This window comes from Muscardinus avellanarius, assembly GCF_963383645.1.
Source record: "Muscardinus avellanarius genome assembly, chromosome: 10".
NCBI classification, from domain to species: domain Eukaryota; kingdom Metazoa; phylum Chordata; class Mammalia; order Rodentia; family Gliridae; genus Muscardinus; species Muscardinus avellanarius.
Window position 1 is genome coordinate 66354171 of NC_137796.1, and position 140965 is coordinate 66495135.

The following is a 140965-nucleotide window of genomic DNA, read 5'->3' on the forward strand; positions in this document are numbered from 1 at the left end:
TTTTAAATACCTCTAAAATAATATGTAATTCAACTAGCTGAGGTGACCTATGCTCATATTGTATGACTATGGGGTCTTGGCCTTCAATTACAAAGGCTCCTAACCCTGTTTTGGATCCGTCTGTAAATATATTAGGAGCATGGGGTATCGGCTTATCTTTGGTTACGATGGGGAAGATTATAGGATGCTTTTCCACAAAATGCAATATAGGGTCTGAAGGCAAATGATTATCTATCTCCCCTACAAATGTGTAGCGTAATATGGCCCACTCATCTATGGTCGTCTGTAATGTTAATATTTGATGTTTACTATAAGGAATGATAAGCTTATCGGGGTTTTGGCCAAAGTGTTGAATGCATTGCTGGATAGCCATAGTAGCAACCTTAGCTACCATAGAGGGGTAATGTTCTATAATCCTTTGAGGGGAAATTTTAGGATGAATCCACAACAGAGGTCCTTGCTGCCACAAAACTCCAGTAGGTTGTAACTTAGTAGCTAATATACATGCCCAAATGGGATCCTCTGGTGATACACGTTTAAGGGAGGCCTTAGTCAAAGCCTGTTCAATTAATGTTAAGGCACTCCGAGCTTCAGGTGTCAGTGTTCGCGGGGAAGTCAATGAAGAATCCCCCATCAGGATCGTGTATAAGGGCTTCAACATATGATTGGGAATTCTTAAAGCAGGTCGAACCCAATTGATATCCCCTAGTAATTTTTGAAAATCATTCAATGTATGCAATTGGTCTGTGCGTATAATAACCTTTTGGGGCCTAATAAAACGGGGATAAAGAACATTTCCTAAAAATTGAATGACAGTGTCCTTTTGTATCTTTTCAGATGCTATTATCAGATTCCTACTCTCTAGAGTCTTGACAAGCATGCAAAATGCCTCTTCTAGTTGTTTTTCCTCTCCACAGGCTATCAAAATATCATCCATATAATGGCAGCACCGTACGCATGGAAATTCCTCTCTAACAGGTTGCAAAGCAACATCCACATACAATTGACATAGAGTAGGGCTGTTGGCCATACCCTGAGGAAGCACCTTCCACTCATATCTCTGATCAATTTGTTCGTGATTCACAGAGGGCACTGTAAAGGCAAAGCGTGGGGTATCCTGAACATGAAGAGGTATAGAGAAGAAGCAATCTTTTATATCTACTACTATAACAGGCCAAAATTGTGGGATAGCCGAAAGAAGAGGAAGACCATGTTGAACAGGTCCCATACTTTGCATTTGATCATTAATAGCTCGAAGATCATGCAATAATCTCCATTTTCCTGATTTCTTTTTTATTACAAATATGGGCGTGTTCCAGGGGGACGTGGAGGGCTGGATATGGCCTAATGCTAACTGTTCTTTGACTAACTCCTGAGCCGCCTCTACTTTTTGCCGGGGGAGGGGCCACTGGGAAACCCATATTGGATCCCCCGTTTTCCAAGTAATGGGAATTGTCTTCCCAGTGGCTACTTCCCAAAACCCAGGCCCCGGGCATCATTTTGTCCTTCATTAGGAACGGGGCTCTTGCGCCCTTGAAGATGTTTGCCCAGCCCGTATGACGGGTGAAAGCCCTGTTTTATAAGCATTTGTTGTGCTTGGGGGGAGTAGTCATTTTGTAAATGAAAACCCATATCCGAAAGTAAATCTCGTCCCCACAAGGAGACCGGAATTTCCAACTTATATGGTGTAAAAGTGCCAGAGTGCCTTTCCTGATCCTCCCAGTGGAGAGGCCTTGCACTGACATCAGGAGTTTGGACGTATCCCAGCCCTCTAAGCTGTGTGTCAGCCTTTTTTATAGGCCAAGCAGGCGGCCAATCTTTGGAAGCTATCACACTTGTATCTGCTCCTGTATCAAGTAACCCTAGAATAGATTTTCCTTCCACTTTTAAGGTAATTAAGGGTCGCTTCCCCATATCAAACGCAAGTGATATAATGTTAGTACCAGAGGAACCAAACCCCTTTTCCCCCCGTTGATTTTGCTTAGAGGGGAACAGAGAATGTAAACTGGGTAACACTAGTAACTGGGCTATTCTATCACCGGGAGAGATGGCCACAATTCCCCAGGGGGCAGAAATCATAACTTTTATAATCCCCTCATAATCTTGATCAATAACCCCGGGATGGGTGACGAGGCCTTTTAAGGTGGATGATGATCGTCCCAAAACCAGGCCCACGGTTTCTGGGGGTAATGGACCAGACATATTGGTTGGCATGACTTGAATTCCCATTCGAGGGGTTAATACCAACCGGGTGGTGGCACAGAGGTCCAATCCCGCTGAACCGGGAGTGGCTCTCCTGATTCCTTGGGTTGGTGCAGATTGGGCCATGGGGGTGTCTGGTCCGTCTCCATAGCACTGTACATTTGTTGGCCCCCATACTTGTAAGGGCCCTGAGGGGAAGGGCCCCGTTTCCCGTTTTTTGGCGGTTGACGGCCCTGTTCTGGCAAAGCATGAGAAGATAAAACATTGCCATCGATATCCTTCACAGATCGACACTCTGCGGTGGGATGCCTGCCTTTCCTGCAGCGTTTACATAAATCTGGCGGAGCTTGCTGTGGCGGGGCAGCACGTTTAGGGCAATCCCTCTTTAGGTGTCCCGCCGCCCCGCAGGAAAAACAATTGCCCAACCGGGTATTATTGTTGTTCTTTTGCCGACCAGAGGCCTGCAAGATCGCAGCGGCTAACCCTGAATTTGATAAAGGCCCACCAAGTTCTCTGCACAGTTTCATCCACACCTCTAAGCCTCTATTTTTATAGGGGTTTATGGCCTGTCTGCATTCTGAATTGCATTGTTCAAAAATAAGTTGTTTAACAAGAGGCATGGCTGCATCGACATCTCCAAATATTCGTCCAGCAGCCTCTATTATTCTGGCCACAAAATCAGCAAAAGGCTCGTTAGGCCCCTGAATTATTTTGGTAAGATTGCCCGATACCTCCCCTTTATTAGGAAGCCCTTTCCAGGCTCTAATGGCTAAATTATTTATTTGTTCGTATATCTGTTGAGGAAAACATGTTTGGTTATTTGCGAACTGTCCCTGCCCCAAGAGCATGTCTACATTCCAGGCAGGCTGCCCAGCGGCTTGATTGGCTGCCGCCTGTTCAGTTGCAAACTCGATCAAGAAAGCCTTCCAATCCAAGTACTGTCCTGGAGTCAGGGCCGCTCGGGCCAAATTTTGCCAATCTCCAGGAGTCATGGCATATCTGTGAATACTTTCCAGGGTAGCCACAGTATACGCAGCATTTGTGCCGTATGTTCGCACTGACTCAGCAATATGTTTTACTAGTTTGTAATCTAAAGGCTCATGGTAACGAGGCCCTCCGCCCTGCGGCTGAAATACGGGAAAAGCTTGTCTAGCCATCAACACCTCCGGCTCCCTCCATACCTTTTCATGAAAGGAACGACCCCCGGTCGGTCTTAAACGCTCGGGGGCCGAAGGATTATAGGGAGGAGGAAGGGACCCCTGGGAGGAATATGTATCCACGGTCATTTTGCTGACTTCCTTTTCTATGGCAACAAGTTCCTCATCCGATTCTCCCTCCCCATCCGAGCCCTGTTCGCTAGTGGGGTGAGAGGAAATAGATCGTTCCTCTTTTAGCTGATCTAGGGCAGGTTGCCCCTCCTGTACTAATGGTTTATAGCATTTTCGTTCTAGGCACGCTCGTATGAGGCGCCACAAAGGGTAGGTTCCTCCTGATACCAGATTGTCCTTCTCTGCCCGTTCTATGTCCTTACCTAGTTTATCCCAGCTCGACAGGGTTAAATTTCCCGAAACCGCAAACCAGGGAGCTGCCTCATCTACTTGGCTTAGAAAGTTTTGAATGGTCTTGTCTCTTAGTTTTAATCCCTTTCCATTTAATAGGGCTTTTAAAGCCTTCTGTATCGGGTGTGAAGGGTTATTCCCCATAGCGACGCTCAGGACCAGCCTGAGAATCTAGTACAACCTCCTTTTGGAGCTCCCCTTTGTCCGTACGGAGTTGGGGAAATAATATTTTTACCTTTATAATCCTCTGTTCTCCAGAGCCTCCCAAATCCCGGGAGTACTTACCAGCCGGCTGCCTTGGGAGAGCGGAAGTTCTGATCGTCTGCAAAACGAAAGCTGCTTCGATTCCCCGTACGGGCCACCAAATGTCGGACGCCCTGTAATGCACGACACTCGAGACGATCTTCTTCAAGCTCTTTATTGCCCCAAGCTGTTACATCTTCTTCTTCCCAAGCCCTTCGCGCCCCGCTTATAAGCACCCATCAGCCAATCATGACGGCGATCACGCGGACATCGCCTGATTCTCTAACCACCCATTGGCCGGATGCCGATGGCATGACCTGTTCCCGTGCACACCATGCTCTAGTCGTTGGACTGCGCATGACTTGTTTACAACTTTGGTGCCTCTCCGTACTTCCGTTCAGCGCCATCTTAGAAAAGTCCGCCAGCAAACAAGGGTGGGGCTCGCCACACGGAGGATGACCTGGTCATCCACAGGGTGGTCCCAGTGGACCGGGGGACAATGGGTCACCAAGCGCTTGGATTTTTGGGTCCCATTGGACCGGAAGACCCAAGTCCGGAACCCGCTAACCAAGGGAAGGAGGCAGTTTACCGGAGTGAAGTGTTGCCAGCCAGCGCTGGCTGCGACAGAAGCGCTGAGAAGCTGCTGGGAGCGTGGTGGAGCTGGGGCGCGTGGATGCCGGTGGCTGGTGTGGACGGCACTGGTGGCTGGCGCAGGTGGGATCAGTGGGGGTGTGCAGGCGGCATGGCTTGCCGGGCCCGCGGCGTGGAGACAAAATGGCTTCCAGGCACGCGCCAGACGCTGAGGCTGGGCCCCGAGGAGCACCGCCAGTGAGCCTGGCTCGGGGCGGGTGGGGCAAACCGGCCAGAGGTCCCGGCGGTGACTGGAGAACCAAGCTGGAACGGTGCTTTAGGAGGTCCAAGCGGCAGGCAGAGGTCCTGGCCCGCGCAGGCAGTTGGCAGGCAGAGCAAGTGCCAAGCTGCCTGGCTCGGGCCGGAAAGATGGCCGCCGACTCCTAGGATTGGTTAGGAGTGGAAAGTGGGAGGGATTAAAGATTGTGAGGCCTCCAGTGAGGCCATGAGGTGGGAGGGGTTAAAGATGGCGAGGCCTCCAGTGAGGCCATGAGGTGGGAGGGGTTAAGGATGGCGAGGCCTCCAGTGAGGCCATGAGGTGGGAGGGGTTAAGGATGGCGAGGCCTCCAGTGAGGCCATGAGGTGGGAGGGGTTAAGGATGGCGAGGCCTCCAGTGAGGCCATGAGGTGGGAGGGGTTAAGGATGGCGAGGCCTCCAGTGAGGCTATGAGGTGGGAGGGGTTAAGGATGGCGAGGCCTCCAGTGAGGCCATGAGGTGGGAGGGGTTAAGGATGGCGAGGCCTCCAGTGAGGCCATGAGGTGGGAGGGGTTAAAGATGGCGAGGCCTCCAGTGAGGCCATGGGTGGGAGGGGTTAAAGATGGTGGGGCCAAGATGGCGGCCCCCCAGTGATTCCACGTGTCCAAGATGGCGGGCCAAAGCTGGCGACCCCCCCCCCCCAGTAATTCCATGTGGCTGCTTACCGGAATGGCCAGGCCCAGGCAGCTGGGGTGGGCAGGCACAGGGTGAAGGGCGCCAGGGCGCGAGTCCAAGTGGAGGAACCAGCTGGAGCGCGGGCTGGACTTGGCGGGCTGGGGGCTGTTTAGCAGAGTGGTGGCCACCTAGATGGAGGAGGCAGGCGGCCCCGGCAGGCGGGTCTAAGCAACGCCAGGCGTGGAGAAGACATAGGTGCACGGCGTGGCGCAGTCCGCGGGCGGCGCGGTCCCATTCCAGCGGCGGGCGGCGTGGGCAGGCGGGAACGGCGGTTTTAGGAGGTCCAAGCGGCAGGCAGAGTTCCTGGCCCGTGCAGGAGGTCAGCAAGTAGAACAGGTGCCAGCATCAACCAAGGAGCCTGGCTCCGGGCGGGTGGAACTAGCAGCCTGGCGGCCGGTGGAGCCTGCACGCCCCGGCGGTGGTGGCCGCGGAAGATGGCCGCCGGCGCTCCGGAAGAGAGCACATGGGCGGGAAAAGATGGCCACCGGCTCTCAGCAGAGCGCGGGGCTGAAAAGATGGCCGCGAGCTCTCAGCAGAGCTCGGGGCTGGAAAGATGGCCGCAGACTCTCAGCAGAGCGCAGGATCAGAAAGATGGCCACCGGCTCTCAGCAGAGCTTGGGGCCGAAAAGATGGCCGTGAGCTCTCAGCAGAGCTCGTGGCTGGAAAGATGGCCGCGAGCTCTCAGCAGAGCTCGTGGCTGGAAAGATGGCCGCTGGCTCTCCTGGAGAGCGCGGGGCCGGAAAGACGGCCTTGAGCTCTCAGCAGAGCGCGGGGCCGAAAAGATGGCCGTGAGCTCTCAGCAGAGCTCGGGGCTGGAAAGATGGCCGCGGACTCTCAGCAGAGCCCGGGGCAGGAAGAAGGCCGCCGGCTCTCCCGGAGAGCGCGGGGCTGAAAAGATGGCTTACGGTCCGGGCAGGCACGGGGCAGCAGCGGCGGCAGTGGTGGGAGCAACGCCTGCAAGCGGAGCGCTGGTGTGGGACCTCACAGTCGAGCTGCTGGCGGGTCGGAGAGTCCGGGGCTCAAAAAGAGAGTAAAAATAAAAAGAGAAAACAGAAAAAAAAAAAAAAAAGGAAAAAAAAATGGGGAGGGACCCAAGAGTTCTCCCGGTTCGGCACCAAATGATAAGTAAAATAAAAAATTAAATGCGAGTAAAATAAAAATAAGTGAGTACGGCGGAGTGTGAAAAACACGAGAGAGGTCCGGTACACGTGGCATGTAAAGTTTTAATGGCACGGCTCTCCCGGGGATCAGGGCGAGGCACCGTGGGGCCCGCGCGCCTGTCCGAAGCTTGAGGACGCGGGCTCTCCTTTTAAAGGCATACATCTCGCGAGATGAGGGTTTACTCGCGGGAATGCCCAATTCTCGCGGAGGTTTCAGCCCCTCCCTTGCCCTGCAGAGGTCATGTGACACAAAGTCACATGAGTGCAGGACCCAACTTAACAGAACCCAGGGGCATTTGACCTCCGAGCTATACCCCCTGCCCTATTTTTTATTCTTTATTTTGAAACCAGGTCTCACTGAGTTGCAGAGGGCCTCACTAAGTAGCTGAGGCTGTCCGCGAACCATGATCCTCCAGGTCTCAGCCTCCCGAATGCTGGGATTACAAGCGTGCACCACCACGCCCGGCTCCTTAAAATATTTTTAACTAGAAGCAAAATCAAAAGAATAAAGCTTCTTCACAGATGTAAACAAGCAGGCAACTTGAAAGATAAGACAGCCCAGACATAAAGAAGGTAGAATCACCCTGGACAGCTCAAGATATGACCCAGAAGAGTCTCTTAAATATAAACAAAGCAGTGATTAAAAAAACCCAATATAATAGTTAATATTATGATTAATTGGTTGTTTGGCTTCTGCCATCCTGCTTACACTAGGAAACTCAAGCCTCATGCATACTCCTCCCTCCCAACAATAAGTGACCAAATGCAAGAGCTTGTACATTTGGTGACTGGTGCGCAGACCCAAGGCATTGCTTGCTGAGCCCTCCCTAGCGAATAAAGAAACCTGCTCCAGTCTCTGTCTCCCGACTTTGGGGACCTGATTTTCCTACAACACTATAATCCTCCTGTCTCAGCCTCCTAATACTGGGGTTATAAAGTGTGCGCCACTGTGCTTGTCTGGTTTCTCTTCTCCTCCTTCTCCTTCTTCTTCTTGTTGGTGCTACTGGGTGGGGGTTGAACCCAAAGATGTTCTATCTCTGATCCACATCCCAGCCCTATTTTTTTTATTTTGACTGTGTGTGTGTGTGTGTGTGTGTGTGTGTGTGTGTGTGTGTGTGTTATTATACTTGGGATTGAACCCAGGGATATTCTACCTCTGAGCTGCACCCTCAGCCCTATTTTATTTTTTTATTTTGAAACAGAATATCACTAATGTACCAGTATTGGGAATGACCTAGGAAGATTTGAGAAAGCCCTGATTATTAATATATTTCAAAAATAATTGTGTCAAAATAGCGGCAGACCTGGAGAGAGAAAGGCTTGGCTCTGGTCAGGAAGCAAACAGCTACTGAAACTTAGATTGACTTAGCTAAATGTAATTAGCAAGTCAATAGGAGAGGAGAACTAGGCCTTTCTCTATCTAAAGACAGATCTATATGATTAGATAAGCTAGCTAAGATGGTAGGAGGGGTCGACCTTCATGAAAGGAGACACCTTGCCACACCTTGCTGGGGGAGGTACCTTACAGGGTAAGGGGAGGTACCTTACAGGGACGTTCACTACGTCAGAAGTACGCAAACAAGACGGAGGTCATAGGTATAAAAAGCCCGGTCCACGTGTGATCCCTTTGGTGTATTCATTCGAGTCACCCCCTCCATGCCAGTCTGGTATGGAGCTGTACCTATCCTCTGTATTTCTATCTTTTAATAAACTTTAAATCTTCAGCAAGTGTTTGAGCTATGAATATTTATCCTTAGCTCAGGACAAGAACCCGCGTTTTTTTTCTGTTTTTGGTCGTTTGGGGTTTGTTGTGGTTTGAGGGAAATTGTGTCCGGGACCCCAACAGGCGTCCCCGGGAACAGTTTCCCCACAAACATATTCTTCCAATCCGTAAAAACTAAGTTGCTGAGTCTATCCTCCTGTCTCAGCTTCCCACTGTACCCAACAGATTTCTCTTCTTATAGGGACATTAATCCTGTCAGATTAATTACCTCCTTTCAGCCACCATCTCCAAATACAGTATGTTGAGGGATTCAACGTATGAGGGTTTGTTTGCTTGTTTGTTTGTTTGGTGGTACTGAGGTTCCTGGAAGCCCTTCGACCTCTGGGCCAGACTCCCAGACCTATTTTATACCTTTTATTTGGAAATAGGGTCTCTTAAACCAGCGTGGCTGGCTTCGAACCTGTGCAATCCTCCTGTCTCCGCCTCCCAAGCAGTGGGATTACAAGTGTGCGCCACCACGCCCGGCTCAACATATGAGTTTTGAGGGGACACCCTTGAGTTCACAGCAAGCAGTCGGAGCACATATCGCTGGCAACGGCACCAGAAGCAGTACCAGACATGCAGTGGGCTTCATGAGGCCCGGGGGTTGAGACTTCCATATGACTTCTGCAGTTCTTCTGACAGACACAGGTAGCCAATCTAATAATGAGGAAACCCCAGACAGAACCAAACACACAGGACAGTCTAGGAGTTACCCAATGGACCCAAAACATTTGTGTCATGAATGACAAAGACAAGTAACTGTTCAAAGTCAAAAGTGCCTCAAGGGCTGGGCCGTGGTGGCGGATGCTTGTAATCCCAGCACTTGGGAGGCTGAGACAGCAGGATTGCAGGCTTTCGGCCAGCCTCCGCTACTTAGCGAGGCCCTCTGCAACTTAGTGAGACCCTGTTTCAAAATAAAGAATAAAAATAGGGCTGGGGTGTTAGCTCAGAGATAGAATGCCTCTGCGTTCAATCTCCAGTACCCCCCCCTACACACACACACACACAAAGCCTCGAGAAATACCATGAGAGCCTGGCATAGTAGTACATGCCTGTAATCCCAGTACTTGGGAGGCTGAGCCAGGAGGATTGCAGGTTCAAAGACAGCCTCAGCAAGTAGTGAGACTTTTATCAACCTAACAAGATCCTGAGTTGATGAGAGTCTCACTACTTGTGGATTCTGTGCCCAAATCTGTGATCTTCCTGTCTCAACCTCCCAAGTACTAGGATTACATACCTGGCTTTTTTCTTTTTTGGTACTGGATATTGGACCCAGAGGCATTCTACCTCCAAGTGACACCCCTCCTCCCCAGCCAATCTCTCTTCTTTTTGTTTAAATTCTATTTTTTAGCCAGGCATGGTGGTGCATGCTTGTAATCCCCGCGCTTGGGAAGCTGAGACAGGAGGATCGCATGGGTTCGAAGCCAGCCTCAGCTACTTAGTGAGGCTTTCAGAAACTTAGTGAGACCCTGTTTCCAAATAAAATATAAAAAATGTCTGGGAGTATAGCCCGGAGGTAGAAAGCCTCTGGGTTCCACCCCCAGTACCACCAAAAAAAAAAAAAAAAAAGATTCGATCCTCCTGTCTCCGCCTCCCAAGCTCGGGGATTACAAGCGTGGCCCCACCACGCCCGGCTTTTTGTTTAAATTCTAAAATAGGGTCTTGCTAAATTGCTGAGGGTATGGCTAAGTGCCCAAAGGCTCTAACCTGCTAGCCTCCTGTCTCAGTCTCCGAAGTACTGGGATGACAGGCACGCATCACCGCCTCTGACAAAACGTTAATATTTATTTGGGAAGAAAGCCATAAAACAATGTGAGAGGTAGCAACTGGTAAACTGGTGAGAGCGATACAGGAGCTCTTTGATTTATGTTTGTAACTGTTCCTTGTTTTAAGTTCTTTCAAAATACAAAGCTAAAAAGAAGTGGAATCAAAAGCATGTGCACAGCACATCTGGCATAGCTTTCAGAAGTTCACAGGCTCCCCTGTCAGGCACAGGTTAAGAATAGCTGTTCAGAGGCTGTGTTTACTGACACAGCAGAGTTGGAAACGTGTTCGTTCACAGCGAGGGAAATGCAAAGCAGACCGCTCATGCCAACTCACCATCGACTTGCTCACCCAGGGCACGGACCGCATGCGGAGATATTCTTTTCTTATCGCACATAAATAAAGTCATTGGCTGGCACGTAGGGGGCCATGTTCAAGGGAAATATGTATACTTAAGCTCTAGAATGACAACCCCAGAGTGGGAGGTGAATAGCCCTTCGCAGGAGAGAAATGTTCAGTGAAGAAAAATGGCAGCCACAGCAAACAACATTAACAGTTAAGTCTAAACTTTCGCCTGGTAATCACTACGCTTGGGAGGCGGAGACAGGAGGATCGCGCAGGTTCGAAGCCAGCCACGCTGGCTTAAGAGACCCTGCTTACAAATAAAAATATAAAATAGGTCTGGGGGTGTAGCCCGGAGGTAGAAGGGCTTCCAGGAACCCCAGTACCACAAAAAAATAATAAAAATAAATAACAAATAAATCTAACCTTTTTAATTTCTATTTATTTCTTTGTACTGGGGATTGAACTCAGGGACTTCTACCTCTGAGGTACACCCCCAGCTCTATATTATTATTATTAATTATTATTATTAATTATTATTTGGTACTGGGGATGAACTCAGGGGCATTCAACTTTTGAGCTACACCCCCAGCCCTATTATTATTATTATTATTTTTTGGTACTGTGGATGGAACCTAGGAGCATGGTACCTCCGAGCTACACCCCCAGCCCTTTTTTTTTTTTTTTTTTTTTTGGTGGTACTAGGGGTGGAACCCAGAGGCTTTCTACCTACGGGCTATACTCCCAGACCTTTTTTATATTTTATTTGGAAACAGGGTCTTGCTAAGTTGCTGAAAGCCTCACTAAGTAGCTGAGGCTGGCTTCGAACCCATGCGATCCTCCTGTCTCAGCTTCCCAAGCGCGGGGATTACAAGCGTGCACCACCACACCCGGCTCCAGCCCTATTTTTTATTCTTTATTTTGGAACAGGGTCTCACTGAGTTGCAAGGGCTTCACTAAGTAGTAGCTGAGGCTGTCTGTGAACCGTGATTCTCCTGTCTTAGCCTCCCAAATGCTGGGAATACAAGCATGCACTACTACGCCTGGCTCCCCAGCCCTATTTTTATTTATTTATTTATTTATTTATTTATTTATGTGTGTGTGTGTGTGTGTGTGTGTGTGTGTGTGTGTGTTACTAGGGATGGAACCCAGAGGAATTCTACCTCTGAGCTACACCCCCTGCCCTATTTTTATTCTTTATTTTGTATTTTTTTTTCTTTTTTCTTTTTTCTGGGCGGTATTGGGGTTAGAACCCAGAGACATTCTACCTCCAACCTACATCCCCAACCTCATTCATTCATTCATTCATTCATTTGTGGTACTAGGGGTAGAACCCAGGGGCTTTTCTACCTCCGGGCTATACTCCCGACCTATTTTATACTTCATTTGGAAACAGGGTCTCACTAAGTTGCTGAGAGCCTCACTAAGAAGCTGAGGTTGGCTTTGAACCTGTGCAATTCTCCTCTCTCAGCCTCCCAAGCGCGGGTATTACAAGCGTGCACCACTACGCCCGGTTTTTATTCCTTATTTTGAAACAGGGTCTCACTAAATTGCTGAAAGCCTCACTTAGCAGCTGAGGCTACCTTTGAATCTGTACAATCCTCTTGCCTCAGCCTCCTAAATTCTGGGATTACAAGCGTGCGCCACCACGCCTGGCTATTCTTTTATTTTGAAACAGGGTCTCACTGAGTTACAAAGGGCCTCACTAAGTAGCTGAGGTTGTCTGCGAACCTCAGTCCTCCTGTCTCAGCCTCCCAAATGCTAGGATTACAAGCGTGCACCACCACAAACACCTGGGTAATTTTTTTTTTTTTTGAAACAGGGTCTCACTAAATTGTGGAGGGCCTCACTAAATTGCTGAGGCTGGCCACAAACCTGAAATCCTCCAGTCTCAGCCTTCTAAGTACTGGGATTACAAGCATGCACCACTACCCCTGGCTTCTATATTATTTTTTATATTTATTTATTTATTTATTTATTTATTTATTTATTTATTTGGTGGTACTGGGGTTCCTGGAAGCCCTTCTACCTCCGGGCTACACTCCCAGACCTATTTTAACATTTTTATTTTAAAACAGGGTCTCCTAAGCCAGCGCACACGGCTGGCTTCGAACCTACGTAATCCTCCTGTCTCTGCCTCCCAAGAGCGGGGATTACAAGCGTGCACCACCACGCCCGGCTTATTTTTTATTTTGAAACAGTGCCTTGCTAATGCTGAGGCTGGCATGGTACCTGTTTTCCTCCTGTCTCAACCTCCCAAGTGCTGGGATTACTGGCATGTACCACTATGCCTGGCTTGTTTATTTTAGTTTTTGCAGTACTAGGGATTGAACACAGGGGTATTCTACTTCTGAGTTATACACCAAGCCCTATTTTTTTTTAATTCTTTTTTTATATATATACAGAGTCTCACTAAGTAGCTGAGGCTGGCTGTGAACCTATGATCTTCCTGTCTCAGATTCCCAAGTACTGGGATTATAAGTGTGTACCACTACTCCCAGCTCCCAGTAAAACTTTAAAAGTAAAAAAGGCTGGGGTGTAGCTCAATGGTAGAATGCCCCTGGGTTTTAATCACCAGCACCGGAAAAAAAAAAAAAAGAACAAGAAGGAGGAGGAGAAGGAAGAAAGGAAGGAAGGGAGAGAGAGAGAGGGGGGGGGAGGGGGAGGGAGAGGAGGAGGAGGAGGAGGAGGAGGAGGAGGAGGAGGAGGAGAAGGAGAGGGGAGAGAAGAGAGGTGCTTATGAAGAATTCAGGGACTTCTGTGGTTTTGCTTGTTGGTACTGGGTTTACCAGAGGCATTCTGCCTCTGAGCTACAGCTCCAGCCCTATTTTATTTATTTTTAAACAGAGTTTTTTTTTTCTATGTGGTACTGGGGATGGAACCCAGGGGCATTGTACCTCGGAGCTACACCCCTAACCCTATTTTTTGTTCTTTATTTTGAAACAGGGTCTCACTAAGTTGTTGAGGCTGGCCACAAACCTGATCCTCCTATCTCAGCCTATCAATTACAAGTGTGCATCACCATACCCAACTTTATTTTTTATTTTGAAACAGGATCTAAGTTGCTGTGCATCACCATACTCAACTTTATTTTTTATTTTGAAACAGGATCTTAGTTGCTGAGGGTCTTGACAAGTTGCTGAGGCTGGCATAAAATCTGTGATCCTCCTGTCTCAGCCTTCCAAGTACTGAGATTACAAGCATGCACCACCATACCTGGCTTACCTGTCTCTTTTGTCTATGTTGAATTCTTTTTCCAGAACAGAGTTCAATGCAGAGGCAAACATTTAGTTGCACTTGGGGGAGAACTTTCCTGAATTTTGTAAAATCAACACAAGGAAACACCACCCATCCCCTCTGTGTTCCGCAGCCAAGAGCTAAGACAGGATTGGAGCTGTGGCTATCACTGCAATTTTTTTTTTTTTTTTGCGGGTCTGGGGATGGAACCCAGGGGCATTCGACCCCCTGACCTACATCCCCTGCCCTATTTTTTATTCTTCATTTTAAAACAGGGTCTTACAAAGTTGCGAAGGGCCTCGCTAAGTAGCAGAGACTAAATTGCTGAGGGTCTTGCTAAATTGTTGAGACTGACCTCAAACCTGCAATCCTCCTGTCTTGGTCTCCCAAGTACTGGGATGATAGGTGTGGAATACTGCACCTGGCTTGGACGAGGCTTTCCTAGGAAGGAACCCAGGACTATAAACAAATACTGAGCCGTGTGTCCCTAAGCAAATGATAACATGCCTTTAGCCCTCTACATTCAGCTACACCTTGGGGTGGAGGTCCCCAATGACCCATAAACAGGTGGGTAAAGACCATGCAGAAAACTTTTGAGACCATGGATCAGGAAAACATCTGTTTATTCAAAAAAAAAAAAATACCAAGTCTCAGCTCCTCCAGTTGTCCTCACCAGGAAGTTGAGGGCAGGGCTAGTATTGGGGGAGGAGAGGGCTGGGGAAGGGGCATAGTTGTGAAAGGTCTTCTGGTCCAGAACTGTTTATCCCTGCAACACCCTCTCTGTAGTCCCCCAGAGAGAAGGGGAGATGCTCGTGTGTATGGGTGTGCGTATGCACGTGCCTGTGTTTGTGTGCATTTATTGGGGGAAGACTCAGATGGTGAGGTCCCAGCTCTGGAAGCATCAAGGAGGGGAATGGGCAGAACATGCCTGCAGGCTCCCCCTTGAGACCTCTCCCCACTATGGCTTTTTTGAGATAAGAGTTCAAGGCCCCAGCATCAGGCAGCCTGTGCCACGTGCATGGAGGGGCGGAAGGTGGGGGGAGCCAGATTCTCGGAATCCAGGCTGGGCGAAGCGAGTTGGGGGAGCATACAAAAGCTGAAAGGCCCCAAATTCCCAAATTCAGGGCTAGAGGAAGCTGAGTGTTCTGGGGATATTGAAGAGAGGATAGGGGCTCCAGGCATAGGCGGGTGCCCCAGTTGGTTCCTCACTGGGGAGGTCACAGTGGGCCTGAGCACACTGGGGAAGGTTCTAGAAGGGTGGGGGGAGCCCATGGGAGCAGAAGGGTCGGGGGAGCCCATGGGAGCAGTTCTAAGCAATGTATTGGAAACTGGCACCAGGGCCTAGGTAAATAGGGGTGAACCTCCCAGTTTTCTCCATGTGGTCAAAGCCCAAACCAGTTTTCTGTTCCAGGCTCCTGAAAATAAGGGGTGAATCAAGGGGTCAGTATCTTGAGGGAGAGGGCGGCCCAAAGGAGGGAGAAGAGCCCCCCCACCTCGCCCTGGGGGCTAGGGGAGGGGGCGAGTAGCCCTTTAAGAATGGGGAGTGGCCGCCCCCACAACATGGCTATGTACAAGGAGAACTGGGGTGGATTGTGCATTGGGTGTTGGGGACTCCCTGAACTACCTGGACACTCCCAGGTGGATAGGGACAGGGGGCAAAGGAGCACCCTTGGCCCCTGAAGATGGTGCCGCAACGGCCACTGCTTTCAGGTATACCTGCCCCCGGACCAGGCCAGTGGAGGGCAGCACAGATGACCCAAGTGGACCAGCAGCTGTTGGCCTGTCGCACGGGGCCAGGGGTCTCTGAGAAGAGTTTGGCCCGAGCCAACGAGTTCTGATCATTGTGGGTGGGGCCTAGGTAGCAATGATCGGGCCGGGGGCAGTGATGCCAATCAAGGCCTGGGAAGCCCCACCTCTGGTCGCGATGAGAGGTCGCTGGGTTGGTCCTGACGCTGATCAGATGGCTGGGTGAGGGCAGTAGAGTTTTCTGGAGGGGGAGGTTCGGGGGTGGCCCGGGTCGAGTCTGTGGTAGAGCTGATCCAGGCTTCCACCCTGGGCAGGAGTGAGGCAGTGACATAATCAAGAGGGGCTGGAGTGGGGTGAGGTCCTCAGAGGAGACAGCTGGTTCCACTCAAGTTCATTCGAGGGACTGGGAAGATGGCCTATTGTGTGGGCTCCCCTGATGGGATCAACTACACGTGCCTCAAAATCCTGGAGGACAACTGAAATGCAGCTTGCTGTGGTATCTGACCAGCAAGAAGATGGCTCCTGGGAGGTGATGACATCATGGTTGAACTGGATCCTGGGAGGTGATGGCACATGGTTGCAGTGCATCACAGGAAGTGATGGCACATCAAGTGTCATGGAATCTGGGAGGTGGTGACACATGGTTGAAATGGACTCTGGGAAATGATAACGCTATCGGTTGTCATAGACCCTGGGCGATAAAGACATCATGGTTATGGTAGGTCTCAGTCGATGATGATGTCATTTGGCTCCCATTAGTTACAGATGACACCATGGTTGAAGTGGATTCTGGGAGATGATGATACTGTTGGCTCTCCTGGATCAATCTTTGGAGATGAAGACACCATGGTTATGGTAGGTTTCAACAGACAATGACACCATTGATTTCCATGTGTCACAGAAGAGGATGATCCTGTGGTTGAAGTGAATTTTAGGAGATGATGATACTGTTGGCTTTCCTGGATCTTGGGACATAGAGACACCATGTTCGATATGGGTTCTGGGACATGCAGACACCATAGTTATGATGGATCTCAATAGACATTGAGATCATCAGTTCCCACGGGCCAAAGGAGATGATGATATCATGGATGAAGTAGATTCTGGGAGGTGATCACACTGTTGGCTCTCCTGAATCCCATGGAGACCCTGTGGTTGATGTGGGTCCTAGAAGATGAAGACACCGTTGGCTCTTATGGCTCCTGGGAGGTGGTGACACCAGGACTGAACTGAGTTCTGGGAGATTATGGCCCAGGATTGAAGTGGATCCTGGGAGGTGACGACATCATTGGCCCTCAAGGACCTCAGAAGGTGATGGTACCTTTCATGAATCCTGGAAGGTGGCAGGCACATAGTTGATGTGGATGTTGGGAAGTGATAATGTCATAGCTGTAGTGGGTCCTGGGACATAAAGACGTAGTTAAAGTGCATCCTGGGAGGTAATGACACAATAATTATGAGGAATTATGGGAAACAGTGGCATCATCAGTCTTAAGGAGTCTTGGAAGAGGATGTTGCCATTAGGCATAATGGATTCTGGAAGGTAAGGATATCATTGATATGGTGGATCCTGGGGGTAGATGCCATTGCTTATGGGGCATCTTGGAGGTGATGACACTAATAGTCATGGTAAATCCTGGAAGATGATCATTGAGGTGGGTCATAGGGAATCCTGGGAAGTGACATGGTTAACATATGACCCCCAGTGCTATGCCATCATGAGTGGTGGACACCACACAACACTGTTGATACCATTGCCAAGGTCAACAACAGGCGCGCCCAACCCCTCCCAACAGGAGGCTGAGACTTTGTTGACAGAATTGGTAATGTCTCTAGATATGGCAGAAAGAAGTGAGGCCAGCCTTTGGACTATGAGTCCCAGGACTCCAGGAGTCCAGTGGGTCAGAATGTCCTCTTCAGAGCAGAAGCCCACCCAGGGGGGGGTGGCCCCCAGGGAGTCACTGCATGGGGGAAGAACCTGAGGCCAACCTCTCTTTAGATGGTTTGACAGAGATCCTGTTGGTCATGTGCCTGGGGTTAGGAATGGAGCCACCAAGCCAAGTCATGGCAGGTGAGGCAGAAACTGGTGACACCATCCCTGGTGATGGCTGTCCAGAGCGGGCACTGCCTCTGAGGAGGAAGCTGTTGGTGATGGCATCACAGCAGGGGACATTGCCCCACAGCCTACAGGCACACCGGCATCTCTGCTGGAGACTCCCAGTGGGGTGGCTTCCAAGTGATAATACCCCTCAGATGAAATCTTAGGACGGAGTCTCTCTAGCATCTTCCCCAGGGCGTCCTGGGTTGGGATGGATACCTTGCCTTCTCATGACATGGCAGGAGCAGTGGAGGCATCTCCCGGTGTCCTCCCCAAGTGGGCAGCATCTGTTTGTGAGACTGCAGGAAGGGCACAGGAGCAGGCTGTCATCCCTGGTGATGACATCCCAGGAAGGGGCGGAGTGCTGTGACGGTGTTGTGGAGAAAAGGCCTTGTCTTTAGTAAGGACACAACTGACGAGGTATTTCTCCCGTGATGTGTCCCAGGGAGATGGCTTTGTCTGTGGGGATGACATCATAGGATGGCAGCATCTTCTCCATAGCAAACACACAGAAAGAAAATAATTTTCCCTGTGGCAATGATGCTGAAAGATGCTTTAGAGCCAAAGACAACATCAGAAGGATGAAACTTGTCTCTGCAGTGACATCACAGGGAAGAATCGTTGTCTGGAGGGATGATGTCATGGGGCAAGGTACTGCCTGCAATGACATCACAGGAAGAAAGTCTTTGCGGTGATGCCATAGCAAACAGACACAGCCTCTAGTGATGACCTCACGTGCAGACCTCTTCCTCTGTGATGACATCATGGGAAGGAGACCTTGGCTCAAACAGGGATGTAAAAATAGGAGAAGGAATCTTGTCTGCGGTGACATCCCGGAAGGAGGCTTGGTCTCAGGTCCAAGGGCCCCTCGAGGTCTCAGGACCCTGGGGTGCGTGAGCCTGCTCGCTTGGGTGATCCGGGCTGGGAAGAGGGGGCCCGGGACCCGGCCTGGCCTCAGACAGTCACCTCGTTCTTGCTGGCAGTGCGCAGGTGCTGGGGCAGGTGGTGGCCCGGGATGAACTGCAGCTGCTCCAGGGTGCCCTGGCGCTGGAAGGGCGGCCTGCGGGCCAAGGTGCCCCCGCCCCCGCCGGCGTCGGACATCCAGGCGGGCTGGGGCGAACCGTGCAGCGCGTGGTGGTGGTGGGCGTGCAGGCCGGTCGGCGGCAGCCCGTGCAGTGGCGTGGGGGGACCCCCGGGCCCCAGCAGCAGGTTGGAGTGCGACGCAGCCAGGCCGGCCCGGGCAGCGGACTCCGGGGGCAGCGCGGGGCTGCGCGGGGGCGACAGCAGGTGCTCCCGGCTCTGGCGCAGGGCCTCGGGAGAGGAGAGGAGCAGGTGCTCCTGCGACACCAGGCGAGCGCGCGGCAGCGTGAACTCGTAGCGCGAGGCCCGGCCGCCATCACCCAGCAGATGCTCCTGGGACATGACCCTCCTGGGGTTAGGCGCGGGCGCCAGGCCCAGCTCCTCCGGGCCACCCCAGCCATCCATGCGGTAGCCGCCCCCCGTGCCAGGTCGCCGCAGTGCGTGCAGAGGCAGCGTCCCGCGGGGCATCTCCCCCAGGTGCCGGCGCTTCAGGTAGGCCTCGTCCAGGTCCTTCTCGGCTGGGGATAAGCGAAAGGCACAGAGCGGTTCCCTGCCAGCCCAGAGCCTTCTGCCTCCCGGTCACCTTACAGCCCACGCCCTGGGCTGCACCCAGAGGACTGCGATTTGAATCCATCAGTACCAGGCTGGCTATGAGGCCAAAGTGCCGATCCCCAGGCCAATCCTAGCGCTGAACCAGGAGATGGAGGGCCTGCTGTCTTTTTGGGCCACTGAGCATCCCTACCTTCTGGAGGTGAACCTGACTCCTATATTTTGGTGGCCACCTTCCCCTCCCTTTTGGCCTGTAGCAATATTCGTCACACGTGGAGGTTTATTTATTTTTATTTTGGTACTGGGATTGAACTCAGGGGTGTTCTGCCTCTGAGCTACATCCCTAGCCTTCCCCACCCCCCTTGCTGTACTGGGAGTCAAACCCACGGGGATTCTACTGCTGAGCTACACTCCCAGCCCAGTTTTATTTATTTATTTATTTATTTATTTATTTATTTATTTATTTATTTACTTATTTTGTGGTACTGGGAATTGAACTCAGGAGAATTCTACCTCCGAGTTACACCCCCCCCCAGCCCTATTTTATTTATTCTTTATTTTGAAAAAGGGTCTCACGGCTGGGTGTGGTGGCACATGCTTGTAATCTCAGCATTTGGGAGTCTGAGACAGGAGGATCGCAGTTTGCAGCCAGCCTCAGCTACTTAGTGAGGCCCTGTTGCAACTCAGTGAGACCCTGTTTCAAAATAAAGAATAAAAAATAGGGCTGGGGGTGTAGCTCAGGGGTAGAATGCCCCTGGATTCCATCTCCAGTACTGCAAAAAAAAAAAAAAAAAAGAAAAGAAAAGAAAGAAAGAAAGAAAAAGAAAAAGGGTCTCACTAAGTTGCAGAGGGTCTCACTAAGTAGCTGAGGCTGGCTGTGAACCTGCAATCCTTCTGTCTCAGCCTCCCAAGTACTGGAATTACAAGTGTGTGCCACCACACCTAGCCAGCTAGAATCTCTCTAAGTTGCTGAGAACCCCACTAAGTTTCTGAGGCTAGCTTTGAACCTATGACCCTCCTGTCTCAGCCTCCCAAGTACTGGGATTACAGGCATTCGCCACCACACCTGACTCCCCTTTTTATTTCATTTTATTATTTGTGAAACTAGGGATTGTACCCAGGGGCCTTCTACCTCTGAATTACATCCCCAGCCCTATATATTTTTTTTTTTTGAAATAGGGTCTCACTTAGTTGTTGAGGGCTTCACTAAATTGCTGTGATTGGCTGTGAACCTAAAATCCTCCTTGTCTCAGCCTCCCAAGTACTAGGATGTATGCCACCACATCTGGCTTCCCTTTTTATTTTGAAACAAGGTCTCACTAAATTACTGAGGCTGGCCTTGAACCTGTCATTCTCCTGTCTCAGCCTCTTAAATACTGGGATTACAGGTATGAGCCACCATGCCTGGTGTGAATCCCATTCACTCATGGGTTGTGGAGTCAGTTTTGTGGGTAGTGACCAGCACTTTAAAAATGAAGTAGAAGCCGGGCGTGGTGGCGCACGCTTGTAACCCCAGCATTCGGGAGGCTGAGACAGGAGGATCGCGGTTTGCGGACAGCCTCAGCTACTTAGTGAGGCCCTCTGCAACTCAGTGAGACTCTGTTTCAAAATAAAGAATAAAAAATAGGGCAGGAGGTATAGCTCGGAGATCAAATGCCTCTGGGTTCCATCCCTAGTACCGGAAAAAAAAAAAAAAAAAAAAAGGAAAACTAGAAGATGTCTACATGATAAGGGAATGAGGATGTTTTGGATCCAGGTGTAAGCAAAATGTAAAAGAATAAAATGACCTAATATCTGGGATTGGCTTAAAAGAATGCACTAAAAGTCAGAGTGGAGAAATGAAATGTTGCTTGCTCATTTTTGGAGCTGGGTGATGGGAATGTGGGGATTCCTTTTATAATTTTGTCTACTTTTAGAAGTGTTTGAAAATGCCCATAATAACTAGTTTCAAAGCTTTCCCGAAATTAAAAGATGTGCATGTATGTATGTCTCACAGGCTGTGATATAAAAAGGATTTCTTAGTGGAGCTCTCAGTTTAAACTGTTTGGAGGCTACTCTGCTGCCAGGGCTAAGCCATGGGCTGGGAAGCGCGCAGTCGGAGGCAGGGTAATCGGATCAGGGATGGGCATGCGAACAAAAACGGGACCCGGGCCTGGCATTTCTGCAGGGATCAGTGGGAAGGGATGCTTTCCTGCCAGGGATACTAAGCCGGTAGAATGATTGCCTGAAAATTCTCGGGGCAGTCCTTGCCACCACCAAGGGACTCTGTCTGGAAATGAGGATGACCAATTGTTTTAAAAGTCGAGAAAGAAGCTAGGCATGGTGGTGTACACCTGTAAAATCCTTGTACTTAGGAGGCTGAGACAGGAGGATTATAGGTTTAAGGACAGCATCAGCAAGTAATGAGACTCTCAGCAACCTTGTGAGACCCTGTTTCAAAACAAAAAATAAATAAATAAAGCTGGGCATGGTGGTACTAGGGAGGCTGAGACAGTAGGAGACTCTCAGCAATTCAGTGAGACTCTGTTTCCAAATAAAAAATAAAATAGGGCTGAGGGCATAGCCCAGAGATAGAAGGCCCATGGGTCCCATCCCCAGTACCATAAAAGATAATTTTAAAATATTTGGATGGAGGATGTAGCTTGGAGGTAGAAAGCCCCTGGCTTCAATCTCCAGTAACACACACACACACACACACACACACACACACACACACACACACAAACACAGAGCTGAGAGATAGAGAAATAGCTGGACACTGTGGTACATGCCTGTAATCCCAGTAATTGGGAGGCTGAGGCAGGAGGGTTACAGATTCTAGGTCAGCCTCAGCAATTTAGTGAGTCTTTGTTTCCGGGACATTCTACCTCTGAGCTACACCCCCAACTCTATTTTATTTTCGTGGTACTGTGGATGGAACTCAGGGGAATTCTACCTCCAAGCTACACCCCCAGCCCTATTTTTTATTCTGTATTTTGAAACAGGGTCTCACTGAGTTGCAAAGGGCCTCACTAAGTAGCTGAGGCTATTCACAAACCGTGATCCTCCTGTCTCAGCCTCCCAAATGCTGAGGTTACAAGTGTGTGCCACCACACCTGGTTCCAACTTAGTGAGGCCCTGTTCCCAAATAAAATATAAAATAGGTCTGGGAGTATAGCCCAGAGGTAGAAAGCCCCTGGGTTCCACCCCCAGTACCACCACCAAAAAAAAAAAAAAAAAGTACAAAACCTCAGAGATGTAGAATCTTTAGACGGGCTTCAAGCTCCTGGGTCCAGGTATACTGGAAGCTAGTGACTGGTACATTTTTCATTATCAATCTAACATTATTTTATAATTTGTTTTCTTTGCTTCAAGCTGTCTTTTTCTTTTTTTCTTTATTTTTGGTAGTACTGGGGGATTGAACCCAGAGGGATTCTACCTCTGAATTACACACTAACACTTTTTATTTTTTACTTGAAACAGGGTCTTGCTAAGTTTCTGAGGCTGGCCCCAAATCTGCAGTCCTGCCTCAGACCCCAAGTACTGAAGTTACAAGTGTGCCACCATTCCTGACTTTATTTCTATTAGTGGTTAGTAGTAGAAATACTAAGAAAGGAAAAAAAACTTAATTTAGATTAAAGAGAGAGAGAGAGAGAGAGAGAGAGAGAGAGAGAGAGAGAGAGAGAGAGAGAGAGAGAGAGACTCCAGATAATTCTGAAACATAATTGGGAGAAAAGCCTGAGGGAGGATCTGACTCTGTAGAGGACAGAGGACTGCGGGGCTGCTGTCCGTGGTGCTAAACTCAGCCCCCGGCACTATCCCTGCTGCGCTGCTGGCCCAGCTCCTCCCCTTCCTGGACTTACCCAGCCTCTTGAGGGAGGAGTAGCGGTTCAGTTCTGATTTCACAGCAGCTTCATAGGATGGAGGCAGGTGGGAGAGGTTGTGGAAAGACCGGGAACAGGACAGCGTGGAATAGTGCAAGGAGGGGCTGGGAGGCGGCATGGCCCGCCAGTCTGTAGAGGAGGCAGGCTGGGGTCAGCCCAGTGCCACGACCCTCAGAACCAGGGGTCCAGGCCCAGCCTCCTCCCTCAGACCCAGGAGTACAGGCCCAGCCTCCACCCTCAGACCTGGGGGTCCAGGCCCCAGCCTGCCTCCTTCACACCCAAGGATCCAGGCCCCAGCCCTCCTCCCTTAGAGACAGTGGTCCAGGCCCCGGGTCCCCTCCCTCAGACCCAGGGGCCCCTAACTTAGCCCTCCTCCCTCAGACCCAGGAGTACAGGCCCAGCCCTCCTCCCTCAGACCCAGGGGTCCCTGACTCAGCCCTCTTCCCTCAGACACAGGGGTCCAGACCCCAGCCCTCCTCCCTCAGACCTAGGGGTCCCTGAGTCAGCCCTCCTCCCTCAGACCCAGGGTCCATGCCCCAGCCCTCCTCCCTCAGACCCAGGGGCCCCTGACCCAGCCCTCCTCCCTCAGACCCAGGGGCCCCTGACCCAGCCCTCCTCCCTCAGACCCAGGAATCTCTTCCCTCAGACCCAGGAGTCCAGACTCCAGCCCACATCAGACCCAGATATCCAGACCCAGCCCTCCTCCCTCAGACCCAGGGGTCTACCAGGACCAGCCTCTGAGGGAGTGGAATCTGGGATTCCAGCCCCTCAAAGCTGAAGCCCTTCAGGATCCTACCCTCTACCAACACACAAGTTTGTTGCTGGGGAGGCAAAACACATTCCAGGACGGGGTCTCTAGCACTTTTCAGCATCCACTGAGTCCTGGCCCGGTCTGGGGGTGCACTCCATGCATCTTTCCCAGCCCGGGTGGAGGGAGAAGACCACTTCTGGTGTCCACTGGAGGACACTGAGGCTGCCTGGATGGCGGGCCCGGGGGCGAGCACTCCAAGGCTCACGGGGCCTTGCTCCGGGTCTGTCCTGGGCACCTGGCTCGGGCCCTCACAGCGAGGGGCCAGGCCCCCTCGTACCCAGTGTGGCGGCACGGTGCGTGGGGCTGTTGACGTTGAGGTGCAGGTAGTTGTGGTGCAGGTTATCTGAGGGGACTGAGAAGGGAGGCGACGTCACTGCCACCGCTGCCCCAGCCAGCGCTGCTGCGCGGATCGCTCAGAGGGATCCCGGTCCTGAACGCAGCCCCAATCTGGGACCTCCCTAAGACCCCTCAGGTCAAACTGCGCCATTGCTCATGTGTGGAAAATTGAAGCTGGGGGACACGCGGGGTACAGCATGTGGTCACAGGCTCATGGCTGGCAAGTGGGCAGTCCTGATTCTCCATATCCACTCCCCAACCCAGGCCAGAGATCTGGGGATCTCCTACTGCCTCTGTCTACCTCCCCAGTCACAGCCGCTTCACCCTCCTGACTGCCAAATGCTCCCTCTGGATCCTCTGGCCTCAGGCCATTGCCTCTCCAAGGTCAGAGCCACCACAGGGGAGGAACCCTTCTATGGCTCACCACCACCCACCTTCCTCAGACCCAGGGGTCCAGGTCCCAGCCCACCTCCCTCAGACCCAGCCCTCCTCCCTCAGACTCAAAGTGGAACTTGGGAATGGTGTCCAAAGCCTTGGTAGCCTGGCCCCAGATGGTATCTGCAGTCTCATCTCCCACCCAACCCCCCTCCACACTCTTCCCTCTGAGGCCTGCAGAAGATCATCTCAGCCATGGGGTCTTTGTACATGCTGTTATGCTGTTCAAGTTACCTTGAAGTCCAGCTCAGGCATGAACCCAGAGCCTTGCACATGCTCAGCAAGTACTGAGCTACATTCCCAACCCTTTTTATCTTTTGGGGCATTTTTTTTTTGAACTGGGGATTGAACCCAAGGGCACTCTACCCCCAACTGTACCCCTAGCCTGCTTTTCTTTGCTTTTTACTTCTCTTTCTTTCTTTCTTTCTTTCTTTCTTTCTTTCTTTCTTTCTTTTTTTGGTACTGGGGATTGAACCCAGGGGCATTCTACCACTGAGCTACATCCCCAGCCCCATTTTTTTTCATTCTTTATTTTGAAACAAGGTCTCACTAAGTTGCAGAGGGCTTCACTAAGTAGCTGAGGCTGACCACAAACCTGTGATCCTCCTATCTCAGCCTCTCAAGTACTGGGATTACAAGCATGAGCCACCACGCCTGGCTTTATTTCTTATTTTGAAACAGTCTTACTAAGTTGCTGAGGCTGGCCTCAAACCTGAGGTCTTTTTTTCTTGGCCTTCCAAATACTAGTATTATAGGCATGTGCCCACCCACATTTGGCTCTATCTTATTTTGAAACAGGGTTTCATTAAGCTGTCCAGGCTGGTCTTGAACTTGCAGTCCTCCTGCATCAGCCTCCTGAGTAGCTGAGATAGATGTACACCACTGTACCTTCCAACCCTCTTTGCCTGCAGAACTACTCATCTCTCAAAACCCAGCCAGAATTTGTGTGTGTGTGTGTGTGTGTGTGTGTGTGTGTGTGTGTGTGTGTGTCTGTGTGTGTGTGTGTTGCTGGGGATTGTTTGCTATATTCTAAGCCCCATCTTATTTTTTATTTGGAATCAGGGTCTTGCTAAATTGCTAAGAGCCTCACTGAATTACTGAGGCTGGCTGTGAACCTGTGATCCTCCTTGTCTGAGTCTCTCAAGTACTGGGATTACGGCATGTGCCTGTTTCCCGACTTATTAAATTAATCTCCTCTGCTCCCTCCACCCCTGGCCCCAGGTCCCTCCCCTTCCTTCTACCACTTGGACCATCCCTGAGCCCCCTGCTGAGCCTCCTTCTCTTCATCCCTCCCTTCACATACGTTCCAGAGACATAGTTCTTTTGCCCCCTCTCTTTTCCTTTTCATATTGGGAGATTGACCCCAGGAATATTCTGCCTCCTAGCTACATCCCCTAGACCTTTCTTCCTTTCTTTCTTTCTATATTGGGAATTGAACCCGGGGACATTCTACCTTCGAGGTACACCCCCAGCCCTTTTTCTTTTGAAACAGGGTCTTGCTAAGTGGCTGAGGGTCTCACTAAGTTACTGAGGCTGTATTCAAACCCTGCCTCAGCCTCCCAAGTACTGGAATCACAGGCGTACACCACTATTCCCAGCCTGTCCTTTCTTTTTCAAACCCAGGGCCCCACACATAAGACAAGCACTTTACCACTGAACTAGATCGCAGCCCTCTTCTATCCACTTTTGACAGTGTTCCTCCCCTGCTCTAAACTCTTCCATGGCTCCTCATTGCCCTCAGGACAAAAGCAGAGCTGCTCTGCTCAGCCTGGAACTTGAGGCCCTTTTTGAGTTCATCCTCTCTGTGGTCTTAAATCTCGTCCAGCCATTCAGAAGTCTGGCCCCCCTTGCAGTAACTCCCCTCACCCTCCAGCCCTTGGCTCAAACATCCGTCCCTGTGGAAAGCCCTCCTGCCCCTTGAACCAGAGGAGACCCTTTCCTGTCTCCTCGAGCCCCAGGACTTCTACACTGATGCACTCAGAACGGGTACCGGTCTAGGATGACAAGTGTCAGATGGAGAAAAGGTTCAGGACAGGCAAAGACTAGAGGAGGGGCCTAGCCACCCGGAAGTGGGCGACATGGGGGGCTGGGGGAGGGGGCCGCTGGACTTCCACTCACCGATGTTGGAGGGCTTCACGGTGTTGTAAAGGTTCTTGGGCGTCCTGGGGGGCATGCTGTCGGGACCCCCAATCCCTGGGGTCAGGGAGCTGCTTCGGGCCCTGTCCGGGCGCGTCCCAGGCCCAGCCTGATGCCTCAGAATGTCCACCAGAGCCCTGAAAGGGACAGCGAAATGGTCAGCGGCCTACGGCCTAGGGAAGGGGGAAAGAGGGAGGACCCAGGTGTCTTTCCCCTCTCAGTTCTGCCCTGTGGTCACCACGCCCCTCCTAATGCCACCTTCTCTGGGTCGAGCTTTCTGCTTGAGGCGCTCCTTCCAGCTTCATCTCTACCCCACCGCTCTGACTTCTCTCCACAGCCTCTTGTGGGGTCCCACCCCACCTTGAATCCGGGACCCTTTCCTTGTTTCTCTGAAGCCCTCTTCATAGCAGTCAAGGATATCTCCAGCTTCTGACCCACAGCAGGTGCTCCAGAAATACCCGTTGAATGAATGAGGGCCAGAGCTCCCCCACCCCATCTCTCCTCGCCTAGCTTCAGGCCCCGCCCACCTCCCTGGGCCATTCGTGCCCACCTGGGGCATCTCTGGCCCCACCCAGCCCTGGAGCCCCGCCCTCACAGCGGCCCCACCCCTGTGGGCCGGGCCCCGCCCCCGGGCTCCCTTCCCCGGGGCCCCAGCGCGCACGCACCTGGGCACGTTGATCTCACGATGCGCCCTGGGCGCGCGGGACGCCTTGCTGAAGGCCACTTTGGCCCCGACGCCCACAGCCAGGGCGAAGCTGATGACCCCGCACACCACGTAGGCCGTGCTGCCCCCGGGGCCCTCGCCCCCGCGCCCCCCCGCGCCCCCTGCCCGGCCCCCTTCCAGCCACCCTGCTTGGCCGGGCCCGGGCCCCCCGCCCGCGCCCCCGGCGCCCCCCGCGCCCCCGGCCAGCGGCGGCGGCGTGGTGGCCCAGCGCGGCGTGTCGTAGTTGGAGCAGGAGGCCTGCGCCAGGCGCATGTGGCGGTGCTCACAGCAGAAGCGGTAGTGGCAGGTGCCGCAGCAGAAGCGGTAGGAGCCGGTGCTGCAGTTGAAGGTGGCGTCGTACTGGCCCATGACATCGTAGTAGCCGTGGCAGAGCTCGGCGGGAGGGGGCGCCCGCGCCGCCGCGCCCGAGCCCCCCGCGGGGGTGGTCTTGGTGCTGTTGGCGCCCGGCCCCGCCGCGCCCCCGCCGCCGGTCAGCGCGCCGGTCAGCCGCCGCAGGTGCGCCAGCAGGGCGGGCAGCGGGCCGGGGGGCTCGGCGCCCGAGGCGTTGGACGGGCGCGCCCCCGCCGGGCCGGCCGAGGAGGCCAGGAGCACGAGGGTCCCGAGGAGCTGGAGCGCCGCCATGGGAGCCCGGCTGCGGGGAACCGACGGAGGCTGCAGGGATGGGCGAGGGCGGGAGGGCCGGAGAAAAGTGGAGATGGGTGGACCAGGAAGGAGAGCGGCGAAGAGAAACGAGCCGGGAGACGCACAGGCCCGAAGTTGATTCGGGCACACAGAGCGAAGGCCAGCGCGAGGGATGAACGCGGGAGAAAAGATGGGACGGTGGGTGGAGACATCAGAGGGGTGCTCAGAAATTACAGAAGGCGAAAAGAGAAGGTGGGATGTTAGAAGAAACCGAGAGGGCGGCAGAGGGGAGAGGGTGGATGGAGGAGGAGCGAGAGCGAGAAGCCAGTGGGGGAGTTGGGGGGGGGTACCGCAAGCCACAGCCAAGAAGGAGGGTGGATGGGTAGAGAAGGAAGACAGACGGATGTGTGGTGGGCAGGACAGGAATGGGGGATTGAAACAGGAGGAAGGGGGAGAGAGAGAGAGAGAGAGAGAGAGAGAGAGAGAGAGAGAGAGAGAGAGAGAGAGAGATTGACTTGGAGAATTGGCATTGACAGTCCGGCTGGCCAGAGGAGACAAAGCCCTCTGACATTTGAGGCCACATCCTACTTCTCTGTGAGAGCCCGTGCTGTGCACTGTAGGATGTTTAGGAAGATACACTAGACTCCAGGAACAGCCACAGTGCCCAGCTGTGACAACCCAAGATGCTTCTCCACATCAGTGAAAGTTTACTTGGTGGGGATGGGTGCATACGTGGCTTACATGAGATGTCCTCAGCTCCCCAAGCACCTACTTCTCTCTTTTAGAGCACTCTCTCCTCTCTCTCCTCCCCCCTCTCATACACACACACACACACACACACACACACACACACACACACACACACTACTCTCACAGTCTCAGGTGTAAAGTGTCTCTGTCCACAGCTGGAGAGACAGGGCAGCAGGGAAGGTCATTTCACAGCTCCATAGCCGACCAGCTGCTCTTACCCGCCCCCCACCATGGGCTCATTTCCTCACCAGGAGTGAAGATGGTCACCACCAGGTGGTAGAGAGGACGAACAAGTGTATATGTGCAAAAAGCTTAGAATAAGATGGGTGTTGTGGCACATGCCTGTAAGCCCAGTACTTGGGAAGCTGAGACAGGAGGATTGCAGGTTCAAGGTTAGTCTCAGTAACCTAGCAAGGCCCTTGGCAACTTAGCAAGGCCCTGTTTCAAAATAAAGAATAAAATTGGGCTGGCGGGTGTAGAGTGGAGGTAGAATGCCCTGGATTCAATCTCCAGTACCAAGGGCAGGGGGAAGAGCTTAAAACAGCATACTGCAGGTGATGTATATTATTTCATAGGTATGAAAGGGTTTGCACTGCTGTTACAATTTTGGAAAGGAAATAAGATTAGGGGGCGATGAGGAGGGAGATGTGGGAATCAGGGGCCAGGCAGGGCAGGTCTTCCTGCCGTTTCTATGGCAACAGGCCAGCCAGGTCCAGGACACGCCCACCCCAGTGGACCCAGCAGTTCTGGGGGTGGAGAGAGAGGATGCCTGGCTTCCTATCGGGAGCGGGGGAGGCCTGAGCTCCACCACCAGGCAGAACAACTGAGCAGGTTTGGAACGGGGCTGCAGGCAGAGGTGGTGCACTCTTCCCTTTTGCAAGGTGGTGGTCCTGACAGCACCCACCAGAGGACACCCGGAGGCTTCCCTTAGTGTAGAGCAGGATATGGGTCCGTTCTGCAAAACTCCACCCAATTACTGGCACCTGAGCATCCTGGATGAGCTGTGTGCTTTTGTGCACACTGAGGGTGCAGTGGCCAATGAGCCTGTGAGGTACCTGTGGGTCTGGGGCTGACTTTGTGTGGAGGAGAGTTATGGGATACAAATAAACATGATACATGTTGAAGACAACTGTGAAGAAACAGTAAGAAATGTTGCAGGAAGGTCATGAGGAAATGAAAGCAGCAGAAGGAGAAGAAGGGATAGGTGAGATTAATTTAAGAATTAGCATTAGGTGCAGCCGGGTATGACGGTGCACACCTGAGATCCCAGTACTTGGGAGGCTGAGACAGGGTCAGTGAGGAGATAGAAAGGAAATAGGCAGATAGGGAAAAGGCCTTGGTAGAAAAAAGCTAATTTCCTGAGTTTCCTGAGGGGCAACAAATGCCTGAAATTCCAAAGGCTCAGGAGATAAGAAGGCCAGAGCTTCACAAAGCCATCCTGAGTTTCCTAATCAACAAACCCACCCAGCAAGTCTGGCATTCCTGAAAGGAGACCCTTCAAAGAACTTGCAAATGTCCTATGCAAATTCTCCTTGGAATCTCAAAGTCACCCTAACCACAAACGGACTTGCAAGCGGTCAGGCATTGGCCAGTCAGATGGCAAAAGGGGGGACTTCCCGCTCGGGACCCCCTCCCCCTTTGGGGAGCTGTTCTCTCTCTTGCAGGTCGTGTTGGCCCTGAGAGAAGGCAGAGTGCATCTGAGGGCACGTGGCTCGGGTGACTCTCGAGTAGTGACCTCAAGGCCTCTGCTGGACATCATGGCTGACAAGGTCCCTAGGGGTGACCTGTACCTCTTTTCTGGCAGATCGCGTGGACTCTGGGAGAAAGTAGTTTGCAACTGATGGGCACTTGGCTCGGGCTACACTCGGGTAGTGACCCTGAAGGCAGCTACTGGACTCCGGAGTTCCGACCGCCCCTATGGGGTGTTCGGCCACCTTTCTCTATTCCCTTCTGGCAGATCGTGCGGACTCCGGAAGAAAGCAGCCTGCACCTGAAGGCAATTGGCTTGGGCTACTCTCAAGTATTGTCCTGAAGGCAGCTGCTGGACCCAGAGTTCCAGCCCCTTTGGGGTGTTCAGCCACCCTTGCCCCATTCCCTGCTGCTTCCAATAAACCTTTTACTCCCCTTCCTGAGGTCTGCGGGTGTCATTCTTCGCTCTCCGTAGACAAGAACTCGCCGGGGTTTTCTCACAAGAAACCCCCGTTTCAGGTCAGGACCAGCCTCAACAATGTAGCGAGCCTCTCAGCAACCTAGCAAGACCCTTTTCAAAACAATAAAAGCTCAGAGGTAGGAAGCCCCTAGGTTCAAGCCCCAGTGTGTATGTATGTGTATGTCATTAGGTGCTATTTTTATTATTTGTCTTGTGTGTGCGTGTGTGTGTGTGTGTGATATGTGTGTCTAGGGATTCTGTGTCGATGAAATGGCTGGCAGGCAGGGTGTGGTGATGCAGGGCTGTAGTCCCAGTACTTGAGAGGCTAAGATAGGAGGATATATTGATAGGGAGACTCTCAGAAACCTAGAGAGCCCCCATTTTATTTATTTTGGTGGTACTGGGGTTCCTAGAAGCCCTTCTACCTTCGGGCTACACTCCCAGACCTATTTTATTTTTGGAAACAGGGTCTCTTAAGCCAACGTGGCTGGCTTCGAACCTGCGCGATCCTCCTGTCTCTGCCTCCTAAGCGCAGGGATTTCAAGCGTGCGCCATCATGCCCGGCGAGAGCCCCCCTTTTAAAACAAATAGTTTAAAAAGGCTGGGAGGGTGTAGCTTGGAGTTAGAATGCATTTGGATTCCATTCTCAGTACCACACTCACACACAAAAAAGAGGGCTGAGGTATAGAGGTAGAATATCTCTGGGTTCAATTCCCAGTAACACACACACACACACACACACACACACACACACACACACACACACACGTATACATACAGTCAGGCCCATGCTTGTAATCCTAATACTTTGGAGGTTGAGACAGGAGGATCGCAGGTTAGAGGATAGCCTCAGCAAGTAGTGAGACTTCTATCAACATAGCAATAAATACCTGTTTCAAAATAAAAATAAAATAGGCCTGAGGTGTAGCTTAGAGGTAGAATGCTCCTGGGTTCAATCCCCAGTACCACACATACACATAAAGGTCTACATAGCCAGGGGAGGTGGTGCACATCTGTAATCCCAGTACTTAGGAGGCTAAGACAGGAGGATATAGGTTCAAGACCACTCTTGGCAACTTAGCAACACCCTCAGCAACTTTTTTTTTTTTTGGTGGTACCGGGGTTCCTGGAAGCCCTTCTATCTCCGGGCTACACTCCCAGACCTATTTTTACATTTTTATTTGGAAACAGGGTCTCCTAAGCCAGCGCGCGCGGCTGGCTTCGAACCTGCGCGATCCTCCTGTCTCTGCCTCCCAAGCACGGGGATTACAAGCGTGCGCCACCACGCCCGGCAACTTTTTTTTTTTTTAAATAAAAAAGGAGCCAGCACGGTGGTGCACGCTCATAATCCCAGCATTTGGGAGGCTGAGACGGGAGGATCGCAGTTCGTGGCCAGCCTCAGCTACTTAGGCTCTTTGCAATTCAGTGAGGCCCTGTTTCAAAATAAAGAATAAAAAATAGGGCCGGTGGTGTAGCTTGGAGGTACAATGCCCCTGGGTTCCATCCCCAGTACCACAAAAATTTAAAAATAAACAAAAAGAAAATAGCACTGGGAGTATAGCTCACAGGTAGAATGACCCAGGGATTCAATCCCCAGTACCCCCACGCATATATACACAAATTTTCATAGCAGCACTATGCATAATAAAAAGTGGATATAAGATAAAAAGTGAAATGACCCACAGGTGTCCATCAGTGGATGAATAGATATAAAAAATGTATTACATCCATCTGATGGAATATTATTCAGTCTTTTGTGTGTGTGTGTGGTACTGGGAGTGGAACTCAGAGGCTTTCTACCTCCAGGCTATACTCCCGGACCTATTTCCTATTTTATTTGGAAACAGGGTCTCACTAAGTTGCTGAGAGCCTCACTAAGTAGCTGAGGCTGGCTTCGAACCTGTGTGATCCTCCTGTCTCAGCCTCCCAAGTGCGGGGATTACAAGCGTGCGCCACCATGCCCGGCATTATTCAGTCTTAAAAAGGAACAAAGTACTGACATATGCTACAGCCTGGATGAAGGTTGAAAGACATCAAGCTCAGTGAAAGAAGCCATACATAAAAAAGGTTACGTATTGTATGATTTCATTTATATGAAATGCTCATAGTACTCAAATCCACAGAAACAGGAAGCCTATTCATAAATGCCTTCACAGGGGGTGGGAGCCCACACCTGCAATCCCCATACTTGGGAAGCTGAGACAGGATGATCACAGATTTGAGGCCAGCCTCAGCAACTTAACAAGTCTTGATTCAAAACAAAAATTAAAGCCAGGCGTGGTGGCGCACGCTTGTAATCCTCGCGCTTGGGAGGCGGAGACAGGAGGACCGCGCAGGTTCGAAGCCAGCCATGCTGGCTTAAGAGACCCTTTTCCAAATAAAAATATAAAAATAGGTCTGGGAGTGTAACCTGGAGGTAGAAGGGCTTCCAGGAACCCCAGTACCACCAAAACAAAAAAAAAGTTTAAAAGGTCTGGGGGCATAGCTTGGCAGTAGAATGTTTCTGGGTACAATTCCTAGTACCAAAAAATAAAAAAACAAGTCTAGAGTGAGGGGAGGGAGGAGGGATACTTAAGGAATATGGGGCTTCCTTTTTTTTTTTTTTTTTTTTTGGTGGTGGTGGTGGTACTGGGGTTTCTGGAAACCCTTCTACCTCCGGGCTACACTCTCAGACCTATCTTATATTTTTTTATTCGGAAACAGAGTCTCTTAAGCCAGCACAGCTGGCTTCGAACCTGCGTGATCCTCCTGTCTCTGCCTCCCAAGTGCAGGGATTACAAGCCTGCGCCACCACACCCAGCTGGGGCTTCCTTTTGAGGTGATGAAAATGTTCTGGAACTTGATAGTAGGGATAGTCACATAACAATGAATGTGCTGAACATCAGCAAACTGTACATTTTAAAATGGCTAAAATCAGCCGGGCATGATGGTGTACGTTTGTAATCCTAGTGCTTGGGAGGCTGAGACAGGAGGATTGTGGGTTCAAAGCCAGCCTTGGCAACATAGGGAGGCTCTCAGAAACCTAGTGAGAACTGCTTTCCAAATAAAGAAGTAAAATCAGGCTAGGGGCATAGCTTGGGGGTAGAATGCCTCTAGGTTCAATCCTCAGTACTCACCTCCAAAATGGCTAAAATCAACTGGGTGCAGTGGTGCACACCTGCAATCCTAGTAGTAGAGGGGCAGAGACAAGAGGATCACAGATTCAAGGTCGTCTCAGCAATTCAGCTAAGACCTCAGCACCTTAGTGATACCCTGTTTCAAAATAAAAAGTAAAAGGGCCGGGTGTGGTGGCGCACACTTGTGATCCCCACACTTGGGAGGCGTAGACAGGAGGATCGGGCAGGTTCGAAGCCAGCCTCAGCTACTTAGTGAGGCTCTCGGCAACTTAGTGAGACCCTGTTTCCAAATAAAAATATAAAATAGGTCTGGGAGTGTAGCCTGGATGTAGACAACCAGTTAAGGGTTTCCAGGAACCCCAGTACCACCAAAAAAAAAAAAAAAAAAAAAAGTAAAAAGGACTAGGGCTCTAGTTCAGAGATAGAACAAACCTGGGTTCATGCCTAAGTACAAAAATTAAAGCCTAAAACGAGGAGAGGGTGCAGGGTAATGTGTATGGGCTTCCTTTGGGGGTGAAAATGTCTTGGAACTTGATAGCAAGGATGGTCATACAACAATGTGTTCAATACCACTGAATTGTCCTTTATTTTTTTGTACTGAGGATTGAACCCGGGGGCATTGTACCTCCAAGTTACCCCAGCCCTATTTTTTATTCTTTATTTTGAAACAGGGTTTCACTAAGTTGCAGAGGGCCTCACTAAGTAGCAGAAACTGGCCAAGAATTTCAGATCTTCCTATTTCAGCCTCCTAAGTACTAGGATTTCAAGCATGCACCACCATACCCAGCTCCCTTTTTATCTTTTGGCTTGTTTTTGGAATGGTTTCACTAGGTTGCTGAGACCTTGCTATGTTGCTGAGGCTAGCCTTGAACCTGAGAGCCACCCTCTCAGCCTCCCAAGTATTGAGATTACAGGTATGTGCTACCATGCTCAGGTTGGACTATACTATATTATTTTTTTGTGGCACTGGGGATTGAACACAGTCGCATTCTACTTCCAAGCTATATCCTACCCCTATTTTATTTTTATTTTGAAACAGGGTCTTGCTAAGTAATGCTGAGGCTGTCCTTGAACCTGTGATCCTCCTATCTCAGCTTCCCAAGTACTGGGATTACAAGCATGTGCCAGCACACTTGACAAACTGTACAGTATTTATTTATTTATTTATTTATTTATTTATTTATTTATTTATTTATTTTGGTACTGGAGGTGTTACCCAAGGGCCTTCTAACTCCAGGCTATAGCCCCAGACCTATCTTTTTTTTTTTTTAATATATTTTATTTGGAAACAGGGTCTCACTAAGTTGCTGAGATCCTCACTAAGCTGCTGAGGCTGGCTTTGAACCTGTGATCCTCTTGTCTCAGCCTCCCAAATACTGGGATTACAAGTATGTGCCACCACGCCCGGCCAAACTGTACAATTTTTTTTTTTTTTTTTTTTTTTGGTGGTACTGGGGTTCCTGGAAACCCTTCTACCTCTGGGCTATACTCCCAGACCTATTTTTTATATTTTTATTTGGAAACAGGGTCTCTTAAGCCAGCGCGACTGACTTCGAACCTGCGTGATCCTTCCGTCTCTGCCTCCCAAGTGCAGGGATTACAAGCGTGCGCCACCACGCCTGGCCAAACTGTACAATTTTAAGTGGCTAAAATGATAAATTTTAATCAGGCATGGTGGCGCACGCTTGTAATCCCAGCATTTGGGAGGCTGAGACAGGAGGATCGCGGTTTGTGGACAGCCTCAACTACTTAGCGAGCCCCTTTGCAATTCAGTGAGACCCTGTTTCAAAATAAAGAATAAAAAAAAATAGGGCTGGGGGTGTAGCTCAGAGATAGAATGCCCCTGGGTTCCATCCCTAATACTAAAAAAGAGAGAGAGAGAGAGAGAGAGAGAGAGAGAGAGAGAGAGAAATTTTATGTTACATGTATTTTGACATAATTTTAAAAAAACGTGATACCAACCACTCTCCAGTCATAACTGTCCCTTGGCTTCTGGCCTCACCTGGCACAAGTCCCAGTTTTCCAGGGTCTCCCTTGACCCCGTCTTTCCAAGCTCAGTCTCCCCCTTTTTTGTGGGTCTGGGATGGAACCCAGGGGCATTCAACCTCCGAGCTGCACCCCCTGCCCTATTTTTTATTCTTTATTTTGAAACAGGGTCTCACTAAGTTGCAGAGGGCCTAAGTAACTGAGGCCGTCCACAACCATGATCCTCCTGTCTCAGCCTCCGGAATGCTGGGATTACAAGGGTGTGCCACCACGCCCGGCTTTCTGCCCTTTTTATTTGCTGTTCCCTTCTTCTGTAACCCTTTCCCATCAGATCTTCACCTGGCTGCCCCTGCCTTCCTTTAGGGTCACTCACCCTTCCTCTCAGCCTCCTATTCCACTTATAAGAGCAGCCCCACACACTCCTGTATCTTGATCTCTTTTTACTTAGCTTCTACATCCACTACCCGATTATATGTGTATCACCATATATGTGTATTGCCGTGATAGACTAGAAATCCTATGAAGGCAGATGTTTCTGTCCACGTTGTCACTGTATCCACAGCCCCCAGCCCTGGTGAGTGATGCACCGTAGGTGCTCAACCAATAAATTCCTCGATGAATACCGAAACAAGTGTGAGAGGCAGCTTCTCTCTGTTTTGCAGTCAGGTTCCAGATCTCATTTGCCTGAGCCCCACAGCACTAGCACTCCAGACCTGGGCTTTGAACTTAGGTTTTCAGGCACCAAGACCTGTAGAACATGGCTGTTCCGTCCCACATACAGGAGTGTGGGTGGTCATATGCACAGGAACATACCCCTTCTGGCAGCGGCACATGCATGCAGCCTTGTGGATTCCTTCGTTTGCTGAGGATTGCTGTGTATATTTGAGCAGGTTGAACACTGCACAGAGGGGTCTGGCAGGAGGCACAGCTCCAGCTGGACTCTCCTCCCCTTAGGCCACACACTAGTGGGGCTGCATCCACCTTGGGGCAAGAGTGCCCTATTCAGACTCACACGGGGGTGGGTGCTATCTGCCTGTCAAACTGCAGACTCTGAGCTGATGGGGCAGGGAGCGCTCTGTTTCACCTGCACAAAGGCCACCCAGTGGACTAGCGGTTCTGCTCATTCCCCTGCTAATGAATGCCATCTGTCTCCTCCAACTGCAGACAGGTGTGCAAGCCCAGGGAGACACAGTTCCAGGTCATGCACAACTGCAGTGAAGGAGGAGCAGAAAACAGCAGCACTGTCCTCTCCAAGCATGCACATGCGCGTACACGCACACACACACACACAGCCACACACATTTTCTACACCTCCTGGAACAGGACAGCATCTACAGGTGGTGGATAGAGGGTGTGCACCTGATGGCACAGCGGCCTGTCCAGATACCAGGTACAGGGTTCTTCCTTTACCTCACAGGAGACTGTGCCCAGACCCACAGCAGACCCCAGACCATTTGCAAGGACATCCAATGTCGTCCTGTTGACACGACTGTGGCCCCCTCCCAGGATGCACATAGCTTTGCATGGACACAGCCAACCACACATTGTGCTTCCACACATTTTGACCCACAGGGCACAATATTCAGACACCATGACACACCAGGCCACACACAGCTCAACAACCAGCCAGGGACTTGCTCCAGCCTAACTGCAAATGGACACACATCCACACACAATCCCTGGCTCAGTCATGTGGCCTTGTGGGTGCATGCGTGTGCAACACACCCTGGCCCAGCGCGCAGAGAGTCTGGCAGCCACATGTGACACCCCCGCCCACCCCACACACAGCCTGCCTAGCCCCCAGCTCTGCTCTCACATACAAAAACCTCTGTCCTCCTCCATAGCTGGGGAAGAGGGGGCCCAGAACCCCAGTGGTCTGGGGGTTGGGGACCACTCCTGAGATGGCAGGTAGCTGGCCTGGGTGGGTCAGGGTGAGTTGCCTCCTGAGATGTCCCACAGGAAGTGGGGGTTGAGGGAGCCCATAGGAAGGGACTACGATGCTGAGGGAGAGAAACAGACCCAGGGAGAGGGGGACATGGAATCAGAGGGGGACAGGAAACCATCTGGGAGTGACAGAGAAAGGAGGCAGAGACAGGAACCTAGGGAAGGCATAAAACCCACAGGACGGGTGGGTGGTGGTAGGAGGCAGACAGAGATGGAGAGAGAGGGGGAGAGAAAGAGGGGAAGGGACCCAGAGAGGGGCCGCAAACAGGAGGGAGACAGACTCAGAGGAGGGATAGAGACCCCAGGGGGTGGGAGGAAGAGACCAGAAATGGCGGTGATGGGGTCCGAAGGTGGTGGGAGGGGCTGGGGGTAGGTGGAGAGGGTGGGGTCTGAGGGCAAAGGGCCGGAGTCCTGGGAATGTGGCGGTTGACAGGAGGGTTTGTGGTGCAGATGCCGGAAGCCGGCAGGAGGCAGGACCAGCAGTAGGGAATGGCGGAGGGAGAAGGGGAAGGGTCGTGTGCGGGATGTGGGGGCGCTGAGATCCCGTCATTTGAGGGGCGCTACCAGCCCCTGCAGGAAGGTGCAGTGGGTCAGACCTGGTCCCTGCATGGTCTCCCCTCTGGGGGTCTCAGCATTTCCAGTCGAGGTGTCTGATTCCACCCCTTCTCCCTGACCCTGCCTCCACGGCCCTTTCCGCAGCCCACCGGCCAGTCTTGGTTGCTAACTGGATCTGCCTTTGGGTCGCAGTCTCTCCAAGGGTCTCTCCACATCTCTGCGTTGCCTGGGTCTCTTCCCAGCCTCATGTCTCACGACACCCTTTCTCTGAGCTCCATCCCCTGCCTCCCCCGCCGGGCTCTGAGTCCTCCCCGAGCCTCCACATCTCGTCTTTCTGCCTCTGTCTCCCCATTTCTACGCGTCTCTGTCCTTCTGAATGTCTGTGTCCCCTCGCTCTGCTGGACCCCCGCCCCTTCGGTCCCCACTCTCAGGCGGGGTGGGTGGGGGGCGCTGCGGCTGGAGCTGTGTGTTCCCAGCGCAAAATAGACTCCCGTTGCCATGGTGACGCGAGCGCGGCTCGAGACGCAGGCTTCGGGCTGGGGGTGCGGAAGGGACCTGGATCCGGAAGGCGGGGGCCGGGGGCGCCGACGCCTGTCCCAGGGGCTCCGGAGCAGGGGCGGCGGGGACTCCTAGGTCGCTGGGAAGAGGGTGCCAGGCTCTGACACGAGGCCTGGGCCGGGCCTTCTGCAAGGGGTCGGGGCTACCAGGGTAGGCGGTGGGGGTTCCGATTGCCCATGGGGGGCTGGCTGGCTGAGGGCTCTGGTCCCTACATCCCTGGGAGACTCAGAGGATGCTTTCTTACATCCTCAAGTCTGGGACAAGGACTGTGAATCTTGGGGAAGGGGGGTTATAGAGTTCCAAGTCCCAGATCTCTAAGGGGGCTGCAGAATTCTGGGAACTCCCATGTGGGTACCTGCGTCCTGGGGTAGCAGGGACCCCTCAGCGCAGCTGTCTGTTCTTCGTTCCATCCATCCATCCATCCATCCTCCCATCCTTCCACATGCCTGATTCTCCTTCTCTGTCCCCATGCCTCAGTTTCCCCTTCCGCACTGGGTGCGGTAGCGCTCACCTCGCCTTCCGGATGCGGGACCCTGGGGAGTCGGGGGCGGCGGCGTAGGGGCCGACAGGGAAGGCACAGCGAGCGCGTGTCTGCGAGCCAGCGGGGCTGGGCGTGCGCGCACTGATGGGGGCGCAGTGTGGCGACGACCCCGGGCCGGCAGTGCTTTCTTGTGCAGATGCGCCGGCTTCCTTGCAGATGTGGCAGCGGCCAGTGCTTGCCTGTGCCTCGCACGGGCTTGGAGCTGGGAAGAGGCACCTCCCCTTCCCCACTTGCCAGGGACCCCTGTCTCTCCCACCTGCGGCCCCCAGTCGTCCCCAGGATACCCCCAAACCCAATAATGGTTCGGTCCACAGCGAAATCAATGTTTATTCTGAGAGTCCGGGTCCCAGAGTCTGTGACACTCTTTTCCCCTCCCCATGCAGCCCCGTGAAGTGGCCCGGGGCCGAGCTCCACCCCCATCTCGCTTTCAGCCAATTCCCACCCAGCTCCCAGGAGTCTTATTTGCATTTCCGGGAGAATCTGTCCAATAGAAAGGCAGAATCATGACTCCCCTCCCAAGGGGGCGGTACTCCTGGTGGACTGCACCACTCTTGGGACATAGGGATGGGGGAAAGTGCTTCCACAGGGTAACAGGAGGGTGGTCTTCCTCAAATCATGGCTGGGGGTTCAACAAAGGAGGGAGTTCTGGCCTTTAAAGAGGCCCAGCAGCCCGCTATCTGGGACAGGCTCCTTAATGATCTTCAGGATCTGTAGGGAAAGGGAAAGGTCAAAAAGAGTCAAGGGTCCCCATCTCCTATGATGACAAATCAGAGGGACTCATTTCTATCTTCATCTCCCTCTTGACAGGAGCTGACCAAGTCAATCACTCTCTCTTAACGAAAGCTTTCCTGGGGCCTCACTTTTCATTACATCTGCCTGGTTAAACCAAAGTCCTATCTGCCAGCCATCTTGGTCAGCTTTGCTGGCTTGGACCACTAAGGATGAATGGCTGTCCTGGGGCTTCTTGTCTATACAGTCCATTCTCTTTAGTTTTCTCATCTCTCCTATCACTCTTTTGGCTTTCAACTTCCAAATCCAGCCTGAGCTTTCCCCCTAAAAATCATACTCATTTATCCAACTGTCTTTTAATTGAGCATGAGCAACTGACCACATTTCACCCATCAAAAAGTTCTGCCAAAGCCAGGCGTGGTGGTGCAAACTTGCAATTCCAGTACTTGGAAGGCCGAGACAGGAGGATCGCAGGTTTGCAGCCAGCCTCAGCAACTTAGTAAGGCCCTCCACAACTTAGTGAGACCTTGTTTCAAAATAAAGAATAAGCCGGGCATGGTGGGGCATGCTTATAATCCCAGCATTTGGGAGGCTGACACAGGAGGATCGTGGTTCGCAGCCAGCCGCAGCTACTCTTAGTGAGGCCCTTTGCAACTGAGACCCTGTTTCAAAATAAAGAATAAAATATAGGGCTGGGAGTATAGCTCGAAGGTAGAATGCCCCTGGATTCCATCCCCAGTACCACACAAACACACAAAAAAATGGGCTGGGGTATAGCTTGGAGGTAGAATGCCCCTGGGTTCAATCACCAGCACCACAAAAAACAAACAAAAAACACAGCCTACATCCCCTCTGCCTCTGTCTTGTTTAAGCCCCCATCCTGGTTTAAGACCAGGAGCCTACTTGCTGGTCTCTCTCCTCCCTTCCACCCCATCATCCTACATAGCTCCAGGGAAACCTTTATAAACTGCTCATCTAACCATGGCCAGTTCCCCTGGGCAAAACCCCAATGAATTCCCATTGCTAAAAACTCCAATCATTGCCAAGATGTGGTTCTGGCTCCTGTCTTCATTCCTCTTTCCTCCCATCCCTGCCCAGCACTGACCATCCGTGCTCTACTACATACAGTTCTATGAATAAAGCAACGTTGGTCCTACCTTCTGGTCTCTGCCCAGCTACTTCTTCCACCACGAAGGAGCTGGCTACTCCTCCCACTCGGGTTTTGGGTTCAAGATAAACTGCTCTCCTCAGCCTCTGCACATTCCCTTCCCAGTTCCAAGTCACAGTGTGTTTCTCAATTGGCTTTTTTCATCTCCACACTGTGACTGAAAACTCCAGGAAAGCAGACCTTGCTGTTGCCCTGGGCATCCCATGTGCTAGCAACAGAGTAGGTGCTCAATAAAGGAATGAAGAGGAAGGAAGGGGACTAGGAATGTCCAGTCCTGGCAGCTCCCCATTATCCTGAGTTCTGAGGGCCTGAAGCAGAGTCCTAGTACCTGGTCAGACTCTGATCCTACGAAGGCCATTTCAGAGGTGGGTATGGAGGTCAAGAGGCTGGAGGAAGGGAGCTGACACCCAATGGGGCAAAGGCCCAGGGGATGGGAGTTAGGGGTGGGAGTGGAGGGTCAAGGAGCTTTTGCCTACAGAGTCTCTGGACTGTCTACCCTGTGCCCACCGGGCTCTCAACCTTACTCACTTCATGCTAGCCTCCTAAGACACCCATGTGACTCCTTCCTCTGCACTGGACTCCATCACACCCCTACTCTTGTTCTCGATAGCCCTCTCAGCCACCTGACGCTGCCTTTCACTTATCTGTGGTGGTGGTGGGCACACCAAGAACTTAGCTCCCTTTGGGGGTCGCAGCCTGCCCCATGCCATATGTATTCCACAAGCCCAAAGACACATTCTACTGTGTACGAGAGGTAGGGGCGGCTCAGGATGACGGATATAGGGGCCATTACCTCTTTGAACTGGGGGTGGGCAGCATCCCTCACCAGCTGCAGAATGAGCCCTTCACTGGTGGAGAGGAAGGCACCACTCTGCCGCATGCGGGCCAGCGCCACCATCCGGTCCACCTGGCTGTGAGCAAGTGGGAAGGAGGAAGGCAGGTGTCCATGCTGTGGCAAGGGCACAGTGACATCCTGTCCACGTGGCAGGCACCCCCAGCTGAGACCCACACACGCCGCTCCCGGGAGGGACCCCCTTACCTGCCAGAGGAGCAGGCATCCACCACCAAATGGACCTGTAGCCCCCGGTCTAGAAGGTCCAGAGTTGTATTCTGCAGCAAAGAAAGGGCAGGCCCAAACTCAGACAGAGAGGGTCCAGGTGAGGGACTGGAGATCCTGGGTCAGAACCAGGAACCCAAAAATGGGGTCAGAGGGGCTCATATCACAGTAGGAGCCCCTGGATAAGATGAAGATTCCAGGTCGGAGGGAGGCCCTGCAGGTGACCCGAGGGACCAGTCAGGATCTCACCAAGATGCAGGCCTGTGCCTCGATGCCACACAGCAGCACAGACTGCAGCTGAGGTCGGCTGTCCAGCTCCTGCTGCAGGACGGGTACCATGCTGAAGCAGGTCTTACTCAGGGGCTTAAGATCCTGCGCCCCCAGCTCAGGAACTGTGGGGCCCAGGCTTTGTGGGTATTGCTCCGTCAACACAGCTGGAACTTGCAGCAGCCGGGCCACCTGTACCAAGGAGGAGGAACAAATTCCTGGGTCTGAGGGAGGAAGGCTGGGCCTGATGCCTGGGAATGAGGGAGGAGGGCTGGGGCCTGGACCCTTGGGTCTAAGGGAGGAGGGCTGGGCCTGCACCCCTGGGTCTGAGGGAGGAGGGCTGTGCCTGGACCCCTGGGACTGAGAGAGGAGGGCTGGGGCCTGGACCCTTGGGTCTAAGGGAGGAGAGCTGTGCCTGCACCCCTGGGACTGAGAGAGGAGAGCTGGGCCTGGACTCTTAGGTCTGAGGGAGGAGAGATGGGCCTGGACCCTTGGGTCTGAGGGAGGAGGGCTAGGGCCTAGACTTCTGGGTCTAAGGGAGGTGGGCTGTGCCTGCACCCCTGGGACTGAGAGAGGAGGGCTGGGGCCTGGAGCACTTGGAATGAGGGAAGAGGGCTGAGCCTGGACCCCTGGTTCTGAGAGAGCAGGAATAGGGCCTGGACTCCTGGATCCGAGGGAAGATGACTGAGCCTGGACCCCTAGGTCTGAGGCAGGAGGGCTGGGGCCTGGACCCTTGGGTCTCTGGAATAGGGACTGGCACATACCTTGAGCATTCGAGCGGCCACAGAGACGATCTCTGGGAAGTAGACGACTCGGTGGCGAAACTTCTCCTGCATATCACAGAGGAACAGGATGGAGGATCCTGGGAAGATTCGGCCCAGGCTGGGCCTGGCTGCTGCCATTCCTTGGGAGTGGGAAGAGAGGCAGGGGTTGGGCAACCAGGGGAGTCCTGGGCACATGTGCCCTCCTGGGTCCTGCCTAGCAGCACGTGAGGTCTCCCTTCGGGCCTTTGCACATACTGGTCCCGCGGCCTAGGCCATGTTCCTTTCTTTCCTCATCCTATTCGGCTGGGAGGCCAATTCTCCAGGAAGCCTTCTGTGGCCACATCCACCCTGATTCCCAGTGTCACTCTCCCAGCCCTCTGTCCTTCTCCTTCCTGGATATTATAGGACATCAACCACTACTTCTGTGCCCTTGGTTTCATCCATCCCTAATGGGGACACACATGAAGTCATGTGCCTAATGCCCTGCACACGGGACTCCTGAATGCAGGGTGCAACTCTCACTCTCACCCCACCCCCAGGGGAAACTGAGGCCTGGAGAGTGAAGTGACCTGACCAGAGGCACACAGAGCAGGGATGTGACCCCTGGGAGGAAAGGAGCCACATTCTCCAGGCCTTGCTGCCACCATAGCAACTGCAGTGATGGAGGGGTACTGGGGATTGAACTCAGGGGTGTTCTACCTCTGTGATACACCCTGGCCCCTTTAATAATAATTAATCTTTGTGGTACTAGGTTTATTGAACCCAGGGGTATTCCAGCTCTGAGATACATCTCCAGCTCTATTTTATTTTTTGTTTTGAAACAAGGTCTCACGAAGTTGCTGAGGTTGTCCAAACCTTCAATCCTCCTGTCTCAGCCTCCCAAGTACTAGGATTTCAGGTGCACTCCACCATGTCCGGCTTTTTTTTTTTTTTTTTTTTCCAGTACTGGGGATGGAACCCAGGGGCATTCTACCTCCAAGCTGCACACCCAGCCCTATTTTTTCTTCTTTATTTTGAAACTGGGTCTCACTGAGTTGCAAAGGGCCTCATTAAGTAGCTGAGACTATCCGCGAACTGTGATCCTCTGGTCTCAGCCTCCCGAATGCTGGGATGACAAGTGTGCACCACCATGCCCGGCTCTGGCTTATTTTTTATTTTGAAACAGGGTTTCACTAGGTTGCTGAGTCTTGCTAAATTGCTGAGGCTGCTTTCAAACCTGCAATCCTCCCGTCTCAGCCTCCTAAGTACTGGGATTACAAATGTACCACCACACCTGAGCTCTATTTATTTAAAAAAAAATTGAAAACAGCTGTTGCACGCTTGTAATCCCAGCATTCGGAGGCTGAGACCAGAGAATCATGGTTCATGGACAGCCTCAGCTACTTAGCCCCCTGCAACTTAGTGAGACCCTGTTTCAAAATAAGGAATAAAAAACAGGGCTGGGGTGCAGCTTGGAGGTCGAATGCCCCTGGGTTCCATCCCCAGACCCGCAAAATAAATAAATAAATAAATAAATAAAAATTTGGTACTGGGGACTCAACCTAGGACCAATATACCTCTGAGCTATATCCCTAGCTCTTCCTATTTTTTTTTTTTTAAATAGGGTCTTGCTAAGTTGCTGAGAGTCCCACTATGTTGGCTAAGGTTGGCTTCGAACCTGTGATCCTCCTACCTCAGCCTCCCAAGTACTAGCTGGCTCCAGAAATCCTTTTACAAGGGAGGACACGGTTCTAGGGGCCCCAAGTGCCCCAGGTCTCTGTTAACCCGGGCACCCTGCTCCCCTAGGCACAGCCTCCGCACACCCAGGGTCCCCGGTTCTATGAGGCTCGGTTAGTCCCACTCCCGGCAAGTTTCCCTGGGAGGCCTGCATCCTGGCTGGGCTTTTGACTGCACCTCTCTCCTCCTGTGTGTGTGCAGACTTGTTTGAGCTCATTCATTACTCATGGATTCTTTGGGGAAATGGCAACCCAGGGGACCAAGCAGAATGAGGGCAACATTAAGCAATGAACCGCTATTTTTTTTTTTAAAGCTGGGTGGCGAATACCCAGGCATTTATTAAAACAATATAGCAATATATCTACCATAGAGAGTGTTCTGTGTGACATATCTCAACTTTTACACCCCAACACTTTTGTGGTACTGAGGATGGAACCCAGAGGCATTCTACCTCTATGCTACACTCTCAGCCCTATTTTATTCTTTTATTTTGGAACAGGGTTTCACTAAGTTGCTGACAACCTCACTATGATCTTTCTCAGATTAGAGGCTTGCACCATCACACCCAGGTGTGTGTGTGTGTGTGTGTGTGTGTGTGTGTGTGTGTGTGTTACTAGGGATGGAACCCAGGGGCATTCTACCTCTGGGCTACACCCCCAGACCTATTTTATTTCTTATTTGGAAACAGGATCTCACTAAGTTGCAGAGATGCCTCACTAAGTTGCCGAGGCTGGCTTTGAACCTGCAATCCTCCTGTCTCAGCCTCCCAGATACTGAGATTACAAGCATGCGCCATTACACTTGGCCTATCTTTTGTTTTGAAACAGGGTCTCATTAGGTTGCTGAGAGTCCTGCTAAGTTGCCGAGGCTGGCCTCAAACCTACAATTCTGCTATCTCAGCCTCCCAAATACTGGAATTACAGACATGCACCACCATTCTTCAATTACATATCTCAGTGTAGGGTTTTTTTTGGTGTGTGTGTGGGGGGGGGTGTCTGGGGATGGAACCCAGGGGCATTTAACCTCTGAGCTACACCCCCAGCCCTACTTTGTATTCTTTATTTTGAAACAGGGTCTCACTAAGTTGCAGAGGGCTTCACTAAGTAGCTGAGGCTATCCGTGAACCACGAGCCTCCAGTCTCACCTCCCGAATGCTGGGATTACAAGTGTGCGCCACCACACCCAGCTTTACATATCTCAGTTTTAAAAATGAATTGAGTGGAGCATGGTGGTACACACTTGTAATCCCAGCACTTGGGAGGCAGAGACAGGAGGATTTAAGGTTCTTGGCCAGTCTCAGTTATTTAGTGAGGCCCTTTACAATTTAGTGAGACTGTTTCAAAGTAAAGAATAAAAATAGGGCTGGGGATACAGCTTGGAGGCAGAATACCCCTGAGTTCAATCCCCACTATCTAAATAAATAAATAAATAAATAAATAAATAGAAAATTGCCAGGGGAGATGGCACACACTTGTAATCCCAGCATTTGGGAGATGGACACTAGAGGATCACGGTTCGCAGACAGCCTCAACTACTTAGCAAGGCCCTTCGAAGTTCAGTGAGACCCTATTTCAAAATAAAAAGACTAAAAAATAGGGCTAAGGTTGTCACTCGGAGGTACAATGCCCCTGGGTTCTGTCCCCAGTACTGCAAAAATAAAATTTTTTTAATTTTATTTATTTATTTATTTTTTGCGGGTCTGGGGATGGAACTCAGGGGCATTCGACTTCCGAACTACCCCCCCGCCCTATTTTTTATTCTTTATGTTGAAACCGGGTCTCACTGAGTTGCAGAGGGCCTCACTAAGTAGCTGAGGCTGTCCGCGAACCGCGATCCTCCGGTCTCAGCCTCCTGAATGCTGGGATTACAAGCGTGCGCCACCATGCCCGGCTTAAATTTTTAAATTAAGAAAAAAAATGAATTGATAGCTGAGAGTGTTGGTATATGCCTATAATCCCAATATTTGGGATGCAGAGATAGGAGGATCATTGGTTTGAGGACAGCCTCAGCAACTTAGTAAGATTCTCATCAACTTAGCAAGGCCATTTCAAAATAAAAAATAAAGAGCTCGGTGTTGGTGGCACACACTCATAATCCCAGTACTTAGGAGGCTAAGACAAAAAAAACTGCAGGTTCACAGCCAGCCTCAGCAACTTGTGAGACCCTCAAAATAAAAATGAAATAGATCTGGGAGCTGGGCATGGTGGCGCATGCTTGTAATACCAGTATTTGGAAGGCTGAGACAAAAGGATTGCGGGGATTTGTGGCCAGCCCCAGCTACTTAATGAGGCCCTCCTCAACTTAGTGAGACCATTTCAAAATAAAGAATAAAAAAATAGGGCTGGGGGTGTAAACTTGGAGGCAGAATACCCCTGGGTTTAATCCTTACTACCGCAATAAACAAATAAATATAAATAAATAACAGCCGGGCGTGGTGGTGCACGCTTGTAATCCCAGCATTCGGGAGGCTGAGACTGGAGGATCAGGGTTCGTAGACAACCTCAGCTACTTAGTAAGGCCCTCCGCAACTTAGACCCTGTTTCAAAAAAAATAAAGAATAAGGCTGGGCCTAGTGGCACCCGCTTGTAATCCCAGCACTTGGGCGGCTGAGACAGGAGGATCGTGCAGGTTCAAAGCCAGCCTCAGCTACTTAGTGAGGCTCTCAGCAACTTAGTAAGACCGTTTCCAAATAAAATATAAAATAGGTCTGGGGGTATAGCCTGGAAGTAGAATGCCCCTGGGTTCCATCTCAGTACCACAAAAAAAAAAAAAAGAATAAAAAATAGGGCAGGAGGTATAGCTCAGAGGTAGAATGCCCCTGGGTTCCATCCCCAGACCTGCAAAAAATAAAAAATAAAAATAATAAATATAAAAAAATAAAGAGGGCTGGGGAGGGTGTAGCTTGGCGGTGTAATGTCCCTGGATTCAATCCCTCACACCAAAAAAAAAAAAAAAAAAAAAAAAAAAGTTAAAAAAGTGATGATTTTTCCCCCCAGCAGTGGTAGAGATGGAACCCAGGAACTCACACACTCTACAACTGACCTACATTCCCACAGCAATGGTGACTTTTACATTAAGTGAATTTTACCCCAATTTTAACAATGTAATAGAAATCCCCTCTAAAAAAAACTGCAATGAATTATTTATTTATTGACTGATGCTGGGGATGGAACCCAGGGGCATTCTACTTCTGAGCTACACTCCAGCTCTATTTTTTATTCTTTCTTTTGAAACAGGGTCTCACTAAGTTGCAGGGGGAGCTTATTAAGTAGCTGAAGCTGGCCACAAACCTGCAATCCTCCTGTCTCAGCTTCCCAAGTACTGGGATTACAAGTATGCACTACCACGCCTGGCTACTTTTTTTTTTTTTTTTTTTTTTTTTTTGCGGTACTGGGGATGGAACCCAGGGGCAAAGGAACACACACAAAAAAACTTAACAGTCCACCAGCAGGGCTCTGGTGCATAAGTCATGGCAGAGGTAGGCATGATACTCACCTGTAATCCCCAGTACTTGGGAGATTGAGACAGGAGAACTATAGCTTCAAAGCCAGCCTCAGCTTAGCAAGACCCTGTTTCAAAATAAAAAATAGGAGCCCAGCATGGTGGCGCACGCTTGTAATCCCCGCGCTTGAAAGGCTGAGACAGGAGGATTGCGCAGGTTCAAAGCCAGCCTCAGCTACTTAGTGAGGCTCTCAGCAACTTAGCGAGACCCTGTTCCCAAATAAAATATAACATAAGTTTGGGAGTGTAGCCCAGAGGTAGAAGGTCTCTGGGTTCCATCCCGAGTACCACCAAAACAAAAACAAAAACAAAAAAACCCTCAGAGGTAGGAAAAAAATAAAAAATAAGGCAAGCCGGGTGTGGTAGTGCACGCTTGTAATCCCTGTGCCTAGGAGGCTGAGACAGGAGGATCACACAGGTTCAAAGCCAGCCTCAGCTACTGAGTGAGGCTCTCAGCAACTTAGTGAGACCCTGTTTCCAAATAAAGTATCAAATAGGTCTGGGAGTGTAGCCCAGAGGTAGAAAATTCCCTGGGTTCTGCCCCCCAGTACCACAAACACACACACACAAAAATAAAATAAAGTAAAAAATAGGGCTGAGGGTGTAGCTCAGAGGTAGAACCCCCTTAGGTTCAATCCTCTCTCAATTCTCTCTCTCTCTCTCTCTCTCTCTCTCTCTCTCTCTCTCTCACACACACACACACACACACACACACACACACACACACGAAGTGAGTTCATGTATAGAAAATTTCCATGTGAGCCAGGCATGGTGACACATGCTTGTAATCCCAGCATTTGTGAGGCTGAGACAGGAGGTTCACTGTTCGTGGACAGCCTCAGCTACTTAGTGAGGCCCTTTGCAACTCAATGAGAGCCTGTTTCAAAATAAAGAATAAAAAAACAGGGCAGGGGGTGAAGCTCAGAGGTAAAATGCCCCTGGGTTCAATCCCCAGTACAGGAAAGAAAGAAAGAAAGAAAGAAAGAAAGAAAGAAAGAAAGAAAGAAAGAAAGAAAGAAAGAAAGAAAACTTCCATGTGAGCTGGGCATGGTGATGCATGCTTGTAATCCTAGTACTTGGGAGGCTGAGACAAGAGGATAGCAACCAGCCTCAGCTAATTAGTGAGGCCCTCCAGAACTTAGTGAGACCCTGTTTCAAAAAAAGAATAAAAAATATGGCTGTGGGTATAGCTCAGAGGTAGAATGCCATTCCTGGGTTCAATCCCCAGTCTTGGAAGAAAAAAAAAAAGTCAAGGCGTATCTATACTGCTTTTATCTGTATCTGGTATCTGCTATATCTGGCAGACACAAGGGCCAGACAACTCAAGTGGGGAAATGGTTATCTTGCTACAGAGAGTGCCTGGGACTTGACCTTCACTGTGCCCTATTGTTTGAATTTTTGACAATGCTCAAAAGGCTGTACAGAAGTGAAAAAATGTAGGTGCCAGGTGCGGTGGCATACACTTGTAATCTCAGCTACTTAGAAGGCTAAGGCAGGAGGCTGGATGGCAATTTTCAAGCCAGCCTAGGCAACTTAGGGAGACCCTATCTCAAAATACAAAGGGCTAGGGACATAGCTCAATGGTAGAGCCCTTGCTTGTATATCCCAAATCCTGGATCCAATCCTCAGTATTGGAGTAAACAAATACATATGTACATAAAATCAAAATCCATTAAAACCAGTTTGTGGCAACAAAGGTCAAAATAATCAAGAGCCTTTCGGGGCTTCTGGGGGAAATTCTGGAACACCCACTGTTTATACTGGGGTGTCCACTTTGTGGAATTTTATTTGAACAGTGTATTTGTGATTGGTACTACTTTCTGTATTTGTGGTATACTTCCATAAAGTTTCAAGATAAAAACAGAAGGATGACTACGGTGGGGCTGGACTGAAGCAAACCCCAGAGAGCAGGTTGGGACTGGGGTCCGCTAGAGTAGGGGATGGAAAGCCGGGGGCAGAATACAGGAACTTGGTGGGCCGGTGGAAAGCCTGCATTAAATGGAAACGTGGGGAAGGGGAACTGCTTTGGGGGAGAAACTACCCATCCAGAGTGTATGTGTACAGTGTGGAGGGGCTAAGAAGCGAGGAGTGGAGTTAGGGGCAGGAGGGTTGAGGGGTTCGCTAACCTCCAGCGGGTGCGGAGTACCCACGGCCGGCCGCAGGACTCGGGCCAAATTTCCGGGCTACCAGGAGGAGGTGGAGCTGTTTGTTTCCCTCGGGACCCAGTTCTGGGGCCGGACTACCAGATTGCTTGACCTTGGGCAAGTTTCACTCGCTAAACCTATTTTCTCCTCGGAGTAAACGTGGGTCAAACCCACCCACCCGCTAGGCGGATGCGAGAGCGCGGAGGAGAGGGCTTGGGACCCGCCTGCCGCCAGCTCCGGGCCCCCTCGGCCCTGGCAGGGCGCCGCCGCCTCCTCCCTCCTGGCCGCAGGACCGGCCTCGGGGCAGCGCGTGGCGGGCGGACTTACCCGAGGGCTGGATGGGTCCCCGCAGCGAGACCCGAACACGCACCGCTACCTCCGCGCTCGTAAGTCCCGGTCGCCGCGGGACCTGTGGCCCACTGCCGCCCGTCCAATCCGCGCCCGTCTCACGAGACACACCCCCGATGATGCGCTGGGTGGGCGTGGCGGTCAGGCTGAGCACGCGACTGGCCCGCAGCGGCAGATAGGGCGGAGAGACCCCAAGTCTGACCAATAGAAAGCCGCACAGGGTGTGAGTGGCGAGCACCGGGCGGAGGGGCGCGGGCCTGGAGAACTTGGGCTCTGGTTGCTGTTGGGTTGGAATGGGCCACGCTGTAACTTCGGATCCATCGACTCTTGCGAACCCGGTGGCTCAGACCGGCTCTCCGGTTAGAGGGTTGCAGAAACTGGGCTTGGTTTGCACGCCCGCAATTCCAGTATTTGGGAGGATGAGACCGGAGTATCACAGGTTCAAGGCCAGCCTCAGAAAACTAGTGAGATCCCGTTTCAAAAACAAAATAAACCGAGCGTGGTGCGCACGCTTGTAATCCCAGCATTCGGGGGGGCTGAGACCGGAGGATCGGGTTCGCGGACAGCCTCAGCTACTTAGTGAGGTCCTCTGCAACTCAGTGAGACCCGGTTTCAAAATAAAGAATAAAAAATAGGGCAGGGGGTGTAGCTCGGAGATCGAATGTCCCTGGGTTCTACCCCCAGACCCGCCAAAAAAAAAAAAAAAAAAGCCGGGCGTGGTGGCACACGCTTGTGATCCCAGCGCTTGTGAGGCGGAGACAGGAGGATTGCACAGGTTCAAAGCCAGCCTCACTGGTTTAAGAGACCCTGTTTCCAAATAAAATATAAAACAGTTCTGAGAGTGTAGCCAGGAGGTAGAAGGGTTCCATCCCCAGTACCACCAAAACAAAACAAAACAAATAAAAAAGTGCTGGGGATGTAGCGCGGAGGTCGTGCCTCTGGGTTCAGTCCCCAGTTACATTTACACACACACACACACACACACACACACACACACACACACACACACACGTTTATGCTTGCAGAAGCCGGCTGTGATGGTGTACACCTATAATCCCAGTATTTGAAAGGCGAAGGACTGGTGGTTCAAGACCAGCCTTAGAAAGTTAGCAAAATCCTGCCGGGCGTGGTGGAGCACGCTTGTAATCCCCGCGCTTGGGAGGCGGAGACAGGAGGATCACGCAGGTTCAAAGCCAGCCAAGCGCGCTGGCTCAGGAGACCCTGTTTCCAAAATGAAAATGTAAAAATAGGTCTGGGAGTGTAGCCCGGAGGTAGAAGGGCTTCCAGGAAAGTACCACCAAAAAAAAAAAAAAAAAAGAAAGAAAGAAAAAAAAGAAAGTTAGCAAAATCCTCAATAACTTAGCAAGATCTTGTTTTAAAACAAATTATAATAAAAATAAGCCAGGCATGGTGGTTCACACTTGTAATCCCAGCATTTGGAAGGCTGAGACTGGAGGATCGCGGTTCGGGGACAGCCTCAGCTACTTAGCGAGGCCCTTTGCAACTCAGTGAGACTCGGTTTCAAAGTAAAGGAAAAAAAATGGGGCTAAGGGTGTTGATCGGAAGTAGAATGCCCCTGGGTTCCATCCCAAGTACCAAAACAAACAAAGAAACAATAATAATAATGCCAGGCATGGTGGTGCACACTTGTAATCCTAGTACTTGGGAGCCTGAGACAGGAGGATCCTGGTTCGAGGCCAGTGTCAGCTACTTAGTGAATTTCTCTGCAACTTAGTGAGGCTCTGTTTCAAAATAAAGAATAAAAATAGGGCTGAGGGTGTAGCTTGGAGGTAGAAAGCCCCTGGGTTTCATCCCCAACATTATATAAAAAGAAAAAAAGTGCTGGGGGTATAAGCCCAGAGACAGAATGCTCCTGAGTTCAATCTTCACTGCCAACAACAACAACAAAAAAAAAAAAAAGAAAAAAGAAAAGAAAAGAAAAGAAAGAAAGAAAGAAAGAAGGATAAAAGAAAAGAAAAAAGAAAAATCTTGCAGGAAAGATTAAGGGCCTAGTTCTATCAGCCCTACCAAGGCCGCCTTCTTCTCTGTCAGCATCCAGACCCTCCCTGACCACCCAATGGGAAGCAGGCACCTGGTCCATGCACCACTTTATTTTGATCACAGTTCAAATTCCAACCTAACACTAGAAATTTACTTTGCTTTGTGAAACCCTCTCTGCCTACTCATTTATTATCCCTCCACACAAACAAACACAAATCAGGGCTTCAGGAGAGCAGGGGTCTTTCCTGCCTGGTTCACTGCTGACCTCGCTGGCCCTATCTAGGTACTCAGTGGGTCCCCGGAATAATGAAGAAGAGCTAGACATTAGGCAGAGATGAGTTTAATGTGAGCAGAAGCACAGTTACCCAAAATGGGGCTGGGAGGGAAGAAGGGAGAAGGTGGGGGAGCGAGGGTAAGAGGCCCCCAAAGGGCAGAGGTGGGGCCCCAGACCTGGGCCAAGGCCCTTGAAACTGAGAGCTGAGATGGAGTCACCCTTGGTTTATTTTCCCAGGGTCTGTCAGGAAGGGAGGAGCCAGGTCAGAGGGCTCCTAGAGAGAATCTCCCGCTTTGTCCTGGGGTCTGGGCAGGGTTATGGTTGGTCATTATGGGGTCCCCCAGCACTCAAGGATCTCCTGAGAATCCCAAGCACAAGGCGCCTCCCACCTGTCTAGCCAACCCCAGTCCAGAGGCCCAGACTCAGGCCCTCCCTCTGGGGCAGGCTGGGTGGGGGGCAGAGGGTCAGAGAAATGTGGACCACGCATCAGGTCCAGCTGCCTCAGGTCTCCCTGGCCCAGAGCGTGACAGGACGCATCTGGTGCCATCTGGGGAGTATCAGCAGTCAGAGGCTGTGAGGAGAGGTCAGAGGACACTGAGGGACACTCCGGGCTGAGCACAATGTCATCAAAGAGGTCGAGGGTGGAGGCGTCCAGTGCAGCAAGACTCAGGCTGGGGCTGGAGTGGGGTGCCTCCGTGGGGGCCACAGCACAGGCCACCCCCAGGAAGGGGGATGGAGGTGGCAAGGGTGGTCTTCGGGGTGGCCGTCTCTGGGGGGTTGCCTCCTGGGACAGGATGGATAGGGCCAGGCGCTGGGTGGCAGCTTCAATCTTGGCAAACTGCCTGCAGAGAGACGGGTGTTAGCTGGGTGACCGCAAAGGGCTCCCCTCCTGCCTGACATCCCGGAGAGAAATGTGTACTTTCTTTCCAGCCCCATTTTCCTTCTCCATGCTAATCTCCGTGCCTCTGGATTCACTCTCTTGAGTCTGACAATTCATGTTTCTGACCCCATTCATAGGGATGCTTTGAATAGCTGTACTTTTCCTGTACTATACAAGGCAGCTCTGGTAGCTTTTCTGTTTTGTTTTGTTTGTATTTTTTGTACTGGGGATTGAACCCAGGGGCTTTCTAACCTCTAAGCTACATCCCCAGACCTCTTTTTAATTTTATTTAATTTTATTTATTTATTTTGTGACACAGGGGTTGAAGCCAGAGGCAATCTGCCTTTGAGCTACACCCTCACCCAATTTTTTATTTGGAAACAGGATCTCGCTAGATTAATAGGTCTCATTACTTGCTGAGCCTGTCCCCAAACTTGCAATCCTCCTGTTTCAGCCTCCCAAGTACAAGGATTTCAGGCATGTGCCACCAGGCCCAGCTTTATAATAAGTTGTGAAGGGCCTCACTAAATTGCTGAGGCTGGCCTTGAACCTATGATCCTCCTGAATCGGCCTCTCAAGTACTGGGATTACAAGCATGTGTCACCACATCTGGCTATCTGTGCATATTTTTTGACATTGTCAATTTTTTATGACTCAATTCTGTGTGTGTGTGTGTGTGTGTGTGTGTGTGTGTGTATGTGTGTGCATGTGTGTGTGTGGTACTAGGGGTGGAACCCAGGGGCTTTTCTACCTCTGGACTATACTTCCAGACCTATTTTATGCTTTATTTGGAAACAGGGTCTTACTAAGTTGCTAAGAGCTTCACAGTAGCTGAGGCTGGCTTTGAACCTGTGTGATCCTCCTGTCTCAGCCTCCCAAGTGCGGGGATTACAAACGTGCACCACCATGCCCGGTTTATGACTCTATTCTAACATACAAAAGTGAAAAATTAAGCCGGGCGTGGTGGCGCACGCTTGTAATCCCTGCACTCGGGAGGCAGAGACAGGAGGATCGCGCTGATTCGGAGTCAACCTCTGTGGCTTAAGAGACCCTGTTTCCAAATAAAAAAATATAAAATAGGTCTGGGAGTGTAGCCCGGAGGTAGAAGGGCTTCCAGGAACCCCAGTACCACCAAAAAAAAAAAAAAAAAAGAGTGAAAAATTAGCTGAGTGTGGTGGTGCACACTTGTAATCCCGGTACTTGGGAGGTTGAGACAGGAGGATTTCAGGTTCACGGCCAGACTCAGCTACTTAGTGAGCCCTTCTGCAACTTAGTAAAATATTCAAAATAAAGAATAAAAAATAGGGCTGAGGGTATAGTTCAGAGATAGAATGCTCCTGAGTTTTATCTCAACTACTGCAAAAAAAAAAAAAAAAAAAAAAGTGAAGCCAGGCATGGTGGCACAAGTTTATAATCCCAGCAGTTGGGATGTTGAGACAGGAGGATCGTGGTTCGTGGTCAGCCTCAGCTACTTAGGCCCTTTGCAACACAGTAAGACCCTGTTTCAAAATAAAGAATAAAAAATAGGGTTGGGGGTCTAGCTCAGAGGTAGAATGCCCCTGGGTTCCATCTTCAGTAACACACACACACACACACACACACACACACACACACAGTCTTAAGGAAAGACTGCGCGCGTGTGTGTGTGTGTGTGTGTGTGTGTGTGTTACACTCCCAGCCCTATTTTATTTTTATTTTAATGGGTTTTTTTTGGTGTGGTACTGAGGAATAAATTCAGAGGCATTCTACCACTGAGCTCCACCCCCAGCCTGATTTTATATTTTGTTTGGAAACCAATACCAGGGGGAAAGAAAAGGGGGGGGGGTTTGAGGACGTAGCTCAGTGGTGGAGAGCTTTCCTGGCGTGCACCACGCCCTGGGTTCAAATCCCAGTCTGAGAGCCAGGCGTGGTGGGGCACGCTTGTAATCCCAACATTGGGGAGGCTGAAACCGGAGGATCATGGTTAGTGGACAGCCTTAGCTATTTAGTGAGATCCTGTTTCAAAAACTATAGGACTGGGAGTGTAGCTCGGAGGTAGAATGCTCCCAGGTTCCGTTCCCAGTACCACAAACAAAACAAAACAAATCCAGTCTGCCTCTGACTCTGTCTCTCTCTCACACACACACACACACACACACACACACACACACACTCACACAAAGATGTGCTGTGGGATGGCGGAGGCCCTGTGGACTCTGTTGGCCTTGCTCACCTCTTAGCATCTTCACCAATCACTGGTTGGAGAGGCCCAGTTGATTCTGTTAGCCCCGCCCACTTCCCAGCAGCCCCATCAATTGCTGGTTGGAGTCTCCAGCATGTTCCAACTGCTGGAGCCATTACTCTCATCTCCCACTTAGCATTCCCACCCTCTCAGTAGCAATATGGATGGATCTCACAAACTGGGTTGAAGTGAATCCAGAAGTCTTTTTTTCCCTTGTGTTGTTGAAGATTGAGCCCAGGAGTGCTCCACTTCTGAGCTATACCTCCGACCCTTTTAATTTTTATTTATTATGTATTTATCTATTGAGATTGAGGATTGAGCCCCATGGCATTCTACCTCCGAGCTACAACTCAGCCATTTATTTATTTGTTTGTTTATTTATTTATTTATTTATTTATTGGTACTGAAGATTGAACCTGGAGGCATTCTACCTTTGACCTACACCCCCAGCCCTTTTTATTTTATTTTTGAAGCAGGGTCTCACTAAGTTGTTGAGGCTGGCCTCAAACCTGTGATCCTCCTGTCTCAGCCTCCCAAGTACTGGAATTACAGGCAAGTACCACCACATCTGGGTTTTATTTATTATTATTGTTGTTGTTGTTGTTATTGTTGTTGTTGTTGGTGGTGTGTGTGTGTGTGTGTGTTTGTGTGTGTGTGTGTGTGTTACTGGGGATTGAGATCACGGGTATTCTACCTCTAAGGTACACTTCCAGCCCGATTTTATTTTTTACTTTGAAACAGGGTCTCACTAAATTGCTGAAGCTGGGCTCAAACTTGCAATCCTACAGCTGGGCATAGTGGCACACGCTTGTAATCCCAGTGCTTGGGAGACTGAGAAGGAGAATCACACAGGTTTGAAGCCAGCCTCAGCTACTTAGTGAGGCTCTCAGCAATTTAGTGAAACCTTGTTTCCAAATAAAATATAAAATAGGTCTGGGAATATAGCCTGGAGGTAGAAAAGCCCTTGGGTTCCACCCTGAGTACCACAGGAAAACAAAACAAACTTGCAATCCTCCAGTCTTAGCCTCCCAAGTAGTGGGATTACAAGCATACTCCACAATGCCTGGCTTATTTTTTTATTTTGAAACACAGTCTCACTAAATTGCTGAGGCTAGCTGCTCTTAGTGGCACAAGCTTGTAATCCCAGTGTTTGGGAGGCTGACACAGGAAGATCACTGATTTGAGGACAGTTTCAGCAAGTAGTGAGACCCTCATTAAACCTAGGGAGACCCTGTTTCCAAATAAAAGTAAAATAAGTCTGGGGGTGTAGCTCAGAGGTAGAATACCTCTGGGTTTAATCCCGTGTGTGTGTGTGTGTGTGTGTGTGTGTGTGTGTGTGTGTGTATCTGTCTGTCTCTCTTACACACACACACACACACACACACACACACACACACACTACTGAGGCTAGCCTTAAACCTGTGCTTCAGCCTCCCAAGGCAGTGTCCTCCAAATTCTTAAACTGAAGTCCTAACCCTGAGCAAGGCAGATGTGACTGTGTTTGCTGGTCCAGCCTTTAGAAAGGGGTTTAAGGTAAAATGAGGGAAAAGCATGTGGGTCAGGGGAGGAGACAGCTATCTGCAGGCGCAGGAGAGAGTGGTCAGAGGAAACCAGCATGCCCATGCCCACCTCTAGAACTGGAAGAGAATAAATGTTTGTTTGTTTGTTTGTTTGTTTTGGTTTGTTTGTTTTAGGTTTTTTTGTTGTTGGTGGTGGTGGTACTGGGGTTCCTGGAAGCCCTTCTACCTCCGGGCTACACTCCCAGACCTATTTTTATATTTTTATTTGGAAACAGGATCTCTTAAGCCAGCGTGGCTGGCTTCGAACCAGCGCGATCCTCCTGTCTCCACCTCCCAAGCTCGGGGATTACAAGCGTGCGCCACCACGCCGGGCTAAATGTCTATTGCTTAAGCCACACAGTCTGTGGCACTTGGTTATGGCAGCTCCCGCAAACTAATACACAAACCCAGTGATGCATGAGAGCTGCGAGGCACACAGGTAGTACATTCCATCCACCTATAAAGCTTGAAAACCGGCTGAGCTAATCCACGGGAAGAGAAGGCAGGATGGTGGCCCAGGGGAGGGAGAAGCCACAGGCACTCTGCTCCTGAATCTGCATATGAATTACACTTGAGAAATTCATGGAGATCTGCACCTAGTGTGTGTGTGTGTGTGTGTGTGTGTGTGTGTGTGTGTGCGCGCGCGCGCACGCCCTTAACTTCCATAAAAAGTTTATTGAAAATATATCTGAAGCCAGGCGTGGTGGAGCGCACTTGTAATCCCAGTACTTGGGAGGCTGAGGCAGGAGGATCGTAGGTTCATGGCCAGCCTCAGCTAATTAGTGAGGCCCTGTTTCAAAATAAGGAATAAAAAATAGGGCTGGGGGGTGTAGCTTGGAGATAGAATGCCCCTGGGTTCCATCCCCAGTATATGTATGTATGTGTATATATGTATATGTATATGTGTATATATATATATATATATATATATACACACACACACACACATATATATATATATATGATATATTTTATTCAATTTGTATAAAATATATAGAATAGGCAAACCCCAAGAGACAGAAAGCAGATCAGTGGTTTTCCAGGGGTGGGGGGAGATTGGGGGGATCTGCTTAATAGGAGTTATGCAAATGTACTAGAACTAGACAGAAGTGGTGGCTGGTAACACTGTGAATGTTTGAAATGCCACTGCATTGTATGCTCTAAAGTGGTTAAAATGGTGAATTTTGCTACAATCAAAAAGATACCTGAAGCCGGATGTGGTGGTGCACACTTGTAATCCTAGGACTGGGCTGAGACAGGAGGATCACAGGTTTGCAGTCAACCTCAACAGTTTAGCAAAACCCTGTTTCAAAAAAAAAAAAGAATAAATAGAATTGGGGTGTAGATTAGAGGTAGAATGGTAGAATACCCCTGGGTTCAATCCCCAGGAACACACACACACACACCCCTACCTGAGTTGGGCACTGTGGTGCACACCTGTAATACAAGGACTTGTGAAGCTAAGACAGCAGGATCACAGGTGTGAGGCCAGGCTCAGCAACTTAGCAAAACCCTGTTTCAAAATAAAAAGGGCTGAGCTGGGCATGGTGGCGCACGCTTGTAATCCCAGTGCTTGGGCGGCTGAGACAGGAAGATCATACAGGTTTGAAGCCAGCCTCAGCTACTTAGTGAGGCTCTCAGCAACTTAGTCAAACCCTGTTTTCAAATAAAGTATAAAATAGGTCTGGCAGTATAGCCTAGAAGCAGAAAAGCCCCTGGGCTCCACCCTTAGTACCACCAATAAATAAAGCAAGCAAGCAAGCAAGCAAGCAAGAAAATAAAAAGGGCTAGGAGTATATTTCAGTGGCAAAGCATCCTTGCGTTCAATCCCCAGTATATAAATAAATAAATAAATAAATAAATAAATAAATAAATCTGGCTCTTAGGTAAGTTTGTGATATCTACTGGCCTGGAACTATCCTTGAGGCCAAGAAAGCTATTTCTGCTCTTAGCCCTTAGGGGATCCTTCAGATATGGAAGGGCAGTTTAGGTGACAGGATGAAGGGAGGGAGGTTGGTTTAAGATACCTAACAACCAGATGCAACGTATGATTCTTGATGGAGCCCTAACTTGAACAAACCAAGTATAAATGATAACTAGGTTTTAGGGCCAAAGAGTCATGGCATTTGTGATTTACTTTAAGTTATTTTTAAAATATAGATGAAGGAAAGCTGGGCATGGTAGCCCACACTTGTAATCCCAGTACTTAGGAGGCTGAGACAGGAGAATCGCAGGTTCATGGCCAGCCTCAGCTACTTAGTGAAGCCCTCTGCAACTCAATGAGACCTTGTTTCAAAATAAAGAATAAAAAATAGGGCTGGGGCCAGGTATGGTGGCACACGCTTGTAATCTCAGCATTCAGGAGGCTGAGACAGGAGGATTGTGGTTCTTGGACAGCCTCAGCTACTTCGTGAGGCCCTTTACAACTCAGTGAGACGCTGTTTCAAAATAAAGAATAAGCCGGGCGTGGTGGCGCACGCTTGTAATCCCCGTGCTTGGGAGGCTGAGACAGGAGAATTGCACGGGTTCGAAGCCAGCCTCTGCTACTGAGTGAGGCTCTCAGAAACTTAGTGAGACCCTGTTTCCAAATAAAATATAAAATAGGTATGGGAGCATAGCCCAGAGGTAGAAAGCCTCTGGGTTCCACCCCCAGTACCACCAAATAAATAAATAAATAAATAAATAAATAAATAAATAAATAGAATAAACTGGGCATGGTGGTGCACGCTTTGTAATCCCAGCATTTGGGAGGTTGAGACAGGAGGATCGTAGTTCACGTACAGCCTCAGCTACTTAGTGAGGCCCTCCACAACTTAGTGAGACCCTGTTTCAAAATAAAGAATAAAAAATAGGGCAGAGGGTGTAGCTCAGAGGTCAAATGTCTCTGGGTTCCATCCCCAGATCAAAAAAAAAAAAAAAAAAAAGAATAAAAATTTGGGCTGGGTATATAGCTCGGAGGTAGAATGCTCCTGGGTCATCCCCAAAACTGCAAAAAGTGTGTGTGTGTGTGTGTGTGTGTGTGTGTGTGTGTGTGTGTGTGTGTGTAAAGCACTTGCTATATGCCAGGCCCTGAGTTCCATCCACAGCACAGCAAAAAACAGCAATGTGTGTGTGTGTGTGTGTGTGTGTGTGTGTGTGTGTGTGTGTGTGTGTGTATGAAATATGCCAACTACTGTCAACAGTGAAACCTGAACAATGGATAGTAGTGCTGGGTATATGAGTGATGGGACCACTGGTTCTTAGGCTTGAACAGGCATCAGAACTACCTGCAGTTGTTTTATAAACAGGCTCCTAGCTGGAGCCCCCAGTTTCTGCTTCTACAGGCTGGGGGTGGGGCCTGAGATGCTGCATTTCTTTGTTTTCATACTTTCATTGGTACACTCTAATTATACATCATACTGAGGTTCAGAGTAACATATAAGCTAGGCATGGTGGCACACACCTGTAATCCCTATACTTGGGAGGCTGAGACAGAGGATGGCAGGTTTGAGAACACCCTCAGTAGTTTAGCTAGATCCTGTATTGAAACAAAAAATAAAAAGGGCTGGGTGTAGCTTGGATATAGAACGTCCCTGGGTTCAATCCCCAGTAGTCTGTGTGTACTCCACATGCATGAATGCACACATGCATATACACACACATAAATATATGCACACTTGGTGTATTTCTCCCCATATCCCACCTGAGACGACGACTCTTCTCCTTCTCCTTCTCCTTCTTCTTCTTCTTCTTCTTCTTCTTCTTCTTCTTCTTCTTCTTCTTCTTCTTCTTCTTCTTCTCCTCCTCCTCCTCCTCCTCCTCCTCCTCCTCCTCCTTCTTCTTCTTCTTCTTCTTCTTCTACTTCTCCTCCTCCTCCTCCTCCTCCTCCTCCTCCTCCTCCTCCTCCTCCTCCTCCTCCTTCTTCTTCTTCTTCTTCTTCTTCTTCTTTTGTGGTACTGGGGATGGAACCCTTCTACCTCCAGGCTACACTCCCAGACCTATTTTATATTTTATTTGGAAACAGGGCCTCTTAAGCCAGAGGGGCTGGCTTCGAACCTGTACGATCCTCCTGTCTCCGCCTCCCAAGTGCGGGGATTACAAGTGTGCGCCACCACGCCTGGCGAGACTCTGCATTTCTAACAAGTTTCTGGGTGATACTATTGGTTTAAAGGCCGAATTTGGAGCCACTTTGAGAAATTCTATACCACATAACAGCTATGACTTTTCTTTAAGTTTAAAAGTTTTCACAATAAAAAGTAAAAAATCCATATGCATTGGTGGGACAAGTCCCCAAGGGAGCAGGGCCTGAGGAGCTTGGGGGAGGAGGCAGGCAGGGGAAAGATGCTGAGGACAGCTCGCCTGTGACCTGGATTTGCTCAGGCTGAGCTGGGTCCCCAGGGAAATATGCTCTGAGGCTGCCCTCCAGGCCATGGTGGTGGGTGGACTGAGTATCTCTGGGGAGCCCAGGGCAGAGCCTTACACCAGGGAGGAACTGCCACAGATGCTGACAGCAGAAACCTGCTCCGCAGAGGGGAAAGTGCAGAGAATCTGTGACTGATGGGAAGCATCAGCCCAGGGGCTAGACAGGGGACATGGCGCTATGCAGGGGCCCTGGGGAGGGAGCAAAAATGGCAAGGGGCTCCTGGAACAGTTGACAGGGGCTCAAAGGTGTTAGAAGGTGGCTCCAGGACACAGGCTAGATGCTCTGTTTGGGAGATGTGTGTTTTCCTCCTCAGTGGTCGGTGGTGATGGGGCATTCTGGTGGGAGGGAGGCTTAGCGTGTTGGGGGCCGTGGTTAGGTTGCACACAGTACCATTTATTCAAATTTGGTCTTAAGATCTCCTGGGGCAAGGTTTTGGATAGGTTGGGAGAAATAACCTATTTATTTATTTTTATTTTTGCTGGTGTGGGGATGGAACCCAGGAGCATTCCAACTCTGAGCTACACCCCCTGCCCCCCCCCTTTTTTTTTTTTTGGTGGTACTGGGGTTCCTGGAAACCCTTCTACCTCTGGGCTACACTCCCAGACCTATTTTTATATTTTTATTTGGAAACAGGGTCTCTTAAACCAGCGAGGCTGGCTTTGAACCTGCATGATCCTCCTGTCTACGCCTCCCAAGTGTGGGGATTACAAGTGTGCGCCACCACGCCCGGCCCCTGCCCTATTTTTTATTTTTTGTTTATTTATTTTTTTTGGTGGTACTGGGGATGGAACCCTTCCAACTCTGGGGTACACTCCCAGACCTATTTTTTATTTTTATTTGGAAACAGGGTCTCTTAAGCCAGCAAGGCTGGCTTCGAACCTGCGTGATCCTCCTGTCTCCACCTCCCAAGTGCGGGGATTACAAGCATGCACCACCATGCCAGGCCTTATTCTTTATTTTGAAACAGGGTCTTACTGAGTTGCAGAGGGCCTAAGTAGCTGGGGCTGTCCATGAACTGCGATCCTCCAGTCTCCACCTCCTGAATGCTGGGATGACAAGCGTGCACCACCACACCAGGTTGAAATAATCTATTTATAGAAAAGTGGCTCTTTGCTGGGTGTGGTGGCACATGCCTGTAGTCCTGGTACTTGGGAGGCTGCGACAGGAGGATTGCAGGTTTTAGGCCAGTTTTGGCAACTTAGCAAGACTCTCAGTAACCTAGAGAGACTTTAATTCAAAACAAAAAGTAAAAATCCGGGCGTGGTGGTGCACACTTGGGAGGCTGAGACCGGAGGATAGTACAGGTTCGAATCCAGCCTTAGCTACTTAGTGAGGCTCTCAGCAATTTAGTGAGACCTGTTTCCAAATAAAATATAAAATAGGGCTGGCAGTATAGCACGGGGGTACAAAGCCTCTGGGTTCCACCCCCAGTACCACCAAAAAAAAAAAAAGTAAAAAGTGTTGAGTGTGTAGCTCAGAGGTAGAACTCCCCAGGGTTCAAGCACTAGTACCACAAGTAAGAATAAAATAAAATAATAAAATAGGGTTAGGGGTGTATCTCAGAGGTAGAACACACCTGGATTCAAACTTTAGTGCAGAAAAGAAGAATAAAATGGAGAAGGAGAAGGAGAAGGAAGGAAGAAAGGAAGAAAGGAAAGAGTTTTCTCATTAGAGCTTCTGTGCCTCCGGTTTCTCATCAGATAAATCAGGATTAAATAACACCTGCCTTCCAAGATTGGTATGTGAGGTTAATACAAAAGTGCTTACTGCCTTATACGTGTTAAGTGTTACCATCATCACCGCCACCATCACTATGGTCATCATCACTGCTGTCTTTCTTACCATCCACATCAGCATCACTATCACCACATAGTCCTTGCCACCAGTATCACAGCATCACTTCCATCAGCACAGCCATCGTCATCACCACTACCATTATCATCACCATCATCACCATCACTACATACTCCTCGAACCTGATATTACAATCACCATCACCACCAACCTCACCACCATGACGACGAGCATCACTATCACCATGATCACCATCATCACTACCACCCTCATCACCATCGCCACCATCACCATCACTATCAATGCATAATACTTTTTTTTTTTTGGTACTGGGGATGGAGCCCAGGGGCATTCTAACTCCAAGCTACACCCCCCAGCCCTATTTTTTTTATTCTTTATTTATTATTATTATTATTATTATTATTATTATTATTATTATTATTAGTGGTGGTACTGGGGTTCCTGGAAGCCCTTCTACCTCCGGGCTACACTCCCAGACCTATTTTATATTTTTGAAACAGGGTCTCTTAAACCAGTGCAGCTGGCTACGAACCTGTGTGATCCTCCTGTCACCACCTCCCAAGCCCGGGAATTACAAGCATGCGCCACCACGCCTGGCTTTTATTCTTTATTTTGAAACCAGATCTCACTGCGTTGCAAGGGGCCTCACTAAGTAGCTGAGGCTGGCTGCAAACCGCGATCCTCTGGTTTCAGCCTCCCAAATGCTGGGATTACAAGTGTGCGCCACCATGCCCAGCCTGCATAATACTTCTCTTTTTTTTTTTTTTTTCTTTGCGGGTCTGGGGATGGAACCCAGGGGCTTTCAACCGCCAAGCTACACCCCCTGTCCTATTTTTTATTCTTTATTTTGAAACCGGGTCTCACTGAGTTGCAGAGGGCCTCACTAAGTAGCTGAGGCTGTCCGCGAACCGCAATCCTCCAGTCTCAGCCTCCCGAATGCTGGGATTACAAGCGTGCACCACCACGCCTGGCTCATAATACTTCTTGAACCAGATATTACAATCCCCATCAGCACCATCATCACAAACATCACAACCATCGTCATCATCACCATCATCACCATCACTAACATCCCATAGTTTTTGAAGCTAATATCATAATCACCACCATCATTATCCCTACCACCACCACTATCATCTCCATCACCATCATCATCACCATCACCACCAAGTCCCTGGGGAAGCTGTGTCCAGGCAGGACTAACTAGTGGTAAAGAACAGTCTGCCTGGGTGTATTGGCTCACTTATTGGATTGAGTTAAAATGCACACAAAATCCCCCATTTTAGTTGGGTGTGGTGGTGGATTCCTGTATTCCCAGTATTTGGAAGGCTGAGGCAGAAGGATCACAGATTCAAGGCCAGCTTCAGCGACTTAGAGGGACCCTCAGCGCCACTACGCCTGGCTTTTATTTTTTATTTTTAAAACAGTGTGTTTCCAGCTGAGCCTAGTGGCGCACCCTTGTAATCCCCGGCATTTGGGAGGCTGAGACTGGAGATCATAGGTTCTCGGCCACCCTCAGCTACTTACTGAAGCCCTCCGCAACTTAGTGAGACCTTGTTTCAAAAACAAAGAATAAAAAATAGGGCTGAGGTGTAGCTTGGAGTTAGAATGCCCCTGGGTTCCATTCCCAGTACCACAAAAATAATAAATAAATAAATAAATAAATAAATAAATAAATAATAGGGCTGGGGGTGTACTCAGAGGTAGAATTCCCTTGGGTTCAATCTTCAGTACTGCCCCAAAATAACTGGGGTGCAGCTTGAAGGTAGAATGACCCTGGGTTCCATCCCTAGTATACACACACACACACACACACACACACACACACACACAGAAAAAGTGTGTAGTTTCAGTGGCATTTGATGTATTTGTAATGTGTGTAACCACCACCTCTAATTAGTTCCAGAACTCTCCTCACCCCAAAAGGAAACCCCTTTCCCTGTTAATAACCTCCCCTTTCCCCCAGGCAGCCTCTATTTGGCCTCACCTTCACCCTTGATATCTCTCTCTCTCTCTCTCTCTCTCTCTCTCTCTCTCTCTCTCTCTCTCTCTGTGGTACTGAGGATTGAACCAAGAGACATTTTACCTCTAAGCTACACTCCCAGCCCTATTTTACTTTTTTATTTTGAAACAGGGTCTTGCTAGGTTGCTGAAAGTCTTTCTATGATGCTGAGGCTGTCCTTGAAGCTGTGGTTCTCCTGTCTCAGCCTCCTAGGTTCTGGGATTACAGCTGTGTGCCACCACACCCGGCTGCTTTTTTCTCTATGGATGTGCCTGGCCTGGACGTTTCATCACATGAGATCCTACACGATGTGCTTTTTTCTCTGATTTCTTTCCTTTAGCATTGTGTTTTCAAGGGTCATCCATGTGGAGGCAACATACTTTTTACTTATTTATCTGGGTCATTTCTTGCCATCTGTCACCCTCACAGAGACCCAAGCTCTGTGCAGTTGGGAATTTCATCTGCTTTGCTCAGTGATAGGTGTCTGGGGTTGGTCCAGGCCTAGCACATAGTAGGCACTCAATAAATGCATGGTGCTTGAATCTATTTCTGGGGTCTCATCCTTTTGGGAGCCCAGTCTCCCCCAAACCAAGGTCTCTGGCCTTTCTTCCCGCTGCCCGCCACCCAGCTGCCCGCCACCCAGCTTGTCCTCTCTCCCCACCTCCCACCCCTCACCTGCAGATTTGGTTGTGCAGGAATCTTCTGTGGTTGGGCCTCCTCTTGGGGGGTCGGGTACGCCGGGGTTGCAGGGCCCGAAGCATGTGGATTGCCGCCCCACTCACAAAGGCGCACAGCTCTCGGGGGCCAGGCTCAGAGACCCCAGGGGCTGCGGGGATTCCGGGGTGCATGGCTGAGATGCGCTGGCATATAACTACCACTATGCTGCTAATTAGAAAGCACCCCTCCAAAACCTGTGAGGAGGGGCGGGTGGATGGAGGGCAGGGCGCTGCCAGGAGGAGGGGAGGGTCAGCCTTGGGAATTAGGATAAGATCTCCCTCTGAGCCCTAACTGGTGCCTACCTCCCGGAGCTGCAGGTGAGGGGCTGATATAGGGAAGGCAAGGGGTGGGGAGGGAAGGGGCTTCCTGTGCGCCTCCCAGGTGCCCAATTAGCACATAGTTGGACCTGGGATATAGGACAGGGGCTCGTAGGTGGGGGGACAGAGAAAAGCGCCTGGAGATAGCCAATTAAGGGGACAAAGGCCTTGTTAAGGAGGCCAGGCCAGGAGCAAGTCAACCACAGCGATTAGTGTTAAGGACCTTTAATTGGAGTCGAGGGGAGGGGGCGGCTGTGGGTGGGAGAGAATGGGTGCTGGGACCTCATGGGGTGAGGCAGATATGTCACATCCACCCACTCACTGCCAGACTTCCCTCCACACACACACACTCACTTTTCTCCCTCTGCTCCCAGCCTGGCATTTAGGGGAAATTGAGGCCCAAGGTCTCCAGACAGCTGGAGGGGCAAATTTTTTTGGACCCACCAACCAAATTCTGAGGGTCACATAGCAGAGTTAGCAGAGGAGGTGGAGAGGGTAAAGCTCTGAGGGGCAAGGAGACCCCCAAGGCTTTTTCTTTTTCTTTTTGTCTTTCTTTCTTTCTTTCTTTCTTTCTTTTTTTTTTTTTTTTTTTTTTTTTTTTTGCGGGTCTGGGGATGAAACCCAGGGGCATTCGACCTCCGAGCTCTATTTTTTTATTCTTTATTTTGAAACAGGGTCTCACTAAGTTGTCAAGGGCCTCACTGAGTAGCTGAGGCTGTCTGCAAACCACGAATGCTGAGATTACAAGGGTGCGCCACCACGCCCAGCCCCCCCCAAGTCATTTTACATAGTCCCTGATGGTGGTAGTAGAGAGGACAGGCCTCTTATGATGAGTTCCTGCTGGGGACATGCAGGAACTCCCCCTCTCTCAGGTGGCTCTAGCCCTCTGATGGCCTCTGGCACACTCTGTTCAACCTCCCTCGCCTGCTGTCTTTCTCTGTGCCTCCTAGACCTGTGTCTCTCCCTGGTATCTACAAGTCTCTCCTCTGTCTCCTCTCCTCTGTCTCCTCTCCTCTTCTTTCCTCCTCCTCCTCCTCCTCCTCCTCCTCCTCCTCCTCCTCCTCCTCCATCTTCTTCCCTCCCTCCCTCCCTCCCTCCCTCCCTCCCTCCCTCCCTCCCTCTTTGTGGTTCTGGGGCATGAACCCAGGGGAATTCTACCTCTGAGCTACACCCTCAGCTCTATTTTATTTTATTTTTTTTATCTTGAAACAGTGTCTACCTAACTTGCTGATGGTCTTGCTAAATTGTTGAAGCTGGCCTTGAACCTGCCATCCTCCTCCCTCAGCCTCCCCCATACTGGGATTACAGGCGTGGGCCACCATGCCCGGCCCTCTTGGTCGTCTCGTCTGTGACCTGCTCTCCTATCATATATGTCTTCGGCTCTCCCACCATTTCTGGCTTTTTCTTTTTTTCCTCAACAAGTGGACCCCCAGGTCTCTGAAGGGTCGGAGGGCACGGCCTTTTCTAGCCCAGCTCCAGGAGTTGACCTGTACTCCCCACCCAGCAGTCAAAAGCAGCATTTGCTGGCAATCGTGAGCCAGCAAGAACACAGACAAGAGGTAGCCACCTAGGGGGGTGAGGGGGTGGGCGGTCTGGCCTTGAGATGCTCCACCAGGGGGCGCCAGCGCCTTGGCTTGTGCTGGGAGACCCTGCTCAAGGTTCCAGGCCCTGCCAGGTAAGGTGGCTGCAGACCTGTAACCCCAGCATTTGGGGCTGAGTACTAAGCAGGGTCACAGGTTCAAGCTCAGCCTCAATAACTTAGTGAGACTCTGTTTCAAGATAAAAAATAAACTAGGTCTGGACAGTGTGTAGCTCAGAGGTACCAAGAATTGAACCCAGGGACATTCAACCTCTGAGCTACAAACTCCAGCCCTATTTTATTTCTTTATTTATTTATTTTGCGGGTCTGGGGATGGAACCCAGGGGCATTTGACTTCCGAACTACACCCTCTGCCCTATTTTTTTATTCTTTCTTTTGAAACCGGGTCTCACTGAGTTGCAGAGGGCCTCACTAAGGTAGCTGAGGCTGTCCCCGAACCGCGATCCTCCAATCTCAGCCTCCCAAATGCTGGTTATTTCTTTATTTTTTTATTTCTTATTTATTTTGTGGTACTAGGGATTGAACCCAAGGGCATTCTACCTCCAAGCTATATCCCCTGCCCTGTTTATTTGTTTGTTTATTTATTTATTTAATTTTGTGTGTGGTCCTGGGGATTGAACTCAGGGGCATTCTACCTTCAAGGTACACCCCCAGCCTATATTTTCTTTATTTTGAAATAGGTTCTCATTAAGTTGCGGAATGCTTCATTAAGTAGCTGAGGCTGGCTGTGAACATGACTGTCTCAGCCTCCCAAGTACTGGGATTACAAATGTACTCTACCATGCCTGGCTTTTATTCTTTATTTTGAAACAGGGTCTCACTAAGTTACAGAAGGCCTCACTAAATAGTAGAGGCTGGCTGCAAACTCACCATCCTCCTGTCTCACCCTCCCAAGTACTGGGATTACAAGTATGTACCACCAAGCCCTGCTTTTGTTTTTGTTGGTGGTACTAAGGATTGAACTCAGGGGCATTCTACCTCTGAGCTACAACCCCATGCCTTTACATAGTTTTTGTTTGTCTTGTTTTTGGTACTGGGGATTGGAGCATTCTACCTCTGAGCTACCCCCAGCCCTGTTTTACTTTTATTTTTTAAACAGGTCTCAGTGGGTTGATGAGAGTCTCACTACTTGTTGACACTGTCCTTAAACAACCCTTCTGTCTCTTCCTCCCAAATACTGGGATTACAAGTGTGTCCCACCACACCTGCCTTTCATGTTTATTTTGAAACAGGCTCTCACTAAATTGCTGAGGCTGGCCTCAAACCTGTGATCCTCTTGTCTCAGCCTTCCAAGTACTGGGATTACAAGTATGTGCTACCATGTCCAGCTTCGTTTGGTCTTATCCTTTAGTTTACTATCTTTAGTTCCTGGATTTTCAGTTTCAGTATGAGGGGCATGATATTGTCCCTTGTAGGGTTAACAGAGTATTCTACATTCAAGGATTCAAAGACAGGTCAAGGACTGAGCTGATGTGGGTGGAACAGGGGTACCCCCACCTCTCCTTTGCATCCTAAGACCCTTAGCTTATAGAGAACTGGACACAGGGCTGGCCTGCGCTTCCTCCCATCATTTGCCGTTGCATATGCATGGACCATCCTTTTTTTCCTTTGGTACCAGGAATTGAACCCATGGACATTCTACCTCCACGCTCCACCCTCAGCCCTATTTCCTATTTTGAAACAGTTCTTGCTAAATTGCTGAGGCTGGGCTTGAATCTGTGATCTTCCTGTCTCAGCCTCCCAAGTCCTGGGGTGGCAGTTTCCTTTTTTTTTTCTTCCTTTTTTGGTGGTGGTACTGGGAGTAGAACCCAGGGGCCTTCTACCTCTGGGCTATACTCCCAGACCTATTTTTTTTATATTTTATTTGGAAACAGGGTCTCACTAAGTTGATGAGAGCCTCACTAAGTAGCTGAGGCTGGCTTCGAACCTGTGGGATCCTCCTGTCTCAGCCTCCCAAGTGCGGGGATTACAAGCGTGCGCCACCACGCCTGGCTTTTCTTCCCTTTTCTGAACTGAAAAGTGTGTTCAGGCTGTGATGGACATCAAAGATTTTGCTCACAGGAATGCATGACAGATATCACCAAGACACTGCGGGGATGCACTGTAGACATTCCAAAGATCCTATAGGACAAGGGAAGGTCCAAATCAGCTCAGACCAGTCCCCAGTTCCAGCCTGCCCAGGTGAGCTTGGAAACTGAGAGGGCATAACAATTCAGTCATGTTGGGCATGGTGGCACATAAGGAGGATCACGGGTTTGAGGACAGCCTCAAAAACTAATGAGACTCTCAGCCACCTAGTGAGACGCTGTTTCAAAAAAAAAAAAAAAAAATAGGGAGCCAGGCATGGAGGAGCTAGCTTGTAATCTCAGTACTTGGTGGGGCTGAGACAGGAGGACTGCAGTTTTGCAGCCAGCCTCAGCTACTTAGTGAAGCCCTCTACAACTCAGTGAGACCGTTTAGGGCTGGGGGTGTGGCTTGGAGGCAGAACACCTCTAGGCTCAATCCCCAGTACTGCAAAAATGAATGAATGAATAAATGAATGATTGGGGTTAAGTGTAGCTCAGAGGTAGAACGCTCCTGGATTCCATTCCAGGTGTGGTGTCACTCGCTTGTAATCCCAGCATTTGGGAGGCTGGGACAGAAGGATTGCGGTTTGAGGACAGCCTCAGCTACTTAGTGAGGCCCTCTGCAATTTAGTGAGACACTGTTTCAAAATGTAATGTAGAATAAAGCTGGGCATGGTGGTGCAAGCTTGTAATCCCTGTGCTTTGGAGGCTGAGAAAGGAAGATCGCACAGGTTTGAAGCCAGCATCAGCTGGTTTAAGAGACCCTGTTTCTAAATAAATTATAAAAAATAGGTCTGGGAATGTAGCTGGAATAAAAAAAAATAGGGCTGGGGGTGCAGCTTGGAGGTAGAATGCCCCTGGGTTCCATCCCTAGTACCGAAAAAAAAAAAAAAAAATTCAGTCACCACACAGTACTGATTGCTCTGATACTTAGGCACAAAGAGAACAGATCCCTGTTCTAATGGGCCTAAAATGTCATGGAGAATGTACCAAGGGACACCCCCTAGTATTGGGTCTTTCCATCAGGAGATAGCAGGGACAGGCTGGCCTTCTGGGCAAGGACAGAAAATGACCCGAAGGAGGGTCATTTGCCTTAGCGTGAAACCAAATTTCAGTACTTGCCCTAATTTGCCAAATCAAATAATTTTGATTTGCAAGCAAATCACAGAAACCAGTGAACTTAAAACATTAAGAACTTAAAACATTAAGAACCAAACCCTGGATCCTCCCCATAGGAATCAAGTCCCTTTTAAGAGTTAGCTCGCCGGGCATGGTGGGGCAAGCTTGTAATCCCTGCGCTTGGGAGGCGGACAGCCAGCCGCACTGGTTTAAGAGACTCTGTTTCCAAATAAAAAAGTATAAAAATATGTCTGGGAGTGTAGCCCGGAGGTAGAAGGGTTTCCAGGAACCCCAGTACCACCAAAAAAAAAAAAAAAAAAAAAGATTTAGCTCTTCAGGGTCACATAGGTGTGCTTATCAGGGTGTGCTTATCAGAAAAAACACAGTTCACACCTAAGTTGTCCTTGAGGTGATATGTGTATGTGGGGGGGCTTACTGGGAATTGAACTCAGGGTCATTCTACTGTGTAACTACACCCCCAGATATAGATAGATAGATAGATAGATATAGACAGATATAGTGGGGGGGGGTCTGGGGATGGAATCCAGGGGCATTCGACCTCCAAGCTACACCTCCTGTCCTATTTTTATTCTTTATTTTGAAACAGGGTCTCACTAAGTTGCGGATGGCCTCACTAAATAGCTGAGGCTGTCCATGAACCGTGATCCTCCGGTCTCAGCCTCCTGAATGCTGGGATCACAAGCGTGCGCCACCACGCCCGGCTTCCTATTTTATTTTTTTTATTTATTATTTATTTATTTATTTATTTATTTTTTGGTGGTACTGGGGTTCCTGGAAGCCCTTCTACCTCCGGGCTACACTCCCAGACCTATTTTTACATTTTTTTATTTGGAAACAGGGTCTCCTAAGCCAGCGCGCGGGGATGGCTTCGAACCTGCGCGATCCTCCTGTTTCTGCCTCCCAAGCGCAGGGATTACAAGCGTGCGCCACCACGCCCGGCTCCTATTTTATTTTTAAATAACTTATTTAGCACTGGGGATTGAACCTAGCTCTGAGCTACATCCTCAGCCCTATTTTACTTTTTGAAACAGTCTCAAGTTGCTGACAGCCTAAGTTGGGGCTGGCCTAGAACCTGTGATCCTCCTGTCTCAGGCTCCCAAGTAACTAGAATTACAAGAATGCAGCGCCACACCAGGCTGGATTGATGCTTTATCAGACCCACGGGCGCTAGGTCTTCATCCCTTGGGTCAGTAAACTGATAGGGGCATGCTATTGGTAACAGGGAGACGGGATGGCGGGAAGACTTTGAAGCAGCTTTGCCACCGGTCATGCTGGCCGGCAGGGTCAGAGGCAGGCCCGGGAGCAGGGGTTGAGGCCCCCACCAGCGGTCGCCTCGCAGCGTCAGGAGGCCACGGGGCAGTGTCTGCCTGGGGGGCAGAGGCCCCGGCTCCTGCTGGCCGCTCCACGACGCACGGGGCTCCTCGCAGGAGGGCCGACCCTGGCTAAGAAACCCTGCGCCTGGGCGAGCGGCGGAAAAGCCCGGGGGCCCAAACGCAGAGGCCGGCGGAGGGAGCGGAAAGGACGAGGCTCTGGGAATTCTGGGCTTCCTCCAGGGTCGGGACGCGCCAGGAGCTGGGGTCGGAGCCAGGGCTTGGCCTCGACTTCCCCGGAGGTCGTTTACACCCGCGCCGGCGCCCGGCTCTGAAGCGCGCCCTGGGGTGGGCTCCCAGGAGGCGCCGAGCGTCCCGGCGTCTGCGGCCGCGTAGGCGCGTAGGACCCAGGGCGCCCAGGCCGAGGCCGGGGGCGGGGCCAGCGGCGCGCTGCGTCATGACGCACGGCGCGACGTCGGGGTTTGTGTGAGCGAGAGGCCACCGATAAAGGTTGGGTGCCTCGCGCCGGGGGCCGTCGGGAGGGAGCGCGCCCCCGCCCCTCCCGGGCCCCCGCTGCTGCAGCGCGGTGCCGGACCCCCTTCCCGTCGGCCCCCGCGGGGAGCTCCTAGGGCTCCCGCCTGGTCCCCCCGACCGGGGCCGCAGGTGAGAGACCGGAGGGCGGGGGGAGGGGCCAGAGGGCGGAGTCGTTTGGGAAACGGCGAGCGTGAAACCGGAAGGGGCGCCTTAAAGGGCAGGATTCCCTTTCACCTCCGACTTTTGTCCATTGAGCCGGCTCCGCCCTCTTAAAGGGCAAGGGTCGGCGTTTTGAGGGCCGGACGGGCTTTGCGATTTACAGAGATTCCCGCTCCCACTCCGCCTCCGTTCTGCTTTCTCAAAAGGGATTGCATCACTAAAAGCCAGTGGCGATATCTCAGACATTGGAGAAAAAGCGCCAGAATTCTGACTGCTTCACAGCGACCTCTAGTTTAGCTGAACTAGGGTGGAGAGGTATGCAGCTGGAGCACCCTCTTAAAGGGGAAGTCCAGCCTCCTGGAAAGGTGTGGTTCGGCCTTTTAAAGGAGCCGCTGTTTGCTAAGATGAATCCCTGCTTTTCCAGGGCGCTAGGCATCTCGAGTTAGAGAGGCCATGCTGGGTTTCTCAAAAGCACGTGCAAGACTGTGATCCCAGTACTTGGAAGGTTGAGACTCGCGGTCAGCCTCGTCAATTTACCGAGGTCCTCCGCAACTTAGTGAGACCCTATTTCAAAATAAGAAATAGGGCTGGGGGAGTCGCTGAGAGATAGAACGTCCCTGGGTTCAAGCCCCAGTACCAAAAAATATAAAAGCTCATGCAGTGTCTTGGAACCGTTAGTCTCTTCAGATTGATTGCAGGTTACAGTGGACGTGTGTGTTACTGGGGATTGAACCCAGGGGCATTCTACCTCCAAGTTACACCCCCAGCCCCATCCATCCATCCATCCATCCATCCATCCATCCATCCATTCTTCCTTCCTTCCTTTCTTTTTTTGGTGGTATTGGGGATTGTTGAACCCAAGGGAGCTTCAACGTTTCAGCTACACCTCCAGACCAATTTTATTTGTTTATTTGCGGTACTAGAGATTGAACCTAGGACCTTTCTACCTCTGAACTAAACCTCCAGCCCTATTTTTTATTCTTTATTTTTTTATTTATTTTTAGGTGGTACTTGGGGTGGAACCCAGGGGCTTTCTACCTCCGGGCTATACTTCTAGACCTATTTTTTATATTTTATTTGGAAACATGGTGTCACTAAGTTGCTGAGAGCCTCACTAAGTAGCTGAGGCTGGCTTCAAACCTGTGTGATCCTCCTGTCTCAGCCTTCCAACTGCGGGGATTACAAAGTGCTATTGTTTATTTTTAATTTTTATTTATTTATTTATTTATATTTTTTTGCGGGTCTGGGGATGGAACCCAGGGGCATTCGACCTCCGAGCTACACCCTATGCCCTATTTTTTATCCTTTATTTTGAAACCGGGTCTCAGTGAGTTGCAGAGGGCCTCACTAAGTAGCTGAGGCTGTCCGCGAACCACAATCCTCCGGTCTCAGCCTCCCAAATACTGGGATTACAAGCGTTTGCCACCACGCCCAGCCTATTCTTTATTTTTTTAATTATTATTATTATTTGTGTGTGTGTGTGGGTCTGGGGATGGAACCCAGGGGCATTCGACCTCTGAGCTACACCCTCTGCCCTATTTTTTATCCTTTATTTTGAAACCGGGTCTCACTGAGTTGCAGAGGGCCTCACTAAGTAGCTGAGGCTGTCTGCGAACCGCAATCCTCTGGTCTCAGCCTTCTGGATACTGGGATTACAAGCGTGCACCACCACACCCGGCGTATTCTTTATTTTTTAAACAGGGCCTTATTACGAGGTTACTGAGGCTGGCTGCAAGCCTGTGATCCTCCAGTCTCAGCTTCTCAAGTACTGGGATTACAAGTGTGGGCCACCATGCCTGGCTAACTTCCACTATTATTATTGTTGTTATTATTATTTTTTTAATATTATTATTTTGTGGTACTGGGGATTGAACTCAGAACCATTTTACCTCTGAGCTCTAGCCTCAGTCCTATTTTATTTATTTTGAAACAAGGTCTCACTAAATTATGGAGAGCCTCACTAAGTAGTTGAGACTTCCTTGAACCTGCAATCCTTCTGTCTCAAACCTCCCAAGTACTGGGATTACAAGTGTGGCCCACCATAATGGCTAACTTCCATATTTATTTATTTATTTATTTGTTTATTTATTACAGTACTGGGGATGGAACCTGGGGCATTCTACCCCTGAGCTACACCCCTCGGCCTTATTTTTTATTCTTTATTTTGTAATAGGGTTTCACCAAGTTGCAAGGGGCCTCACTAAGTAGCTGAGGCTGTCCTTGAACCGTGATCCTCCCGTATCAGTCTCCCAAATGCTAGGATTATAAGCATGCACCACCACACCCAGATACCTAACTAATCTTTCTCCCCCCCCTCCCCTCTCTCTCTCCCTTGCTGTACTGGGGATGGAACCCCACGGGCATTCTACTTCTGAGCTACACTCCCAGCCCTATTTTTTATTCTCTATTTTGAAACAGGGTCTCACTGTGTTGCAAAGGGCCTCCCTAAGTGATAGCTGAAGCTGTCCAGGAAGCAAGATCCTCCTGTCTCAGCCTCCCATATGCTGGGATTACAAGCGTCCATCACCTCGCATGTCTTAACTTCCATTTTTTAAAGGGAAATCTTTATTTTTTTACTTCTTTTGGTACTGGGGGTGGAACCCAGGGTCCTTCTACCTCCAGACTACACTCCCAGACCTATATTATAACTTATTTGCAAACAGGGTGTAAATTACTGTGAGCCTCACTAAGTAGCCGAGGCTAGCTTCAAATCCACGCAATCTTTCTGTCTCGGCCTCCCAAGCGCTGGGCCTACAAGCGTGCGCCACCACACCCGGCTAAAGGAAATCTTTATAACCTGTCCAGAGGGGATGCCCTGCTGCCTGGTTCATGCAAACTGTGCTTACTGAGCACACTGTGCCATGTTTTAAAATAGGTGCTAGGACAACAGTAAACAAGACATAGGTCCTTGCTTTCATGGCAGAGTAAAACAGGAAGCATGTGTGTGATAGAGCGGTGGTTGGCAGCTGGGGGTGATGCTACTCTCTGGGGGGAAGCTTGAAGCAAAGACTCCAGGTAGGAGTGGACTCTAAACAGTGTAGAGGCAGGCCCAACACTCAAGGGTCAGTTTGACCACGTTTTGGTTGTCACAACTGCAGGAGTCCGGTGGGGCCAAGTTCAAGGACATTATTGGGCACTCAGCAACGTATGGGGCACCCCACTTTGACAAGGAATGGTGCAAAGCTGGGTGGTGCACACTTGTAATGCTAGTACTTGGAAGGCAGAGACAGGGCATCAGGGTATCATAGAGTGCAGGCTGGAAGCCAGCCTCAGCAATTTAGTGAGGCCCTCCACAACTTAATGAGACCCTGTTTCCAAATAAAAAATTAAATAGGGCTGGGGGTGTTGCTCAAGGGTAGAATGCCCCTGGGATCAAGCCCCAGTATCCCTCTAAAAAAAGAATAGTGCAGCCACAGTTCTCTGTACTGCTGGGGTTGAGAAATGCTGGTTCTGTAGTACTTAGAAGGTAATAAATGCACCAGGACATAAGCCTGTAATCCTAGTACATGGGAGACTGAGACAGGAGGATCCCAGGTTCAAGGCCAGCAGCTTTTGGTAACTTAGAGAGACCCTGTTTCAAAATAAAATAGGGCTGGGGGTCTAGCCATATTTTATTCTTTATTTTTTATTTTATTTTATTTATTTTTTGTGTGTGGTACTGGGGGTGGAACCCAGAGGCTATACTCCCAGACCTATTTTCTATTTTATTTGGAAACAGGGTCTCACTGAGTTGCTGAGAGCCTCACTAAGTAGCTGAGGCTGGCTTCGAACCTGTGCGATCCTCCTGTCTCAGCCTCCCAAGTACCGGGATTACAAGCGTGCGCCACCATGCCTGGCCATATTTTATTCTTTATTTTGAAACAAGGTCTCACTAAATTATGGAGAGCCTCACTAAGTAACTGAGACTGTCCTTGAACCTGTAATCCTCCTGTCTCAGCCTCCCAAGTACTGGGATTACAAGTGTGTGCTACCATGCCTGGTTTATTTTTATTTTGAAAAAGGATCACTAGGTCGATGAAATTCTCGTTACTTGGCTGAGGCTGTTCTGGCACCTGTGATCCTCCTGTCTCATGCCCAGCTCTGCAGAAAGTTTTTATGTGTGTATGCTGTTTCTTTCTTTCTTTCTTTCTTTCTTTCTTTCTTTCTTTCTTTCTTTCTTTCTTTTTTCTTTTTCTGCGGCACTGGGGATGGAACCCAAGGGCATTCTACCTCTGAGCTACACCCCAGCCCAATTTTTTATTCTTTATTTTGAAACAGGGCCTCACTGAATTGCGAAGGACCTAAGTAGCTGAGGCTGTCCTTGAATCATGATCCTCCTGTCTCAGCCTCCCAGATGCTGGGATTACAAGTGTGTGCCACCATGCCCAGTTCTATTCTTTATTTTGAAACAGGGTCTCACTGAGTTTCAAAGGACCTCACTAAGTAGCTGAGGCTGGCCACAACCATAATCCTCGAGTCTCAGCCTCCTGAATGCAGGGATTAAAAGTGTGCACCACCATGCCTGGCTTGCAGAAAGTTTTGACAGGTTTCCTTAGCTGGGAATGGACTGGGGTAGGAAGGGTGAGAGAAGAGGCATGCAGGTCTGTTAGGAGGACGTTGCAGCTGCCCAGGAGAGAGATAGTGGTGCTCGTTAAAGTGGCCAGATTCTGAATCCCTTCCCATGGGACAGAGGAATGTGCTGACAGGTTGATAATACAGAAAGAGAGAGAAAAGAGGTAAAGAGAACAATGGCTTTTTGTCTAGAGAATAGGGCTTCATTCCCTGCTTTCAGGGAAGACTATGGGTTGAGTAGGGCATTTTAATTTTTGTTTCGGGTGCAGGGGCTACAAACTAGATTCTTATTTTGGTCGTGTTACGTTTGATGTGTCTGTCAGCTGTTGAAGTGGCACAGTCTCGTTGGGCATGGTGCTGCACAGCTATCATCCCCGCCACTTGGAAGTCTGAGGCAAGAGAAGCCCAAGTTTCAGGCCAACCTGGGGTACTTAGTAAAACCCCATTTCAAAGTAAAATAAGGTGCTGGGCGTGGTGGCGCACGCTTGTAATCCCCATGCTTGGGAGGTGGAGACAGGAGGATTGCGCAGGTTCGAAGCCAGCCTTGTTGGCTTAATTTACCCTGTTTCAAATAAAAATATAAAGAATAGGTGTCTGGGAGTGTAGCCTGGAGGTAGAAGGGTTTCCAAGAACCCCAGTACCACCAAAAAAAAAAAAAAAAAAAAGGGAAAGGAAAATAAGAATAAGAGCCAGGTGTGGTGGCACATGCTTGTAATCCCAGTATTTGGGAGGCTAAGACAGGATAATTGTGGTTCGAAGACAGCCTCAGCTACTTAGTGAAGTCCTTTGCAACTCAGTGAGACCCTGTTTCCAAATAAATAATACAAAATAGGGCTGAGGTAGAATGTCACTGTGTTCCATCCCCAGTACCATAAAAAAAAATAATAATAATAATAATAATAATGGCTGGGGTGTAACACAGTGGCGCGGCACTTGCCTGGCATGTGGGAGGCCTGGGCGGCACAATCCAGCAGAGGAGTCTTGGGCAGAGCTCCCATTTGGAGTCATCAGTTTTGGGGGTGTAAAGTTGTCCAAGGGGGTTTAGGGTTTCCAGGGAGAAAAGGAGCCAGATGAGGGTGGTTGAAACCATTGAAGGTGTAGCACGGCAGGGAGGAGGACTTGGCAGCACAGTGGGGGTCTGTGACAAGTGGCGAGATGTGGGAAGAGCCTCCTGCGGCTGTTGAGCGGCTCTGCTGTAAAGGGATGGAGAGAAGCAAGGCCGGAGCCGGACGGGAACATGGGGAGAGGTTTTGGCTTCTTTAGGAAGATGGAGACAGTTCTGTGGGCATGCTGATGGCAATGGTCCAGGAAAGAGGAAGGCTGGAGGATGGAGTGGATAGTGGAGGTCAGCGTCCAGGGACACAGACCTGGGATGGGGGACACAGAGTTCCTTAGCCACAGCACTGCAGGCACTGTGGACTGGATCCTTCTTTGTTGTGGAGGGCCATCCTGTGCATTCTAGAGTGTCGAAAAGCATCCCTGGCCTCCGCCAGCTAGATGCCAGTAGTACCTGTGGCTCCAGTTGACAGGCAAGCAGCAGTGTCTCCAGGTATCACCAGATGTCCCCTGGTGGAAGGGCAGTATAAGAGCCCCACTGATGTGGTGGGAACATGATTAGTTTTTTGGTGGGTCTGGGGATGGAACCCAGGGGCATTCAGACCTCTGAGCTACACCCCCTGCCCTATGTTTTATTCTTTATTTTGAAACTGGGTCTCACTGAGTTGCAAAGGCTACACTAAGTAGCTGAGGCTGTCCACGAACCGCGATCATTCTGTCTCAGCCTCCTGAATGCTGGGATTACAAGTGTGCACCACCACACCCAGCTCTGATTAATTTTTTGGTAACTGGCATAATCAGTGGCAAGGTTGCCTGCTGGGAGCAGGAAGGTAAAGGAGGCTCAAGAAGTTTTAGGAGAAAGACACATGCCAAGTAGTCACCTGAGACAGTACATGGGCGAGAGAAACGCAGTGTGAGCCATGCAGGGCGGTGGAGAGGAGCTTTCAGAGCCGTGGGGGTGAGTGTGCAGCAGGACAGTTCTGCCGACTCTGGGCATGTGAGGGCGTGGCTGTAGTATTCCCCATAGCACTTACCAGGTAAGGAAGGTGGCCGGAGGAGGGCGCTGAGCCCACACAATCAAGGGGTCATAGATCTGGTGGGTCTGGGATTTGGGGAACGAAGGGGAGTGAACTGGGTGGCTGGATAGTGGTGAGTGGGGTGCTCGAGGGTCTGATCATGAAGGACTTTTAGAGCAGGGCAGTTTCTGCTGATTGGAGCAGTGGGAGCCAGCATTGGGGTGGAGTGGGGGATAAGGGCTTGAAAACAGAGTGGACAAGGCAGGAAGCCATGTGCCTTTAAGGGCACAGCTGACTTCAGAGCAAACCAGCATAGTGTGGAAGGCAGTGCTTAGCCTTCTGGGACCTGTCTGGCCTCCTGGAGTTGGCCAGCATCCTGGAGCCGTGGCTAACTTGTCCCAGTTTGCTGGGAAATTTTTAACACTTCAATTCTCACATCCTGGGCGCCCCATTTGACACCCCCCCCCCAGGCCATTGGAAACTCAAATCCTAAGGAAGAACTCCTGCAGCAGGTTCCCCAGGGAGGCCACCCCATCCCAGTGCCTGCCTCTCTGATCCTGAATCTTTCCTCCAGGTGTGATGGTGGGCTCCCACGCAGACATGGCGCCTGCATCTACCGTGGAGGGGCCTGGGGAGAAGCCTGGCCCTGCCGCTCCCGCCCCAGCAGCCCAGTATGAGTGTGGGGAGTGTGGCAAGTCCTTCCGATGGTCATCCCGGCTCCTGCACCACCAGCGCACACACACCGGTGAGCGACCCTACAAGTGCCCCGACTGCCCCAAGGCCTTTAAGGGCTCCTCAGCCCTCCTCTACCACCAGCGGGGACACACCGGCGAGCGCCCCTACCAGTGCCCCGACTGCCCCAAGGCCTTCAAGCGCTCCTCGCTGCTGCAAATCCACCGCAGCGTGCACACAGGGCTGCGGGCCTTCACCTGTGGCCAGTGCGGCCTGGCCTTCAAGTGGTCGTCCCACTACCAATACCATCTGCGGCAGCACACGGGCGAGCGGCCCTATCCCTGCCCCGACTGCCCCAAGGCCTTCAAGAACTCATCCAGCCTGCGGCGCCACCGACACGTGCACACGGGCGAGCGGCCTTACACCTGCGGCGTGTGCGGCAAGAGCTTCACGCAGAGCACCAACCTGCGGCAGCACCAGCGCGTGCACACGGGCGAGAGGCCTTTCCGCTGTCCTCTCTGCCCCAAGACCTTCACGCACTCCTCCAACCTGCAGCTGCACCAGCGCACCCACGGCCCCGCCCCGGGCGCCGCCCCCGGCCCCGGCCCCGCCCCCGCGGCCCAGCCCCCCGCCCCCAGCGAGCCCTGCGTGGGCAGCAAGGTGTTGGTCTCAGACACCTATCTGCAGAGGCACCTGCCGTCCCGCAGCCCACCTGCGCCCCCGGCCCCGCCGCCACAGCCCCCGCCCGTGGTGCCTGAGCTCTTTTTGGCGGCGGCTGAGACCACCGTGGAGCTGGTGTATCGCTGTGATGGCTGCGAGCAGGGCTTCGGCAGCGAGGAGCTGCTCCTGGAGCACCAGCCGTGCCCCGGGCCTGCTACCCAGCCCCAGGATGAGCCGGCAGAGACGCCCCCGGCCGAGCCCGAGCCCCCGGCGTCGCTGTCCCCGCAGTCCCCCCTGACGCAACCCCCTACTGCCACAGCCTCTGGCTTCGCTTGCCTCCCCTGTGGGAAGTCCTTCCGCACTGTGGCCGGCCTCTCCCGCCATCAGCACAGCCATGGGGCGGCGGGAGGGCAAGCCTTTCGCTGCGGCAGCTGTGATGGCGCCTTCCCACAGCTGGCCAGTCTGTTGGCACACCAGCAGTGCCATGTGGAAGAGGCGGCGGCCGGGCGCCCGCCCCCGCAGGCCGAGGCTGCGGAGGTCACCTGTCCCCAGGAGCCCCTGGTCCCTGCTGCAGCGCCGGCGCCCCCATCTGCCCCTGCCTCCACTGAGCGACCCTATAAGTGTGCAGAGTGTGGCAAGGCCTTCAAGGGCTCCTCGGGGCTGCGCTACCACCTCCGGGACCACACGGGCGAACGGCCCTACCAGTGTGGCGAGTGCGGCAAAGCCTTCAAGCGCTCCTCGCTACTGGCCATCCACCAGCGCGTGCACACGGGGCTGCGGGCCTTCACCTGTGGTCAGTGCGGGCTCACCTTCAAGTGGTCATCCCACTACCAGTACCACCTGCGGCTGCATTCGGGTGAGCGGCCCTATGCCTGCGGGGAGTGTGGAAAGGCTTTCCGCAACACATCGTGCCTGCGGCGGCATCGGCACGTGCACACGGGCGAGCGGCCCCATTCCTGCGGCGTGTGCGGCAAGAGCTTCGCACAGACCTCCAACCTGCGGCAGCACCAGCGCGTGCACACGGGCGAGCGGCCTTTCCGCTGTCCTCTCTGCCCCAAGACCTTCACCCACTCCTCCAACCTGCTACTGCACCAGCGCACCCACTCGGCTGAGCGTCCCTTCGCCTGCCCCATCTGCGGTCGGGGCTTCGTCATGGCCGCCTACCTGCAACGCCACATGAGGACGCACGCCCCAGCCAACTCGGCTTCAGGCGCCACAACATCCCCCAATGCTGGCGCCCAGCCCCCGGCCCCGCTAGCTGCTGCCCCGGCCCCGCTGGCTACTCAAGATGTCCATGTTCTACCCCACCTCCAGGCCACACTTTCCCTGGAGGTGGCCGGGGGCACCACCCAGACCCTGCCACCGGGCCCTGGGGCCCCTAACTCCCAGACATTTCTTCTGGTACAGACTGCCCAAGGCCTGCAGCTGATTCCCAGCAGTGTCCAGCCCCCTACACCTCCACCCCCACCTGCCCCCCCTAAGCTTATCCTGCTGCCTTCCACTGCTGGGAGTGGGGTCAGCCGAGCAAGGCAGAGTCCACGGGCAGTGGGGAAAGCTGGCCAGGGGTCAGGGGTAGTCTGGCTGCCAGGCCCTGGAAGTGTGGGGGTGCAGGGAGGGGGCAGCCCAGGGGCCAATGGAGGAGGGCAGAGCCTCATTGTTCTGCAGAATGTAGGGAGTGGGGAGACAGGGCCACAGGAAGTAAGTGGGGTCCAGCTCCAACCAGCACAGGAAGTGACCACAGTCCAGCTCCAGCCGGCACAGGAAGTGACCACGGTCCAGCTCCAGCCAGCACAAGAAGTGACCACAGTTCAGCTCCAGCCCCTGGCAGGCCAGCTCTCCAGTTCTAATGGGGGAGCTGTGACTGAGGCCCCCAACCTACTGGTGGTTCAGAGTGGGGCAGCTGATGAGTTGCTCACAGGCCCAGGTCCTGGGGACCAGGCAGGAGATGGTGAAGCTAGCACTGGTGTGGTGCAGGATGTCCTCTTTGAGACGTTGCAGATGGACGAGGGGTTGCAGAGTGTGCTGGTGCTGAGTGGAGCTGATGGGGAGCAGACACGACTGTGTGTGCAAGAGGTAGAAACCCTTCCTGCCGGGCTGACTGAACCTCCAGCCCCTAGCCCTCCAGGACAAAAACTACTCATCATCCGCAGTGCCCCAGCCACCGAGCTGCTGGAGAATAATAGCCTTGGGGGAGGCGCGGCCACACTGCAGCTCCTGGCCCCAACGCCACCAGGTCCTGCCTCTGCCCCTGCAGGGGTTCCACCAGCTCCCACCTCCCAAATGGTACAAGTAGTTCCCACAGGAGCTGGGCCTGGGACCCTGGCCTCGCAGGGCCTACCCTCCATCCAGATTGTGCAGACTTTGCCTGCAGTCCAGCTGGTGCACACATTTTGAAGAGACTGGTACCTCTGTCCACCCCATGCCAAGACCCCTACACACTGACCTTGGCAGGACGGGGATCAGCCCTAGAGAAACGGGCTGCAGGATGGGCTTGCTAATAAAAGACTCAAAATCTCTCCTTTGTATTGTTTTTTGTTTTGTTTTGCGGTACTGGGGGTAGAACTCAGGGGCATTCTACCTTTGAGCTACACCCCAGCCCTATTTTTTATTATTTATTTTGAAACGCTCTCACTAAGTAGCTGAGGCTGGCCGTGAACCCGGATCCTCCTGTCTCAGCCTCCCAAATGCTGGGATTACAAGAGTGCGCAACAACACCAGGCTTTTTTATTTTATTTTATTTTTTTGGTGGAGGAGGAAGCAGGACAAAAGAAACAATGGTTGTATCCACACCTGGGAGCTTGGAGACTTCCCTCTTTCTTTCCCGGCTGACAGACTTGCTTTGCATCTTGGGCCAGCCACTTCTCTTGTATGGGGCTATCCTCTAAAGGGGCGGGGATGGCGATGCTATGGTTTCTGCAGCAGGGAGGCATTAGATTCAGATCTTGGCTCTGCCACTTGTTTGCCGTAAGACATTCTACCCCTCCCCTCATCTGAAAAATGGGCAGGAGGTCTTTATCTCGAAGGGCACTCTGAGCCGTGGCATCCCAGAGATCAAGCTGTATGTCTATAGGGATGGGATGCTGAGCATAATAAAGGTCTCTGGCGCCAATGGAAATCAATACATTCACACTGAGCCTCCTCCCGAGCTCAGGTCGCTTAGCAACAAGGGACTTGTGGGGACAGGAGCCGAGCTAACCTTCCTCCAGGGGCCTTTAAGTACTGCTCCGCCCTCCGCCTCCCATCTCTCCTCCAGCATCAGCTCGCTTTAACCCAAGTCCCCTTTCCCGGCTGCGCCTTCTCCAGGGTCGGAGAGGACGCCTCCACGCACCCTCGGCAGGGTCACATCTCCCCGCCTCGGTCCTTCTCCCGCGCGCAAGTTCCTCCACGCTCCTCTCCCGCTCTGGGGACGCTTGGCAACAGTTGCTAAGGCTCCAGCAGGCGGCGCCCCGCCCCCGCAGCTCGAGTGGATACGTCACTTCCGCCGGCGACCCCCTCCCGACCCTGTTCCCCCCACTCTCGGGCTAGGGATCGAGCGACCCGTGGAGGTGCCGGGGGGCCCTGCTCCTGCAGCGCGGGGCTGAGACGACCGCGGGGGGCGGGAGCGCGGCCCTTTCTCCCGCGTGTGGCCAAGGGGTTCGCGGACCCTCAGGGCACCCCGGCGCCCGGGAGGGGCGGTGCAGCCTGGTGTCGGCGTGCACTGCGCGTTTAGGGGCAGGTCGAGAATACCACTGGGAGGGGGGGGGTCCAAGCAGACTGTAGGAATGTCGTCGGGTGTGGGAGCCTGTCCTGCCGGCGCTTGACCGGGGACCCCGAGGATCCTTGGCGTCCTAATCCGGGAAGTGCTTCCGGGGCCGCCTCCCTCTCGGGAAGCTTTGGGGCAGGTGTGCCCACCTGACACTGACCTACTTATGTTTCCGCCAGGTGCACGACGCCAGCTCCCTTCTGGGGGGCGGCGGCCTGGGGGCTGCCATGGCCCCCAGCCACCTGTCGGTGCGGGAGATGAGGGAAGACGAGAAGCCCCTGGTGCTGGAGATGCTGAAGGTGAGAGCCAGCTGAAGCGCCAGTGCGCCTGGGGCCAGCGCGGGCACCGTGAGTGCCCTCCTCCCCGCCGCAGCCTGCCAGGGACCCCCGTGGGAAATTATTTACCACCTTAGCTATTTGCGTGGCCCGTTCTGACTCCAGGCCTTCCCCTACCTGTGCCTCCGCTTTTTTTTTTTTTTTTTAAGCAGGTAGAGGGGGTCCTGCCGAGCCCAACGCCAGCTCCCTCCCAGGCTGCTCTGCCCCCTACCTCACAGTCTTCCAGGCAGAGCCCATGGCCTCAGTTTCCCCATCCTGTCCGTTCTGGCCTCTCCGCCCTGCAAGGGTCCCTTCCCTGGCACCTGCTCACTGTGGCACCTTGATGAATCGGGTACCCACAACTCCTAATCCACCTATTCACCCACTCATTGGTCCATCCATCCATCATTCCTTCACTGGCTCATTAACACCTACTGTGTCACTTGTGACCGCCCTTCCTGCTGATTTCCCTCCCTACTTAGGAGCCCCCTAGCCTGTCCCTGGGCAGGTTCACTTCCTTTCCTAATCCTAGGGTTGCAATGTGATGGCTGGATGACCCCCTCCACAGGCTGGTGTAAAGGACACAGAGAACCGAGTGGCCCTCCATGCCTTGACACGGCCACCAGCTCTTCTCCTCCTGGCGGCGGCCAGCAGCGGCCTGCGCTTTGTCCTGGCCTCCTTCGCCCTGGCTCTCCTGCTGCCCGTGTTCCTGGCTGTGGCTGCTGTGAAGCTGGGTCTGCGAGCCTGGTGGGGCTCTTTGCCTCCACCCGGCGGCCTGGGGGGACCCTGGGTGGCTGTGCGGGGCTCTGGCGATGTGTGCGGAGTCCTGGCTCTGGCCCCTGGCACCAATGCAGGGGATGGGGCCCGGGTCACCCGCCTCTCTGTCTCTCGCTGGCACCGCCGCCGGGGCGTGGGCAGGAGGCTGCTGGCTTTTGCAGAGTCCCGGGCACAGGCCTGGGCAGGGGGCATGGGGGAGCCCCAGGCCCGCCTGGTGGTCCCCGTGGCTGTGGCTGCCTGGGGGGTGGCAGGGTTGCTGGAAGGCTGCGGCTACCAGGCTGAGGGAGGTTGGGGCTGCATGGGCTACACCCTGGTGAGAGAGTTCAGCAAAGACCTGTGACTCCAGACCCTGGGTGTGCCCCTTGCCACAGCCCTCCAGGAGGATGGGGAGGGAAGCCAACACCTAGTGATCACCTACTGTGTGTCAGGCACTGTTGCATCTGCTCCTCAGTGACTCCCAACCCACCCAGGGCCCCAGCAGAGGTCCCCCCAGAGGGCTGGAGACCTAGAGGCCTACTGGTCCCCCTGCCTTTTTAGCCTGCGGCATGCAGTGTACAGTGTTTGAACTCGGAGTGGAATAAATCCCTTTTCCTTCTTGGTTCTCAGGGGCCATCAGAGGTCAACCTGTCCAACCCCCTGCCTCAGATTCTGTCTGCACTGAGAAATATCCCTGGTCTTTTTGTCTGCAAAGTCTGTACTGTTTGTGCTGCAGGCCTGGGAGAGATGTTTGAGGAAGGAGAGAGGAGGCTGAGCTTTTCCTGAGACAGTTAGGATTTGCTGCAGGTTGCCCCCAAAGGGGACAGGACCTTTCTGAGAATGAGGTGGGGCTGGCAGGCACAGAGTCTCCAGACCCATCTGGTTTTTTACACCATTTGTTAATAAAGACTGACTGAACTGCTGAGTGCCTTGTCTTGCCTGATGCCTTTTCCATTCGTCTGGGGACCCTCCCCTTGCCCTTGCTGTCTGGCTCCTCCTCTCCCAAGTTGACACTAATTGTTGGTGGTGTGGTGGGGTGCTGGGCGGGAGGAGGGGAGGCAGTGAGCTCACGGCAGCCCTGTCCCTGCCAGGCCTTCTGAGTCACGCTCCCCATTACCGAATTTTTTCCCCTTACAGCTGCCTGGTGTGGAGAGAGAGAGAGAGAGAGTGAGTGAGTGTGTGTGTGTACGGCTTCCCTTCTCCCAGGCCTTGATCCTTGGTCCCCCCCCCCTCCCTTCCTGGGGGCTCTTAAGTTCAGTCAGTCCTCTCTAGGATGGAGACTAGAGGCTTCATATTCAAGTCCACAGGCAGGGTCCTACAATGGAGAGAGGGGTTTCTCAGTCTCTTCCTAATCTAGAAAGTTCCTTTTGGTGTCTGGCTGCAAGCCCTTTTGCTGCTGAAGGAGTGCTCCAAATCTGCAGGCTTCCAGCCATGCTTTCCTGGCTGGACAAGAGAAGAGGCAGGAGGGTGTGCCCCCCCCCATCCTTACGGCCCCCAGACACACCAGGCCTGTCTGCTCCTGGAGCCTGACCTCCCCCTAAGCATCTGAGCTGGGGGACACTGCTGGCTGGAGCCTGTCTGGCTGCCTCTGTGTGGGTGTTTGCAGTTGGACACCTCCCTCCCTCCTTCCCTCCCTCCCTCTCTCCAGCCACCCCCCCTCCTCCCTAAGCCTCCGGCCAGCCCCCTCCCCCGCCTGTCCCCTGCTGCCTCCTCAAAGCCTCCCTCCTGGCAAAGCCTCCAGCCCTGCCTGCGCCTCTGTGGGTCCAGGGCGCCTCCGCAGGCGCTTCCCTTCCTCCTGCCCTCCCTCCCTGGCCTGCTCCTCCCCTCCTGCCCTCCTTCCCCTTTCACCCGTCCCCTGCCCTGGACTCTGCAAACATGAAGGTTTGGGCCTGCCTCCTGGGTGAGTGACCCGTCTCCTGATGGATTCAGGGGCCCCGGCCCCCACCTCTGACCTCTTGGCTCTGACTTCCGGGAGCCCGTCTGTCGTGAGACCCTGACATCTGGCTGCCTGCCTAATCCCGCAGGAACCCAGCCTTCTGCATGCCCATCCCACCCTCTTAGCAACCCAAGAGACCTGGCCCCCTGTGCACCCCAGCCCTGACCCTTTGGGGATCCCCCTGCCATTGGACCTGGTCCCCTGCCTGACTTGAGGAATCAGGCATCTTGGGGCTCCATCTGCTTCAGGAACTTCTATCTTGTCCTATCCTAGCCCTCCCTCCTTCCCAGCAACAGGGGTCTCTGGCTCAGAGGAGTAAGAAGTGTGTGTGTGTGTGTGTGTGTGTGTGTGTTTCCATGTGTTTGCACTGGGCAAAGCCACCATCTGCCCCTCACTCTGCCCTATCCCCGTCTCTGCAGCAGCACTGGTGGGGATCCAGGCTGTTGGTAAGTGACCCAACTCCCCTCCCATCTGGCTTCGCCTAGCTCCCAGCCTCCCGTGGCCCAGCCTGGCCTCACCTCCTGGCCTGGCCTCACCCTCCTGCTGGGTCCCTGGCCACTCTGGTCCATCATGACCTTCCATACCCCCGGTGACCTCCTACCACTCCCAGCCTCTCTCAGGGACCAGCATCTCAGACACTCCTCTCTGGGCACCCAGGAGCCCCAGTCCTGGGTCTGGCAACCAGGGCAGTTGACCTCTGATGGCACCCTGCAGGACAACCCTCAGTCCCTGCCATCACCCTGGCCCTTACCTTGGCAATGCCTGCTGGGGTCACAGTCTTTCCTCTGCCCTCCCCCAGAGCGGCTGCGCCTGGCTGATGGCCCCCACGGCTGTGCCGGCCGCCTGGAGGTCTGGCATGGTGGGCGTTGGGGCACCGTGTGTGACGACGGATGGGACCTTCGGGACGCTGCTGTGGCCTGCCAGGAGCTGGGCTGCGGGGGGGCACTGGCTGCCCCCGGGGGCGCCTTCTTTGGGGAGGGCGCAGGGCCCGTGTGGCTCAGCGAACTGGCGTGCCGGGGCAGTGAGGGACAGCTGGGGCTCTGCCCACATCGGGGCTGGAAGGCCCACATCTGCTCCCACGAGGAGGATGCAGGCGTCGTCTGCTCAGGTGAGGGGACCCTCAACCCTTCCTTTAGGGGCTGTTCATTTGGAGATGAACCAGGGACCCTGAGTCCTTAGTCCCCATAAACCTGAGTTGCCCAGCAATCTAGAGACACCTAGCCCCTGGTTCCCTTAAAGCCAGGTGTTTTCCTCATTCTGGGACCCCCAACCTATAATCACTTGCTTCTGAACCCCAGGAAACCCAGGCATCCTGGCTTTGTACCTGTCCCAGGGACCAAATGGCCCTGTCTTCCCCTCCCCTTCTTCTGCCCTCTTCCACAGGCCAGCGTGTGGCTAACTCTAGAGACGATTCGGCTTCCCCACTTGATGGGGATATGTGGCCCGGACTGTCTGGGGAGCTGAGCCCTGGCCCCGAGGAGCCCTCTGGGACTCATGGTGAGCCCATAGAACAGCGCTTCCTGCTCCTGACCAGTGTCCATCCTCCCATCTCGGCTGTTAGGGAGGGACATCTTGTGATGTCCAGGTAGCAGCTAGGTCCCCATTACCTCCTTCACAACCTGAGAGTCCTCCATCACCATGGGCCCTGGGAAAGGAAGCCCTGGCCCCCCAGGCAGCAGGAGGATGAGCAGTTCAGTGTCCTTCTGCCGTGTCCTCTCCAGCCCCCCGCCCAGCCGCAATCCCCCAGAGTGGCCCCCGGAAGAAGAGTCCCCGGCCCCCCAAGCAGGCCAAGTCCACTCGGGCTCCTTTGCTGACCACTGGAGCCCCCCGCCAAGGTAAGCACCCTCTGGGCCTCCTCTGCACCCAAATCTGGATGCTGTGGGACCTAGGCCCAGCTAGACCAAGGATGCTGTGACCCTTTTCTCAGCCTGTGGCACATGAAGGAACACCCAAGTGCTTACTGGATCTCCTGCTTGGGTTCTGAGTCAAATCTGGTCTCCTCTCTTCTTCCTGACCCCTCCCCTGGCAGGAAACCCAAGGGTCTGCCCCCCTCCCCCAGATTGTAGTTCTCTTTCCTAATTGGGCCAGCTGGCAGGCAAATCTCAGACCACTGCTCTTTCTGGGCCCCAGCTTCTCCAGGTGAAAAAGGGATAGAGGCAGGCAGCTTGAATTTGTTTCCTCCAAGCTGTGATCAGATGAGGCCCTCACCACCTCTTCCATCTCTGTCTATCCCACCAGAGCGGCTGCGCCTGGCTGATGGCCCCCACCGCTGTGCCGGCCGCCTGGAGGTCTGGCACGGCGGGCGCTGGGGCACCGTGTGTGACGACGGATGGGACCTTCGGGATGCTGCCGTGGCCTGCCAGGAGCTGGGCTGTGGGGGGGCACTGGCGGCCCCTGGGGGTGCCAGATTCGGGTCTGGTGTGGGGCCTGTGTGGATGGATGATGTGGGATGCGGAGGAGGAGAGCAGGCCCTCCGGGACTGTCCCCGAAGCCCCTGGGGCCGGAGCAACTGTGACCACAGTGAAGACGCCGGGCTGGTCTGCACTGGTATGTTGGGGCCGGGGGCTGCCCACCTCCCACCCCTGCCTGCCTTAGCCCCTGCTCTCTCTGCCCCCTCCAGGATGCTCCAGAGGGTTTGGTCCTAGGCAACTTGCTCCATTCTCTGGGGAAATGCAGAGGCAGGGTTCCGCCAAGCCTCCGTTTCCTTGACGGAGCTAGGAGGCTCGGATGTCCATCCCACAGGCTCCTCAGGGCCCAAGTGTAAGGAGCCCTGTGAGCCTTCTGCCATGTGGCTGAATTGTCCACTGCCAGGTCCCTGGGGTCCTGTCTCTGTGGCCAACCAGAAGCTGAGGTGGGAAGAAGAGTGTGGTGATCTGGGGGGTGGAGAGGCTGAGACCCCTGCCCCACGCCCCCACCCCCACACGGAGTCGCGTGTTTCCTGGACAGCTTGCCCCTGTGGACCAGTGATGGAACCCGGGCAAAAAGGGGTAGTGGCTGAGAACTTAAGGACTTCCTCCTCACTCATCTTCTTCCTTTCTTCTTCCTGCCTTCCTCCTCCCTTCCTTCCCTCTTCTCATCCTTCCTCTTGTCCTTTCCTTCCCTTTCCATCCTAGTTTCCTGAGAGTATAACTCAGCACCTGCTCTTCATCCTAGTTCCTCTTAGTGTAACCCAGTACTAGTCCATCCATCCTGGTTTCTGCCAGGATAACTCAGTACCTCCTTGTCCAACCCAGTTGCCATCAGTGTTACTAAGGACCTGGTCCAAACCTAGTTCCCATCAGTGTAACTCAGTACCTCCTCATCCATCCTAGTTTTCTGTTTCCCTGTCCTCCCTCCCCCTCTATCCAGGCCCGGCCCCCAGGCTGCGCTTGGCCGATGGCCCCCATGGCTGTGCTGGCCGCCTGGAGGTCTGGCACGGTGGGCGCTGGGGGTCAGTGTGTGATGACGCCTGGGACCTTCGCGACGCGGCAGTGGTCTGCAGGGAGCTGGGCTGTGGGGGGGCACTGGCCGCCCCAGGGGGTGCCTTCTTTGGGGAGGGGACCGGCCCCATCATCCTGGATGATCTCCGATGCCGGGGAAACGAGACAGCCTTGAGATTCTGCCCAGCGCGGCCCTGGGGCCAGCATGACTGCCACCATCGGGAGGACGCTGGGGCTGTGTGTGACGGTGAGGACCGCGGGGAGGGCGGGGCAGTGAGCTCAGCGGCATGTGGAATGGAGAGGCAAGAACTGCGGGGGGGGGGGATTGTCCTGTACTCCATCTGTGTGAGTTTCCACTTCCCCCAGATACGGAACCTCTTTTGACATCAGTTGTTCTCAACTGGGGGCAATTCCCCTTCCAGGGCACACTGGGCAGTGTCTGGAGACATTTCTGATGGTCATAGCTGGGAGGGGGCAGTGTTGCTACTGGTACCTAGTGGGCAGAGGCCAGGGACACTGTTCAGCATCCCAGAGTACACAGGACACCCCAACCCCAGCCCCAGGGAAGGATCCACCCCAATGTCAGCACGCTAAGGCAGAGCCCAGCCCTCCCTGGCCTGCACCTGGCCTCAGTAGAAGGAAGCTCATCACCCACGGCCATGGGGTCACCTCCTCCCTTCTCTTTCATCCCTAAGCAACCTCCACTTCCTGCTCTCTCTCTCTCTGCTCCCTTGTCTACCCACACCCTCCTGGCCCCAGGTCAGGGATGTTGAAGGCTTGGGCTGTGTATGCGGAGGAGGCTCAGTGGGACACATGACAGGGCAGTAGTAATGGCTTCTTCCTGCTCCAGGCATGCCCCTGGGCTATGTGCCCCCCACGGCCCCCACAGCCGGCAGCAACAGCTCTGCACCCAGGGAGCCAGCATCCAGACCTCTCACCCCCACAGTGGGCCACAGCCCGGGGGCAGCAGGAAACTCACCTCCAGCCTCTCCTACTGCCCCTCCGGAGCCTGGGCCAGAAGCTGGTGAGTCCCTTCCTGCCCCCACTGTGAGGCACTTTAATCAGTAGAGCTACACCTAGAAGACAAGGGGACCAGTGCTTTAGCCTTATCTTCAGGAGGACTGGTAGGAGCTCTGATTATCTAGATGAGTATGCTTGGTCATGCAGTCTTGGCTCATCTACGATTTTCTTGATCATTATCTCAGGATTGGTAAGGTCTTGTGGGCGCCAATAAGAAGGTTGCTGTTGCTTGGGGGATAGTTTTGATTCACAGCAAGATGCTTATCCATCACACCTGTTCCTGAAATCCAAGTTGACTCAATGACAGGAGTGAGGTGCAAAATGGAGGCAGAGAATCGGGGCGTGGTGGCGCACACTTGTAATCCCAGCATCCGGGAGGCTGAGACAGGAGGATCGTGGGTCACAGCCAGCTTCAGCTACTTAGGTCCTCTGAAACTCAGTGAGACCCTGTTTCAATTCCCATACCACAGGAAAAAAGAAGGAAGAAAATAAAAGATGGGGGGAAGGTGTAGCTCAAAGGTAGAAAGCTCCTGGATTCAACCTCTAGTATGAATGAATAAATGAGAGAGAGAGAGAGAGAGAGAGAGAGAGAGAGAGAGAGAGAGAGTGTCAGAGGGCTGGAAAGCCTCCCTTCTCTAATTCTTGGCATCTCTTCTATCCAGGGTCCCCCCAGCTGCGCCTGGTGGCTGGGCCCAGCCGGTGCTCAGGCCGGTTGGAGGTGTGGCATGGCGGGCGCTGGGGGACCGTGTGTGATGATAGCTGGGACATGCGGGACTCAGCTGTGGTCTGCCGAGAGCTGGGCTGTGGGGGGCCTCGGCAGCCAGACCCTGCCGCGGGCCGCTTCGGTTGGGGCGCAGGCCCCATCTGGCTGGATGATGTGGACTGTGTGGGGACCGAGGCTTCCCTGTCCGACTGCCCTGCGGCTTCCTGGGGGAAGCACAACTGTGCTCACAATGAGGACGTCGGGGTCACCTGCACTGGTAAGGATGCCCTAGCCGCCCACTAACTCGTGCAGGGCTTCCTGGAGGAGGGAACGGAAAGGAGCACTGGTACTAACACTGCCTGAGCGTCTCCCGAGCCCTGGCTCCTGCTGTGTTTTTGCATGTGTGGCCATATTCGAACCACATAATATGTCTGGGTTAGTGGGTGCTGTGCCCAATTACTGCTGAAGAAGCCGAGGCACAGAAAGGTTAAGTAAATCTGCCCAACACACAGTCACAAAGTGGCAGAGCTGGGATTCTTACTCAGAAAGCTTCTTCCTCTTCCTTCTGCCAGAAATCCAAGAAGTTGACGGGCGTGGTGGCGCACGCTTGTAATCCCCGCGCTTGGGAGGCTGAGACAGGAGGATCGCTCAGGTTCAAAGCCAGCCTCAGCTACTTAGTGAGGTTCTCAGCAATTTAGTGAGACCCTGTTTCCAAATAAAATATAAAATAGGTCCGGGAGTATAGCCTGGAGGCAGAAAGCCTCTGGGTTCCACCACCCCCAGTACCACCAAAAAAAAAAAAAAAAAAAAAAAAGAAGGAAAGAAAAAGAAATCAAAGAAGAAGTTTCCCACAAAGAAAGGAGATTTTTCCTCCCTAAGATGAAAGGAAGGGGACATAGAGGGCCTGGAAGAAGAGAAGCCAAAATGAGGGTCAGTTAAAATCAGCTCAGAAGCCGGGAGTGGTGGCACACGCTTGTAATCCCAGCATTCGGGAGACTGAGACAGGAGGATCGCGGTTTGCGGACAGCCTCAGCTACTTAGTGAGGCCCTCCGCAACTTAGTGAGACCCTGTTTCAAAATAAAGAATAAAAAACAGGGAAGGGGTGTAGCTCAGAGGTTGAATGCCCCTGGGTTCCATCTCCAGAGCCACTTAAAAAAAATCATCTCAGAAGGCTGAGACGGGAGGATCACAGGTTTGAGACTAGCCTTGGGAACTTAAACACTGCCTCAAAATAAAAGATAAGGCAGGCATGTTGGTGCACACATGTAATCCAGTACTCGAGAGGCTGAGACTGGAGGACTACAGGCTTGAGGACAGCCTCAGCAAGTAATGAGACGCTCATCAACCTAGACACTCATCATTACAGGCGTGGTGGCCCACGCTTGTAATCCCAGCATTTGGGAGGCTGAGACAAGAGGAGGAGGAGGTAGAATGTGCCTGACCCAATCCTCATCCCCACCCCCACACCAACTCAGGTATTACACTTATATATTTATCACCCACATTTACTGAGGTCTAATTTCAGGTGCCAGACACTGAGCTAGGTGCTGCGTCTTCAGAATAGAAGGAACATGGTCCCAGCCTCTGAGAAGCTCACAGCTCAGAGAGGAAAAGAGATGTGTAAACAAACCCTCGCAAGCCCGTGTGACTTGTTACCGTTTGGGAGGTGCCCGAGACCACCCTTAGGTTCGGCACTTCAGTAGAACTCACAGAAATCATAGAGGCTGCTGTGGTGGTTCATTATGGCAAAAGGCTACAGATTAAAATCAGCAACAGATGCAGGGTGTGGTAGCACATGCCTGTGATCCCAGGATTTGGGAGGCTGAGCCAGGAGGATCTCAAGTTCAAGGACAGCCTTAGCTTTTTAGGGAGGACTTCAGCAACTTAGTGATACCCCGTTTCACAGTGGGGAAAAAAAACAAAACAGAGCTGTGGGTGTAGTTCAGAGGTAGAGGGCCCCAGGTTCAAACCCCAGTACAAAAAAAAAAAAAAAGTGAACTTGGGCCTGGGCAGATGATCTCTCATCATGGTGTCTCCGTCTTCTCCTGTCTCCCCAACTGCCTCCCAGGAACTCCTGGCCTGGACACCATCTCAGACCCTTTCAGTTGGAGCTGGCTCCCTGGGCTGGGGAGAGACCAAGATGCCTGGCTTCCGGGAGAGCTGGCTACCAAACCCTCTGCAAGTCTGACGCCCAGTGTGCTGCAGAAAAGCACCACTAAGGCCCCAGGGAAAATGCCCAAGAGTACAAAGAAGTGGACACCCAAAAACGCAAAAAGACCAACCACCCAACCCCCTGGGACGCCGACCACCAAGCACTCCAGGGGCCTAGGCACTCAAAGACCCCAGGAACTAACGTCCCCAGCCATCACGACCTTGACTACGGAGGCCTCCCCCAAACGCACCTCTGAGTTACCAAAGAGACTGACCTCCAAGACTACCCACAGACTGACTTTGCACCCTACTGCAAAACCGACTCCTCAGGTCCCCCGGGGAGGGACCTCGAGGACTGTGGCGGTGCTGACTACTCAGGGACCCCAAGGAATAACCGCTGAGGCCACCCCCCAGCAAACCCCTCAGGCCTCCCTGGAGCCACCTGCTGAGATCCCAGAAGGGTCTCCAGAGTCATCCACAGACTCAGCCCCCACTCCCACTGCCGGCACCCCGGAGGAGCCAGGTGAGTGGTCGCAGGAGAAGGGGCGGGAGCGCAGGGGAGGCCGCCCCAGCCTTCTGACCCTAGCTAGGCTCTTCTGCACACAGGCCCCTTCCGGGTTCGTCTGGCCGATGGCCCCAACAGGTGTGCCGGACGGCTAGAAGTGTGGTATGCTGGACGCTGGGGGACGGTCTGTGATGACAACTGGGATCTGCGGGACGCCACCGTGGCCTGTTGGGAACTGGGCTGTGGAAAGGTCCGGCCCCGAGTGGGCAAAACCCACTATGGCCCCGGGACTGGGCCCATCTGGTTGGATGACATGGGCTGTAAGGGGAGCGAGACTTCGCTAAGCGACTGTCCCTCTGGCCCATGGGGGAAGCACAACTGTGACCATGAGGAAGATGTGGGACTCACCTGCACGGGTAGGTCCAGGAGCAAGTCAAGGGAATGGAGTCAGAGTGGGGCGGGGTGGTACCAGGGTTGGAATCTCAAGAATTGGGCCAGCTGAGAGTGGTGGCCCACGCTTGTAATCCCAGTACTTGGGAGGCCGAGACAGGAGGATTGCAGGCTCAAGGCCAGCCTTAATAACTTAGTGAGACCCTGTTTAAAAATAAAGGGAGGACGCTTATAATCCCAGCATTCGGGAGGCTGAGACAGGAGGATCATGCAGGTTTGAAGCCAGCCTCAGCTACTTAGTGAGGCCCTCTGCAACTCAATGAGACCCTGTTTCAAAATAAAGAATAAAAAATTGGGCAGGGGGTGTAGCTCTGAGGTCAAATGCCTCTGAGTTCCATCCCCAGACCTGCAATAAATAAATAAATAAATTAAATAAAGGGAGGAGGCTGGGGTGTAGTCAGAGGTAGAATGCCCCTAGCCTCAGTACAAAAAATAAATAAATAACACTGGGCCAGATTGTTTGGGGATGGGGTACACACAGTTGCTTCAGAAGACTCCTAAAGGGGAGGGAGGAGCAGTGACGACAGAGGACGGGCTCAAACACTGCCCAACTTCTCCCAAGGCTACGCGAACGATGATGATTATCCTCCCTGGACCTGGGACCCCACTTCAGGAGAGGACCTGACCAAAGGGACCACCACAGCAGCAGGCCGTGGACACACTCTCTCCTGGGGCACCACTAGGCGCCCAAGGGTCTCCTCCCCAGCGACACAGCGCCTTCCTGACACAGGTGAGTGAAAGATATTTGGCACGTCCCCCTGTCGCACAGAGACACGCAGAGATCCATAATATGATATGGATGGCTTTATTTGTGGGAAGTCGGCCTCTAGCCCCCGCATGCCCGCAGGGGCTGGTGGGGGAGAGTGCGTCTCTCTGTCTCCCTGTTGGGCTCCCCTCTGAACTCAGAACTCTCTTCTTCCTGACCGGGAGGCGTGGTCCCCTCTCGGAATCACCGGGCTCTGCCTCCTAGCTTCCGGCCCTGCCCCTTGTGGGGCAGGGGTGGCTCGAACCTTTCAGTGAGGGGCTTCATGAGATAGCCAAGGGGCTTCTTAAAACTCCACTCCCTCCCTGTGGGGTTCCAGAAAGATCTTTCCCTTCTTTCCTCCTATTCTCTCTTTTTCTCTCTCTGTTTCTTTCCCCCCACCCCCTGCCTTCCCCTTGCCCCTGGCTCTCCCAGAGATTGAACCCAGAAGACCTATACCTCTGAGTCTCACCCCTCAGCTTCTTTAATTTTTTATTTTTATTTAATTATTATTATTAAGCCGGGCGTGGTGGCGCACTCTTATAATCCCACCATTTGGGAGACTGAGACAGGAGGATCGTGGTTCGCAGACAGCCTCAGCTACTTAGTGAGGCCCTTTGCAACTCAGTGAGACCCTGTTTCAAAATAAAGAATAAAAAAATAGAGCTGGGGTGTAGCTCAAGAGGTAGAATGCCCCTGGATTCCATCCCCAGTACTGCATATATAATAATAATAATAATAATAATAATAATAATAATAATTATTATTATTATTATTATTATTATTATTATTATTTTGGTACTGGAGGCTGAATGCAGAGGCATTCTACCTCCAAGCTACTCTCAGCTCTATTTTTTTTGAAACAGGGTCTCACTAAGTTGCTGAGGGTGGCCTCAAGCCTGTGATCTGTCTCAGTCTCCAAAGTACTAGGATTACAGGTGTGCAAGGACTACTGGCCCTCTTACTCTCTTAATGCTCTTGTTCATCATGCACACGTTTCTCTTGTTCTCTCTCATCTTTCTCAGTTTTTCTTCCATTTTCAGTTTCAGACTCCCCTCATTTCTTTTTCCGTGTCTTTAATTTCTCACCCTACCTGTTGTTTTCCACTACATTTTCCATGGTCAGTTCCTCTCTCTTGTTTCGCAGATCTTCTTGAGGTTTCATCTGCAGCTTCACCCTCTCATCACCCTCTCCTTTTGGGGGTGAACCCAGGGGCATTCTACCTCTAAGATACAGCCCCATTTTATTTTATTTTGCGGGTCTGGGGATGGAACCCAGGGGCATTTGACCTCTGAACTACCTCCCTTGCCCTATTTTTTATTCTTTATTTTGAAACCGGGTCTCACTGAGTTGCAGAGGGCCTCACTAAGTAGCTGAGGCTGTCCACGAACCGCGATCCTCCGGTCTCAGCCTCCCGAATGCTGGGATTACAAGCGTGCGCCACCACGCCAGGCTTTTTAAATTTACTTTCAAAGAGAGTCTCACTAGGCCGGGCGTGGTGGCGCACGCTTGTAATCCCCGTGCTTGGGAGGCTGAGACAGGAGGATCGCGCAGATTCGAAGCCAGCCGCGCGCGCTGGCTTAGGAGACCCTGTTTCCAAATAAAAAATGTAAAAATAGGTCTGGGAGTGTAGCCCAGAAGTAGAAGGGCTTCCAGGAACCCCAGTACCACCAAAAAAAAAAAAAAAAAAAAAAAAAGAGAGTCTCACTAAGTCGCTAAGGGTCTTACTAAATTGCTGAGGCTGGCTGGCTTTGAACAACAATCCTCCTACCTCAACCTCCCAAGTATGGGACTGCAGGCTTGCAGTGGGCTTGCAATTCCATGCTTTATCTGACTCTATCTTGATTGATTGATTGATTGATACTGGAGATGGAACCCAGGGGCTTTTTACCTCCAGGTTTTTACTCCCAGACCTATTTTATACTTTTATTTGGAAACAGGGTCTCGCGAAGTTGCTGAGAGCCTCGCTAAGTAGCTGAGGCTGGCTTTGAACCTGCGCGATCCTCCTGTCTCAGCCTCCCAAGCGCGGGGATTACAAGCCTGCACTACCACGCCTGACCTATCTCTACTTTTTACTTCAGCTCCCCACCCATGTCTCTGCAGTTTTTTCATGCTGGGAGTTTCTGCTTCACGCCATCCCTCTCTCTGTGGGACTCTTCTGGGGCCGCATCCTTCCTTGGTTTCTGCCTCTCCTTATCTCCTCCCTCCCCCCTCACCATCTTTCTCCATTCCTCTCTCCCCTAATCTCGCCTTGCCTGCCCCGGTTTTTTCCTCCGTCGCCCCTGCCCCTCTGCCTATCCCTGTAGGGCCATCGCCCTTTTTGGTTCCCTTAGGAGCACCTACCACTCCCGTCCTTTCCCTCCTTTTCCTGGCGCTCAGCAAGCATGTGTGCAAGGGATGGGCGTGCCTCGGCCTCAAGCCTCATGACGTAGCAAGGCGCTGCGCTTCCTGATAGGCCGGCTGGCCCTTTGCCCAGGAAAGGAGGTGGGATGGCAGCAGAAGGTCCCTGGAGCTACCTGGTTACCAGGAGAAGGTGGGAGGGAAGGAGGGAGCCCTGGGGAGAACCCAGTGGACTAGGATGGTGAAGTCAAACTGTGAATAGGGCTCTGCATCCCGTTTGGTTCCCGAGCGGGAGCTGGAGCTTCCCGAGGTGCCTTTGTCCGCTGCAACCCGGGCAGCCGCCTGTCCCGCAGCGCCCCCTCGTGGTAGGGATGGTCGCAGGTTGGGCACCTGTCCCGCGGGAGCAGCGGTCGGACCCAAAGGACCACGCTGCAGATGTATGCAGAATACAAATGGTGCAAGGGAAAGCTAGACAGTCACAAAGCACAACCCTAATAACAAGAAGACTTGGGAAAGGTGCGAGGCGGGGATGGGGTGTGGGGGAAATGACAAGCATGTGCTGGGCATGGTGGTGCACTCCCGTAATCCCACTACTTGAGAGGATCCAAGAGGATCACAGGTTCGCGGCCAGCCTCAGCAAGAGCAAATCCCTGTTTCAAAATTTTAAAAAGGGCTCACTTTGGCAGCATGCATACTAAAATGGAACAATATAGAAATTAGCCTGGACCTCTGTGCAAGGATGACAAACTCGTATTGTGTTCCTTTTTTTTTTTTTTTTGGTGGTGGTGGTGGTACTGGGATGGAACCCAGGGATACCTTTAAGCTTCACCCCAACCCTATTTAATTTTTATTTGGAAACAGGATCTTACAAGCTTGCTGAGAGCCTTACTAAATTGCCAAGGTCAGCTTTGAACCTGTGACCTGCCTGGCTCAGCCTCCCAAGTACTGGGATTACAGGTGTGCATCATCACGCCTAGCTGCATTCTATATTTTTAAGTGTTGTGGAGATTTGTAATAAATGCTCAGTAAGGCTAACAAATAAAAAGAGTGAGCTGGGCATGGTGGTGGATACTTATAATCCCAGCCTTTGGGAGGCTGAGAGAGGAGGATCGTGGTTCGAGGCAAGCTTCAGCTACTTAGTGAGGTCCTTTGCAACTCAGTGAGACTCTGCTTCAAAATAAAGAATAAAATATCGGAGGTAGAATGCCCCTGGGTTCGGCCGGGCGTGATGGTGCACGCTTGTAATCCCCGCGCTTGGGAGGCAGAGACAGGATGATCGCACAGGTTCGAAGCCAGCCGCACTGGCTTAAAAGACCCTGTTTCCAAATAAAAATATAAAATAGGTCTGGGAGTGTAGCCCAGAGGTAGAAGGGCTTCCAGGAACCCCAGTACCACCAAAAAAAAAAAAAAAATGCCCCTGGGTTCCATCCACAGTACTGAAAAAAAAAAAAAAGGATTGGATATGTAGCTCGGAAGTAGAATGTACCTGAGTTCAATTCCTGGTACCACACACAAAAGAGAAGGGAGGACACAGGCATGAATTCACATTTGCAGAAGCATTAAAATGAACTCTTTAAGCCCCCATTTCTTCTCAAGGAGGTGAGGTGACCGGGGTCCCAGGATTGTTGTACCTGTGCCAGTCAGGTGTGGTCCCAGCAACCAGGTGGTCCAGGTCCTCTCACTACACCCATGTTTTAGAAGGGGAAAGAGTGAGGCTACGCTAGGTTAAGCTTAGCTCTAACTCAGAAATGTTGATGGGGGTCATGCTTTAAGGATTGGATTGGGAAAGATGCTTGCTTGCTGAGAGTGAAAAGCCTCAGGTCTGAAGTCCAGCTCCTCCACCAAGTTCTAATCTAGGCTCTGCGGGGACTGGAACTAGATTGAGGACCATGGGTCCCAAACCAAGGAGCAACATGCATGTGAAATCATTTATACCAGCAAAACTTTGGTTGTTGTTTACTGAAAACACACAAAGCTGCAGGATCCCAGAGACACAGTGACTATAGTAGAGAAATCAGGGAAACTTCGTGGAGGTAATGTTACAATTTCACCAGCAAAGGCAAGCAGGAAGGGAATTCTCAGAGCAGCAAAGACCAGAGGGGAGGCATTTGCATTGCTAGAGACTTGTATTGGTGCTGACAATTTCTGCTAAGACTAAATTCTACAAAGGATCTGTATCCATCTCTATTGCTGCCACAATACAAATTTAGAAGAAAAAAAAAACTTATCTTGTACTTTTGTAGATCAGAAATTAGACATGGGTCTCGGGCTAAGGTTAGAGTGCTTCAGGACTGTTCCCTCCTGTAAACTCTAAGAGAGAATCCCCTCTTGTGCCTTTTCCAGCTTCTAGAAGCACCTGTTTCTGGAAGTCCTTGGCTCAGGACCCCTCCCTCCATCTTTAAAAACAGCAACCTTGCACCTCTTCAACCCTACCATTTTCACATCATTCTATCACACTATAGCTTAGAAGGTTTCCTGCCGGGCGTGGTGGCGCACGCTTGTAATCCCCGCGCTTGGGACGTGGAGACAGGAGGGTCGCGCTGGTTCGGAGCCAGCCTTGCTGGCTTAAGAGACCCTGTTTCCAAATAAAAATATAAAAATAGGTCTGAGAGTGTAGCCCAGACATAGAAGGGCTTCCAGGAACCCCAGTACCACCACCAAAAAAAAAAAAAGGTTTTATGATTATTTTTTAAATTTTTTTGGTACACGCCGGGCGTGGTGGCGCACGCTTGTAATCCCAGCACTTGGGAGGCTGAGACAGGAGGATTGCATAGGTTCGAAGCCAGCCTCAGCTACTTAGTGAGGCTCTCAGCAACTTAGTGAGACCCTGTTTCCAAAAAAATACAAAATAGGGCTGGGGTGTAGCCTGGAGGTAGAAAAGCCCCTGGACTCCACCCCCAGTGCCACAAAAGAAAAAAAAAATTTTGTACTTGGGCTTGAACCCAGGGGCGTCCTACCTTTGAACTATATCCCAAGCCATGGTACCAGGGTTGAACCCAGGGACATTCTATTTCTGAACTACATATCCAACCCTATTTTTTTTTTCAGTACTGGGGATTGAACCCAGGAGTATTCTACCTCCAAGCTACAATCCCAGCCCTATTTGTTTTTCTTCCTTTCTCTCTCTCTCTCTCTCTCTCTCTCTCTCTCTCTCTCTCTCTCTCTCTCTTTCTCTCTCTCTTTCATGCAGTACTGGGGATGAAACTCAGGGGCATACTACCTTTGAACTGCACCCTCACCCCTATTTTTTATTCTTTATTTTGAAACAGGGTCTCACTGAGTTGCAAAGGACCTCACTAAGAAGCTGAGGCTGGCCACAAACCGCGATCCTCCTGTCTCAGACTTCCAAATGCTGAGATTACAAGCGTATGCCACCATGCCCGGCTTTTTTATTATTATTATTATTATTATTATTATTATTATTATTATTATTTTGAAATAGAGTCTCACTAAGTTGTGGAGGGCCTCACTAAGTAGCTGAGGCTGGCCACAAACCCAGATCCTTCTGCCTCAGCCTCCCAAGTACTGGGATTACAAGTGCTTGCCACCATGCCTGGCTTTAGCCCAATTTCTTATTCTTTGTTTTGATACAGAGTCTCAGATGCAGAGGGCCTTACTCAGTAGCTGAGGCTGGCCACTGCGAACCTGCAATTCTTCCTGTCTCAACTTCCCAAATACTGGGATTACAAGCGTGGGCCACCATGCCCAGCTTAGTTTTTTATTTGGAAACAGGGTCTTGTTAAGTTGCTAAAGGCCTCACTAAATTGCTGAGGCTGGTGTCCAACCTGTGATCCTCTTGTCTCAGCTTCCCAAGTACTGGGATTACAGGCATGCACCACCATGCCCTGGAAGGTTCCCTGATCTTAAGGATTCCTGTAATTAGTTCAGACCACTTGGATGATCTAGGATAATCTTCCATCTCAAGGTCTAGAGCCTTAATCAGAAGTGCAAAGTCCCTTTTGCTGTGTTAGGTTACATATTCACGGGTTTTGTAGATTAGGGCATGATATCTTTGGAGGTAAGAAGCATTATTCTGTCTACCATGGATCTATCTAGGATGATGAAATACTCAGAAGGGGCCTTTCACTTAATTTTTTAATGAAATGTATGAGAGGCTACAGTATAAGCCTAGAGCGAGAGTACAGGTCATGAAACTGGAGGCCTCTGCAGGTTGGATTTTTATTTTCCAATTAATCAAAGCAACATTTTGTATTTATTTTTGCAGTACTGGGGATTGAACCCAAGGGCATTTTACTTCCAAGCTGCATCTCCGGCCTTTTTATTTATTTTTTGTTTTGAAACAGGGCCTTGCTAGGTTGCTAAAGTCTTTCTAAGTTGCTGAGGATGAAGCTGGGCATAGTGGTGCACACTTGCGATCCCAACTCTTGGCGGGCTGAGACAGGAGGATCTCACAGGTTCAAAGCCAGCCTCAACTACTTAGTGAGGCTCTCAGCAACTTATTGAGATCCTGTTTCCAATAAAATATAAAAATAGGTCCGGAAGTGTAGTCCAGAGGTAGAAAAGCCCCTGGATTCTATCCCTAGTACTGCAAAAATAAAATAAAATAAAAAATAAGTAGCTGAGGATGGTCTTGAACCTGCAATCCTCCTGTCTCAGCCTCCCAAGTGTGTGCCACTACATCCAGCTCAAAGCAACATCTCTGTTTCCCTCCCTTCCTTCCTTCCTTCCTTCCTTCCTTCCTTCCTTCCTTCCTTTCATTCTTTCTTTCTCTTTCTTTTGTGTGTGGTGCTGGGGATTGAACAGAGGGGCATTCTACCTCTGAACTATACCCCAGCCTTATTTTATTATGTTGCCCAGCTAAAGCAACATTTGTTGAGATTTTCGGAATGATGATATTTGGAGACACACTGATTTGTATCAGATACCAACATTGTGGCAGGCGTGTGGATTAACCATTGGAAACACAGCAGTAAGAAACAAAGCAAACTGGATGAGACCAGATGATCACAAGTTCGAGGCCAGCGTTGGCAACTCAGTGAGACCCTGTTTCAAAATAGGACTGGAGGTGTAGATCAGTGGGTTTGATCCCCAGTATCCTTCTCCCACAGAAGAAAGCTATCATAGCTGGGCATGGTGGCACATGCTTGTAATCCCAGCATTTGGGAAGCTGAGACAGGAGGATTGCGGTTCAAGGACAGCCTCAGCTACTATTTAGTGAGGCCCTTTGCAACTAAGTGAGACCCTGTTTCAAAATAAAGACTAAAAAAAAAAAAAAAAAAAAAAAAAAAAAAAAAAAAAATTAGGCCTGGGGGTATAGCTTGGCAGTAGAATGCTCCTGGATTCCATCACCAATACTGAAAAAAAAAAAAAAGAAAGAAAGCTATTGTTAAAATAAGCTTTTGATCAAGAAAACTAGAAGAATGAATACTTTCCATTCTCCTTAAATAAAAAGGTATACAGGTAATAAATTTATATGCTGCATAAAGTTGTTCTATAGACTATCCAAGTATATCCAGCCAAAAAAAATTAAAAGAAAATAGTATTAGAGAAGTATTCCAAGCTAGGTGTGATGGTTTATGCCTATAATCCCAGCACTTGGGAGGCTGAGACAAGAGGATTGCAGGTGTGCAGTCAGCCTCAGAAACTTAGTGAGGCCCTCTGCAACTTAGTGAGATCCTATTTCAAAATAAAATAAAATAAAAATAGGGCTACAGGTATAGCTCAGAGGTAGAGTGCTTCTGGGTTCATTTTCCAGTTCCACCAAAATAAATAAATAAATAAATAAATATTCCAGGCAATTCATTAATAAAGATATCATAGGCTTTTCCTCCAGAAGGGGGAGAAAAAGAATGAATAGAGTTAGGAGTCTCAGGCAACTGCAATAATTAATGCCCTTATTTTATGAGCTATTTCCTATACAGATCTGGTCTAGGTAGCCAATTGATCACAAGGTGGTCGTAAGGTCAGGGAAGGTCTGGGTGATGTTTCCCATCTGAGTTCTTTTGGGCACTGGGGATGGAACCCAGGAGTGTTCTACCTCCAAGCTACATCCGAGCCCTTTTTTATTTTGAAACAGGGTCTAAGCTGTTAAGGATCTCACTAAGTTGATGAGGCTGTCCTCAAACCTGCAATATTCCTGCCTCAGCTTCCCAAGTACTGGGATTCCAGGAGTGTGCCACCACACCCAGCCATCTGAGTCCTTTGAGGCCTCCTGCCCTGGCCTGTGTCCAGTGCACACAAAAGAAGATGACCCTCAACCTTTTTCCTCATTTTTGTCCAGGTGACCAAAACAGTTATGAAGTTTCCTGGACATGGGGCACACCTTCAGGAAGGGGTCTGACCAAGGAGAGCCCCACAGTAGTCAAACCTGGACCCACTCTTACAACTGGCACCATCAAGATCCCCGGCCAGCCCTCTCCAGCTCCAAGGGGCCATGGGGACAGAGGTGAGGCATGTGGCTGGGGGAACCTGTGCTCGGGGGTGGAGATGGGTCCCAGACTCCTCTAACTCAAGGGGCCATTTGCTAACATCTAAAAACATGCTGGGTTGTCATGTTGGGAAGCAGGGCATCAGCCCATTGGAATTCCTAATGGGTAGAGGCAGGAATGATGTTAAAATCCTACAATGCACAGAACATCCCCCACAACAAAGAATCATGCAGTCAAAGTGTTAATAGAGCTGAAGCTAAGGAACCCTATCCTAGACTATGCTAGGCTCTCTGATAAATTAGGTAATGATAGGAAATCCTAAAGGAGAATAAACAAAGATATAGACAAGTGGCCAGGCACCGTGGCACACGCCTGGAATCACGGTACTAGTGAGATTGAGACAGGAGAAATGCAGGTTTGAGGCCAGCCTTAGCAATCTAGCAAGATCCTCAGAAGCTTAGGGAGATCCTGTTTTAAAATAAAATAAAAAGGGCAGCGGGGCATGGTGGCGCACACTTGTAATCCCAGCATTCTGGAGGCTGAGACGGGAGGATCTTAGTGAGGTCCTTTGCAACTCAGTGAGACCCGGTTTCAAAATAAAGAATAAAAAATAGGGCAGGGGGTGTAGCTCGGAGGTAGAATGACCCTGGGTTCCATCCCTAGTACTGCAAAAAGCGGGGGGGGGGGCTGAAGGTATATCTTGGAAGTAGAATACCCCTGAGTTCACTTTCTAGTTAAAAAAATACAAATGATTCACAGAAAGGGATGACCAAATGGCCGATTATATGAAGAAATATGCAACTTTTTTTGGGGGGAATGGTACCGGGGATTAAACCCAGGGGCATTCTACCTCTGAGCTATACCCCCAGCCCTTCCTACCCTCCCTTTTTTTTGTATTTTGAAACAGGGTCTCACTAAGTTTCTGAGAGTCTCGCTAAGTTGTGAGACTGACCTCAAACCTGTGATCCTCCTGTCTCAACCTCCCAAGTGCTAGGATTACAGATGTGCACCACTGTGCCTGGCTGTGAGTCAACATTTTGGAAAATGATCTATTTCGTTCCTTAGCTGCACCAGGCACATTTCAAGTATTCAGTAGCCACCTGACACCAATGGCTACAGCATACAGATGCTCAGATAGTGACACAATCCCATCACTGAGAACATGATTTCTAATACCTAGACTCCGGATACAAGCAACTTGGGGCTCAGATCTTGTCCCTGAATCTTGTGAACTGTGTCTTTGTGACTTCGGGCAAGTTACCTGTGTTCTTGGGCTACTTTCCCTCGTCTATAAAAAGGAGATAAAATCGTACTTAGGCGGAAGCCAGGCCAGGAAGCTGCTGAATTCCTCACTCCATTGGGCACAACATGTAAGGGGTCACCCCAAAATGCAGTAATCGAGGTAAATAACATTGTAATACAATATTTTTAAAAATCAAAATTAATGCCAAAATGATCCATGATGAACTAAATATCAACATTTTAACTAAAGACAGAATTCTGCCCATGTCACTCCACTTACCCTCATCCCAATTCTATTGGATTCTGCCTTTAGTTAAAATGTTATTTAGCTGGGTGTGGTGGCCCATGCCTGTAATTCCAGCACTTGGGAAGCTGAGACGGGATTCCAGGTTGGAGGCCAACCTCAGCAACTTAGTGAGACCCTGTTTCAAAATAAAAATAAAAGCGCTGGGGATGCAACTCAGAGGTAGAATGCCCCTGGGTTCAATCCCCAGTAACAACAACAAAAACAAAAACAAAATGTTGATATTTAGTCCACCATGGATTTCTTGCGTTAATTTTGTTCAAAATATTGCATAAAAATATTTATCTTGATTACTAAGAGGACCCCTCTGCACCCCTCACATTGGCCTCTTCCCCTGCTCCGCATACCCTTACGACCTCGATCTAAGAGTTTTCCAGTATTTCTGCACCCCAGAGCACCCGGCCCCCAGCACCCTCCAGCGCCCCTTCACTTCTCCCACCCCACTTCTGTACCCCACCTCCTGCATCCCTAGTCCCCTCCACAACCCCAGTTCTGCGCATCCACGCACCTTCCCGCGGCAGAGCACAGCTAACACCAGGTGGCGTCTGGAGACTCGGAAGAGGAGGAGGGGTTGAAGTCTGCCGGTGACCCATGACGTCACGAGATCCGCACTTTTTCATTGGCGGGGTCCCTCAGGGGCGGGGAGGGTGTGGTGTGGGCGGGGCACACTGACCTCAGGCAGCCATCTGTACCTCTTTCCTCCTCTTCCAGGTTCTCCGAGGAAATTGTGGCTGGAGCGACGACCACTGCGGCCCACTGCGGCCAAGACAGCATCCCTCACCCCATCCCCAGCCCCATCTGCCTCACCGGGGCCCTCGGGTCCCGAGCTGACCTCTAACTCCTGGCCACAGCTCACCCCGGGCTGGGCTTCGACTCAGGAGGTGGCCTCTGACCCTCCTGCCTCTTCAGCCACCCCAGACATGCCCTCCTTGACAACCCCTGATGACTTTGTTCTGTTCACTGGGGACTCCAATGTGATTCCAGAGATGACCCCAGAGCTCTCATCCACCCCATCGCCCACCTGGCCCAAAGAGCTGAGCCCTGAGTCCTCTGCACCATCAGTGGTGACCAGCCCTTTTCCTATGGCAGAGCTGACTCCAGAAACTAACACAACCCCAGACCTGGACACAACTTCATACCCTGACACAGTCCCAGAACTTTCTGGATCTCCACACCCCTCCACAAAGTCTTTCCCTACAACAACTATACAACCCCCCACAGTCCCTCACCCCCCTATGACCTCTCACCACACCACAGTCCCTCACCCCACCACAATCCCTCATCCCACCATGACCTCTGACCCCACTACAGTCCCTCACCCCACCACCATCCCTCCTCAGCCTACAGCAACCCCTGAACTCACCATAACCCCTAACAACACCATAACCTCTTACCTCACCACAACCCCACCTACCACCACCACTCACTCTTCCAGCACTTCCAATCCCACCTCAATCCCTGTCATCACTACTACGTCCCTTCCAACCTCCCTGGAGACAGAACCTCCCACTCCCACTCCAGTACCAAGGGTCAAGACCAGCTTGTACCCCCAGTTGGCTTTAACAGGGACCCCTCATACCCCCACATCCCAGGTGCTAAAATCAGACCCCTCTCTAGCCCCAGGGTCCAGCTCCTCAAAGGCCTCTCCAGCCCCAAACATGGACCCACTGACCACTGAAGACTTTGAACCTCCCAGAAGCCAGAGCCCCAAACTGACCCCTCCGCCTGCCCTGACCCCAACCTCAGCCTCCAGCCTTACTGTGACCCCTGACCTCCACTCCTCCCCCACAGTTCACCCCTTGGATCAATCTCCCCCTGACCACCTTACTCTAGGGCCCATCCCTGGGCAGGTCCCAGGTCCCGTTGGCCCATGTGTGTCCCCAACACCACCTGTGAGGGTCATGGCTTGCGAGCCACCTGCCTTGGCGGAGCTGGTCACTGCTGTGAGGGATGTGGGTGACCAGCTGCAGAGGCTGACCCAGGTCTTGGAACAAGACCGGCAAGAGCGCCAAGCCCTGGGGCTGGGGCTGGTCCAGTTGGTAGAGGCCGTCCGAGGCCTGGGGCATCTGGGTGAGGCTGTAAAGAGACTGGCAGAGGTGGCCTGGCCCCCCAGCACACCTGTGCCCACAACTACCACCCCAGAGGAGGAAGAGAGACCTCTGAGGGGTGATGTGTGACCCTCTTGGAGACTTCAGGGACTTAAGATACTCTCAAACAACAAAAGAAAACCAAGTATCTAATTAAAAACAAGATGTGAATGATGTTTCTGATGTACTAGGGGGACCCTGGAGAGAGAGAATCACAAGATTGATAGTCATTTGTGAATACCACAGGGACCATGCAAGGTGGTGATCATGGTGGTGGTCATAATAGTGGTGAGAGTAATGACAGTGATGGTGATGATGATGGTAAGGATCATGATGGCGATGGTGATGATCATGACAGTGACAACAGCATATTGTGTGAAGAAGATGATGATGGTGGTGATGGCGGTTGTACTTCTGCTGGTGGTGATAGTGATGGTGGTAGTCATGGTAGCAGTGATGGTAGTAATGATGGTGTTGGTGGTGGTGATGATGGTGTGGTGGTGATGATAGTGATGATGGTGGTGGTGGTGATGATGGTAGTGGTGGTGATGTGGTGGCGGTGGTGATGATGGTGATGGTGTGGTGATGGTGGTGATGATGGTAGTCATGGTGATGGTGGTGGTGGTGGTGATTATGGTGATGGTGTGGTGGTGATGATGATGGTGGTGGTGGTGATGATGGTGATGGTGTGGTGGTGGTGATGATGATGGTAGTGGTAGTGGTGATGGTGATGGTGTGGTGGTGGTGATGGTGGTGGTGGTGGTGATGATGGTGGTGGTGGTGGTGGTGATGGTGGTGGTGGTGGTGATGGTGGTGGTGGTGGTGGTGGTGATGGTGGTGGTGGTGGTGATGATGGTGGTGGTGGTGGTGGTGATGGTGGTGGTGGTGGTGATGGTGGTGGTGGTGATGGTAGTGGTGGTGATGGTGATGATGGTGATGGTGTGGTGGTGGTGGTGATGGTGGTGATGGTGGTGATGGTGTGGTGGTGGTGGTGGTGATGATGGTGATGGTGTGGTGATGATGGTGTGGTGGTGGTGGTGATGGTGGTTATGGTGGTGATGGTGATGGTGTGGTGGTGGTGGTGATGGTGGTGATGGTGGTGATGGTGATGGTGTGGTGGTGGTGGTGATGATGGTAGTGGTGGTGATGGTGGTGGTGGTGGTGATGATGGTGATGGTGTGGTGATGATGGTGGTGGTGGTGGTGGTGGTGATGGTGGTAGGATGGTAGCATGGATGGTGATAGTGATGACTGTGGTGATGGTGGCAGTTGTGAGGGTTGTGATGGTGATGGTGTTGATAGTTTATGGTGATGGTGGTGACGATGGTGCTGGTGGTGCTGGTGATAAAGGTGGTGTGCTGGCAGTGGTGAGAAGGCGATCATGCTGGTGGTAAGCATGCTGGTGGTCCTGACAGCAGTAATGAAGCTCTGCGTGGCAGCTCTGTGTCTTGCTCAGAGGTGCCTCGCTTAGAACAGAGGCTGTGCAGAGTGCACACACTGGCATTTTTGCATGGTCAAGTGTCACCACCAGCTTTCTGGGTGCTTTGGTGTTGTCAGGATACGTGTTGAGGGCTATGCGGGCATGACATCATTTCATCTTCGCAAACACCACTGAGGAGGGTACTATTACACAGCTCAGGAGAGGAGGGGGCGGACTGAGCCAGTGACTCAACTTCTTAGTCTGAGTTTCCCCAACTATTAAAGGAGATAATAATAGAACATGCCGCCTGGGGCTGTGGTGATGACTGATGAACTAGTACTTCTGTGAGTATTTACCGAGGTCCTGGCTCTTACAGGCTCACAATGTGGGAGTGAATATCATATTTATCCCCATTTTACAGATGGGACATGTGGTACAGCCGTGATCGGCACCAAGAATTAGTTTTACACCGAGCCTTAGTTCTTAAGACAATGTTACATGGACATATCCGATCAACCTGGGTCCAAGTGCTGACTTGGTTTCATTCCAGCTATGAAAACCTGGCAGCTCTTCTCCCTTCTCTGAGCCTCAGTTTTTCTCCTCTGTAAAATGGGGATAATGATGGCATGTGTCTCGCAGATGTTATGAGGATTAAATTAGTTAAAATGTGTAAGTTGCAGCCAGGCGTGGTAGTGCATGCTTGTAATCCTAGTACTTGGGAGGCTGAGACAGGAGATTTGCGGGTTTGCGGCCAGCCTCAGCTACTTGGGCCTTCTGCAACTCAGTGAAACCCTGTTTCAAAATAAAGAATAAAAAATAGGGCTGGGGGTTCAGCTTGGAGGTAAAATGACCCTGGGGTCAAAAAAACGTGTAAGTTGCTGAAGCTGGTCTTGAACCTGTAATCCTCCTGTTTCGGCCTCCCAAGTATTGGGATTACAGGTGTTTGCCACTGTGTTCAGCTGAGTTAGTATGAATAAGGACAGAACTTCACATGTAGCATGTGTGCATGCAACTAGAGTGGTCCTTGCCATTACCTGACAATGTTTCTCTGTGCCTGACACCACGTGTACTCAATATATTATATCCAGTCCTCACCACAACCTTGGGAGGGAGGATCTTCAATCTCCATTTCAGAAAGGACTCGGAAGCTCAGAGATGGCAGGTGTCTTGCCCAAGGCCACACAGCACAGCTAGTATTTAAACCCAGAAATTCCCTGGTCCTGACCTTGTCCTTGATTAGGGGTTCTGTACATGCCCCTCTCTGAGTGACCTTGAGAAGGCCCTTTCTCATATCTGTAACTCAGCTTGCTGGTCTGTAAATTGGGGGCTGCCTTAGAAGATGTTCCCCTACCCCCTCTCTGACTCTTGCACCTCAAGCAGGAAATCATTCCCCGCCCCCTCCTCTTCCTTCTCCTCCTCTCCCAGGCCAGCCTAGCTCAGAGGTCATGGAAGGCAAGGGATGCTGGCGCCCCCACGGTCCTGCAAAGGCCAGCAGTGTCCAGTTACTTGCCAGGGGGAAGGGACAGACTTGGGGGTCTTGATAGATGGCCTGTTTGCTCCCGCCAATGGCAAAGGAGCATGCGGGGAATTCTCTGGTCCCCACACCTCGTTAAGCTCGAGACTTAAATAACTGCTGACTGGTACCCTGGGAGGACGCAGGGGAGGGCTCTGCTGCCTTTCCCTTCCTGTCTTGGGTAGTCGGGGTGTCACACATCAGTACCCCACCTTGGAAGAAAGAAAAAGGTTTCCTTTTTCATTTCTGGGTAGGAACAGGTAAACCCTGGCTCCCTAAAATATCAGAGAGCCCAACTTGGGGTTCAAGATTGTGGCCTTTCTGCAAGCCGGAGCTGGAGGGAGGCCACTGGGCATTATTGCCAAGGTCCCTCCACCCCTGTCCCCTTCTGCCAGCCAGTACAAGCGGGTGCTTACTTACTCAGTTACTCTATCCTGCTTGGCTATGCAGCTAAGCCCAAACATCTGGCCCCAGGGCCCACAGCCAGGAGGGGTGGCCAGTTCCCACCCGCTACTGGCCCTGACCCTGGGCAACTCCCACAGGACAGCTGAGCTCAATCATCGGCCGCCAACTCACAACAATCCCAGAACGGTAGCTACACAATCCTAGCGAGCTCAGTGGATGCAGGGAAAAGGCCCCATGCTCCAGCACCCCTGTGCAGTTGGCACACACACGGCTGGGAAGGAATAGAGAGGAGGATGTCCTCAATCATATAAAGGTGTAAAGGAAGACACATGACTGTTCATTTCCACCCGCGAAGTTGACATTTTAAAAGCTGAAGAATGGAGCAAATAGTACAATTTACCCAGGATGCTGGATCGGGACTCTAAAATTAGATTTGCACGTTCCTTGCACCTCGAAATGTGGCTTGGGTCCACAGTGCCCACCTTGCCTGAGAGCTTGTCAGAAACATAGACTCCCTTGAGCCGAGTGTGGTGGCGCACGCTTGTAATCCCAGCATTCGGGAGGTTGAGACTGGAGGATCATGGATCGTGGACAGCCTCAGCTACTTAGTGAAGCCCTCCGCAACTTAGACCCTGTTTCAAAATAAAGAATAAAAAATAGGACAGGAGTTGTAGCTCGGAGGTCAAATGCCTCTGGGTTTCATCCCCAAACCTGCTAAAAAAGCAAAAACAAAAACAGAAACAAAAACAAAACCATAAATTCCCAGGCCCTGCTCTAGAAACACCAAACCAGAACCTGCACTGTTTTGGTGGTGGTAGTGGAGGGTGGAGTCTGGGGATTGAATCCAGGGGCATTCTACCTCTGAGCTCTGTCCCAAACACTTTTTATTTTGAAACAAGATCTCACTAGGTTGCGGAGGATCTCACTAAGCTGCCATGGTTGCCCTTGAATTTGTGATCCTCCTGTCTTAGACTCACTCCCGAATACTAGAATTGCAGGAGTGCACCACTATGCTCAGCTGAGCTTGCACCTTAACAAACAGTGCTCCACCAGCCCGTCATGTGGAAATTCTTTACATCTAAGAAGGGTTGCCGGGGCCATTTACAAATCTGTATACTAGCACCAAACTGCCAGTCCTGTCCACCTGCAATCTTAGTCAAATTCTTTAAGAGCTAGGCTGGTACAATTGCATCGATATAATATTCTGTGGGAGTCTTGACAGTGTGTGTGTGTGTGTGTGTGTGTAATGAAAATTGAACCCAAAGGCATTCTACTTCTGAACTATACCCCCAGCCTTATTTTATTTTTTATTTTGAAACAGAGTCTCACTGAGTTGCTGAGGCTGGCCTTGAGCATGTGATCCTCCTGTCTCAATCTCCCAAGTACAGGGATTATAGGCATGTACTACGCCTGGACATTTTTTAAAATACTTTTTCTTACTTTGCATTTAGTATGTGAAGGCCGATGGCACGACAGAACCTGAGCGGACAGTGAGAGAAAAGAGAGGAAGGAGGACAGAGAGGAAAAGAGAAGTTTCTACTTATGCTTTTTATTTAAAAAGGAGCCCTAGATTTACATTTCATAATAGTCACCTACAGTTGTGTGGGGTGTGGGGTTGCTGGGCATGGAACCCAGGAGCACTCTACCACTAAGTTACATTCCCAGCCCTTTTTGTCTTATTTTTGGTACTGATTATTAAAGACAGGGGCATTCTACCTCTAAGCTAAATCCCCAGCATTATTAATATTTTTTTTGAAACAGGATCTCATGCCAGATGTAGTGGTGCACGCTTGTAATCCTAGTATTGGGGAGGCTGAGACAGGAGGATTGCAGGCTCGAAGCCAGCCTCGGCCATTTAGCAAGGCTCTCAGCAACCTAGTGAGACCTTGTTTCCAAGTAAGATATAAAATCGGAGCCGGGCGTGGTGGTGCACGCTTGTAATCCCCACACTTGGGAGGCAGAGACAGGAGGATCACGCAGGTTCGAAGCCAGTCTCAGCTGGCTTAAGAGACCCTGTTTCCAAATAAAATATAAAATAGGTCTGGGAGTGTAGCCTGAAGGTAGAAGGGTTCCATCCACAGTAACACACACACACACACACACACACACACACACACACACACACACAATAATAATAATAATAATAATAATAATAATAATGAAATAAAGAAAAAAGCAAAGAATAAAAAAATAGGGCTGGGGGTGTAGCTTGGAGGTAGAATGCCCTGGGTTCCATCCCTAGTACTGAAGATAAAAAAAAAATAAATAAGAAATAAAATCGGGCTGGGGTTGTAGCTTGGAGGTAATATCTCTCTGAGTTCAATCTAAAAGAAAGAAGGAACGAAGGAAAGAAGATCGGTCTCACTAAGTTGTTAAGGCTGGCCTTGAACCTGTGATCCTCCTGTCTCAGCCTTCCAAGTACTAGGATTATAGAAGTGTGCCACCATGCCCAGCCTTTTTATTTTATTTTTAGACGAATTTTCATTAAGTTGCCCAGGCTGGCCTGGAACTTGCAATCCCCAGGCATGCACCTATGCGCCCAGCAACCCCAAAAATTTTGTAGCTAGTTCTACTTGCAAGTGTTCCTGACCTCAAAGAGCCCAGACTCCTTTGGTGGTCATCACCCAGGTACACTTTAGGAGTGATCAGTGGGGATTTAAGATGCAATACGTCACAATCAGGTCAGAGTAGGATCGGAATCCAGCCATTGCCACCTTTCTACTAATTCTGACTTTTGCAAAGAAGGTAAGCAGTCTGGGTCTCTGTTAGGGAGAGCAATTTGGATTCTGGCATCTAAAAGCTTTGTTCAGGCTGGACACTGTCCCCATCTCTGCAGTCACTCAGCTTTTGTCTGGCTTTATGGAACCGTCTGTTCTGGACATTTCATGGAAATGGAATCTTAAGTGTCCCTTTGCGACTGTCTTTGACAGCACCACGAGCCAAGGTGCGTCATGCCAGGGTGTCAGTGCTTTACACATTCCAGTTGAAGAGTGTCCCATGCACACACTCACGGCAAGACTGCATCTCGCATACGCGCTTACCCATTGGCCACTTGGGTTGCCCCATGCTCTGGCTGTTGTGAATGATTGCTGTGAACACTTGCATGTGACTTCCTGTGGACGTGTGTCTTTGTTTCTCTTGGGCATACACCCAGAAGTAGAACTGCTCAGGCGCCTGGGCACCTGAGCAGGAACTGCCGGACTGACCCTCAAGGTGGCAGCTCTGTTTTTTTACACTCCTCAAACAAGGGTCTCAGCTTCTCACTTCCTTACCCATACGTGTGTGTGTGTGTGTGTGTGTGTGTGTGTGTGTGTGTGTGTGTGAGATTGGGGATTGAACCCAGAGGCATTCTACCTCTGAGCCACACTCCCAGCCTGACTGTATTCTTTTATTTTGAAACAGAGCCTCACCAAGTTCCTGAGGCTGGACACAAATCTGCAATCCCCCCATCTCAGCCTCCCAAGTGCTGGGATCGTAGGCTTGTGCCTCAGGGTGTCTGCTGCCACGCTTTGCAGTTTTCACCAAAGGCGATTTGGTGCCCCAACTTGTCCCTTCCAAGGGCAGTTGACATCTCAGCAACAGACACAGTCCTGTCCCTCCCTCACACAGTTGCACACACTCGTGTTCACACTTGCGTAGTGCACTCCCCCACATGCTCTTGCTTACAACACTCTCGCACACTTACCTGTTCGCTTGCACACTCACAGTTTCTCTCTGGCAGCCCCAGGCCCATGGGCCCTGACCAGCCCCTCACAGCAAGGACATCTCATGGATCCTACCTGGGTTTGCATCTGGGCTCTGCCACCCACCCGTGCGGTATGAGCCCCTACCACACCCTCCATGAAGTGGGGTGAGTCCAAAGGACCTCTAATAATATTCATCAGTGTCAATATTGCTATTAGCATTAAGCGCGACTTAATTAGTGCTGCCCTGCCCCTCTGGGCGCCATCCTCCCCTGCTGCTCAGGACCTTGCTGGGTCGTTATCACCTCCCAGATAATCCTCAGCTGCCACCACTAATTAACACGTGTGCAGACTTCCCTCTGCCCCCTGCCCCTCTCCACCACCCTCATCCCAGCCACCTCCAGCTTTTACAGGACACATTCTTGGCCTAATTGCTCTGGCTATTTCAGGTTCACGGATGAGCAGCAGGATGTCGTGTCACATACAGGCTCTCTCCACTGGCCCCCAATCTCTCCAGCAGCCCTCTTCCCCCAGGCAGTACCTGGATTGCCCAGGACAGGGCCCACGTCCCACTTCTCTCCTTGAATCTAGATTCAGAGGGTCCTTGGGATCAGTCCAAGCGGGCTGCCATCCTGGTCCCAGGCAACACCTGGAGGCCTCAGCAGGGGCGCCCGGTTGTGTAGGGGCCGGGGAGCGGGTGATACACGATACAGCCAAGTTGTAGGCTTGCTCTGGGCCCTCGGCCAAGCAGGGCACGGAGAGGAAGAGAGAGTGTTTGCAAACACGGAGGCTGCCAGGAAGGGGCCTGGTGGGGGGAAGGCGCCAGGGAGAGAGGCCCGGGTGGTGACCCTGCGGTGCCTGCCTGGCCTGTCTCACCAGCTGTACGCAGGCGCGCACACTCACAGGTCCAAGGCCTCACAGACGGATTTGATGTCCACACGCAATGAGGCACAAACTCTTGTTCTCCCTCAACACACACAGTTACATAGGCTCCTGCTAAGACATGAAAACCAGAAAATCAGTCTCTCATGCACACATTCAGACTGCCATTTCTTCTCTCCCGTGTAGGTGTAAAGACGTCCATGATAGTCTTTGAGGGATGTATTTTTTCATTACAGTGGCATCATACATGCTTTGGTTGTAAAGAAAGAGACTCTTAGAAACAAACAGCTCAGCCAGGTGTGGTGGCACACACTTGTAATCTCAACTCTTGGGAGGCTGAGACAGGAGGATCATACAGGTTCAAAGCCAGCCTCAGCTACTTAGTGAGGCTCTCAGCAACTTAGTGAGAACCTGTTTCCAAATAAAGTATAAAATAGGTAAAAAAAGCCCCTGGGTTCCACTCTCAGTACCCCCCCCACACACACACACAAAGATTAAAAATAGGACTGGAGGTGTAGCTTCGAGATACAATGCCCTTGGGTTCCATCCCCATCACCCACCCCCCAAAAAGACAGGGTCTTGCTAGGTTGATCGGTCTTACTACTTGCTAAGGCTATTCTCAACCCTGTGATCCTCCTGACTCAGCTTCCCAAGTACTAGGATTACAGGCGTGTGCCACCATGCCTGGCTCCAGTAACAAAAATATTTGTATTTATGGTACTGGGGATGGAACCCAGGGGCATTCTACCTTCAAGCTAAACCCCAGCCCTATTTTTTATTCTTTATTTTTGAAACAGGTTCTCACTGAGTTGCAAAGGGCCTCACTAAGTAGCTAAGGCTGGCTGTGAACTGTGATTCTCCTGTCTCCACCTCCCCAATGCTGAGATTACAAGTGGGCGCCACCATGCTCGGCTCAAATTTTTTTAAAAAGGAAGAAAGAAGTACTTGGGACTTTAAGACAGGAGGATCTCAGGCTCAAAGTTAGCTTCAGCAACTCAGGCTCACATCAATTTATGGAGACTCTGTTTCCAAATAAAAGATAAAATAAGGCTGGGGATGGGTGGCTGTGGCTCAGAGGTAGAATGCCTCTGGGTTCAATCCCCAGCACCACCACAAAAATAAACAAATAAACTCAAGCTGGCACGGTGGCGCACTCAGCACTTGGGAGGCTGAGGCAGGAAGATTGTAGGTTCAAGGCCAGCCTCAGCAACTTAGTGAGTCACTTGGCCACTTAGTGAGACCCCTGTTTCAAAATAAAAAATAAAATAGGAGCTGGCATGGCAGTACAGGCTGTAATCCTAATACTTGGGAGGCTGAGACAGGAGGACAGTAAATTCGAGGCAGCCTCAGCAATTTAGTGAGACTCTCAGCAAATGAGTGAGACCCTGTTTCTAAAGAAAAATTAAGGCCAAAAAGGTGGCATGTACTTAGTACTTTGGAGGCTGAGGCAGGAGGAGTGCAGGTTCAAGACCATCCTCAGCAACTTAGTAAGACCCTGTTTCAAAATAAAAAATAAAATCAGGCTAGGGGGTGTAGCTAAGAGGCAGAATGCCCCTGGGTTTCACCCCCAGTATCACAAAAATGAAGGAAGGAAGGAAGGAAGGAAGGAATATAGGGCTAGAGATGTAGCTTGGAGGTAGAATGCCTCTGGGTTAAATCCCCGGTACCAAAAAGTAAAAAAAAAAAAGAAAGAAAAGAAAAGAAAAGGAATAAATAGCTCACCACTCATGCTTGGAGACTTTTCATCAATAGGGCCTTGCCTAAGCTAGCAGCTGGAGTGGCAGCCACTGTCCTTCCCTCTCAATATTTCTCTTCCTCTCTCTCTCTCTCTCTCTCTCTCTCTCATCTCCATCTCCATCTCATTCTCTGTGTTTTTCTCTCTCCCTGTCTTTATCTGTTTTTCTCTCTTCTGTCTTCTCCCACCCCCACCCCAGAACAGCATATCCTCAGTGGGCACACACGCATTTATACGCTCTTCTTTCCAAAGGTTAACAAACATACTCAGCATCATGGGACCTAAGTGCCAGGTGGGCTTTATTTGCAGAGAGCAGTTGGGGTGAGAGGCACAGAGAGTCATTGAGAGGGTGGGCATCCCTACGCAGGTGTGGGAGAAAAGGGGCAGAGGGGGTTGGAGGGAGTAAAACCCAGAAAGACCGAAAGACAGGCAGGAGGACAGGGATCTAGAGTGAGAGGCACATGGAGGAGTCACAGTGCCGGACCAGATGGGTCCACATAGTTAGCAAGCCATTTGCTGACTGCCTGCTACAGACAGGCATCACTGTGAGTACGTGGGCCCATTAGGATCAGGATAAGCAAAGACCCCTGGCCTCCAGGAGCTCATAAAATAGCTCTGAGTAAAGGCTATGGTTAAAAAGAATGCATGAGCCAGGCTCAGTGTCATATGCTTGGAATTCCAGGATTTAGGAAGCTAAGACAGGAGGATTGTAGGTTTCAAGATAAAATAGGGCAGAGATGCTCCTGGGTTCAATCCCCAGTATCATGAAACAAAAAATTAAACAAAAAAGATGTACAGGAAGCCTGGGCAGGAGCCCAGAGCACCCCAGGGGAAGGTGCAGACAAGAGTGGAAGGACACATGGTGCTCAGACCTGCACAGACCAGGAGGGAGGGACTGTGCACAGGAGAGGTAAGGACACAAGAGGCAGAGAAGACACTGGAGCCGCACAGTGCATCTGAGCAGGACGGAGCTGCAACCCTTTCAGGCCTCCAGCCTCCTCACTGCCTGTCTTTCTCTGCCTCCCCCTCCTGCTGTTTCCAGGGCCGCCCCAGGTAGCCCTTGATGGAGCCCACAGGGCTCCTCTTCCGGGGGTCAGGATCCAGCAGCCCCCACAGGAAAGCATCTGCCGCAGGTGCCAGGCCAAACCAGGGCTGTGGCCGGTCCTGGGGCTGGCCTGAGGCCTGCCAGATGACGAAGTCCTCATAGAATGGGTCGGACTCCACCAGAGGCTGGTCCCAGGGGAAGTAGCCAGTGAGGAGGCAGAAGATGAGGACCCCCAGTGCCCATGCGTCCAGGGCGGGCTGGATGGGTAGGCCCTCAGGGAGAGGTGGCGGGGCACAGAGCTCGGGGGCCGTGTAGGGGATGGGTGGCCCGGTCAGGCGGAGCAGGGTACCCCGGGGCCGTGTGTGGCCGAAGTCGGTCAACTTGACACGCTGGCAGGCCGGGTCACACACTAGCACATTCTCAGGCTTGAGGTCCCGGTACACCAGGCCGTGGGAGTGAATGTGCTCCAGGGCAGAGGCCAGCTGAGCTGCGCAGTGCTTGGCTGCGGGCTGCGGGAGGCCCACCTGCAAGGAGAAGGTGTCAGGGTGCACACCTCCCTAGCATCAGGAGGGAAATTAAGGCAACAGGCTTCTCTGCAGCCTAAGAAATAGGCCAGGGAGACTAAGGAGTCAGTAAGGCTGCAGGTAGAAAGGCCTCAATGAGACCTGGTGAGGCTGATGAGCCTAGTGAGGCCTACTGTGAACTGGTGAGGCCCGGGGAGGCCTAGTGTCAGCCTAGACAGGCCCAGGGTGACCTTATGAGGGGTGCCTGGTGTGACCTGGTGAAGGAGGCCTAGTGTGAGCTGATGAGGCCTAGTGTGCACTCATGAAGCATAGTGTGAATGTGAGTTGTGAAGTCTAGTGTCAGCCTGGAGAAGAAGGCCTAGTGTGAACTGATGAGGCCTAGTATGAACTGACAAAGCCTAATGTAAACTAGTAAGGCCCAGTGTGACCTATGGAAGTCTAGTATGAGCATGGTGAGGTCTGGCGTGAACTGAAAAGACCCAGTATTACCCAGCGAGGTCTACTATGATGGGGCGATGCCTACTGTGATCTGGCAAGGCCCTGTGTGAACTGACAAGGCCCAGTGTGCGCTGGTAAGATCTAGAATGAGCCTGGTGTAAGGCCCAGTATGATCTGGTGTGGTCTAGTATAAGACTAGCGAGTCCTAGTATTATCTATTGAGGTCTAGCATAAGCTGGCAAGACCCAGTATGACCTAGCCAGACCTAATATGACCTGGCAAGGCCTAGTGTAGCCTAGTAAGCTCTAATGTGAACCTGGTGAGGGTTAGTATAAACTGAAGGGACCCAGAATGACCTGGGAAAGTCTGCAGTGACCTGGTGAGACCTAGTGTGAGCCTAGTGAAACCTAGTATGAACTGAAGAGGTCCATAGTACACTGGTGAGACCTAGCATGAACTGGGAGGCTTAATTTGACCCGACAGGACCCAATGTGGCCTGGCAAGGACTACTGTGAACTGGCAAGGACTACTGTGAGGTAGTGAGGCTTAGTGTGACTAGTGGGTTCTGGTGTGAATTGGTAAGACCTGGGTTGAACTGAGGATGCGTAGTGTGAGCCTGACAAGGTTGTGTGAACTGAAAGTGACCTGGTATGGCCCAGTGTGGGCTGGCAAGGTCTAGTGTGAATTGGTGAGATCTAATGTGAACCAAAGAGGCCTCGTGTGACCCAGTGAGGCCTAGTGTAAACTGGAGACCTAGGGTTTACTTCTGAGGTCTAGTATATCCTACTGAGGCACAGTTAGCTTTGATGAGTCCCAGTGTGAACCCATGACACCTGCCAGTCCCAGTAGAGCTGAGTGTAACCTTGTGAGGGCTGGCGAATCTTAGCATATAGTAGTGTTAGTTCTCACAAGTCAGTGAGCACCAAAGACTCATAAAAATCGATGACTCCTCAGTCTCAGCACAATGAGGGGCCTCTGGGGAAATGGGTGAGGCTCTAGGTAGAGAACGGGATTTCTGAGATCCAGGTATTTGAGAGGATTCCTATGAGGCCCACGGAGGCTGTTGCAGGCATGCTCAAAGCCCACCTACCCACCTTGGGCTGGATGAAGGCAATGAGGTCCCCATGCAGCACAGGCTCTGTCAGGAAGCTGTAGGAGTTGGCCGACTCAATGCCAATGCCATAGGCTGCCACGATGGCTGGATGGGTGCCCAGTGAGAGGCCCACACAGAACTCATACAGGAAGCCACGGAGGGACGTGGAGGCCTTTGGGAGCAGCTTCAGCGCCAAGTGAGTGCCTGGGGCAATAGGGAGAATGTGGGAATATGTGAGAGGCCAGGCTCTTGGGGCCAGCTCTACTGTTTTCTGTGGTCGCCATGGCTGGCCTTCTGCCAGGACTCTTCTTTCCCATATGCCTTCTCCACCTCCCCCATTCCTGCCTCCCCATTGAATCCACCCTAATGGCACAGCCACCAGTGCCTCTAGAAATGATAGCACTCATCCAGGCATGGTGCCATATACTGCAGGTGCAGTCCCAGTACTTGGGAAGCTGAGACAAGGGAATTACAGGTATGAGGACAGCCTTAGTAATTTATTCAGACCCTCAGCAACTTAGTGAGACCTCATCTTAAACTAAAATATAGAAAGGGCTAGGGTTATAGCTTAGAGGTAGAATGCTACTGGGTTCAATCTCCAGTACCTCCCCCCCCAAAAAAAAATACCCAACAATGACAACATGCCAAAATTGAGGTAATCAGGAAAAACATTGCCAGGACTGGGCAACAGAGCCAGTGTGAGAACCATGAATCCTGGGTGGCAGGAAATGGCTCCCGAGTTGCTGAAGATGGCCTTGAACCTGTGATCCTCCTGTCTCAGCCTCCCAAGTACTGGGATTATAGGAGTGGGCCAACACACCCAGCTCTGGCCTTTTCAATGTTTTACCCATCAGCCACCAGGTCCCAGCCTGGCACACCACAGGGCTTTGTGTGACTGGGGTAGGTAGCCTGCATAGTACCCACTATGCCTCTTCCACTGCCTCCTGGGTGCAGAGCTCTTCTGCTATCCCCCCACTGCACCCTGGATTCCTGTCCAAGGGCATGCACCATCTTGCAGTGACGGTCTCTGCCCATCTGTGCTCCCTACCATCCTGCAGCCTTCTCAGGGACAGCTAGGTCCCCACACCCACAGCATCGCCTAGCTTAGGGTCTGGCACCCAGAGGCCTCGAGTCTCAGGTGTAGTGAAACTAAGCAGACAAAGACTTAGGCACAATGGCTCTCTTCCCATTGTTGCTTCTGTTCCCTGCTTTCTTTCCTTCCTTCCTTCCTTCCTTCCTTCCTTCCTTCCTTCCTTCCTTCCTTCCTTCCTTCTTTCCTTCCTTTTCTTCTCTTCTTCTTCTTCTTCTTCTTCTTCTTCTTCTTCTTCTTCTTCTTCTTCTTCTTCTTCTTCCTTCCTTCCTCTCTCTCTCTCTCTCTCTCTCTCTCTCTCTCTCTCTCTCTCTCTCGGTACTGGGGGTGGAACCCAGGTGCATTCTAACTCTGAGCTAAACCCCTAGTCCTTTTCATTTTTTATTTTGGAACAGGATCTCAGCTGAGTGTGGTGATACATATCTGTAATCCCAGTACTTGGGAGGCTGAGACAAGAGGATAAGTTCAAGGCCAACTTCAACAACTTAGTAAGACCCTGTTTCCAAATAAAAATACAAGAGCTGGGGTTATAGATCAGAGGTAGAATGCTCCTGGGTTCAATCCTCAGTACCAAAAAAGAAAAAAGAAAAAAAAAAGAAAAGAAAAAGAAAAAGGAAAAAGAAAGAAAAAAGAAAAGAAAATTCATGAGTTTTAAATTGTGTACCATTCTAAGTAGCATTAAATCTTACCCACCCCATGTCATGAACTTTTCCCAGTGTATTTACCTATTTACACTACATGCTTGTCCAACCCTAGTCACTTGGAAGCCTCTTGGTTATCAGACGGACCAGTATCACAGAACTTGTGTTCAAATGATCCTGTTTACTGGATGTGGTGGCGCCTGCCTGTAATCAATCCCAGTACTTGGGAGGCTGAGATAGGAGGATCATATATTCAAGGCCAGCCTCAGCAACTTAGACCCTATTTTTAAATAAAAAAAAATAAAATAGGGCTGGGAGTGTAGCACAGAGGTATAACACCTCTGGGTACAATCTTTAGCACTACAAAACAAACAAACAAATAAAATACAAAATAAAATGGATAATCCCAGTACTTGAGAAGCTGAGACAGGAGGATCGCAGGTTCAAGGGGAGCCTCAGCAAGTAGTGAGATTCTCATCAATCTAGTAAGACCCTGTTTCAAAATAAAAATAAAAGTAGGGCTAAAAGTGTAGCTCAGTGGTAGAATGCCCCTGAGTTCAATCTCTAGTACTATAATATATATATATATACACACACACACACACACAAATGGGGCTTGGGGGTGTAGTTCAGAGGTAGAATGCCTCTGGGTTCAATCCCCAAACTATACATACAAAGAAAAAAAAAAGCCCCAAAGCACAACACTAGTGATTACTGATGCTGGCAATTTTATTACATAATATTGTTACAACTGTTCTATTTTACTATTTGTTATTGCTGTTAATCTCTCTCTCCTCTCTCTCTCTCTCTCTCTCTCTCTCTCTCTCTCTCTCTCTCTCTCTCTCTCTCTCTCTTCTTTCTTTCTTTCTTTCTTTCTTTCTTTCTTTCTTTCTTTCTTTCTTTCTTTCTTTCTTTCTTGTAGTACTGGGGATGGAACCCAGGGGCATTCTACCTCCGAGCTACACCCCAACCCTATTATTTTATCCTTTATTTTGAAAAAGGGTCTCACAGAGTTGCAAAGGGCCTCACTAAGTAGCTGAGGCTGGCCACGAACTGTGATCCTCCCATCTCAGCCTCCCCATTGCTGGGATTGCAAGTGTGTGCCACCACGCCGGGATTGTTGTTCATCTCTTGCTGTGCCTACTTTTTTTTTTTTTTTTTTTTTTTCCTTTCTGGTACTGGGGGTTGACCCCAGAGGCATTCTACCTCCAAGCCACACCCCGAGCCCTTTTAAAAACTTTTTTTGTTTGGAAACAGTGTCTCTAGGTTGCTGAGAGTCTTGCTAAATTGCTGAGGCTGTCCTGGAACCTGTGATCCTCCTGTCTCAGCCTCCCAAGTATTAGGTTTACAGGCGTGTGCCACCACATCCAGCTTGTTATGCCAGGTATATAGAGGGGAAAAAACAGTATATACAGGGTTGGGTACTATCCACAGTCTCAGGCATCTGCTAGGGGTCAGAGAATGTAACCCCTGCAAATAAGGACAGAAACCAACAGGTCTTGCTCATCTTTTCAAAGGAGGAAACTGAGGCTCAAAAAGGTGAAAGTAGTTCCTAAAAACACACGTCAGAGTCTGGTTTACCAGATTTCCCTGCCTTGGTTAGCTTCCCCTGGGCCCGTGCCCTCACTCTAGTTGCAACCTACAGCCTGTCCCCATCCCTCTACCTTTCTGGCGATGGGTGACCAGTAGGACCCGGCCAAATCGGCCCTGGCCCAGGGGCCGCACTTCCTGGTAGAGCTCATCAACCTCTGCATGGACAAGGGTCTGGGCGCTCAGGGCCATCATGTCCTCCAGCGCCAGGGCGGCCTCCTGGCCCTGCTGAAGCTCCTGTAGGGTGAGGCCCCCCAGGCCATCCTCAGCATCGTCATCTGCAGCCACCACCTCCACCGGCTCCTCCACTGACTGTTGGCCGGGCATTTCTGCAGGGAGAGACACAGAGGGCATGTCCCAGGGCTCAGTGCCACCAGGCCTGGAACCAAGAGAGAAGGGCTGGGTCTGGACTCCTGGGTCTGAGGGAGGAGGGCTGAGATCTGGACCCCCAGGTCTGAGGGAGGAGGGCTGAGGTCTGGACCCCCAGATCTGAGGGAGGAGGGCTGGGCCTGAACCCCCAGGTGTGAGGGAGGAGGGCTGGTCCTGGACCCTTAAATCTGAGAGAGGAGGACTGGCTGCATGTCTATACTCCTGGGTCTGAGGAAGAAGGCTGGGCCTGGACTCCTGGGTCTGAGGGAGGAGGGCTGGGGCCTGGACCCCTGGGTCTGAGGGAGGAGGATTGGGGCCTGGATCCCTGGGTTTGAGGGAGGAGGGATGGGCCTGGACCCCTGGGTCTGAGGGATGAGGGCTGGAGCCTAAATCCCTAGATCTGAAGGAGGAGGGCTGGGCCTGGACCTCTGGTCTGAGGGAGAATGGCTGGGGTCTGGACCCCTGGGTCTGAGAGAGGAAGGCTAGGCCTAGAGCCCTGGGTGTGAGGGAGGAGGGCTGGGGTGTGGACTCTTGGGGGTCTAGACTGAAGATTTACTGTCCTGGTCCATGGGAAATCAGTGTCTAACCAGGCAAGAGGAGTGGGGTGACCAGTGTCTGGTGTGAGGTCAAGTGAGAGGTCACAAATGAACCCCGCCCCCACACCCCTGCTGCCACCCTACAGCCTGAGGGTGAAAGATGAACCATATAACTTGAGACACCCCTCACCTTGTTTCCAAAGCAAACAGACTTGAGCCCTCAGGGTGGATGAGCAGCCTCTGTCTCCTAAGAGCAAACAGGTGCTCTCGGCCCCAGGGGTGGAAAGGGTGGGGCTGTGTGGGATGGCCAGGGACGTCTGGGTCCTGCCTGGGAACAAGTGCCCCAGATGGATCCCCCAACCCTTCCAGGTATAGAACAATTCTCACAGGCCAGCCCTCCTCCCTTAGACCCAGGGGTCCAGGCCCAGCCTCCTCCCTCAAATACAGGGGTCCAGGCCCCAGCCCTCCTCCCTCAGACCCAGGGGTCCAGGTCCAGCCCTCTTCCCTCAGACCCAGGGGTACAGGCCCAGCCCTCCTCCTTCAGATACAGGGGTCCAAGCACCAGCCCTCCTCCCTCAGACCTAGGGGTCCAGGCCCAGCCCTCTTCCCTCAGACCCAGGGGTACAGGCCCAGCCCTCCTCTTTCAGATACAGGGGTCCAGGCCTAGCCCTCCTTCCTCAGACCTGGGGTTCCATGCCCAGCCCTCCTCTTTCAGATACAGGGGTCCAGGCCCTAGTCCTCTTCCCTCAGACCCAGGGGTCCAGGCCCAGCCCTCCTCCCTCAGATACAGGAGTCCAGGCCCCAACCTACCCCTGTCCTGGAGCTTTATACAATTTACATAGTCTGAATTGATTCCTTTCCCCAATAGTCAACCACTCCACAGCCTCAAGTTTAGCCTGTGCTGTGCTAAGGGACCCAGGACTCTGGCCACAGGACTATTTTCCTATTCCTGTACCGCCACCTACTGCAGTTTAACCCTTCCCACCTCCCAGCCTATGGGAGACCTCCAGACCTTACCTTCTCCAAGGTTCGCCTGACCCTTCTGTAGCCTGAAGTGCTCAGTGCCCGGCACTTAGGGCCCATGCCAGCAAAGCCTGCCCAGGAGCGAGACCCGCCCCACTTCGGGGGGTCGTAAGGCCCCACCCACCGCCCCGCCCCTTCTGCCCCCACCAGGGGCAGAGCGACATCGTGCGTTGATTCCCTGAACTGGCTATGGTCAGGCAGATGCCCCAGACCCAAGATGCTCACCCTCCTCCCTCAGACCCAGGGATCCAGCCTAGCCCGCCTCCCTCACACCTAAGGGTCCAGGCCCAGCCCTCTTCCTTCAGACCCAGGGGTCCAGACCCCAGCTTCCTCCCTCAGACCTAGGGGTCCAAGTCTGAGCCCTCCTCCTTCAGACCCAGGGATTCAGACCCCAGCCCTCCTCCCTCAGACCCAGGGATCCAAACCCCAGCCCTCCTCCCTCAGACCCAGGGGTCCAGACCCCAGCCCTCCTCCCTCAGACCTAGGGGTCCAAGTCTGAGCCCTCCTCCCTCAGACCCAGGGATTCAGACCCCAGCCCTCCTCCCTCAGACCCAGGGATCCAAACCCCAGCCCTCCTCCCTCAGACCCAGGGGTCCAGACCCCAGCCCTCCTCCCTCAGACCTAGAGGTCCAAGTCTGAGCCCTCCTCCTTCAGACCCAGGGATTCAGACCCCAGCCCTCCTCCCTCAGACTCAGGGATTCAGACCCCAGCCCTCCTCCCTCAGACCCAGGGGTCCAGACCCCAGCTTCCTCCCTCAGACCCAGGGGTCCAAGTCTGAACCCTCCTCCTTCAGACCCAGGGATTCAGACCTCAGCCCTCCTCCCTCAGACCCAGGGATCCAAACCCCAGCTTTCCTCCCTCAGACCTGGGGTTCTAGGCCCCAGCCATCCTCCTTCAGAGCCAGAGGTCCAGACCCAGCCCTCCTCCCTCAGACCCAGGGATCCAGACCCCAGCCTTACTCCTCAGACCAAGGGGTCCAGGCCCAGCCCTTCTCAGACCTAGGAGTGTAGACCCCAGCCCTCTTCCTCAGGCCCAGGAGTATAGACCCCAGATCTCCTCTCTCAGACTTAAGGGTCCAGGCCCAGCCCTCCTCCCTGAGACCCAGGGGTCCAGGTCCAGTCGTCCTCCCTGAGTCCCAGGGGTCCAGGTCTAGTCCTCCTCCCTCAGACCCAAGGATCCAGGCCCCAGCCCTCCTCCCTCAGACCCAGGAGTATAGACCCCCGCCCTCCTCCTTCAGACCCAGGAGTATAGACCCTAGTCCTCCTCCCTCAGACCCAGAGGTCCAGGCCCAGCCCTCCTCCCTCAGACCCAGGAATCTAGACCCCAGCCCTCCTCCCTCAGACCCAGGGATCCAGGCCCCAGCCCTCCTCCCTCAGACCCAGAGGTCCAGGCCCAGCCCTCCTCCCTCAGACCCAGGGATCCAGGCCCCAGCCCTCCTCCCTCAGACCCAGAGGTCCAGGCCCAGCCCTCCTCCCTCAGACCCAGGAGTATAGACCCTAGTCCTCCTCCCTCAGACCCAGGGGTCCAGGTCTAGTCTTCCTCCCTCACACCCAGGGATCTAGACCTCAGCCTTCCTCCTCAGACCCAGTGATCCAGGCCCCAGCCCCCTTCCCAGAGACCCAGGGGTCCAGACCCCAGCCTTCTTCCCTGAGACTCAGGTGTCCAGGTCCAGCCCTCCTTTCTCAGACCCAAGGGTTTGGACTCCTGTTGAGGATGCAATCGTGTCTTTAATCTTAGCCCCCAGCCTTCCTACCACCCCAGCTGCCTCTATCAATCCTGTATTGACAGGTCAGACACAAGTGTTGGGAGGGGTGTCTGGGGACCCAGATGATAGGGTCATGTTTGGGGAAGAGATGAGACAACAAGATTCCTGAATGATACAGTGAGAGATGACCTCAGACCCCGGGGGGGCGGGAAGCAGGTGGTAGAGCAACTGGGAGGAGCAGCGCCAGGTCCCCTCCTTCCTTGGGGACAGCTGCACCAACCTCTTATGTTTGTAGCATCATGAGGGATGCTACAAACTTCACTTGATTTCTTATTTATTTGTTTTTTGCTGTTGTTGATCTGGGGTTTGAACCCAGGGGCACTCTACCTTTGAGCTACAACACCCAGCTTTTTTTTTTTTTAATGTTTTTCTTTTGAAACACAGTCTTACTAAGTTGCCACACACTGACCTAGAACCTGCAGTCCTCCTGCCTCAGCCTCTCAAGCACTGGACACTTTTTTTTTTGTGTGTGTGTGTGTGTGGTACTGGGGTTCCTGGAAATCCTTCTACCTCCAGGCTACACTCCCAGACCCATTTTATATTTTTTTATTTGGAAACAGGGTCTCTTAAGCCAGCGAGGCTGGCTTCGAACCAGTGCGGTCCTCCTGTCTCCGCCTCTCAAGCGCAGGGATTACAAGCGTGCGCCACCACACCCAGCTGGACACTTCATTTTTTTTAAAGTAAGATTTTTTTATTTTGATAGAATTTGAGGTTTACAAGACACTGGCCACCATCCACAGAGAATTTCTGTGTGCTCCTCTCCCAAGTCTCCCCCCAGCACAAGTTAGCACCCTTAACCAGTGCTGCCACCAAGATCCTTTATCTGTCCCAGGGTCCACTCTAGTGTGCTAATGTGGCACTTAGCAAACTCACATTTGTTTGTTTGTTTGTTTATGGAAGTATGGCTTGAACCCAGAGGCATTTTACCTATGAGCCATACCTCCAGCCCTACTTTTCTTTTTTAACTTGAAACAGACTCTTGCTAAGTTGGCTAAGGCCCTCGCTAAGTTGCTGAGGCTGGCCTCAAACCTGCAATCCTCCTGTCTCAACCTTGAAAGAACTGGGATTTCAGGCCTGTGCCACCCACCCCCACTGGCCGTGAACTCACTTTTCAATCTAAAAAGCATAAATTTTCGATGGGTTACGGTCTCCAGTACCTGCCCTTTCACTGCGTGCCAGGGACAGAGGGTAGGCTCCCGCAGCCTCCCCATGCCATCAGGAGCGAGGGTTTTTGTGCTCCAGGGGGGGTGTGCAGTGGGGGGGAGAACAAGAGCCATAAGCCTAATGGAACTTAGATAATCACAACCCATAGTAGCCTCTGCTCTGTGGAGCAGAATATCGAGGGATTTGGAAGTGAAAAAGTCCAAGTGTTTCCTGGACAGTCTGAGAAGAGAAGCAGATATAGAGACGCTGACGGCTCTGATATGAAGTCTAGAGAAGTCCAGAGCAAGCTGGGGATGGAGCCACTTTCTGAAGCCGCGGGGCAGGGAGGAGAGTGATGCTGTAGGTGGAAGGTATATGCCAACAGCAAAGTGTGCAAGTGTGTGCGTATGTGCATGTGTCTGTGTGTGTGTTTCGGTCCAGATTGGGTGAGTGATTTCTATAACCTCACTCAGAGCCCAGAGAAATGAGAGAGGTAGACGTGAGATTGACAGATGTCGGATCCTCAAAGTTCAGGTTTTGTACCAGGGTCTCGGAGGACAGAAGTGACCCCATCAGAACTTAACAGCAAGCATTTAGCCTACTGAGAGAGTGAACGGGGCCGTTGCTCAAGAGGGATACTAAGAGCGGAGAGAAGAGGAGGGTCCTGAGGAAGGGCTGAACTAAAACCCCTGGGTCAGAGGGAGGAGGGCTGGGTCTGGACTCCTGTGTCTGGGAAGAGAGCTGGGGTCTGCACCCTTCAGTCAGAGGGAGGAGGGCTGGGTCTGGACTCCTGGGTCTGAGGAAGGAGGTCTGAGGCCTGGTCTCTTAGATCTGAGGGAGAAGGGCTGAGCCTAGCCCCCTGGATCCTCAGCTGAGGACTGGAGAAATTCACACCCAAGTCCAGCCCTTACAGGGGAGTTGCGAGGTATTCCTTCTCTGTCTCTCCTTCCGGGGGCCTGGGAAGGGAGGGCCTAGGCGCAGGCCCCGGCCACCTGTCTCAGTCTCCTGGGCCAGCGGCTCCCCTGTCTGCTCCTGTCCACCCACCTCTTCTGCCTTCCTCCCCCTCCTCATCTGTCCACTCCTCCAAACTGGACCCTCCCTCTTCCCCCTCCTCCCCATCCTCATAGGACACATTCCCCAAGCTTCTGGCCTCTCCATTTGCCTCCAGCCCCCACTCATCCCCCAGGAAGTCCAGAGCAGCCAGTGGGAGGCTTCTAGTCTCAGGATCCAGGTCCAGGAGGCCCTGGAGCAGGGTCAGAGCTGGAGGTGCAAACTGGTCCCAGGGTGCTGGCGGCCGAGGGGGCTGTGGTCTGGTGGTCATCCAGCCTGCGAAGGCCTCAAACTCAGGATCAGGGGCCATGGCCACGTCCCACGGGAAGCAGGCGGTGGCAGCGCAGAAGAGGAGTACCCCCAGGGCCCAGGAGTCCACGGCTGGCCGCAGGGGAATGGTGTCGGGTGGCAGAAGCAGGCAGAGCTCAGGAGGTGCTGTGGGCAGGGGTACTGGTGGGGCAGGGGTTGGGCTGCCCTCCGGCCGGGTCAAACCCAGGTCACCCAGGGCCACACGGCTGCAGACAGGGTCAAAGACCAGCACGTTGTCTGGCTTGACGTCCGCATGCACCAGCCCCCGGCCGTGGAGGAAATCCAGGGCTCCTGCCAGCTGGGCCACCACCCGCTTCACCATCAGTTCCGGGAGGCCCTGAGGTCAGGGAGGAAGGAAGGTCAGACAGTCTTAGATTCTTCTTCACCGTCCTCCAAACAGGAGCCGGACTCCCAAAGGTTCTGACTCTTGGGATCTAAGAGTCCAGAACCTCAGGCAGCAGCTACTCCAGTGTCCCCCAACCCCCCAAATCCTCCTTCAGGTCGTCCTCATCTATACCCACACCCTTATTGGAATCTCCCTCCACCAACTCCCAAGTGTTTTCTGCAGGCCAGGCATGGTGACCTGCTCCTGTAATCCTAATACTTGGGAGGCTGACACAGGAGGATCGTAGGTTCCAGGCCAGCCTGGACAACTTAGCAAGATCCTGTCTCAAAATAAATAAAAGAATGAATAAATAGATTTTGGGGTTGCAGCTGGAAGTGTGGAGATAGAGCCTCTCCTTTGCCCCCCCCCCCATTTCAATCCCCACTACCACAAAAAGATGAGATAAATAAATAAATAAAAAGGACTAGGGATGTAGCTCAGTAGTAGAACACCCTCAGAGTCCAATCCCCAGTACCACAAAGACCAAACGTTTTCTGCACTGGAACCTCAAGTCTAACCAGATGCTGTTTCTTTCTTTCTTTAATTTTTTTCTTTTGGTACTGGGGATTAAACCCAGGAGCATTCTACCTCTGAGCTACAACCCCCAGCTCTACTTATTTGTTTGCCTGTTTGTTTAGTGATACTGAGGATTGGACCCAGGGACATTCTACCTCCAAGCTATATCTCAGCTCTATTTTTCTTATTTATTTATTTATTTTTGTGATACTGGGGATGAAACCCGGGGACATTTTACCTCTGACTTACACACTCATCTCTATTTTATTTATTTATTTATTTATTTATTTATTTATTTATTCTGGTGGTACTGGGGGTGGAACCCAGGGGCTTTCTACATCTGGGCTACACTCCCAGACCTATTTTATATTTTATTTGCTGAGAGCCTCACTAAGTAGCTGAGGCTGGCTTCGAACCCGTGCGATCCTCCTGTCTCAGCCTCCCAAGCAGGGGGATTACAAGCGTGAGCTATCACGCCTGGCTTTTATTTTTATTTATTTATTTTTATGGCACTGGGGATTGAACCCAGACACATTCTACATCCAAGCTAAACCCCCAGCCCAATTCTATTTATTTGAAAGCAGGGTCTTATTGAGTTGCGGAGGGCCTCACTAAGTTGTCAAGGCTGGCTTCGAACCTGCAATCCTCCTATCTCAGCCTCCCAAGTAGTGGGATTACAAGTGTGCGCCACCACACCCGGCTTATTCTTTTATTTTGAGACAGGGTCTTCCTAGTAAGTCATGGAGGGCCTCACTAAGCAGTTGAAGCTGGCACAAACCTGCGATCCTCCTGTCTTAGTCTCTCAAGTACTGGAATTTCAAGTGTGTGCCACCGTGCTTGGCTCCTGACCCCATCTCTAACTCAGACTGTGTTCTCATGGCCCCCAGTCTACTACTGATCAATTATCCAGCCAGCCAGCCTGTCTGCAGACAAGCCATACCCCTGGGAAGTCAGCAAGCCACAACAATAGTGCTGAACAGTGCATCGTCACCACATCACTCCACAGTCAACAATTCAACCATTCAGCTATGTAGTATCCAACACCCAGCCATTCATTTTTCCTTGCTTTCTTTCACCCATCCATCCATCTGCTGCCCTCATATCCCTTCTTCCTTTTTTCTTCCTCCCTCCTTTCCTTACTTTTTTTTTTTTTTTTTTTTTTTTTTTTTAGTACTGGGGATTGAACGCAGGGGGTTTCTACCTTTGAGCTACACCCCCAGCCCTATTTTTTATTCTTTATTTTGAAACTGGGTCTCACTGAGTTGCAGAGGGCCTCACAAGTTTTTGAGGCTGGCAACGAACCGCGATCCTCCTGTCTCAGACTCCCAAGTACTGGGATTACAAACGTCCATTCATCTACCATCCATTAGTCCATACATTTACCCTTCCATCTATTCAGCTACGCACCCACCCTTTCTTCCATCAATCCATTCATCTTTCCATCCTTTCATTCATTTATCCATGCATCCATTCTTTTACACATTGATTTAGCCATCCATCCATCCACCCTTCCATCCATCCTCCTCCCATCCATCCTCCCATCTATCCTTCCATCCACTCAACCTCCCATCCATCCATCCTTCCATGAATCCACCGGCCCATTCATCATCCATCCATCCATCTAGCCATCCATCCATTCCTCCTTGCCACTTTACCTCCTTCCATCCACGCATGCATAAATGTATCCACCTCTCCTTCCTCTTTCCCTTCTGTTTGTCCCTACCCTATCTAAAATCCAATACCCTAAAAATATCCCCACCCCACTAATTTTCTAACTCATAGGGACCCAAAATCTCATGGATTCATTCCTGACTGGTCGCTTGTGTATGTGTATGTGTTGAAGGGAGGGACACTAGAGATTGAACCCAAGAACATCCTACCTCACAAGTTAAACCTCAGCCCTTTGCATTTTTTGTTTTTTTGAAACAGGGTCTCTCTAGGTTGTTAAGGGTCTTGCTAAGTTGCTGAGGCTGGCCTTGAACCTACAATCCTCCTGTCTCAGCCTCCCAAGTACTGGAATTACAGATGTGTGCCATTATGCCCAGCTCTGAATGGTCTTCCTAGAAGCCTAATTACAACCCATCTCCAATTCCATCTGTGGATGCAGACTCGGCCACTTCTGCCTCCCTTGGCCAGAGGCGCCTCTTGCCTCCCACATGCACTTTCCCCACACTCGTGACCAGGCTATGATCAAGCCTAACTCCGCCCACCCCACCCATGCCCACACCCCAACCCCAGAGCCAGCTGAAGCCCTGAGTCCTCCATTCCTCCCCCTTTCCCACACCAGTCCAACTTTAACCCTTGCCCACGCCTGTGTTTGGATGATTTGATGGATTGATTGGGATCAGGCATGGAATGGCATTGAGAATTAGAAATAGGGAGATTTAAAAAAAAAAAAACTTAAAGATATGAGGACTCAGGATGGGTCTGGGTTGGACACTGTTGGCGTCAGATGGGCTTTGGGACATGGGCCTGGGATGAGCAGTCCCTGCCTCCTCACCTTTTCCTGGAGCATCCCGCTGAGATCCCCATAGGGTGCGTACTCCTGGGCAAAGGCAAAATGCCGGGGCGTCTGCAGGGGCCACCCCAGGGTCTGTAGCAGGCCTGGATGTGCCGAGACACAGCGGCCCACGCAGAACTCTCTCAGGAAGGTGCTTCTCAGGACCGAGTCCTGACGGAGGAGCTTGAGTGCCACAACCGGACCTGCCAGGGAGATGGACAAGGGGACCTCAGGCAAGTCACTTAACCTCCCCAAGCCTCAGACTTCTCCTGAGCGCAAGTTTCTCCATCTGTGAAGAGAGGCTTAGAAGAGACCTTCCCTGAGGAGCCTTCCTCCTCTGTCTCAGAGTGCAGTGTAGCCTTACACAACTGCTCTCTGGGCCTCAGTTTCCTCTTGCATAAAGGGATCGGATGCCAACCTGAGTTGCCCTTTTGCCCTGCTGTGCTACCTTGGGCCAGCCACTTGCCCTCTCTGGGTGACCTTTATTTCTAAGATCAATGGGCTCTGAACTTTCTGAGACCCCCCCCCCCATCAGTTCCACCTATGTGGGTGGCTTCGATGGGGGAGATCTGGAGTCTGCCCTTGGGGGACAAACTCACCACCTTGACGAGGCTGGGCCAGAAGCACCCGGCCATAGGAGCCAGAGCCCAGTTTTCGGATGAGGCGGTACTGGACGCGCAGGCTTCTCACTGGGGTCACCCTGGTGGCCGTCATCTCCACCAGCCGCTGGAGGGCCGAAGCTGTGTCCTCCTGCAGGAGAGGGGCAGGGTGAGGGGTGAGCCTGGGGCCCCCTGAGAGCAGGGGAGGGAGTCAGAGCTGAAGCCCGGCACCAGGCTTGGGGACTGAGGATGGGGTCACTGTCCCCAGAGAGGAGGGTTAGTCACAGTGACTCATCCAGCCTCAGGCCACCTGTTTTTGTGTCCTGGCAGTGTGAGGGCCCATTGTCTCAGAGGCCCCACCCGCCCCCCATGGAGGGAGACAGCCAGAAGCCCCCAGCCCTGGGGCTGCACATCAGCCCAGAGAGACCCCTGGGTCTGCCATCACTCTCTCCCTCCGCCCTCTGCCTGTGTCTCTGCTGCCTCCTGGTCATTGTGTCTCTATCCCTTTCTCTGGAGGCATCTGGCTGCCTCTCCTCCCGTCTGTGTTTTTCTCTCTGGGTCTCACCTCCTCCCTTCTCTCCCATCTCTCACCTCTGAGTCCCCATCCTCGAGGTTCTTGGGGGCCCTGAGCTCCATCTCAGGGTCTCCCGGTGTCGGTGGGCCCTTGGGAAGACACCCCAAGCCTGGACTCCCCGCGAAGCATCCAGCCCCCGGGACCCCACAGGGTTCCTCGGGGGACCCCCTGGAAGGGTCAGCCTCTGTTTCCCTCTGGGAATGAAGGATTCTGTCTGGTCCCAAAAGTCTCTGGGACTCTCTCCCTCTCACTGTCACGCTCTGGGTGTGTGGCACTCTCTCACCCTCCTGTCCCCTCATTCCAACCCCTGACAGCCTCTTTCTTCCCGAATGAGTATCTCACTCTGTCTCTCTCCCCCTCTATTGGTCTCTTTTTGTGTCTGTCTCTCTCAACAGCCCAAGCTCGCTCTCAATATCTCTCTCAATTGTTCTCTCTGTGACTGGGATTTTCTCTCTTCTCTCTGTCCCTCTATCTCTCTCCACCGCCCTCCCTCTCTCGGCCTCCCCCTGGCCTCTCTTGGGTGAGTGTCTATCTCCTGTCCCAGACCCTCTGCCTTCTCCCCACGTCTGTCCACGGGGTGTCCCCCGGTCTCCTCTCTGGCTCTCTTGGGGTGTCTCACACCCTCTCCTGGGTCTCTGAGTCTCTCTGCTCCTCTCTTTGGGCAGACTGTCTCGGAGCCTTTTGTCCCTCCCTTTCTCTGGGCAGAGGTGTGTGTGACAGCACAGAGACAGAGACATCCCGTCCCCCACACGCCTCCCTCGCCGCCCTGACCCGCTGCCCCCTCCCTCCCCCTTCCAAACTTAGACCGGCTTGGACTCCGGGCGCTGGTCCCAGGACAGAGGGGACAAAACATATTGTGAACCCCCAAGAGCCAGGTCTGAGGGAAGAGAAAGAGGTGGGCCACCCATTCATAGCCTGCCTTGAGGAGAGGCCTAGAGCCAGTGCTTCCTTCAGGGGCGGCTGCCTAGCACGGGACCCAGAAGGCTGTGCCCAAAGTTCTGTACCCTAAAACCAGGCGTCTGGCACCACCTTTCCTCCCTCAGACCCAGGAGTTCAGACCCCAGCCCTCTTTTCTTTAAACCCAGAGAACAGATCCAAGCCCTCCTCCCTCAGACCCAGGGGCCCAGACCCAGCGCTCCCCCTTCAGACCAAGGAATCCAGGCCCAGCCCTCCTCCCTCAGACCCAGGGGCCCAGACCCAGTGCTTCCCCCTCAGACTAAGGAATCCAGGCCCAGCCCTCCTCCCTCAGACCCAGGGGCCCAGACCCAGCATTCCTCCCTCAGAGCCAGGGGTCCAAGTCCCAGCCCTCTTCCCTCAGACCCAAGGGTCCAGCCTCCAGCCCTCCTCCCTCAGATCCAGAGGTCTAGGCCCCAGTCCTCCTCCCTCAGACCCAGGGGTCCAGGCCCAGCCCTTCTCCCTCAGACCCAGGGGTTTATTTCCAGCCCTCCTCCATTAGACCTAGGGGTTCAGGCCCAGCCCTCTTCCCAGCCCTCCTCCCTCACACCCAAGGGTCCAGCCCTTCTCCCTCAGGTGCAGGTTGCCATAACTCAGCCCTCCTCCTTCACACACCAGCCTCTAGTCCCCTTTGATAAGGAAGTTGTACGGGGGAAAGAGAGTCTCTTTTTTCTCTCTCTCACACTCTGATATTGAACCCAGGAACATTCTAACTCTGCAATATGCTTCCAGCACTTTTTATTTTTTATTTTGAAACAGGGTGTCACTAAGTTGCTAAGGATTTTCCTAAGTTGTTTAGGCTGGCCTTGAACCCGCAATCCTCCTGTTTCAGTTTCCCAAGTACTGGGATTACATGCATTTGCTAAGGCGCCCAATTTAGAGCATCTCTCTTGTCCTGAACACTTGCCTGGACCTGGCTCTGTTTCCGGGACTTATCACTGGACCCTCCCAGTCTCCCAAAGCGTCAGGATTTATTCCCAGTTTATAGAGCAGGAGACTGAGGTCCTGAGAGACAGATCAGCCTGGCATGGGTCAGAGCACAGGACCTGGGCCAGGGAGTGTGACTCATAGCCCGACGTCGCTGTACTCAGGTTTCCACTACTACTACAGCCTGCTATTAATAAAGACAGTTCATGCTCCTTGAAGCCTCTGGAAGGATCCCCAGGAAATTGGCTACCCTTGTCACCTCTGGGGAGCCCAACAGGCCTGCGTGGGGGCAGAGGTAGAACTTTCTCTGCATTGCATTCTCTGAGGCTTCATAGGAAAAGTTGCAAGTCTGTAGTAAAGTAGAACGCTATCATGGGGAACATAAGGCCACTGACAAGACCATGTACACCACCATATTCCTGCCAAATCCCCTTTTCTTTGGAAGAGGGGATACCCATGATTTTTTATTTTTTATTTTTTGGTGGTACAGGGGGTGGAACCCAGGAGCTTTCCACCTCCGGGCTATACTCCCAGACCTATTTTATATTTTATTTGGAAAAAGGTCTCACTAAGTTGCTGAGAGCCTCACTGAGTAGCTGAGGCTGGCTTCGAACCTGTGCGATCCTCCTGTCTCAGCCTCCCAAGTGTGGGCCTTGTAAGCGTGTGCCACCATGCCCAGCAATACCCATAATTTTAAAGCAAGCAACACATTGAAAGCTTGGATGGAAATGACACACTGTTTGTGCTTTAAAATACCCTAGGAAGCCGTGCATGGTGGCGCACGCTTGTAATCCTCGCACTTGGGAGGTGGAGACAGGAGGATCCCGCAGGTTCGAAGCCAGCCTCGCGCGCTGGTTTAGGAGACCCTGTTTCCAAATTAAAAAAAAAAAAAAAAAAAAAAAAAAAAATATATATATATATATATATATATATATATATATATATATATATAATAGATCTGGGAGTGTAGCCCGGAGGTAGAAGGGTTTTTAGGAACCCCAGTACCACCAAAAAATAAAAATAAATAAATAAATAAATAAATACCCTAGGAAGAAACTTTAAGTTTGATACCATCCCACTTGTTAATTCCTGCTTTAATTTCCTGCGCTTTGGAGGTCTTGTTTGAGAAAGTTACTGCCTGTGCCTATATGTTGGAGTGTTGAGCCTATGCCCTCCTCTAATAACTTCAGAGTCCCTGATCTGATTTCCAAGACTTTGATCCATCTCGAGTTGATTCCTGTGCATGGTGAGAGGTAAGAATTTAGATCCATCTTTCTACAAATGGATAGCCAGTTCTCCCAGCACCATTTGTTGAAAATGTTGTCTTTTGCCGGACGTGGTGGCGCACGCTTGTAATCCCCGCGCTTGGGAGGCAGAGACAGGAGGATCGCGCAGGTTCGAAGCCAGCCGTGCGCGCTGGCTTAGGAGACCCTGTTTCCAAATAAAAAAAAAAAATGTAAAAATAGGTCTGGGAGTGTAGCCTGGAGGTAGAAGGGCTTCCAGGAACCCCAGTACCACAAAAAAAAAAAAAAAAAAAAAAAAAAGAAAATGCTGTCTTTTCTCCAGGGTGTGAGTTTGGCCCCTTTGTCAAAGATTGACATGTGTGGGTTTGTTTCTGTATCTTCTATTCTATTCTTCTGGTCAGTATGCCTGTTATTGTGCCAGTACCATGCTGTTTTTACT

General features: G+C 51.7%; 8 protein-coding genes across 9 annotated transcripts; 3 read left to right on the forward strand and 5 right to left on the reverse strand.

Annotated features, from left to right (window-relative positions):
• Positions 1 to 18630: 18630 nt before the first annotated feature.
• On the reverse strand, positions 18631 to 28231 carry SHISA7 (shisa family member 7; the record flags this gene model as incomplete). Of its 2 annotated transcripts, XM_080704519.1 has the most annotated exons (5): positions 18631 to 19274; positions 23148 to 23297; positions 24257 to 24322; positions 26869 to 27023; positions 27552 to 28231. In XM_080704519.1, the coding sequence occupies 5 exons, from the start codon at positions 28229 to 28231 to the stop codon at positions 18631 to 18633; spliced, it is 1695 nt and encodes a 564-aa protein (XP_080560645.1). The 2 variants fall into 2 exon arrangements, with proteins under 2 accessions (XP_080560645.1, XP_080560646.1); XM_080704520.1 differs by lacking the exon at positions 24257 to 24322.
• A 12226-nt stretch (positions 28232 to 40457) lies between these two features.
• Positions 40458 to 43953, reverse strand: ISOC2 (isochorismatase domain containing 2; the record flags this gene model as incomplete). The annotated part of the gene is made up of 5 exons (XM_080703753.1): positions 40458 to 40538; positions 42521 to 42638; positions 42767 to 42837; positions 43034 to 43243; positions 43816 to 43953. The coding sequence occupies 5 exons, from the start codon at positions 43951 to 43953 to the stop codon at positions 40458 to 40460; spliced, it is 618 nt and encodes a 205-aa protein (XP_080559879.1).
• Positions 43954 to 54127: 10174 nt separating this feature from the next.
• On the reverse strand, positions 54128 to 67526 carry LOC308268641 (uncharacterized protein C19orf85; the record flags this gene model as incomplete). The annotated part of the gene is made up of 2 exons (XM_080703754.1): positions 54128 to 54641; positions 67354 to 67526. 2 exons carry the CDS (start codon positions 67524 to 67526, stop codon positions 54128 to 54130), a joined length of 687 nt encoding a protein of 228 aa, XP_080559880.1.
• Positions 67527 to 67997: 471 nt separating this feature from the next.
• ZNF628 (zinc finger protein 628) lies at positions 67998 to 86057 on the forward strand (the record flags this gene model as incomplete). Its single annotated transcript, XM_080703755.1, has 5 exons — positions 67998 to 68002; positions 74233 to 74414; positions 81719 to 82395; positions 82441 to 84709; positions 85780 to 86057. The coding sequence occupies 5 exons, from the start codon at positions 67998 to 68000 to the stop codon at positions 86055 to 86057; spliced, it is 3411 nt and encodes a 1136-aa protein (XP_080559881.1).
• A 345-nt stretch (positions 86058 to 86402) lies between these two features.
• On the forward strand, positions 86403 to 87649 carry NAT14 (N-acetyltransferase 14 (putative); the record flags this gene model as incomplete). Its single annotated transcript, XM_080703395.1, has 2 exons — positions 86403 to 86517; positions 87101 to 87649. The coding sequence occupies exons 1-2, from the start codon at positions 86446 to 86448 to the stop codon at positions 87647 to 87649; spliced, it is 621 nt and encodes a 206-aa protein (XP_080559521.1). The 5' UTR covers positions 86403 to 86445.
• Positions 87650 to 89160: 1511 nt separating this feature from the next.
• Positions 89161 to 110664, forward strand: SSC5D (scavenger receptor cysteine rich family member with 5 domains; the record flags this gene model as incomplete). The annotated part of the gene is made up of 14 exons (XM_080703756.1): positions 89161 to 89185; positions 89641 to 89667; positions 90021 to 90329; positions 90605 to 90718; positions 90943 to 91056; positions 91460 to 91768; positions 92570 to 92887; positions 93491 to 93664; positions 94323 to 94640; positions 96433 to 97038; positions 97122 to 97436; positions 98033 to 98200; positions 106794 to 106958; positions 109199 to 110664. 14 exons carry the CDS (start codon positions 89161 to 89163, stop codon positions 110662 to 110664), a joined length of 4428 nt encoding a protein of 1475 aa, XP_080559882.1.
• A 10546-nt stretch (positions 110665 to 121210) lies between these two features.
• On the reverse strand, positions 121211 to 126959 carry SBK2 (SH3 domain binding kinase family member 2; the record flags this gene model as incomplete). Its single annotated transcript, XM_080703757.1, has 3 exons — positions 121211 to 121780; positions 123313 to 123515; positions 126707 to 126959. The coding sequence occupies 3 exons, from the start codon at positions 126957 to 126959 to the stop codon at positions 121211 to 121213; spliced, it is 1026 nt and encodes a 341-aa protein (XP_080559883.1).
• A 5102-nt stretch (positions 126960 to 132061) lies between these two features.
• On the reverse strand, positions 132062 to 137463 carry SBK3 (SH3 domain binding kinase family member 3; the record flags this gene model as incomplete). The annotated part of the gene is made up of 5 exons (XM_080703758.1): positions 132062 to 132066; positions 132513 to 133164; positions 136229 to 136431; positions 136828 to 136978; positions 137419 to 137463. The coding sequence occupies 5 exons, from the start codon at positions 137461 to 137463 to the stop codon at positions 132062 to 132064; spliced, it is 1056 nt and encodes a 351-aa protein (XP_080559884.1).
• Between the last annotated feature and the right edge of the window lie 3502 nt (positions 137464 to 140965).